Source organism: Rattus norvegicus, chromosome 17, assembly GCF_021556685.1.
Source record: "Rattus norvegicus strain SHRSP/BbbUtx chromosome 17, alternate assembly SHRSP_T2T, whole genome shotgun sequence".
NCBI lineage: Eukaryota > Metazoa > Chordata > Mammalia > Rodentia > Muridae > Rattus > Rattus norvegicus.
In genome coordinates, this window is record NC_141550.1 from 79,996,170 (window position 1) to 80,127,500 (window position 131,331).

A 131,331-nucleotide genomic window follows, 5' to 3' on the forward strand; every position below is an offset into this window, starting at 1 on the left:
ACACACACACACACACACACACATGCATCCATACCAGAGGACATCAAGTGTCTTATATCACTCTCACTCCTATGTTCTTGAGATGGTCTCCCTCTCCCTCTCCCTCTCCCTCTCCCTCTCCCTCTCCCTCTCCCTCTCCCTCTCCCTCTCCCTCTCCCTCTCCCTCTCCCTCTCAACTTGAATCCTGGTCCCACGGGCTGGCTAGCTAATGAATGTCAAAGGTCAGCCTGTCTCCATCCCTCAGCACTGGGGTTATGAACACACATGGCCATATCTGCTTTTATGTAGGTAGTGAAAATCTGAACTTAAGTCCTTGGAGCTTCTGCAACAAGCACCCCTGCCCACTGAGCCATCTCCCCAGCCTGGCACGAAGGCCTTGGCTAGTTAAATACCAATACTAAAAAATTAATACAAGATGAATGGTGTTTTGACATCTGATCAAGTCTTAATTCTAGTACAATAACTACGCAGACACCACTCAGGGCAGATCCTGCACATTCTTATGTGGCTGTTTATTTATACTTTTCCTCTCTTGGCTCCACAGAATAATATCTTGTTCCACATTAAGTATCCATGTACGTTTATTTCCCCTTCACTGTCTGGGAGTCTAGTCCAAGAGTCTGGCAGAGAACCTTGATAGGGGATTGCAGAGAGTGGTCTGGCCATCAGACAAAGAGACGAGGAACCCCCACTGCCATCCCAGAGGCTGGGCTCACTAGGTGTTGAGCGGGCCACCCAGACTAGGAGATACCGGTTGGTTTCCTTTGGCTTTAGACTACAGCGAATTCCTTGGAAGTAAGGAGATGTTGTGGTTAAAATGGAGTTTCAACTCCGACGACCTGGATCTGAACATTAACCCTGCCATTTCTTGCTGTGCAATTATCGGCAAATCACCTGCATCCCCTCAGCTCTGTTTTTGTCTTTGTTTTTTTTAATCTGTCACAGCAGGCTGAGAGGAAGAATGCGCCCATTGATATATAGAAAGAAGGACTTAGAGAACTACAGCTTACAAGGTATCGCTAAGGGTGCTGTGTGCATTAGCACTTGGGAACCCAGGACTAATGTGGAGCTTTCCTCTGAAACTCTCAAGCTTTGCTACAGGAAGTGCGGATCGAGTCCAGCTACCGGGATGTGGTCTGTTCAAATCCACTGCTATCGCAAGATGGCCGAGGCTCGGTAACATTTAATACAAAGAAATGTGTTGGTTTGTCGTCCTAGAGACTGGCAAGTCCCGGGTGAAGGAGCTGACACTCCAGGGGTGACCCACTCACTAAACCATCCTCTGGCACAAAGGCAAAGAATAAATGAGGGTTAACTCTTTCGTGGGTGCATTCATGGCCTGGCACGTCTCATGAAGTCCCACTTCCGAGCACTGTCGCACTGGGCTGAAGTTTCTAACACATGTTTTTAGGGGACTCTTTCAAACCAGAAAATTACCTCAGGGTCCTGTCCAAAAGGTTGATGACATGTAAGAACGGCCCAATTAAGGTGAAACCTAGCAATATCTGACAGACCTTTCCTGGTTTCTGTTTTCATTCTCCTTGTGTGCAGTCAGAGGCAGAGACCTTCAACTTCTCATTTGGTAAAGAAGGAAAATGCTTCTTCTTAACTGCATGGTTACCAAGGAGATAACTTCTGGTGAACTGGAAACACGGAATATTTAAAAATAAAACCCTTTGGGCTGAGACAGTGGTTCAGGGGGTAAAATAATTGCCATATAAGCACAAAGGCTTAAGTTCCTATCTCCCAGGAGCACATGAAACGCCAAGAATGTCAGCGGGTGCCCATAATTCTACTGCTGGGCGAGCAGAGAAAAAGAGAGTCCCCGGAGCGTGCTCACTACCTCATCCTGGGCAGTTGGTAAGCTCTGAGTTCAAGGAAAGAGCATCCTCATAAGATATGATGACAAGCAACAGAGGAAGGCACCTATTATGACCTCCCACCACTGCACGCATGTGCACGGTCATTCCCTACATTTGCGAAATCTTAAAAATAAGTTAAATGGATAAAGTATGTAATGTTTCAAATGTTTCCTGCAAACGTCAGGTGTGATGGTGCATGACTGCAATCCCAGCACCTGGAAGATAGAAGCAAGAGGCTCAGGAACTCAAGGTCACCGGCCATTATGTAGTTCAAGGCATCCTAGGTTACATCGTGATACAGTGTTTCAAACTAAAAAGGTAAACAAATATCCCCTGAAGAAGTTAAATGGCATAAAAATTTGGTGCTAGTCATAAGTCACACACACACATATATATATACACACATACATATATAACCTCATTTTAATAGACCCAAAATTATTCTGTTAACTTGAATTTTTCTTTTCTTTTTTTCTTTCTTTCTTTTTTTCTGTTGTTTTGTTTTGCTTTGCTTTGCTTTGCTTTGTTTTGTTTTGTTGAGATGGAGTTTCTCTATGTAGCCATGACTGTCCTGGAACTCACTCTGTAAACTAGGCTGGCCTCAAACTCACAGAAATCTGCCACCTTTGACTCCTGATTTCTGCCATTAAATGAGAGTGTACCGCTTTGTAATTCTTTAATTGGTCTCCTGTAAGTAGCGAATAAAAATATGAACGTAAATGGAATTAATTTTTTAATTTCCTGTGGCCTTTGGTGTTGACGGTGGCAAAGAAATATTTCCAGGCTGAATTATCATGAATTACTATTAATAAGCAATTTATCAAAACATAAATACATAATTGTTTAAGTAATCATTAAACACAAAATGTACACTTACATTGGAGAAAAACTATCCCTAAGACCCTTTCCCGAAATAGACAAGTCCTCAGAACCTTACCCCTCCTGTACAGTCATTGCTAACCTCATTGACACAAGCCCTGGGAGACCCTCTTCACAGAAAGAGGCAAATCATAAAGGAAAGGGTTTCAGTATGGAAGCACTAATTATTCAAGTGATGGTGATGATGGTGGTGATGAAGAAATCTCTCATCCAAATTATTTAATGATTGGATTCTCTAGCAACTCGATTAGGTCTTTTCTCAATTTTCATGGAGAACCAGAAATCTCTTAGGGTTTGCAGAAAGATGTATTACTCCATCAATAGATCGTTCATTTTCTTTATTTAAAAAAAAAATTGGTTTTGATCTGGCTTCCCAGGGCACTCGTCCCCTCAGGCAATGGCTGACTAGAGAGAGGAGGGATGGCACGGGATGTGTCTTGTGTCTGTGATGCGGTTATTAAAGGAGAAAGATCAGAAGGGAGAGCCCTCAATTCTGTCTAACTGCTTCCTGCCATCCAGTGCTCAAAAAGAACTATTTTAGGGATGAGTAAAATTTAAAAAAATAAATCCCTAACCCTATGTGACCTTAGAAGGTCATCATCTAGTCCCAAGGATCCAGGAACCCAAACTGGAGGTCTTGGAGTCTATGCTTGGAGCTAAGTCTCAATGGAGGGAATGGCCAGATAGCTAGAGCTCCTCTGACATCTTCAAAGGGCATTTTCCAGGCCAAGGTATGGCCCTCACAGCACTCTTCCAAATGTCAGAGTCCCAGTACCTCGAACTCTCAAAGCAGGTGATTCGGAAGTAAGCCCTATTATTACTGTTCTTTAGAGATTCACAATAAATCTGCCGTGACACTCCGCTCTGAATCTCTTCTGCCTTGCACTCACAACAAGCGTAGCTAACGCTTAGTTTCCAGAGGGACTAAGATCCTGGTCTTCTCTCCATGGACAGTTCTCCCTTCTGCTCTTGCTTTCCTGCTAACACTAGCCACACCTTGTTCTAACGCTAATAGATCAGGAGAGGCTCTGATCAATCGTAAACATAAAGAGGTTTCCTAAGTGTTTCTATTCATTCTCGAGGACAAGGTAAGCGTGGCGTTTCCCTGGCTATCCTTGCAAGTTTCCTTAAATGTAAAACGAAATTTAAAATATAGAGGAGTGGAGTATACATGTACAGAAATTTGTGTGTGTGCGTGTGCGTGTGTGTATATGTATATGTGTGTGTGTGGTGTGGCATATGTGTAGTGTGTGTATGTAATGAGTGTGTGGTGTGTGTGTGTGTTGTGTCATGTGTGTATGGTGTGTGTGTGTGTCTGTGTGTGTGTGTGCGCGTGGTGTGCTGTGTGTGGTGTGTGCATGTGGTGTGTGTATGTATGTGTGTGGTGTGTGTATGTGTGTGTGGTGTGGTGTGTGTGTATGGTGTGTGTGTGTAGTGTGTGGTATGTGTGTGTGTATGTGTCTGTGTGTGTGTGTGTGTGGTGTGCTGTGTGTGGTATGTGCATGTGGTGTGTGTGTGATGTGTGTGGTGTGTGTACGTGTATGTGTGGTGGTGGTGTATGTGTGTGCATGTGTGTGTGTGTATGGTGTGTGTGTGGTGTGTGGTGTGTGTATGTGTATGTGTGTGTATGTGTGTATGGTGTGTGTGTGGTGTGTGGTGTGTATATGTGTATGTGTGTGTGTATGTGTGTGTGGTGTATGTGTGTGTGGTGTGTGTGTGGTATGTGTAGTGTGTATGATGTGTGTAGTGTATGATGTGTATGATGTGTGTGTTGTGTGTAATGTGTGCTGTGTGTGTGTGTGTGTGTGGTGTGTGTGTGAAAGAGAGACAGAGAGAGAGATTGCATCTAAGAGTCCAAGCCTGTCTTTTGATATACCCAGAGCTGCATGATTTTTTTTTTAATCATCTGGTTTAAATTTTCCATTTCTCATTGCAAAACTCACAGAGTGGGGCGGCATAATAATAATAGACATGGGTGTACGGATCTCAAGTGCCACAGCTGGGGAACAAGACCTCCTCAGTTGTTTACTGCACAGGAATGAGGGTCAGGTCTCCATACTTAGCATATGCTGTGGGACACCTCAGCAGCCTGTGATTTCTCTAATCCTCAGAAGATACACAAAAATAAGCCCTTGCAGGCTGGAGAAATCACAGTTCAGTGGGCAATGTGCTTGCGGTGCAAGTGGGGCGGGGGGAGAGACCTGGACTGAATCATCAAATCCCACATTCAAAGAACAGCATAGTGCTACACCTGTACTCGAAGAGGTGAGTCCTAGGGACCTGGTGGCCAGGAAGAATAGCCCACTGCACGAGCTCCAGGTCAACAACGGGACTCCATCTCAAACGGAGAAAAAATGAAAACTATGGTGAGTGAAATCTGAAAAACAACAGCCAGGGTGAACCTAGAGCCTTCACACTCACACGCACATACACATACACATGTGTCAATGTGCGCGCGCGCACACACACACACACACACACACACCTTCTTTCCCTTATTCAGCAGTAAGACGATAAGTTAAAAGTTAACCAATTGTCTATGCATTCTTCATGGACATTTTGGTTAGCAAAGAAATGACAGCAGACTCTCACTCCATGGTGTCATTAAATCCACACAAGTCAGTTGGTATCTGTTGGGAGAGCTGGGGGGAGAGAGCCTGCACTGCCCCCCTTTTTTTTCCTTTGCATGCAGGGAGCTATAGAGTTGACAGAGCCTCTGTGGAAACTTCCGTCCTCACCTGTGAAGTTAGAAAATAACTAATGAATATTTATAAGCCTCCCCCAGCCAAGGCAGGCAGATGAGAACAGTTGGAAGAAATAAGATAAAGAAGATAAAGAATCAAATCTAGCTTAAAAAAAAAAAAAAGTCGAGACGTCTTGGAGAATGTAAATCCTTTTGCAGGAGAAACAAGAGGGGGCGGTGGGAAGGGAATTCAGTCCTTAGATTGAAGAGGGAATTTAACCCCTGAAACGTGACAGGGCCAAGCCCTTAGCACCCCATACCATTTGTGAACTTGGCCTCAGAAGCCTGATGGCCTTACCACAGCCGCAGCTGAGCATCCGCTGGGAGAGCAGATGTATTATAGCAGTGATTAAAAGCCAACCCAGATGCGAGGAACGGCTAGCTGGAGCCGATTTCCCAGCATGCCTCTGCTCATTGAGTCCCCGAGAGAAAGAAGCCCTGCTTTTCTCTCCTTGGTCCCTAAGGAGGAAGTAGGGAACTGAGAGAAGAAGCAGTCAAGTATGGCCCGACACATAGTATTGCATAAATCTGTCCGGAGGTTTTCCTGGGAACGCACCTTCGACCTGAGCAGTGGAAATGCCCGATGTTCACCTGGGTTGGAGGTGTTGGGCTTATCCTTTGTCAGGGCCACAGGAGCAGATCTGCAGGTTTCTATTCTCCGGCCTGCGAGTATGTGCACTGACGGAAGTCTTATAGATGCACAGCGGAAGGAAGGCATACCTTTTCCCGTCAATCTGTGAAGCTGTCTTGTTGCAGGAAATCCACCCGTGGGGCAGTGTTCTCAACCTGTGGGTCACGGCCACCAACCTATTGGAAAAATGTTCCTGGTGGTCTTAGGAACCTCCAACCATACACTTATTTCCGTTGCTACTTCGTAACTATAATTTTGCTACTGAGGGGTGTGTCAGTCCCTAAGACCACTGGAAGTGGCTGTTCACCCAGGGTCTCGAGTCACAGATTGAGAACCACTGTTGTAGGTGAAGGGTGCTGGTGCTTAAATGTTTAAACCGGCTACGTAGGTGGGAGGACTGAGTTTAGGGATCGTGACTGGGTCTTGAGAACAGTAGCCAGTGGGTCTCACAACACAGGAGAATCAAAGGTGTCCAACCTGTGTTAGACAAGTGATGACTGTGGTCCAGGACATTTGTAGATGGCGTTATATCGCAACGTGGAAAGTTTGACAGTACTGCAAGATGCCAGGGTTTCTTTGAGTTATCATTCTGATTCTGCCCTAAATGACATGCAAATCTTTCCGACTCCTAGTTTACTCTTCTCCTGTTTGTTTTGGTCACATCCTGTACCTTAGCTGGCTTGCTACAGAGAGGAAGCAGGGGTACTTCTCACCCAGCAAGAGCTTTCGAGGGATGATCTGACATTGATCTACCATTCCGCCCTGTGGTGTTAAAAATGGCTGGAGGGGTGGTCGAGGACGCAGCTCAACTGATAGAATGTTTGCCAAGCACACATGAAGCCCTGAGTGTCATGGCCAGCGCCAAATACCACTGTGATGGCGAATGCCTGTAGTGCCAACACTGAGGACGTAAATGTGGGAGGATCCGTGGTTAACTATCATTCCTTTCTGCTTGGTGAGTTCAAGGACAGCCTGGGTTGCACACGGTCCTGCCTCAAGACACCAAGCAGGTGGGGAAGCAGCAAGACCTCAGCACTTGATGCTGGTGGGCCGTTGTGCGCAGGCAGTTCCAGATCGGAGGCTGAATGTGACCTTGCCTCTAAACTCATGCACTGACCACACAGGGTCACCGAGCAGCTCTGCCCTTACATCGTAAAGTACAGGGCACCTCATGTCGCCATGGCAACCATCACCGTGTAATTCTTCCTTCAAAATCGGGACTAACAGTCATTGGGGGAACAACGAAACTGATCCACAAGGTGAACTGAAGCTCCTTCATGGGGAAAGGCTGTGCTAATAAGGACAGGGAGGTTGCTGGGAGATGTGAGCAGACAGGAGGTGTTTGGTCAGTGTCCCAGACTCAGGGGTAAGGTGAAAAGGACAGCAGAAGATCGGCCATGAGTCTGAGAAGGTCGATTCTCAGTGATCAGGGCTAGACAGTTCTACCTGGACGGTTAAAGCACAACAACCAGTGCCTCACAGCAGGGAGTGGGACAGGGCGCCTCCCACAGAAGACACATGGAGCTCTTCACCTAAGCACGAGGATCCCTCTTATGAGACCTCAGGGAGAACCTGGAGACGCAAGCCACTGAATCAATGTGGTCCCCAATTTTTGTCTACTGCTTCCCTTGTATCCTTCCTTCGTTCTGGTGGTAGTTCCAGCTATGGGTCCCGAGGTCCTGTGCACACACTGTACCGCTGAGCACCAGCCTTAGCACTGGGGCGGTTTATCTATGACTCACTCGTGTGTACTGATCATGAGCTCAGTGCAGCTTCTATTGAATATCAGGCACAAAGAGATCTGGCTTTGCCCCTGCAGTTAACACTGCAGTCTGCACTGAAGAGATGGCTCAGCACTTGGGATGCTGAAGCAGGGGGATTACAAGTTTTAAGGGCAGGGGCTAGAGAGATGGCTCAGTGGTTAACAACACTGACTGCTCTTCCAGAGAGCCTGAGTTCAGTTCCCAGCAACCACATGGTGGCTCACAACCATCTGTAATGGGATCTGATGCCCTCTTCTGGTGTGTCTGAAGACAGCTGCAATGTACTTATATATAATAAATAAATAAATCTTTAAAAGAAAGTTTAGGGGTTGGGGATTTAGCTCAGTGGTAGAGCACTTGCCTAGCAAGTGCAAGGCCCTGGGTTCGGTCCCCAGCTCCGAAAAAAAAGAAAAGAAAAGAAAAAAGAAAAAAAGAAAGTTTAATACCAGTGAATCACTGCCAAAGGGGAGGGGGGGAGAGAGGTGCAGATGAACAGAGAGAAGGAGGAGGGGAAAGGAAGAAATAGTTACAGCTTCTTACTGAAGCAAAGTGAAACACACACAAATCAAAGTTGAATTACTTTCCCTTCATCCCCAAGTCTGGGTATCTCTGGTCTCCTAAACGAGAGATAGGGCTAGAGTAAAGGCTTTTTCCTCAAACCTCAAAAGGATAATAAGCCCAGGGCTGCAGATTCAGGTTGAAGTCAGAGCACTTGTCTAGCAAGCTGGAGGCCCAGGGTTCAAGTCCCATTGTGTGTGTTGGGGAGGGAGAGTAAGAGGCAACTAAACTCGTTCTCTTTCTCGAACATGAGCCATCTGAAAGTGGTACCAGTTGAGTCGCAGTTTTGTTGTTATTTTTAAACAACACTTATCCCAAGTTAATTATTTTATTCAGTAGTTTACCTCCTCACATCTTTTTTTTTTCTTTTTTCTTTTTTTTTTTTTTCCGGAGCTGGGGACCAAACCCAGGGCCTTGCGCTTGCTAGGCAAGCGCTCTATACTGAGCTAAATCCCCAACCCCTCCTCACATCTTTTAAATCAGTAAATTAGGTTACCAATAATCCTAATCTTTGAAATCTCACAAAAATTTCTATTTTACCGCTTGCCCTAAATATCCTATATATCCTATATATTCAAATCATTTACAGCTATATGACCTCCCCACCTCTACTGGAAAGAACAAAAATAAAAAAACAAAATCACATATGCTTGGTTAAGGGCTAAGTTATTCCAGGAGCCGAAAATAAAATAGCCCAAGTGTTAGCATTGATGCAATTTAACTGTAACATCAGCATCACTTAGTCATGAACAAAGACTACTAGAACACAGGGGTGAGCACCCAAGGGCTGGTGGTAGCTGATCGGCAAAGCGATATTTCCCTTCTCCATCTGCACTGCCAGCTCCTGCTGTGCACTGCTCCAGACGCATGGTGTGAATATTCTTAAAATCCCAGCAAACTGAAGTCTGTGTTTAGAATATAAAACTTGCTCTTTGTGGTGGTTTGAATGAGAATGGCCCCCATAGGCTTATATATTTGAATACTTGGTCCCCACTTTATGGAACTATTTGGGAAGGATTAAGGGGTGTGACCTAGTAGAAGGGGGTGTGTTGCTGGGTATGAGCCTTGAGGTTTCAAAAGGCTCTTCCTGTACCTAGTGTTCTCATTCTCTCTCTCTCTCTCTCTCTCTCTCTCTCTCTCTCTCTCTCTCTCTCTCTCTCTCTCTACTCTCTGATCAGATTGAAAGGTCTCAGCTATTCCTGCCACCATGCCTATGCTCCACCATCATGGACTCTAACCCTCTGAAACTGTAAGCCCAAATTAAATACCTTTTTCTTATATAAGTTGCCTTGTAGAGCTTTGTCAGAGCAAGAAAAAGGTAACTAAGATGCTGGTTGTGTGTGTGTGTGTGTGTGTGTGTGTGTGTGTGTGTGTGTGTGTGTGTATGATTGAATACTTCATGAACAAGGGGCATAATCATACTCCCAAGAAGAGACAATCATCTCGCTTAGCTATCTTGGTTGATCTTCCCCCAGTATCTGCCCAATAGGTTGGCTATATAGGTAGGAGGGTTAAAGTCTGGAAATGGAAACTGTTGGTGTCTTAGTTAGGGGTTCATCCCTGTGAACAGACACTATGGCCAAGGCAACTCTTATAAGGACAACATTTCACTGGGGCTGGCTTACAGGTTCAGAGGTTCATTCCATTATCATCAAGGCGGGAGCATGGCAGCGTCCAGACAGGCAAAATGCAGGAGGAGCTGGGAGTTCAATATCTTCATCTGAAGGCTGCTAGCAGAATACTGGCTTCCAGGAAGCTAGGACAAAGCCCATGCCCACAGTGACACACCTGCTCCAATAGTGCCACTCCTTGATCAAAGCATATACAAGTCATCACAGTTTGTAATCATTGATTTATATGATAATATATGAAGAACCCAAATTAAAGCTTTTTGCAGAAGTCAGAGGTAATGAAAACTATGACTGTCACTTCTCCAAGCGTGTTGATTAGCCTGAAGGTCACTTGGCATTTGTCACTTGCAAACCTAAAGCTGACGACTCATCTGTATTCCACTCATCCTAAAACGAGAGCTGCCTCTCTTGGTCCAGGTACAGCGGGCAGGCGTGGAGATCACACGGCATTTTTTCTGCATCCTGTGGCACAGAAGGAGCCGTGCCAGGGAGGGCTGCAGAGTTCTGCTCCTCCGAGCAGCGCTGTGCCAAACTACCTGGGCTGTTCCTCTCACCACTTCCCTTCCTCCTCAAGTAATTCTCATCTGTGTGTGTGTGTGTGTGTGTGTGTGTGTGTGTGTGTGAGTGTGTGTGGTGTGTATGTGTGTGTGTGGTGAGTGTGTGTGGTGTGTAGTGTGTGTGTGTATGAGAGTGTGTGTATGAGAGTGTGTGTGCATGAGTGTGTGTGAGTGTGTGTATGTGTGTGTATGAGAGTGTGTGTGCATGAGTGTGTGGTGTGGTGTGTGTGTGAGTGTGTGTGTGTGAGAGAGAGAGAGTATGTGTATGAGTGTGTGTGTGGTGTGTGTGTAGTGTGGTGTGTGTGTGTATGTGTGAGAGAGAATGAGAGAGTGTGTGTATGCGTGTGTGTGTGGTGAGTGTGTGTGGTGTGTAGTGTGTGTATGTGTGTGTGTGTGGTAAGTGTGTGTTGTGTGTAGTGTGTGTATGGTGTGTGTGTGCATGTGTGGTGTTTGTGTGTGGTATATGTATGGTGTGTTTGTGTGTGTGGTGTGTGTACATATGTGGTGTGTGAGGTGTGTGTGTGTGTGTGCATGTGTGGTGTGTGAGGTGTGTGTGTGCATGCATGGTGTGTGTGTGTGCATGCGTGTGTGGTGTGTGAGGTGTATGTGCATGCGTGGTGTGTGTGGTGTGTGTATGGTGTGTGTGCATGTGTTGTGTGTTTGTGTGTGTGTGTTGTATGTGTGACTGTGTGTGTATGGTGTGTATGTGTGTGTGCATAGTGTATGTGTTGTGTGGTGTGTGTGTGTGTGTGTGTGTGTGTGTGTGTGTGTGTGTGTGCTGTGCATCTGTGGGGGTAATATATGAATGTGTACAAGCACCAGCAGAGACCAGAGGCGTGTCTGGAGACCGCTGGAGCTGGACTGACAGGAGGCTGTGGATTCTGGGAACTGATTTCAGGCCCTCTGGAAAAGGACCCTTTTTTTTGCCTTTGCCTTTCCATCTCCCTCAGCCTTGCCTTAATCTCCATGAGAGCTGGAATTTATCTTGAGGATCTTTGACTCAGTCATGAGGGAATTCAGTCATCTCCTCCTATTGGATGATTCTCTTCTCTGTCCTTCTAACATCTCACCCCCTGCCTCACCCTTGAGATGCTCACATCTTGTTTAAAGTACTTATCAGCTCTCCTGGGTTTCGGTTGTCTATTACCACAGGATAACCACACACACACACACACACACACACACACACACACACACACACACACAATCAATGGCTTTTTTTTTTTGAGTCAGAGTCTTATGTAATCCAGACTGGCCTTGAACTCTATCTGCAGCTGGGGATGAACTTGAACTCCTGACCCTTCTGCCTCTACCTCCCTATGCTAGGGTTACAGGCAGTACCACCTGGTTTACACAGTGCTGGGCCTCATGCACACGAGGCAAGCACTCAACTGAGACATACCTACAGCCCTGTTCCATCACTTCCTGTGAGTCTATGGGTTAATGGCTTAGCTCACTGGTTCTTCTGGATCCTGGTCACACACGCTGCTGAGTTCTCCTGGGCAGAACACCCAGGGAGATGTCACTCAGAAGACCAACAGCTGGTGCTAGTCTTTGCTTGGGCCTCTGGTCCCTCCCATTGTGACCTTCCTCTTCCACAAACTAAAGAGGGTTTCTCGGGATGTGGCAGCTGGGCTCTGAGACAGCAGAAGCTATGTAACATGGGATTCTGGTAATGCTGCCTCTGCTCCATTCTGTTGACCAATATAAGAAGCCACGAGGATACCCCAGATCCAGGAAGGGAAGCAGAATCCACATGTCCGTGGACAGACATTCACAGCAAAGGGAGAAATAGTTGAGCACAGTGGGGTAGCTTATACCCATAATCCCAGCACTTGGGAGACTGAGGCACAAGGACCAACAGAAGCTGAGCAACTCGGGCTCTGCAGTGACTGTCAGGCCAACATGGGCACCGGAGTGGGACCCGATCTCAAACAAACAAACATGACGGTAATTTCCCATTGTGACTGTTGCCTGATCTTTGTTTATGCTGAAGGAGTCGCTCTATTCCAAAACACTTGGCAGCTTATTAGCCTTCCTAATAAACAAGCATGATGTAGTCTCTCTCTCTCTCTCTCTCTCTCTCTCTCTCTCTCTCTCTCTCTCTCTCTCTCTCTCTCTCTCTCGTGTGTGTTTGTGTATCTTTATCCTGAGCTAATTTCCATTTTCTCTGACTCCCCCCTCATGCCCTCCACTGCCTTCTAATGTACAGATGTGTCTGCAGATCCAGCTATCCTGTTGAATGACTGAGAGATACCGCCATTAAAACCTACACTAACAGAGGGCTCGGGGTACAGCTAAGCCAGAGAACACCAACCCAACATGCACAAGACCTGGGTTCCAGCACCACAATTATTGATTAATACATAAAAATGAAATTTCCTTTTAGAAAGAAATGGGATGCAGTTCATTGCTCTATTAGTATACACTTCCCTAGCTTACACGATGCCCCAGCTAACAAGTTCAAGGCCATTCAGAGCTATATAAGACCCATTTAGGGCTGGAGAGATGGCTCAGTGGTTAAGAGCACTGACTGCTCTTCCAGAGGTCCTGAGTTCAAATCCCAGCAACCACATGGTGGCTCACAACCATCTGTAATGAGATCTGATGCCCTCTTCTGGTGTGTCTGAGGACAACTACAGTGTACTAATATAAATAAAATAAATCTTTTTTTTAAAAAAAGGACCCATTTATAAAAAAAAACAACAACAACAACAACAATGTGGTGGTACACACCGTAACCCAACTCTCAGAGGGATGAGGCAGGGGGACTGAAGTTATGGGCAACCTGGACTACACAGAGAACTACTGTCTTAGGAAAATAAAACAAACAAAAAACAAACAAACAAAAACAAACAAACAAACAAAAAAACAAACAAACAAAAAATGGGGGCAGGGAGAGCTTTCCTATTTCCTTGACAGGGATGGTCTCTTCCTATTTAAAAGGAAAATTCCCTATTGCAGGGAAACGTAGTTATTCCCTATGAGTGTCCCCTACAGAATTGCCCTGTTGAGGGGCTGTTGGGGTTTTATCAGCTAGTGTTTATATCCATTAGGCTTGAGTAATTATTACTGTAAGAAACTTTATATTTTCATATCGGACTTTAATTCTTACACCGCTGACCTCCCAGTATATGTCCAGGTCCACAAGGGCACTAGGTTCCAGACAACCTTCTAGGACTCCGGCAATGGCTTCTCCACCTTCTTCAGCCCGTGACCTCCAAAGCTTATGGGGGAGAAATAAAACGAGGATTTGGGTCTGTGGTTTTTGCTGTGGTGGTGGTGGGGGGAGGGGTGGTGGTGGTGGTGGTGGTGGTGGTGGTGGTGGTGGTTGTAAGGTTAAGTCTAGAAGTTGAATGCATCACTTCTTTTTGCATTCCGTAGCCACAGTTCGGTCACGAAGCCTAATGCTGAAAACCCTCAAATATGCTCCAGCTGTGGACACAGAAAAGAGAGAAAGTCATTTCCATGATGGTCCTGTGGCTTTCGCCACCATAAGCTGCGCACTGTGCCTGAGGCACAAGGCTCGGGATGTTCCGGAGCCCTGGGAAGGGCTTGGTGAAAGTGTAGGTGACGCAAGAGACGGTTTAGGCTTGTGCGCAGCGCCATCTGCTGCTCAGAAGAAGAAACTGACAGTGGGTTGCACTGGAATCAGAAAACGGTGCTACTACACTCAAATCTTAACTGGTTTCGTAACCACTGGTGTCCACATAGCTGCCTTTTAAAAAATATTTATTCTAACAGATACCAGCCTAGCTGGTTAGTCTTTGTTAACTTGACACAAGGTAGAGTTATTTGGAAAGAGGAACCGCGATTAAGAAAATGCCCCATCAAATTACCCGTAGGTTAATCCGTAGGATCGAGTTTGTCGTTGGTGATGGTTGGTTGGTTTTTGGTTGTTGCTTTACTAAGTGATTGAGGGGTTGGGGATTTAGCTCAGTGGTAGAGCGCTTGCCTAGGAAGCACAAGGCCCTGGGTTCGGCCCTTAGCTCTGGGGGAAAAAGGGGGGGAGGGGAGGCCAGTAAACAACACCACCTCCTCCTTGGTCTCTGCCTCAGTTCCTGCCTGAAGGCCCTGCCCTGCTGGAGTTCCTGCCCTGGCTTCCACCATAACGGACTGTTATCTGGAAGTAATAAGGTAAAACAAATGCTTTCATCTCCAAATTGCTTTGGGTGGTAGTGTTTTATCACAGCAATAGAAACCCTAAATAAAACACCAGCAAAATACTGTGAGGACGGAGCACAGGAGTTGTTTTGGTTTTGTTTATCTTCCTTTGAATTTAAACTAGGAGGCAGACACAGAATGCAAATCAAGAAGACCCCTCGAAGACTCAGATGTAGGAAGGCAGCTATGTCATTCCGTTGGGTGATAGAACGCTTAATTGGGATGGGAAGATCTAGATCTTGCCCTAGTGAGGGCTGGGGTGAGGGAACAGGCTGACCTTTAAATCTCTCCAGCTGAGAGTTGTAAACGAACCACATATAACACATTTCAAGATAGCGGTTGAAGCCAAACAAACACACTGGCTCCCAATCCAAATCCCTATGTAATGATTTCCATATCTAAAACATCTGCCATTTAAAAGATTCTGAATATGCATGCACTCATAAATTAGAGAGACAGGACTTGCTAACTAATTGCAAGTCAGTGGCGAAGGGAGAGATTCACTAGCTTGGTATGACTGATGAAGTTCTATAATCAATCATGATCCATAAGTAATCAACTACTGAGTATCAACTGTGAGTCAAGAACATGCTACTTGCTGTACACGTATCGTATGAATTTGTATGTTCTACAATTTGTATGCTAGAGCCTTCCTGAGTGGGACTAGTATCTCAATAAAAGATACTCATAGAAGCTCTTTGCCCTTCGCCATGTGGACACCCAGTGAGAAGGCACCATTAGCTCACCGAGCCTGCTAATGACTTGATCCTGGGCTCCTTGGCCTCCAGAACTCTGAGAAATCAACCACTGTTATTTATAAACAACCCAGCCCATGGTACTTTGTTATAGCTTCCCAAACAGACAAAGACATCAGTTTCACACCCTCTCTGGAGAGTACAATTGTTGGGCTGTTACAGGACAGAGAACGGAGACTTGGAAGGAATTGGGAGTGTGGAAGAAGGGAAACTGTGCCAGGCAAGTAACTGACCATCAGAGTAGGGTGCTATGCTCTGGTGCAAACATTCAGACAAGCTGCTGGAACACAGCATTTCCCAGTATGTGGTGCTGACCTTGGGTGAGCCCTCTCTATTCTCTCTCCTGCTCATTTCTCCCTCTGTCTGGGCATTGACAGCAAGAAAGCTTTGGAAGCCAAATATTGAAGGTGGCAGGGCCTTCTTCAGTGTTTTTAAGTCTTTGACTTAAAATGTAAAATACATGTGTGTGTGCATGTGTGCGTGTGCGTGTGTGTATGGTGTTCACATATACATGAGCCAACTTGCAGGAGTCAATTCTTTGCTTCCGCCATGTGGGTCCTGGGATCAAACTCAGGTTGTCTGGCTTGGTGGCAAACTCCTCTATCCGTTGAGCCATCTCACTAGCCCGACTTTTTCCTTTTGAAATAGATCTATACCAAACTTATACCCTATCTCCTGCCTCCCCTGTGCTATTACACAGATGAGAAGTAAATGCCTATTGGCTAAGTCCCTCGAATCTAAAAGAGCCTCCGTCACATCAATAAAACAGAGTCGAGAACTCTCTACCTCTGCTTAAAACTCTGCTTAAAACCGGTGTGGTGTGTGCTTAGAATCCCAGTTGAGGCAGGAGGCTGAGGCAGGAGGTTGAGGCAGGAGGCTGAGGTAGGAGGACCTCAGGTTCTAGGACAGCTTGGGTTACAGGATGAAATCCTGGCTTTTCAATAGAGTGACTGCCTCGTGTGTGGTTGTGAGGATGAAGTGTGAAATGAAATGTGTCAGAAAGTCAAACCATTAGAAATGAAGGGACATTCTGGTGCTTTCCAAGCATTGAAAAACGTTCCTCTCCATGAAGCAGAGAGACAAAGTCCAGAGACACTCAGTCCCATCTCTCCGTAGAACTGCCTTTACCATGCAGCTTTGGTTGAGGGAGAAACATCACAGCCCATACTCCTGTGAAATCCATAAGTTCATTTCCTAAAAGAGGCTGAAGATATTGTTTAGTAATCATGCAGTCTCATCTCGAAGATAGTGTTCAGAAGTAATAATATGCGTCAATGTCTTAATGTAAGAAATACATCCGTGTATGGTCTTAGCATAAGGAATAATACCTCTCCTGAGCAATTGGCCTCTTTTAATCTGATGAGTAACCAGTCGGGTTTCCATTTTTTGCAATTGTTGCTAAGAAGCATAGTCAAATGTGTGGCCTGCCCATTGCACCAACAAAGGAAAACACAGTGTGCTTTGTGTCTCAGTTATGGTTACCATTGCTGGGATGAAACACCAAAATCGGGCTGGAGCGATGGCTCAGAGGTTCAGAGCACTGACTGCTCTTCCAGAGGACCTGAGTTCAATTCCCAGCACCCACATGGTGGCTTACAACCATCTGTAATGAGATCTGGTGCCCTCTTCTGACATGCAGACATGTATGTGCAGAACACTGTGTATATAATAAATAAATAGATATTTAAAAAAAAAGAAAGAAAGAAAAAGAAACACCAAAATTGAAAGCAACTTAGGGAGGAAAGGGCCTGTTTGACCTCCACTTCCACAGCATAATCCATCATTGGAGGAAGTCAGGACAGGAACTCACACAGGACAGGAACCTGGAGGCAGGAGCTGATGCAGAGGCCATGGAGGAATGCTGCATGCTGGCTTGCTATCCATGCCTCACTCAGCCTGATTTCTTATAGAACCCAGGACCACCAGCTCAGGGATGGGTCCTCCCCTACCAGCCACCAATTAAGAAAATGCCTTACAGCCAGATCTATTGTTTTTAAGACTTATTTATTATATATATGTACACTGTAGCTGTCTTCAGACACACCAGAAGAGGGCATCAGATCCCATCACAGATGGTTGTGAGCCACCATGTGGTCGCTGGGAATTGAACTCAGGGCCTCTGGAAGAGCAGTCAGTGCTCTTAACCACTGAGCCGTCTCTCCAGCCCAATCCTCGCCTTTTTAAGTTGCATCTCGCAGCTGTGTGGTCGTTGGAACTAGAAAGCTCACTAATACACATCTAATACAGTCTTGCAAAATATACGCAAGAAAGACAGCATGTTTAAGCAGACAAATATAAATATGTTTATAAACATAAACATCTGTTAAAATGGGAAGGAGACTTTAGTCATACTAATGTACCTCCCTGGATCTCAGGCAGGCCTAGTTATTCAGGCAGGCCTGGTTAGTTATATCTATTTAAATTCTTTGTGTGTCTCACTGTTAAGATATTAACTCTTTGGCAGTCACTGGATGAAGCAGACATAATTCTATGATAAAGACAGCAAGCTCACCGCACCAACGTTCCCTCGCAATTACAAACCTTGTGTTTTGTTTTGTGTATGTGGCTGTTTTGCCTGCGTGTACGTCAGTGCACATACACTGTACACATACATTAGTACCTCGTACTCATGAGGCCAGAAGTGTCAGATCCTCTGGAACTAGAATACAGGTGGTTTCAGGCTACCATGTGGGTGTTGGAAATCAGCAGCAGAACCATTCATTGAGTCCCCCAAATTTGCTTTTTGGTACTGACACCAAATGGACTCTTTTAAATTAAAAGAAAGTGTTGGGGGCTTACGGGATTGTTCAGCAGTTAGGAGCACTTCCTGCTCTCTCAGAGGACTCAGGTTTGGTTTCCAGAACCCAAATGTTCGGGGTCCAGGGGATCCCATGCTCCCTCTTGACCTCCGTGGGCAGCAGGCACACATACGGTGCATACGTGCAGGCAAAATACTCATAACAAGAAATACTTTGTAAAGCAGGTTGGTTGTGCTGAATCAGGGTTCCCTCCTTCATTTCTCCTCTGGAAGTGCTTAATGAGATTAGAGCTGTAATCCTGAGCCTGGCTTCACTGCCTGGCTATCTTTAGTGTAAGCTAAAGAATATTAACCGTGCTTGTGCTTCAGAAGTAAAATGTAAAGCTAGTTCTTCTTCACGGTCTACACTAATTTACCGCTCACTCAAACGTCAGCCCAGACATCATCCCACGGCAGCCTCAGACCAGCTGCCCCTCCCTCAGCCCAGTCTGTGTTCGCATGGCATCCTTCAGACGGCCCACAGTATCTGGGCGTGGTGGTGAATTCTGAAATCAATGGCTTGGGAAGTGAAGGCAGGAAGATGGAGAGTTCAAAGCCACCCTCTCCATTACAGAGCAAGCCTCCAGGCCTACCTACGTGGCATGAGACCTATCTGAAAGAAAAAAATAATGAAAGTAAAAATAATAATAATTATTATTATATATATTACCTGTCATCTAACATTATAATTATTCACATAATATGTGACAATATATAGTTTATATATATGGTCATATATATGTCACTGTGTGTGTGTGTGTGTGTGTGTGTGTGTGTGTGTGTGTGTGTGTCCCAGAGCTTCTTGTAGGGTAAGCACTCACTCTACTGCTGACCTACACCCCAGCCCCCACCCCCAGCCCCCAGAAGTGGCTTCTTAACGAGGCAACCCAGGCTACTCCTGACTCTTATCCTCCTGTCTCTCTTCTGAGTGAACTACAGCTCCTGACTCAGACTCCGTTTTATTGAGAGCTTATAAAAGCTTCACAGAGAATGTGAGCTCATGTTGGCTCTTAGAACTCACCAGGGAGTTCCCTGTCCCAGCCCACCTTCTTCAGCAGGAGCCCTGTCAGGGGGGGCCAGCCTAGACTCTAGGAGCACTGGATTGAGTCTCTTAAATGAATAACTACACCGGATGGTCCCTGAATGGGACCCTTCCACCCCCCACCCCACCCCCAATCTTCCATTTAGACAATATTCATCCAAGATGACTGGAAAAACTAGGTTTGAGTAATTTCTTTTGGACTTCAAATGAATGCCTTTATATCAAAGCCTGGCTCTCATATTCACTGAACACTCTCTCTGTCTCTCTCTCTCTGTCTCTCTCTCTCTGTCTCTCTCTCTCTCTCTCTCTCTCTCTCACACACACACACACACACACACACACACACACACATCTCCAATATCTTAAGTCTCTTCAGAAGTTCGTCTAAGTATTGAGTACGGAGTCTGGTGAGAAGAATTCTGAAATGCTTGTGAGAAAACTCCAAGAAAACAAGAGTCTTGTGACCTGTTTCTCCCCAACACAGGCTTGTTCCTGGACTGTGTTTTGGCGCCATCTGCTGGACATAGACAGTCAGAGCAAGTAAGAGCTGAGAGCCCCGAATCCGCATTGACGTTGAGTGCCTAGAACTAATAATCCTGCCGAAACCGAGCAGCGTGTGGCTTTATTGCAAATCTGCAGCTTCCTGTGCATATCCCCGAGTTACCTCTTCCTATCTTCCCTGAACCACGAAGCATCTTTGCTTTAGTGCCGCAGCCAAATCAGCTCACAATGGAGACCAGAAGCCACATTTTGCCACCATTGCATCCCCAGCAATTTGTGGTGATTTGGCAATTCCAAGAACATATCACTGTTGGAAGCATCAGGGCTAAAGATTCCAGAAAAGACAAAGTACAAAAGGGGCAGCCTTGCTAGCCAATGCATTTGGAGTCAAAGATGCCTCTGGACCTAGGAAAAGCTAGAGTCTGTCTCACGCAGACCAATGCCTCCAACTATCTTCAACGGTCTCCTCATCAGCTATATGGGGAAAAAAAGTTTCATTTTCCATTAGATTCTTACTTGTTTTGTCTTTTTCCTTATTTCTCATTTGTTCAGAAGCCAAGGAGAGAGGAAAGAACCTTTCTTTCCACTTCCTCAAGAACTCTGATTAAGCAACCAAGAGGATCTGATGAGCATCTCTATCCAAGGTGATCTGAATAACAGTGGCCCCCATAGAATCATGTATTTGAATAGGGAGTGGCATTGGGACGTGTGGCCTTGTTGGAATAGGTGTGTGGCCTGTTTGGAAGAAGTGTTACTGGGGAGGTGGGCTTTGAGGTTTCAGAAGCACAAGCCAGGCCGGGTGGCTCACTTATTCTTCCTACTGCCAGCCAGAACTCTCAGGCCTTTCTCCAGCATCATATCTGCCTTTGCTTCCCACCCTGATGATAATGGACCGAACCGCTGAACCTATAAGCCAGCCCCAATTAAATGTTTTCCTTTATAAGAGTTGCTGTGGTCACGGTATCTCTTCACAGCAATAAAACCCTAACTAAGACAGAAGTTGGTTCCAGGAGTGGGGTATTGCTCTAATAAGCCTGACCATGTGGCTTCTTCTTGACAGAATGTAGAGTTTGGGACTTTGGATAAGGAAAGTAGTTGAAGGTTTTGAGAGGGGCTTAATGGGCCATAACAGAAAGAACATGAAAGACAGTGGTGCTGAAAGGGATTTGAACTGTTGGAGCCCAGCTTAAGAGGTTTCAGGGGAGAAGAATATTATTGTGTGGCCTGAAGACCAACCATTCTTGTGAAATTTTGGTTAAGAATGTGACTGCTTTTGGCTCTGGTCCAAAAACTCTGAGACTGGTTGAAGAGTTTTGGATTGTGTCAGCAGCAGAGATTTCAAGCTAGCTTAGCTTATATGGTGATTCGTGGCCAGTCTTATGCAGATCTTTAGTGAAAAGAAACAAGCTAAGCAAGTGAATACAAAACATACAGTTTGAGGAGAAAAAGGGCACCAGGAAGTATAAACAGATTAAAGAAAAGCCTGAGTCCAAGAAAGATACAGGGAGTAGTGACCTCAGAGCAAGTCCCCACCTGGCTAAGCTTCCAACTTGTTCAGAGGAAGTTTTAAAAAGTAAAAGGAGTTTAAGAAAAGCTTAAGGCCAGGTGTGTGGTGCACACTTTTAATCCCAGTACTCAGAAGGCTGAGGCAGGTGGATCTCTGAGTTTGAGACCAGCCTGGTTTACATATCAAGTTCCAGGACAGCCAGGCTTAGTCAGGGAAGGAAACCATTGAAAACAGAAAGCTGGTGAAAATGAATTTGAATGAGGGGGCCATGTTCCAGCCCCAGCAAGGAACAACACTTGGGAGCTTTAGCGTCATGGTTCTGGCTTTAGAGTTAAGGCTACAAAAAAGGGGTTGTGGAATCTCCCTCTGAGACTAAGAAAACCACTGAGGCTAGACACAAATGGCAAGAATATCTGTGCATGGAGGCCCAGAGAGACCTTTTCGTGAAGCTGTGAAAGTGAAGTCTGGATTGCCCTAGAGAACCTGAGATGTTAGAGATGGCATAGCCATAGGGTACCTGCCAAGGGGAGCTGCTAAGAGGGGACAGGACCAGCCCAAGAGAGAGATGTGGGTTACAGGCAGCATGGCTGAAGGGAGTTAGGGATCTGAGGGGCACATTGACATTAGACATGGAGGTGCAGAGTTCAGAGTTTGCCAGGCTGGTTTAGGTCTTGTTTTGGTCCAGTATCTCCTCACTGTGCTCCTTTTCCTCCGTTTTGGAATGTCATGTATATCCTGCATCAATATATGTTAGAAGCATGTAGTCTGCTTTTTTTTTTTTAATTTTATAGGCAGAGTACAGTTAAGATAGTGCCGTGAATCTTAGAAGAAATTTTTGGACCTTGGACTTTTACCCAGAGTCGAAACTCATAGAGTTGGACTGAATGCATCTCTGTTATGAAATGGCTCCAAGCCTATGAGGTGGGTGGTACATCAGGGAGTGAAACGTGATGGTTTGTATAAGAATGGCCCCCACAAACTCACAATGTTTGAATGCACTGACTGCTCTTCCAGAGGTCCTGAGTTCAAATCCCAGCAACCACATGGTGGCTCACAACTACCTGTAATGAGATGAGATGCCCTCTTCTCGTGTGTCTGACAGCTACAGTGTACTCATATATAACAAATAAATAAATCTTTAAGAGAAAGAAAGGAAGGAAGGAAGGAAGGAAGGAAGGAAGGAAGGAAGGAAGAAAGGAAGAAAGGAAGGAAGAAAGAAAGAAAGAAAGAAAGAAAGAAAGAAAGAAAGAAAGAAAGAAAATGGCCTTAGGAGGTGTGGCCATTAGAGGATGTGTATCACTGGGCTTTGAGGTTTCAGAAACTCAAGCCAGGCTCAGTGGCACTCTCTCTTCCTGCTGTCTGCAGTCCATGCAGAACTCCCAGGTCCTTCTCCAGCACCACGTCTACCTGCACGTTGGCATGCTTCCCACTATGATAATGAACTAAGCCTCTGAACCTGTAAGCCAGCCCCAACTGACTATTTTCCTCGAGAGTTGCCGTTGTCATGGTGTCTCTCCACGGCGTTAAAAACCCTAAGTCACCATCCTTCTTCCCAGAAAGATTGGTGGCCTCCAGGCAAAGAGCTACCTCAGCAACCCCGAGGTACATGGGGAGGCAGTGGAGGAGTGAACAGAGGCATCAAAATTACCGTGTAAGAGTCAGTGAGACGGCTCAGCAGGTAAAAGTGCCTGAGGTCTATGCCTGGTATCCAGGAAGAAGAGAACCTACTCCTGAAGATGTCCTCTGATCAATATCTCTCTCTCTCTCTCTCTCTCTCTCTCTCTCTCTCTCTCTCTCTCTCTCTCTGTGTGTGTGTGTGTGTGTGTGTGTGTGTGTGTGTGTGAGAGAGAGAGAGAGAGAGAGAGAGAGAGAGAGAGAACAGAGATGAGCAGAGGAAAGAAACCAATGACCCTCTCTGCCAAGGCTAACTTGTAACAGAGCACACACAATATAGCCCATTTCCTGTTCTAAGAGTGACCCAAAAGCCCTGCTAGTAGGTTATAATCATCCAGCCATTTGTCAAGCACTCTCCATTAAGCCAGCTCTAGCCCCCTCCCACCCTCAAAAGTACCTTTTCCTTTTAATAAACCAACATGGTATCGACCTCTATCCAGGAGTTCCTGGTGCAACTCCTTCGTTTTTCCAGGACACAAGAACCTGGAATTCCTACCAGGTGCCCTGCAGATCCCTGCATCCATCTACAATGGGCTGCTTAGCAAGCCTCGGCCCTGAGCAAAGGGAAATGAGGGGATGCCCTATGGCGTTCTCACCACAGACGGGTCACTGCTAGGACCCAACAGGATTGTTCAAGGGGTCCTTCCTCGGTAAGAAAAGTCTGCTTCAAGACGACTCCATCCCTCACGCTCTGCATATGAAGCGGAGACACCTGGAGACTTCTACTAACAGCCTCCAGCTGTGTTCTGTTACACTGCCACGGAGTTTAGCAACAGGAGGTCCAGTGACCTTGGAGAGAGTGCCTGGTTCTCAGCCCAAAGCATCTGGTAAACACTGGGTTCTGAGCCTCCCTTTTGGAACCTCATGCCATGCACTAGCTTATCAGAGGCTTCTAAAGGAAAGAAGTCCTAATTTTGTCAAATGAGATTTCTTTTTTGAGACTTCATGTGGAAAATCTACGGCGCTAGCCCATAAAACACTTGACGTTCAGAGGGTCAATTGTTTATTTAAGAAGCCTGGGTGAGAAGAAAATAAGTTAGAGGCTGGAGAGGTCACTCAGGCCTAAGTTTGACCCCCTAGCACCCATGTAAAATGTTAGGTGCAGCTGGGCAGTGGTGGCATACACCGTAAGCCCCAGCACTCAGGAGGCAAGGCAGGGAGATCTCTGAGTTAGAGGCCAGTCTGTCTACAGAGCAAGTTTCAGGACAGTCAGTGTTACACAGAGAAACCCTGTCTCAAAAAGAAAAAAGAAAGTTGGGCTCCATGCTACGTGTTTATAATCTCAGTGATGGGCTGGAGAGATGGCTCAGCCGTTAAAGGCTAGGCTCACAACCAAATATATAATCTCAGTGATGGATAGATGGAGATCACTAGGCATCCAATCTAGTGAACCCCAATTCCCAGTGAGAGAGTCCCTGTTTCAAACTACAGCTCCTGAGGAATGACACCTAAGGTTGACTATTGTCCTCCACACATATGGACCTGTATACAAACAAATACAACACACACACACACACACACACACACACACACACACACACACACACCTTCGCACATGCACAAACAAGCTTTTTAAATGAAGAAAGAACACTTTTTTTTTCCATTTTTTTTTTCAGGAGCTGGGGACCGAACCCAGGGCCTTGTGCTTCCTAGGTAAGCGCTCTACCACTGAGCTAAATCCCCAACCCCAACACTTTTTTTTTTTTTTGGTTCTTTTTTTCAGAGCTGGGGACCGAACCCAGGGCCTTGCGCTTCCTAGGTAAGCGCTCTACCACTGAGCTAAATCCCCAGCCCAGAAAGAACACTTTTAACAGATAGAAAAACACATTAAGAAATATGGTTGTGGGCTGGAGAGATGGCTCAGCCGTTAAAGGCTAGGCTCACAACCAAATATATAAGAAATATGGTTGTGTGATGGTTTGTATATGCTCGGCCCAGGGAGTGGCACTATTAGAAGGTGTGGCCCTGTTGGAGTAGGTGTTTAAGACCCTTATCCTAGCTGCCTGGAAGCCAGTATTCTGCTAGCAGCCTTCAGATGAAGATGTAGACCTCAGCTCCTCCTGCACCATGCCTGCCTGGATGCTGCCATGTTCCTGCCTTGATGATGATGGACTGAACCTTTGAACCTGTAAGCCAGACCCAATTAAATGTTGTCCTTAGAAGAGTTGTCTTGGTCACAGTGTCTGTGCACAGCAGTAAACCCTAACTAGGACAGGTTGTGTGGGCTGTAAAATGAATCAATAGATGAAGGGCACTTGTCACCAAGCTGAGCTCTGTTTCCAGAACCCATGTGACAGAAGGAGAAAAGCGATGTCCACAGCTGTCCTGGGAACACTACAGGCCCACGATCTCAGAGGCTTTGGTTTCTCTCCTAACACATTAAGCCAGTAGTGAGGCAGAGTAAAGTATTCCAATGTTAGAAATATACAGTACAGAAAAGCCCGCCTATCCTGTGGTGGCAGCCAAGTAGCAGAAAGTGAACTCAGAATTATGCCCAAACTCCTCCTGCTGCAAAGCCTTCAAGCTTTGGCTCCAACATTAAAGGTCAGAGCCTTTGGGATTCAGTGACCACCCAAGTGCCCACTCTGAGACACAGTTACTCTTGAGTTCTTGGGAAACATTTCAGATGCTCTTCTGGGCAACCAACACAGTAAGAATTGGGCCTTGGACATCAGAAAGGATAAAATCAGGCCACAAAGTACAATGCCAGCCATGTTGGGAGCTGGGGTTGGGAGGTGGGTAAAACAGGAGGCCCAAGGCAAGCGAGACTTCCCTCCTTATCAAAAGGCAATGATATGGTAGAAGAGGAAGTGTGTTCTGTGGCCTGTGGAGAACCAGCAGGAGTGAGTTGCACAGAGCAGAAAAGCCACAATGAGAAAGCCCTTAGGGAAGTCTGTTGTTGTGGTAAAAAATAAAAAATAAAAAATAAAAAATAAAAAATAAAAAGGTCTCTTTTACCCCACACGAGTGCCAGCACTGTAGGGCCACATGGCGTCTGCAGGATGTCTTCATCTCAGTCAGGAAAGCGTCTCATCCACTAAGCTCCATCCCATCTCACACGGCCAATGGCTACTCTCTGAGCCCGGCAGCAATCTCTCTACCCATCTAGTTGCCAAGGTGGGTCTCTGCCATGCCGGTTTCATTCAGAGACCGCTTATCTCTTACTGTGGACTCAATTAAGTTGACACATGAAAGAACACACCACACAATAACCTCTGATCCAATTGATAAGATATAATTTGCCCATCCAGACAACACAAAATCCTGTACACACCCATCCCTTAAAACCAGTCACAACAACCTGTATCTATGTGCAGAAAAGAATCTTAACATCTGCCGCCATGTTCTCCCCTCCTTCTCCTCCCTCCGGCTCCTTCCCTCCTGTTTCTCCCTCCCTTCTCAAACCTCTGTTCCCGCCTCCCTTCCTTCTCGTCCAATGACAGGCCTCATTTTACCTTGTCTGCCTTCACCTGCATAGTGACATCAACCTACAGTCTGTCCTGTACAGCTAGAGCCTGTGTTGGGAGCGATGCCCTTGAAGCCCTCCATTATTGATGTTATTATTATGGTTAGCATTAAGTATGACTGGGTTCATGGAAAAATCCCCAGCCAGCTGCAGAAGACTAATACAAATCTGGTGGTCAGGATGAATAATGATATGATAAAGCTGTGACCTTGGTGAGAAATACATCTGACATCAAGATGCCCAAGGTGATGACCTGTAACCTTTCTGAGAAACCAACATCCTGTTGACATCAGCTGACCACACGAATACTGTGTCCTTGGCCTGCGTAAATGTTTCACATTGCCCCCCTCCCTCTGTTACCCATGTTATGATATAAATTCAGCCTTGGAAAAAATAAAATTGTCGCCTTGATCAGACTCTTGGCGTCCTTCTTCGCGTCTCTTGTCCCCCATTCTCTTCCAGGTACCCTCAGCACCATCGTTGACAAGCCTGAAGACTTAGGTTCTGCTAGACCATCTGGGGAGGCTCACATCAGGAGTCTGGTTAAGGTCTACATGGCTGCCCTCTTCTTGCCTGATAGGAATGTAGGCAGGAGGTTTCTATACAATACTCAAATCCATGCTAATGGGGCAGCCTATTCCTGTAAATCTCAGCACTTCGTCAACCAACTCTCTCCTAGGACCTTGCTGCTTGCTACAAAGCTTCTGTGTGATTTAAAAGTAAAAATTAAAGAGAGGAATTGCTTTCCTGGGAAGATTCAGCTCACACCGAAGGGCATGGCTTAGCTAGGGCAATGCTAGCTATCTATCAACCTGCGTCCACTTGCCTGACCGTGCTCTCTTGTGCAGTGCTGGGCTGCCCAACCCGATGTGACAACCTCAACCAAATCCCAGCAAAAGGCTATCCCGCTTAAATCCATGATAGCAAAACAATGCCCAGAAAGTTTGGGGAGCATATTGATCGTTCATTTAGAAAAGGATGACTCGACATTTTAGAAATAGTGTTGAAATGGACAAGAGTGTTTGCATGCTGCTTCAGGGACAGAATGGTTCCGATTCCTTAGAGGTGATGCACAACTCTTAAAAATCTTAGACAAGGGGTTGGGGATTTAGCTCAGTGGTAGAGCGCTTGCCTAGCAAGCACAAGGTCCTGGGCTCGGTCCCCAGCTCCGGAAAAAAAAAAAATCATAGACAAAATGTGAGCTGAGCCAATTAGCGTTAGAAACATGAGAAAGGGCGCTATAAGACGAAACCGTCTGGAGTCCTGTAGAGGCTGTATCAACAGCAAATAACATATATCTTTGTGTTGAGTGAATTATAGGTCAAGTAGGCCTTTTCATTAAAAAGGAAATATAAGAACTAGAAATGAAAACTAACCCACAAGAGGCTCAAATGCAGGGGTGGAGCTCAATAGCCAAGCATGTAATTAGCATGCATGAGGCCCTGGACTTCATATCCAACACACACATGCATACATATGCACATGCACATACACATATGCATGCACACATGCACACACACACGTGTACACACATACACATATGCATACATGCATACACATACACATGCACACACACATGCACACACATACATACACACACACATATATGCATACATGCACACATGCATTTCACCCCCTCTGGCATATCCCTTGGAAATCTTTTTTTCTTTCATCTTTATTAACTTGGGTGTTTCTTATTTACATTTCGATTGTTATTCCCTTTCCCGGTTTCCAGGCCAACATCCCCCTAACCCCTCCCCCATCCCTTCTTTATGGGTGTTCCCCTCCCCATCCTCCCCCCATTACAGCCCTCCCCCCAACAATCACGTTCACTGGGGGTTCAGTCTTGGCAAGACCCAGGGCTTCCCCTTCCACTGGTGCTCTTACTAGGATATTCATTGCTACCTATGAGGTTGGAGCCCGGGGTCAGTCCATGTATAGTCTTTGGGTAGTGGCTTAGTCCCTGGAAGCTCTGGTTGGTGGCATTGTTGTTCAAATGGGGTCTCGAGCCCCTTCAAGCTCTTTCAGTCCTTTCTCTGATTCCTTCAACGGGGGTCCCGTTCTCAGTTAAGTGGTTTGTTGCTGGCATTCGCCTATGTATTTGCTGTATTCTGGCTGTGTCTCTCAGATCTACATCTGGTTCCTGTCGGCCTGCACTTCTTTACTTCATCCATCTTATCTAGTTTGGTGGCTGTATATGTACGGGCCACATGTGGGGCAGGCTCTGAATGGGTGTTCCTTCTGCCTCTGTTCTAAACTTTGCCCCTTGGAAGTCTTTTAACAGACAAGTGTGCTTTGGTTTTAATTATTAATTGTTTGGTCAGCATACAGAGTGACAGGTTCATCCTGGTATCTTTATACTCAAAGGACCGTCATAGACTCTGTCCTAATTCACTCCTCTCCTTTGCTGCCCTCTCAGAACATTCGGTTTTGACAAAAATCCATCCTAAATGGCATAAATTTTAGAAAGGTGGCCTCCTAGGCTGAGCCCACGCCCAAAAAAATCAATGCTGCACCCTACAGGCTTCTAGTAAGGAAGACGAGAGAGGAGGAGGGAGTAAGTGTGTGTGGGAAAGGTGGGAGCGGGTAGGGAAGAATGGAGAGCAAGGGTTGGGGTGGTCTCATGGACAGAGAGAAGTCGCTTTTGCTCCTGCCTCAAGCCAATAAGATAACTAAACACGGGGAGAGAGTCTGGCCCCTCCGCCCTCATGTTATGCTTCCTTTCAAGATAAAAGGCCGACTGTCATAAAATTCACCCAACATGGAAACGTGCTAATTGCAGTTGATACAGCCTCTGGACTTTTAATAGTGCTGTCTTCTAAAATCTCTTTCTTATTTATAACACTTGTCTTAGTTAGGGTTTTACTGCTGTGAGCAGACACATGACCAAGGCAACTCTTATAAGGGCAACATTTAATTGGGGTTGGTTCAGAGTTCAGAGGTTCAGTCCAGTATCGTGTAGGTGGGAGCACGACAGAGTCCAGCCAGGCATGGTACAGAAGGAGCTGAGAGTTCTACATCTTCATCTGAAGGCTGTGAGGATGAGGGTACTAAAGACCCCACCCACAGTGACACACCTACTCCAACAAGGCCACACCCCCTAATGGTGCCTCACCCTAGGCCAAGCTTATACAAACCATCACAACACTGGTCGGCTCACTTCCACTGGAGCTATTCTGTCCCTGAAGTAGCTTGCAAATGCTTCTTTCTTTCTTTCTTTCTTTCTTTCTTTCTTTCTTTCTTTCTTCCTTTCTTTTTTAAACACGATTTCTAAAATGCCCTATTTCTTTTAATGTATGGCAAATAAGCCGCCCAGACTTCCTGTGCATTAATCTGCTACTGTGAATTTAAGGCTTTCATCCTCTGCTTTGTTTCTGACTCTTGGGTCTGCACAGGCATGGCCACCACTCAAGAAGGCTCTGCCTGGACTGATACAACCATTCTGGAAATCAGTCTGGAGGTTCCTCAGAAAATTGGACATTGAACTACCTGAGGACCCAGCTATACCTCTCTTGGGCATATACCCAAAAGATGCCCCAACATATAACAAAGACACGTGCTCCACTATGTTCATAGCAGCCTTATTTATAATAGCCAGAAGCTGGAAAGAACCCAGATGCCCTTCAACAGAGGAATGGATACAGAAAATGTGGTATATCTACACAATGGAATATTACTCAGCTATCAAAAACAATGACTTTATGAAATTCGTAGGCAAATGGTTGGAACTGGAAAATATCATCCTGAGTGAGGTAACCCAATCACAGAAAAACACACATGGTATGCACTCATTGATAAGTGAATATTAGCCCAAATGCTCGAATTACCCTAGATGCACAGAACACATGAAACTCAAGAGGGATGACCAAAATGTGAACGCTTCACTCCTTCTTTAAAAGGGAAACAAGAATACCCTTGGCAGGGAATAGAGAGGCAAAGATTAAAACAGACACAGAAGGAACACCCATTCAGAGCCTGCCCCACATGTGGCCCATACATATACAGCCACCCAATTAGACAAGATGGATGAAGCAAAGAAGTGCAGACCGACAGGAGCCGGATGTAGATCGCTCCTAAGAGACACAGCCAGAATACAGCAAATACAGAGACGAATGCCAGCAGCAAACCACTGAACTGAGAATAGGACCCCCATTGAAGGAATCAGAGAAAGAACTGGAAGAGCTTGAAGGGGCTCGAGACCCCATATGTACAACAATGCCAAGCAACCAGAGCTTCCAGGGACTAAGCCACTACCTAAAGACTATACATGGACTGACCCTGGACTCTGACCTCATAGGTAGCAATGAATATCCTAGTAAGAGCACCAGTGGAAGGGGAAGCCCTGGGTCTTGCCAAGACTGAACCCCCAGTGAACGTGATTGTTGGGGGGAGGGTGGCAATGGGGGAGGATGGGGAGGGGAACACCCATATAGAAGGGGAGGTGGAAGGGCTAGGGGGATGTTGGCCTGGAAACCGGGAAAGGGAATAACAATCGAAATGTAAATAAGAAATACTCAAGTTAATAAAGATGGGGAAAAAAAAAAAGAAGGCTCTGCCGGGGAGCTGGAGAAATGCTCAGTGGTTCAGAGCACGCGTTGCTCTTGCAAAGGTCCCAGCCTCAACTCCCAGCACCCACATGGTGGTTTACAACCATCTGCAGCTACAGTTCCAGGAAATCCCATACCCTCTTCTGACCTCCTCAGGCACCAAAGGTCCGTGCAGGCAAAACACTCAAGCACAAAATAATTGAATAAATCTAACAAACATATTTAGAGAAGTATCTGCTCGGCCTATCTCGTCTTCCTTTCCAGGCAAAGGCACAAAGATAAATTGCTACCTAAACCTGCAGCCACCTTGGATTTCAGGAACAGCGACGACTCACAGGATGGAGCACCCCAAGATGAGGGCAATCCCCCATTCTTCCACGCCTTAGAGCATGAGCACTCACCCTTGTTCCTTCAAGCAATTAGAACACCTTAGATATGGTGGTGGCGCACACTTTTAGCCCCAGCCCTCGGGGGGGGGGCAGAGGCAGGCAGATCTCTGTGAGTTCTAGGCCAGTCTGCTCTACAAAGCTGGTTCCAAGACAGCAAGGGCTACACAGAGAAACCCTCTCTTGAAAACAAAATCAAACAACAAAGAAGTCTTCAGGCCACCTTGCAGACCCAGAACGGAGACAGTGATCACCAGAGCACACCGGATCAGGGCTGCTTAGTTCCACACACCTCGTCTGCTGCCCCAATCCATCCTCCGTTTAAACCTCACATTCATGTCGGAAGTGCAAAGGTGATGTTGAGATCACTGGATACTGTGTTGCTGCTGCTGTTCGCTGTTTCTCTTGTGGCTGTTTCTCTTGCCATTGTGTTCACTAAATGTCCTCTCTGCCTTTCACAGTTAATCATCGCTGTATAAAGGAGGCGTCCTCAAAAAAATACAAAGACCACTTTCCCCTCAAGTAAGAATCAAACCAAACAGGGTAATCAGCTGCTCAGACAGAACAAAATACTCCAGGAAAGCAGTGATCTAAAGACTTCAGTAAAGCCTGAGTGCAGCCTACAGCAGCACAGTGCCCTCTCTCACAGCTTCAGACGGCACACCACACACACACACACACACACACACACACACACACACACACAGAGCTCCCTCTCAGTTCACACCCATCACAGCAGCCTCTTTTTTTCTATAAAGGAAACAGTAAACCCTACTGTTATGAGCCCAGCAGAAAAATCTCAAACCCCCTAGGTAAACAGACTCCCTGGGTACCTAGATTCCAGGAGAATATGGGGGCCATTCTCACTTCCCCCAGGAAAATGTACAGATCTCAGGTTGTCTAGTACCTGAATTTTTTTAAAATATTTATTTATTATATATAAGTACACTGTAGCTGTCTTCAAACACACCAGCAGAGGGCAACAGATCTCATTACAGATGGTTGTGAGCCACCATGTGGTTGCTAGGATTTGAACTCAGGACGTCTGGAAGAGCAGTCAGTGCTCTTACCACTGAGCCATCTCTCCAGCCCACAGTACCTGGATTTCGAAGGGCCACCAAAAGCAACTTAACTGCCACCCATGTGGGAGCACCTGAAGATGTGCCTGGTCTCAAATTGCATCACAATCTTCAGGCCCAGGGTATTCCACTACTATGTAGAATTCTCTCCTCTCCCCTTGCCTGAACCTATGGAAATTTTCCTCTCTTCTGAGACCTATCATTAGGAACCCCTACTTTGCATCCTGGGCCTGAACTCTCCTCAGAATACTAACCATCCGTTTGTCTGCCTTTAATGTCAGTGATTCTTCTAATAAATCTCTTTCTCAAAAGGACAAACACCAAACTTTGAAATCTTCCAGGGAGTCCTGCCATTCGCATCTATGGAAGAGTCAACTATTCTTTTGGACAAAATAAACGAGATTAGAATCCCACGTGCTGCCGCTTCTTGAATTTGGAACAAGAAGCTAAAGTAGTGTATTAAGTTAGACACCCGGGTCATTTCTCAGTCAGGCCCAGAAAATAACACCAATGATTTTCGGAAGATAACAAAGAACCGTAGGCCATTACGGTGATTATTTTTCCAAATCACTGGCTCTGAGTAATTAATTCTTTTTTTTTTTAAACGAAAGCTTGTTTTCTTTTCTTTTTGTTTTTAAGATTTATTTATTTATTTTATGTATGTGAGTACACCGTAGCTGTCTTCAGACACACCAGAAGACGGCATTGGATTCCATGACAGATGGTTGTGAGCCACCATGTGGTTGCTGGGAATCGAACTCAGAACCTCTGGAAGAGCAGTCAGTGCTCTTAACCGCTGAGCCATCTCTCCAGCCCCGAGTAATTAATTCTTATTTGGGGTTGAAAGCTGTCTTAGTTCCCATTCAACTGCTGTGAATAGACACCAGGACCAAGACAACTTACTAAAGAAAGTGTAAATGGGGGCTTGCTTATGGTTTCAAAGGTTGTGCGCACTTCTGTCATGGTGGGAAACCCAGCGGCAGGCAGGTGGGCGTGGCCTGGCGCTGTACTGAAAGCTTACTCCTGGTCCACAAGAGGAAGGAGGGAGAGGTGGTGGACAGGGGAAGAGTTCGACTGGGGCTCAAAGCCCACCCCGAGTGACACAGCTCCCTGAACAAAGCCACACCTTCTAACCCTTCCTAAGCAGTGCTTCAGGAACCAAAACAGTCAAATACCTGAGCCTATAGGGTTGGTTTCTCATTTAAGCTACCAAATAGGAGAAACGTTCAAACTGGCTCATGTGTTTGAGCACTTGGTCTCCCACTGGTGTCACCCTTTGGAAAGGCTGTGTGGACCCACGCTGTGGATGTGAAGCACTAGAAACAGACCCTCAGGCTGTATAGACCATCTGACATTGTGTTTACTCTCTTCTTCCTGAAGCCTCCCACCTCCTTCCTCTCCATGATGGACTGTATCCCCCAAGAACTATACACCCAAATAAACCCTTCCTCTCTTAAGTTGCTTTTGCCAAGATATTTTATCTCCACAGTTAGAAAGTAACTAAGACAATGCTTTAAAAAGAAAACGTTTGGCCTAGGAACTCACGGTTCAAAAGCGACAACCTAACAAAGTGGGGACTTAACACTTTAGCTGTTCTCTTCTTTGATCTGACGGGGAAATAACAAGATCTACACAGCTTGTACACACAATGGAGAGGGGTGGACGGGGGTTAATTATTATCCTTGCCTGCCACTGTTTCACAGAAGGTTTTATTTAATTGACCTGTGCTTCAGTTTTTCATGGTGGAACAGCTCCATGGTAACAGAGATGCAGGGAGAAGATCCTCATAGCTTGGTAGCTCAGAAAGCAGAGGGCTGCAGAGATGGCTCAGTGGTTAAGAGCACTGACTGCTCTTCCACAGATCCTGAGTTCAAATCCCAGCAAACACATGGTGGCTCACAGCCATCTGTGATGAGATCTGATGCCCTCTTCTGGTGTGTCTGAATTATATAATAATTAATTAATTAATTAATAACAACACCATAACAGCTTGTTGCTAACATTTACAGGGTGCTGATCTGCCATCTGAAAATCAACTCCTGTTGGGATCTGGCTTTTCAGGAAGCACAACGTTGTTCTTGGGACTTGGTATATTTGTCCAAGCTGCAGGTTGGACCCTGACTCGCAGCCTTTCACTAATGTTGTTGAAGCTATACTTCTCAGAGACAATTACCACCATGCAGGATTTCTGGGGGAAAGGGAGCTACCAACCAGAGGCATATACACAGAGACACTTGTTTAAGTCCCTCTTTTCAATCTCTTTAGAAGTATCTGGAAGCAGAGTTTCTGGGCCATAACCCTGTTTATGTTTTTCAGGAGAGCCTATCTGCTGAAGATTGGGCCCAGTGGTAAGACAGGGCAAAGGATAGACCTTGCTCACATGCAAAGTAAATAACTAATACAGGTCACAACATCATGGGAAACCCTTCCCTGACCCCTTCCCTTGCTGTCTGTTTCTTTGAGGGTCTCTAGGTAGTCTGGACTGTCTTTGGTTTATAATACCAGTTCTTAAGAACTATAATTGCAGGCATACACTTCCATACTTGGGCGGGACATCTCTTTTATTGGACTTACTTCTCACTATGTCAGTCTCTAATGTGCTTTTGTTTGTGACTTTGCATCTCAATATGTTGCCAAGTCCATCTCTGATCTCCTTGGCTCAGCAATTCTCTTAGTTCATGAGTGTATGGTAAGAAGGACCAAGAGAAGGGAGGAGAGAGGAGGACAAGAGGACCACATGGCCTAATAGCAGGATTATATAGAACGAGAAGCTAGGAGAAGGGACACCCATGAGCTGGACAAGTTTATGATAGGAGGCAGGTGAGATGTCTGAAAGGAGCCATCATGCCAGCAGACTCCAGCCCGTACTTGTGATGCTGAGAGCCTACAAGCCAGCATGTACTTCAGTATTCTAATAGGTAGCATGGTTAGCCATTTGTTCTGGGTTTCTTTTGTTTTTGTTTTGTTGTTGTTGTTCTGTTTTTAAACATTTATTTATTATATATGAGTATAGTAGCTGTCCTCAGACACACCAGAAGAGGGCATCAGATCCCATTACAGATGGTCGTGAGCCACCATGTGGTTGCTGGGAATTGAACTCAGGATCTCTGGAAGAGTAGTCAGTGCTCTTAACTACTGAGCTATCTCTCCAGCCCCTGGGTTTCTCTTGGGACTGACAGTTAGATATTAGTAGGCTTGGAGTTCACTGGGAATGAACTCCTTCATTATCAGTCGCAAATATAACCAAGAATTTAAACTATTAAACTCTGATTGGTGGCCCAAAGAATGAGATCTAAGTCGTATATCATCAGATCCTGGTTGGCGACGTGACATTTTAGCTACCTGGAAATTCAAAAGATTACTATCTAGCTGGCACCTTTCTGGTAGAAAACAAATTCATTGTTCCCTCTCTCAAGAGTTAATTTAAACTGGGGGTTGGAGAGATGGCTTAGCAACGTAAGAACACTGGCTGTTCTTCCAGAGCTCCTATATTCGGTTCCCAGCACCCTCATGGTGGCGACAACCTTCTGTAACTTCAGTTCAGGGAATCCATCACCCTCTGCCTGCCTTCTCGGGTACTAGGCACATACATGGTGTGCCTACATATGTGCAGTCGAAAACTCATTATGTACATTAAATGGAGGGGTGAGTTAATTCAAATCAACCAGTGAATCATCTGGGAGAAAAATACTCCAAGTCTGTTCTAGAGACTGAAATAGTATAAAACCTCCTGAAAATGTAGGCGGGCACAATGGTTTCTTTGGCCGCCGTCCACTCTCACTTCTTGAGAGTGTATTCTCTGTGCTCTGTAATAAAATGTCTAACTTATATGCCCTGCTCTGTGCTTACTGTCTAAATTCTTTCAAGGAAGATCACCGGACTGGAGAGCCAATGTAAGAACCAAAGTTAACCTTAAGCCCACTTGTCCAGGGACAGATAATTTCCTAGAATGTTGGGTGTTGTGGTTATTGGGAAATAACAAGCCACGTGTTTTCACTCCCTGTGGTGGTTTAAATTTGTTCAGCCCAGGAAGTGGCACTCTTAGGAGGTATGGCCTTGTTGGAGGTTGGAGGTCCTGCTCCTAGCTGCCTGGAAGCTAGTCTTCTCCTGTTTGCCTTCAGAACAAAAAGTGTCAGGAAAAACATGTTTAAGAAAGAGGAAAAAATCCTCAGAAAAGTGGGCATGTTTAACACAGCTACACAGGTGTATCTTAAAAGATGTCAGATTCAGGTTACAGACAAAGATAGCCAGTTGTAGGGTAAGGACTTCATTTAGAAAAGTTATTACTACATGGACAGAGAGGCAGATACAATACAACAAGCATGACAGGGACTCCATGAGGAGAGTCAGGCCCCCATGCCAAAGACGGTCAACATGGCGGGCCCATGTGGCTGAAGCGGAGTTCTTTTTTAATACCTTTCTGAAGATGGAGGTGTTTTCATTAACATTAGGCTGTCTGATTCCAGGTAAGAAACAGGAAACAAGGTACAGGGGTGGGGTGGGGAGATGGGGCGAGAGCAGGATGTATAACACCAACATCACCGTTGCAGTAAACTTACTTCCCTAGGTGAGAGACCCTGACACCTAGGAGTTGGTTGACTAAGAGTAACAGTGTCTCAGTAGGGTAGCAGTTTGTATCTGCAAGAGAAGGCACTGTGGCCTGAGCAACAGGTGGGTGACATTACACCCTATACAGCTCCACACGTAACTGCACAGACAGCAGGGATTCTGGGACAGAAAAGCATATTATCTCATTAGTAGGATAATTATTACCCCCATCTCTTTAGTATGGTTTAAGGGGAAGGCTGGTCCCTTGGTGTCTTACTTATGTTGCAATTGTATTGCTGTAGTGAAACACTGTGACCAAAAAGCAAGTTGGGGAGGAAAAGGTTTATTGGGTTTATACTGCTACATTGTAGCCGTCACTGAAGGAAGTCAGAACAGGAACTCAAGGAGGGCAGGAGCTGATGCAGAGGCCATGGAGGGGTGCTGCTTACTGGCTTGCCCCTCATGACTTGATCAGCCTGCTTTCTTATAGAACCCAGAACCACCAGCCCAGGGATGGCCCACTCACCATGGGCTGGTCCCTCCCCCACCAATCACTAATTAAGAAAATGCCTTACAGCAGGATCTTAGGCATGTCCTCAACTGACTGCCTTCCCACAATGATAGGCTCTCAACCCTTTCTTCTGTAAATTGCCTTAGTCATGTGGCATTTTGAAATGATCTATAGAAGACAGTTATTGAAAACCTTGCCGATTAAGCTAACTTAACTGTTTAATATTTTTACTAATGGCCCATCCAAGAGCAGGCTCCAGCCTCTGTAAAGTCTCTTGGGTCCTAAACTGAGGGGCACAGCAGCTTTTTAAAGGCAAAAAAAAAAAATCCACAAAGACCATAATTTACATCAAAGTTGCACGAGGACCGGAGTAACCTTGAAATGTTCGCTGCTGGTAGAGCATAGTAATTATCTTGGCTAGAACATGACTTAGATCTTCTTTGGTTATTTTCGTTTGCTTTAATTATTTTGGTTAATACATCTGGACCATGGTCAAGGGCATGGAAGTCTCCAGTGTGCTGCCAAGGTAGATGTGACTTTTCAGAGGAGCAAGGCTGGGGGGCTGAAAACTGGCTAAGCAAACACAAAATGGAGTCGTTTCACGTTTTCACAGCGCTAGGAAATACACTGAGCAACTCCACCTTATTTTCAGGCTGACGTGTTGGGTTCTAGCTTGGGAGTTCAGTCCAGAACAATGGTGACATGTAGTTTTTAACATGTACACCTAGCTCATTCCAGGAACTCTTAGCCACCCTCTGGTAATACAGAACCATGAGTTTCAGGGATTTTAAGAGTCCTCTGTGTGTAGTTTACAGAACATTGCACCTCCAAAGGTTCTGAAGCAGCTCTCGTATGAATTAATGGATGTAAAACAGGACATGGTGTCAAATGTTTTTAATCCCAGAACTGAGGAGAGGAGTGTGATGGAGGCAGGCAGAGCTCTGTGAGTTTCAGGCTAGCCTGATCTACATAGCAAGTTTCAAGCCGACCAAGGTTGTACAATGAGACCTTGTGGAAGGAGAAACTATAGGAGGGGGTGGGGAGAAGAAAGGAGGTGAGGATAAAAAAGGGCCAAAGCAGAAGCAGCAGCCACCACCACCACAGCTCCAGAAGCCCCAACAGGTTGGGCTGGGAATATGCTATGTAAGCACCTGGAAGGCTGAGACAGGAGGATTGCTGCAAGTTCCAGGTCAGCAAACTTCATGGTGAGTTCCAAGCCATCCTAAACTATGAAGTGGGACATTGGGGAAAAGAAGTATATGTAATTGTAGTTGTATGTAATTATAGTTACATTTATATGTATATAATTATATACGTAAATATAGATATGGTTCATCACTTTCAGTTTGGGTTCTGCAAGATAAGTCCTTATAATCACTTGCAGATTCAGGAGAAGATGACTTCTGATCCAGGGTGTGGCACTGTGGTCATCTTGGATAACTGCCCAAGAATGATGCACAGAAAGATAAACATTGTGGAGATCACGTAGCTAAGGACTGTGTGTGTGTGTGTGTGTGTGTGTGTGTGTGTGTGTGTGTGTGTGTGATTGTAGAGTATGTTCCAGGAAGAGCAAATTGTCAGAACATTTTCTACCTGAGACTGCCTCTCCTGCCCTCCCTCTCAAGGCTCTGTAAGCCAGTGTGTGGCCTCTTCCCTGCATTCTCACAGCTTCCCCGATTGTCATAGTACTTCACTTTACCATGGCTTAAAATAGTTAAGCGAGAAAGTTATAACAACTCAGTTTAACTGTGAGGGCAGGAGGGGGGAAGAGAAGAGGGGAAGAGAGGAGAGGAGAGGGGAGGGAAAGGGAAGAAAGGGAAGAGGAGAGGGACTTGTAATCAGACTGGCCTTGAACTCACTCTAGTGGTGGTGGTAGTAGTAGTAGTAGTAGTAGTAGTAGTAATAGTAGGAGTAGTCAAAGACAAGTTGAATTTCTGATCCTCCTGAGGCTAACATTCTATCAATACAGGATTCTAGTAAGTGCTATTATGTGGTTCTTAAGATGCTGGGAATCAAATCCAGAGTTTCATAAACACTGGGCAAGCATTGTACCAACTATGTCATCCACCCAAGAGTTTCTAGATATCTAAACACTTGGGGAAAGGAGGCCTCTAGGAAGGAGGGAGGAGGACACACCCCAACTCCACAGCGACAGAATCTTCTGTCTTGGGAGCACTTCCAGACCTTGCCTTACATAACTCCCCATCTAGCTGTTTATACGTATTTGTTAAAATATGCTTTTATAATAAGCTGGTGAACAAAAGCATTTCCTTGAGTTCTGTGAGCTGTGTGGCAAATGAGTAAAACCCATCGTACAGCAGGGGAGTGGGTCAGACACTCTGGGAAAAACAACCTGGGGCTTCCTGTTGGTCCAGGAAGGCTCAAACAGATCTGCAGGGTGGCCTTCTTACCTGTGGGACCTGCCAGCACAGGTAAGAACTCAGTAGAATGAAAGAACATTTGGCCCATATCCCCTGCAAATACAACTGGTTGGTGGCGAAGAGACATGACAAGGGTTCACAGGAGTCTTCTGTGTTGGTTGTGGAGAATATCGTAAAAATGACAGGTCCCTGTCTCATCCCACCCCCATGACACAACTTTCAGACCTTCTCTGCCCAGTTTTAGGGTTAACACTTGAGGCCAGGTCATGGAATGGACAGCAGGTGATCCGGTCTATGTAATTAGATGGGCTGGGCTGGGCTGTCTCCTGCTGTGTTGGTGAGGATTCCGACCTTTCCCTCCAACCTGTGTGCAGGTGCACAGGCAATCGAAACCACGTGTTCTTTATTTCTCCTATAGCTCTTTCCTCAGTCATCAAAATTCTTCCCTGGTTATGCCATCGCTTTGACCTTGAGCACAAAACCTGATCTCATGCTGTCTTCTGAGCCGCCTAGGAGCTGGCCCCAGTTTCTTCCTTCTTACCTTTCACCAGGGTCCGGTTGTCAAGGCAACGCTTTGCCGGGAGCTCATCCTTCCGATCAAATGCCATCTGCGTCCTGCGATGCCACCTTGCTGATGCCCAGGGGTTGGGAATGCAAACCAGAACGGTTCTTTATTATTTTCTAGCTTTGCCTTCTAGGGTCTCGGCAGAGGCATCTTCCGGTCTAGTATAGCACCATGACAGTTAAGACTGCTTCCTGAGAGATCCGAATCCAGCCATCAGTCTCACCTGCCCGGGTGATCTGATGCAGCCATATGTTAATGGATCTGGGGGAACAAGAGCTCAAGCACATTTTGCAGGCTTGTTTTTCTTTTCTTTTCCTCTTTGGTTTTTAATTAAAGCTTCCAAAAGAGGACAGAGGATCAGTGGGAGGGCATGCCTAGCTCTAAGATTTAACACACACTCAGGTGGGAGTGGGAACAGAAGCAGAGAGGCAGAAAGATCATGATGGCCTTGCTCTGAAGATGCCTGAGACCCTTCTGAAGGGCTCAGAGAACCCATGTAATTCTGATCTTTCTCTTTCAGAGAAGCCCGACTCGGCCCATTTAGTCTGATAAATAGTTTATTGTAGTTAACTCCTCCTCTCTGACACTTGGGCTTCATCCCAACTCCCTTGCGCCAGATCTCCATCCCTAACGAAACGCGGAGAAGAACCGCGGGGCTCAGGAAAAGCTGCCGAGGGGCGGGGCGTTGGGCGTGGTTTTCAGGGGCGTGTCCGGGTGGGCGTGGTCTGGGAAATTCCCCGGCTAGGGCGGGAGCGGGCGCTGCGGTCAGCTGAGCGGCGCCTGGCGGGTCGCGAGGCCGCGCGTCACCGTCCAGCTGCCCGGTCGCCGCCCCCTGGCCGGTCCCTGGCGGGCGTCGGCATCCAGAGCTTTGGGACAAGATGCCAACGAAGCAGTGACCTGAGAGGAGCGGATCTCTGTGGCCGGTGAGGAGCCGGGCCGGGGGTGGCGGGGATGGCTGAGCGCAGCTCTCCCCAGCGGACTCTCCCCAGCGACGTTCTCGCTGTCGCCGGCTCTGGGAGCCTGCCGCGGGAAGGGTGACGAAGCTGGGCGGCCCTCCTGTAGGACGGCTGTCCGGGGAAGGCTTCCGAGAGCCAAGTAGACCCTGACCTGGTGTAACAGGGCGGCGGGGGTGGGGGTGGGGAGTGTCTGCCACCCCCATAGGACACCCCTCTTTCACCAGGATAGTATAACACAGGCTTGACTGGCCGCAGGTGACTTCCATTTGAAGTCACTGAGGTGGTTTGAAGGTGATGTCCCAGGTTGAGAGTGATTAAGCAAGCAGTCGGTTCATTTTAAGGAGGAAGTGGTTAAGGTGCTGTCGCAAGGAATGAAGGTACTCTGAATGAGGTCGCCCAGGAACAGTGAACAATTAGACCCCTTGCCAAAGTGACAGGCTTACAGAAGAGTACATAAACTGTCGTGTCTGTCTGGGAAACTGTGCTATATCCATGCATGTGTATACACTCATGAGAGGGGGCGTGGGTCAGAGAGACAGACAGACAGAGAGAGACAGAGAGAGACAGAGACAGAAACGGAGGGGGGAGCAGATGTGAGATAATGAGAATGAATTTAATAAAGCTGAGAAGTTTAAAGGAATAGTTTTTAACCACAGGCAATGTGTAAATTGGTGGCAGTAAACAGGCCTCGGAGGAAAACTGAAACCCAGCCCCTGATCTGGCCTGCACTGTCAGGACTCTTGTGTGGGAATGTATACCTGAAGTATTTAAGGTTGAAATGGAAAATCTTGTGGAGAACCTCAAGAAGATGACATAAGGCGGTATTGGGTCACTTGGGTAAATCCAAAGCTGCCCTTTTACCCAAAGCAGCCACTTTGCTCTTTGACCTAGGGAGAGAAGTTAGGAGCCAGGTGCCCTAGGGCTGATAATGGGGGAGAACTGGACTGAGCAGAGGCCACTGCCAGAGGCGGCTTGGATTTGATTGGGCCAGGGAAGGTTCATTGTGGATTGTGTGCGTAGTTAATCTGTATACGCTGAGCCGGTTTGAGCAGTACTTTATGTAGTGTGCAACATCATGAAAGGAGCTACAGCTTTACAACTGGCCTATAAATTATGTAGTGTGCGTAGTGGGTTGGGGGAGGAGGGAGGGAGGGAGGGAGGGAGACTATATTTTGTGAGCCTGAAATAAGCTTGAAAAGAATTGGTTATTGCCTTCCCCTAGTTGGTTATTATTGAACTCCCTCATTTAAGTAGCACATAGTTGTCTGGGCACGAAATATACCTACTAATCCCCAAATCTGCTTTCCTGAAGTTTTGTTATAGAGACTTAGGATGTTGATGAAGTCTTTGGATTTTTCCGGAACATCAAAATCCAAAAGAAAAGAAATTAAGCCCTTTACATTCATTTTATTATATTTCTTATTTCTGTGTGTTTGTGTGAGAGAGTGTTCCTGCATGCATGTACATGTCATGGTGTTCCGTGTCATGGTTCCTGTGGACTTCGGGGGACAGTCTGTGAGAGATCCATGGATCCAATTCATGGCACCGAGAGATGGCCCACAGAGAGGTGGCCCCACTGAGCCATCTCTCTGACCTGTAAAATCTTTTTGTTTTGATTTGATCTTGAGAATGGGTCTCACTATGTCTACCTGGCTGGTCTGAAACTCATTTCATAGACTGAGCCGGCCTCGAACTCACAGAGATCTAATTTGTTTCGGCCCCTCAAGAGCTGAGGTCAAGGGTGTGTACCAGCATGCCTTCCAAAATCTTTTCTTGTCCTTAATTAAATTATTAAATCTTTTCTTGCTTCCACTTTGGCATGGGTATGATAAAAAAGACAACTGAATATAGATATATCCAGATCCTTTGCAGTGGTAGAGGAAAAACAGTTCTGATTTTAAAAATAAGTTTGAAAAGTTGCCTTCAAGAATCTGGACGTGAGCGCAAGGCCCTGGGTTCGGTCCCCAGCTCCGAAAAAAAGAACCAAAAAAAAAAAAAAAAGAATCTGGACGTGAATGTCATAGAACTGCAGAAAACCCGTAACTATTGTAACCCGTGTGGTTTGTACTTGCCCAGCAGAGAGCATTTTACAGGTGTTAGATGTCATTAGCTGTGTTCTGTGTCATTCCGTCACTTAACCCAGAGACTGCTATGTGCTAGTAGAGAAAATAGATGGTGTAAGACTGGCAGTAATTGCTAGGAGGGCTGAGGCGCCGGAAATACAAATGGTTCTTAGGTGCTTGAAAGCGCTGCTTCTCTACAAAACGTCATCTCTTTGAGCTGGAGGTTGAAATTGCCCCGTGGACGTGTGCCAGAGCAAATGAGAGCCAGCCAGTGCCCAGACAGAGGGCACCAGAGAGGCAAGGACGCAGGGGTGAAGAAGGCATGGGACCATGAGCCCATTGATGTGGTGTTTGTGGCTTCGTGACAGGAGGTGACATTGATGTGTGTGGATAAGTAAGCCCAGAACCTTCAACAGCAGTGGGGTCGAAATGGAAAGAGAGGAAGGATGTTAAAAGGCACTCAAGGACCTGGCGATTTTTTTCTTGTATGTATCCCAGTACTGGGGACAGAGCGGTAGACAAAATAGCGGGGAGTTGAACATTGCCAATCATAAGCCAAATAAAAGCCCAAGCTTTGGTCTCTAAGGATAGAGGGGGGGGTGGGAGCGTTTTTGAAGGTAAAAGTGACTGGACTTGATGATTGCTTTAGATTTGGGAGAAGGAGGAATGGAAAGAAGGAAGCCTTACTCCCATGTTCCTGCCTTCAAGACTGGGTTAAGTCTGTATTTCCCAAGTATTCGTAAGGCACGGAATAGCCTTACTAATAGCCTTCCTAGTAAGCAACACTGAGACTTCTTTGACTCCTGCAGTAAGACGAGTATGTCTCCCACCTTTCTTTTCTAAACGGACGGATAATGCATTTAGTCAATCTGGTCACAGAATCTACCCAACCTCCCTTTAATTACAGTTATATGTTTCTTCTGTCAGTATGGGTGTGAATGTAGCCATATCATGACTCCTGTGAGAAGAAGGGCTCGGGACAGCTTGTAAGAGTCAACTCTGTCCTTCTGACGTGTGGCTCTTGGGGATCAGACTGAGGTGATCAGGTTTGACATCCCGTGCCTTTACCTGCAGTCATCTTCCTAACCCCCTTCAGTCCCTTTTGTGAATGGAAACTACAGTTTACCATAGCCAGCTATTTGGTTCTCTTTAGGAAACAGGTTTTCGTTGCTTAAAACTTATGTATGGGGGCAGAAGGGACAGCTCAATGTAAAAGAACACTTTCTGTTCTTCCAGAGGACCTGAGTTCTGTTCCTAGTACCTACTTCAGGCAGCCCCAGATCCAAGGAATCCAATTCCTCTGGTACCTGAGGGTACCTGCATTTACAGTCACACACCCAGTGGGAACACACATGCCTTCACATAAATACTAAAAATAAATATTAAAAAGGAAAAACAATTAATTTATCTATGGAGGGATTGAACCTGATAATACTTCATCCATAAATCTGAAAATTCATTTACACCATGGAAAAAGGACCTAGCTCATTTTGCATCCAGTGTCCAGTGGCCGGAAGTTGGCATAAGGCAGATGATGCTAGGCACACGGCCTTCTGGCTGTCAGAGCCATGCTATAGTGGAAGAGACAGCACCTGCTTGGGGAGGGGGAGGGCGGGACTTAGCTCGTGTGTCCCATCACTCGAGCATCTAAGCCCACTGTGTGCAACCATGTGTCAGGGAAACTACACAGACGCTCTTATACTGAATAAGAAGTTAGAGTAGATTAAGGCCAACTCAGGAATGAGCTTATGCCCATGTCTAAAGGTCAGGTCATTACTCTAATTACTTGACCTCCAAGTAAAGAATACTGGTGTATGGGGTTGGGGATTTGGCTCAGTGGTAGAGCGCTTGCCTAGGAAGCGCAAGGTCCTGGGTTCGGTCCCCAGCCCCGAAAAAAAGAAAAAAGAAAAGAAAGAATAGAAAAAAGAAAAAAGAAAAGAAAGAATACCGGTGTACTTGGCTAGGGACTTGGGGCACAGATCTAGGGAAGAAAAGGTGGAGATTCCACTTCTGGTTTTCTACCTTGCAAGTTCCCTGTCTGTCTTCTTTCTTGTTAGTGAAATCTTGACAAATCCTGTGTTAGGTGTCTTCTGTTTGTTTACCCTAAACCTGGGTGAGCTATGCTACCCAGGCCAGCCTTGAACTTCTCACAACCCTAGCTTTCCTACCTACCTAGAGCTGGGATTATATATAGGCTTCACCATGTCTGTCTGCCTGTCTGACTCTCTCTGTCTCTGTCTCTCTCTGTCTCTCTCTCTGTCTCTGTCTCTCTCTCTCTCTCTCTCTCTCACTCTCTCACACACACACACACACACACACACACACACACACACACACACATATACATATGGTAGTGCATGTACCCATCAATCGATGGATGGATGGATGGATGGATGGATGGATGGATGGATGGATAGATCAGTCTAGATATTTCATATGTGCACCATAATATAGTGATACCTTTGCTACCTTTGAAGTACTCAAAAATCCTGAACCATCCTTTGAGACTTCTGCTGTTACGAGAAGCTGCTTGTAGTCAAATGGTGGTCGTATTTGAATACTCACGTTTGCTGTATGTGCTGACTTCTAATTCACCATGACATCTGAATTATGGAGTTAATTTTCCTAACACCGTTTGACAACAGTGCAACTAGGTGAGTCTGTATTGGTGAGAATGATCAGTGTAAAGGCCAGCTGGCTTGGGGGTGGGGGTGGGGAATCCGGAGCAAGCCGGTGTTGAAGGGAGGGACTTCGATCTTTCTAAAAAGTTAAGCATATGTTTCAGAGTCATTGAACTGAGAACCATAAGGAACATTATCTACCGGTGAGTCAGTAAATTGCCTTTGGAGGTCAGGAGCCTCCCAAGGCCACACGCTTGGCTGTTGGTGCGACTGATTCTTCCGCTGTCTCAACTAGCACTGGTTTTGTTTTGTTTTGAGTGTCCTTGTAAAATCTGAGCAGCATGCACCGGGTATAGCAGTATTACTGGAACTACTAGGACCACGGCCAGCATTACCGTGTTTGCCTCCCTAGGCTTAGGGAAGGTGCAGACCAAGGTCAAGGGGCAGTGACCGCCAAGCAGGCTTCAGAAAGGTCTTCTCCCTCCCCATTCTTTTGCCCCTTCCTCCTTCTCGGCTCTGTTCCTCCCCCTCCCTTCTTTCCTTTGCTTTCAGTAAAACCATACAGAGACAATCCGTTGTTGAACCTAAGTGTGGTGCATGCCTGTTATCCCAGCACTGAGAAGCTAAGGCAGGAGGTTTACCAGTTTGAAGCTAGCCTGAGCTACATAACTAGCCTCTGTCTCAAAAAACATAAAGATTGAGAGATATTAATTCATACATATAAGTTGGAACTAAAAACATCCTCTAAATGTCTGCTTATTACATTTTTACGTGTTAAATCTGTTGAGATGGGCATAGTGGCTTATCATGTAGTCTCAGCCAGCAGTCAGCATGTGGAGGCAGGAGGATCACCATGAGTCCAAGGACAATTGGCTCTATATAATGAATCCTAGGCCAACCTAGCTAAAGAATGAGACCTTGTCTCAAAAAGCAAATAAAAAAAAAATCAAGGTCTGGAGAGATAGCTCAGTGGTTAAGAGCACTGAATGCTCTTCCAGAGGTCCTGAGTTCAATTCCCAGCAACCACGTGGTGGCTCTCAACCATCTGTAATGGGATCTTGGTGCCCTCTTCTGGCATTCAGGCAGAACACTGTATACATAATAAATAAATCTTAAAAGAGTATGTTGGGTGTATATATGGCTCTCTACCGTGCCTGCTGGTATTCATAAGTCCCTGCGTTCTGTCCTTGGCATCCACTTCCTAACACACACAAACCTGTCAAATGTTTCTATGGCTTTTTCAGATTAAATACTTCAGGAAATGTTACTATTGCTTAAAAAAAAAAGACAAAAAATTTTTTATGAAATGTTGTCATTAGGTACAAAAATAAAATTTTAATGATTTTTTGATATGTATGCATATGCATGTCCACATATATGTAGGCATACATGTCTAGGTGCATATCAGGCATCTTCCTTGATTGCTGTCTACCTTATTTATTGGGACAGGATCTCTTCACTGAACCTGGAACTCACAAATTCCAACTAGTGTAGCTGTCATTTGCCCTCAGGGTCCCATCTCTGCCTCCCAAATGCTGAGGTTACAAGAGGTCACCATGCCTTTGTGGCTTTATATGGGTTCTGGGAATCCAAACTCCAGTCCTCATGCTCGCACAGTGGGCGCTCGATCCCCTGGACCAGCTCCTCAGCTCCTTCATTGATTTTGCAGGGGCCGGTTTTTCACCATGCAGCCCACAATGGTCTGAAACCTGCCATCCTCCTGCCTCACCCTCCTAAGGCAATGAATAAGGGTGTACATCATACTCAGCTGCAAAGAAACGAAAGTCAAAAACAAGGGCTTTACCCAGAAAGGGTATAGGGATTGCATCTTAAATCAGTTCAGTTTGGTAAAACCTATATCCATACAAGAGGCTCACAAGTGAGCATTGGCCTAGTGGGTGTTTCCCTCGGTGAAGTCACCATTTTCCTCATGTACTCCGCGGGATGCTTTCCTTCTAGCCGGCGCTTTAAGTAACACTATGATTCACCTGCAAGTTCTTCAGTCTAGAAGCAGCGCACCAGACCCTTGGTTTCTGAGAACCCGCAGAGAGCCCAGGACCGTGCCTCCTGTAGGCAAAGAAAGCAGCTCTCATTCTATGCGTCTGTTCTCTTATGTAGGCATGAAGTACGCGTGCGCAGTGGGCTGTGATGTGGTTGCGTGGCAGGAAGGGTGGTCCTCCTGTCAGAAGAGAGACTGGTTTCCTAATAGACTACAACTCAGTGGAGTCATGAAGCACCTTAATCATGAGCAGTTGGTAGTCTGAGAGCATCGCCTTCTCCCCCAATCAGAAATAAGATTGTGTGGTGGGAGGGCTGGAGAGATGGCTCAGCGGTTAAGAGCACCGACTGCTCTTCCAGAGGTCCTGAGTTCAAATCCCAGCAACCACATGGTGGCTCACAAACATCTGTAATGGGATCTGATGCCCTCTTCTGGTGTGTCTGAAGACAGCTACAGTGTACATTATATGTAATAAATAAATTTTAAAAAGTTAAAAAAGGTTGTGTAGCTCAGTGGTTGGAGCATAACATGCCTGAGGCTCTAGATTCAATTCCTATTGAGGGCAGACAAGCTCACCAACATGTGCTCACCAACACGTGCCCACCAACACGTGCCCATGGCACCAGTGGGCTCTCCGCTTCATCACAGCTGAGGGGCAAGCACCATCACATGATACCACTTGTTGCATAGATAGATTTAAAATTACCTTACAATTAATAATTAGAGATAAACTTTTAAGTTTAAAAAATAAGATTTGTGTGTTTGCACGAGTATATGCCATGTGTATACGTGTGTCTATGGAGACCAGAAGAAAACACCAAATCCCCTAGAGCTGGAGTAACAGGCAATTTTGAGCCGCCTCACATGGGTTCTGGGAGCTGAAGAGGAGCGAGTGCTTTTAAATACTGAGCCATCTTGCCAGGCCCAAGAAAAAACATTTTTTAAGTCATCTCTCTGGACTTCAGTGATTTGCCTTTGTAGGATAGGACCATTCCTGATGGGAACATCTGTCATTTTCATAAAGTGTGGAGAGTAATTATTTTTGCCTAGAATATGTGTGTAGCCAGTCACTGGAAGGATGCCTATGTTTGCCTCAGTGGTAGGTAATGGAGAAGTGGAATTGGCCTTCATTCTTATTTATGTGTTCTCATTGACATGTATATGAAATAGAGCCACATCCGTGGACGTGTTTGCGGGATGTGCAGTGGGTCTCAAGCTGCTTCAGTGTCTTGTGTGTGTGCACTGATGAATACCATATCAAAGCCTCCATAAAAGTAAAACTTCACTTGCACTTTTCGTGTATTTTAAGATGATGTCTGCACATCAGCCTTGCTGTGTGCTGCTCCTGACCTTGGGCAAGCTGCTACACCTGCTTCCTCACTGAATGGTCCAGAGTTAGCAGGGGCAAGTCTGCAAGAGTGTGTCAGCACATTCTGTGCCTAAGAATAGCCAAAAATAAACATTACCATCCATTCCTTTTCAATCAGAGATAAAATATGGAGATCTTAATAGCTTTTAATAAATATAAAATATGCAGGATTTAATAGCTTTCAGTAAGTCTAAACTATGGTTATTTTAATAGCTTTATTGGGATCTAATTTCCAAACAATGCAATTCACTCGGCATAAGGATATTTGGACTTGGGGGCTGGAGAGATGCCTCAGCGGTTAAGAGCACCGGACTACTCTTCCAGAGGTCCTGAGTTCAATTCCCAGCAACCACATGGTGGCTCACAACCATCTGTAAAAAGATCTGATGCCCTCTTCTGGTCTGTCTGAAGACAGCTACAGTGTACTTATATATAATAAATGAATAAATCTTTTTAAAAAAAAAGGATATTTGGACTTGCAGAGGATTTACTAGTGATCCTTCACCAAGACTATGATATTATCCCTCTCATTGTCTCAGCCTACACTTCCCACCTCCTTTCCAGTTCTGCCCCTTTCTTGCATGGTCTGGCAAAGCCGGGCAATGTTTACTAGATGTTTAAAGGGAACATCTTCCCAGTGCAACTGGAGGGAAAGCCAGCAACCCTGGGATTTACTACCTCTCATTCCTAGTGGAATCGTGGGCCTTTCAGAGGCCTGTGGGAGACTAGACAGCTATATTTTTAGCTTGTGGCTTTTCCGTAGGACCTGTTACCATGTCCCATCAACCTCTGAGCTGCCTGACTGAGAAGGGGGACAGCTCCTGTGAGACCCCAGGAAATGGACCCTCCAATATGGTTCACCCCAACCTGGACACATTCACTCCTGAGGAGCTGCTGCAGCAAATGAAAGAACTCCTGGTCGAGAACCACCAGCTGAAAGGTGAGCCGGACTGTCCGTCTGGACTCTCCACTCAGGAAACACAAACCCTTCTGAAGACGGCTTGTCAGTGAGGTCCATTCCCAGCCTCTTTCCCTAGAAGGAAAAACAGCACAGAAAGACTTTGGGCAGGGCTAAGGGGCTTATTTACATCTGTTTACAGGTCAGACTAAAGAGCATTCTGTTTAGGGGGTAAGAGTATAAACCAGGAAGAGAGAGCACGCCTAACATCTGCAAGGATCTAGACTGGATCCTTATCGCCATAACAAAAATAAATTATTCCGTCTCAGGAAATAGGATAATGACATTTACCCCATTTAAAAGGAAGTATAGAGGGTCCACTGTAGTTACAGAGTGTTAGGTAAAAGCATCTGACCTAGGCATGATGGTGCAGGGCTGTATCCTAGCTCCAGAACAGAGGCAGGGGGATTCCAGGTTCAGTGGTACCATGTGCTACATAGCAAGTTCAAGGCCCTCCTAGGCTACATACAGAGTGAAACTTTGTTTCAAGGGAGGGGTTGTATTCTGATATTTCAAGCAGTGGCTAATCCTTAAACTCTGTAATCAATGAATGATAGGCTCTCCCTCAGTCTCCTAGACTTCTAGTCATTAACAGGACTTTATATCCCAAATCGGTTTTTATTTGGGGGGATTTTGTTGTTTTGAGACAGTGTCTCATGTAGAACTTGATGGCCTCCAGCTCATTATGTAGCTGAGACTGACCATGAATGCCTCATTTTCCTACCTCTTGCCTCCCAAGTGTTGGGAGTTCAGTCATGAGCCACCATGCCTGGCCTTTCTCGTGACCTCTAAGGACTAGCAGCGATGTTCCAGTTTGTCTGTTAGCAAACCGCTCACATCACTGTGGTCCTTTTTTTCTGCTGACATCCTATCCCAGGCCACTCAGGCATGTTTAGATCCAGAGACCCAGAGTATTGAAATGGCCAGAGGGGAGGGCTGATTCATGAGATTCCATCCATTCCCTGGTGGGTGACTCCCTCTCTCTGAACCCTGAACAGAAGCCATGAAGCTAAATAATCAAGCTATGAAAGGGCGATTTGAGGAGCTTTCTGCCTGGACAGAGAAGCAGAAGGAAGAACGCCAGTTGTTTGAGATACAAAGCAAAGAGGCTAAGGAGCGCCTCAAGGCCCTGAGTCATGAAAATGAGAGGCTGAAGGAAGAGCTTGGAAAACTAAAAGAGAAATCAGAAAGGCCATTTGAAGTGAGTACACGATCTGCCATGGTTTTGTTTCCTGAATACGTACAGCTGCTATCTAACAAACCTTTTCCTGGGGTTACACACACACACACACACACACACACACACACACACACACACACACCCAGAAGAATCTTATAACAGACCAAAGTATGGGTCCTACCAAAGTTCAAGTTGGTAAACCAATGAATTGTAGCTTCTAAAAGTATCACTGAAGGGTTACTTACAGGAGCAGAAATAACTCAAAGACAGCTGCATCACTAAGCCCCACCCCAGCATGGGTGACAGACAGCTCACAAAAACTGGGAACCCTGGAGCTCACTGCACAGCCTACAGGCAGCTCAACAGGTTGATGTGTCCTTTCCTGGTCTAAACTCTGGTCTAAATTTCTAAGAGGCTTGCCTAGTTTCTGCTTCTTTCGGGCAATTGGCTTCCTCTCACATAATCTCGTTTGTGTTTTTTTTCCTCATTGTCCTTGTAGCTCAGTTTTCTTCCCTCTAAGGGGACTCTCAGTTTTGTTTTGTTTTTTATTAGTTACTTGGGCTGGGAGGGACATCTAGTTATTCTGGTCAGTTTCAGGGACTTCCTGAAGCTGTTTTGAGTCCTTTGCTTTCCTGCAGGAAGGAATGTTTCTATCTGGGAAGAAACTGTTACACAACAGAAGGAGAATCTTCTTAGTCTTGACTGTCAGATCGAAACTTTCCATGGTTGAGGTTGGACTGGTATTTTAAATGGTCTTGGAAGCAGTGTAGTTTTGCTGGAAACACTGGCTGGGTCACACGTAATCTCTGTTGGGGAAGGATATTTGGAAGGGCAGAGCTGAGATGTTCTCAGCTGAGGAGACTGCTTGCCATGGTGCAGTCATGAGGGCCTCCTCTCTAACATCTGTGTAAAATCTGGAATCAGAGATGCACATCTGTAAATTCAGTATGAGGGGCCAAGATAAGCAGATCCCTGAAATTTGTTGGCCAGCTAGACAAACCAATGAGCTCCAGGTTCAGTGAGAGAGAACTTGTTTCAAAAAAATATGACAGTGATCTAGGAAGACACCCAGTGTTGATCTCTGGCCTCCAGAATACACACCTACATGTGTGCACACCTTCACACACATGTGCACATACCTACAGACGTATAATTATAATGTAATCCCAGCATGTGAAGACTGAGAAAGGTGGCGAGTCCAAAGCCAGTATGTACTACATACTGAGTCCTAGGCCAGGCTGGGTAGTATGAGTCTCACTGTCTCAAAACAAAACTAAAAACACATTCAAGTAATAGACCAGTGTTTCATATTCATTTAAAAATGGTAGGTAGACCTCTGTCTACAAACACCCAATTGCTAGTTTTTAGATTTATATCCTTGATATAAAATTAGGTTTTACAAGTGTGCCTTGGAATGTTCACTTTTTGGCTATATTATCCTTTTTTAATAAGGATTTATTTATTATATATAAGTACACTGTAGCTGTCTTCCAACACACCAGAAGAGGGAATCAGATCTCATTACAGATGGTTTTGAGTTTTGTTAATCCTTCTTTTCTGTGGATGGATAAAAATGGAAACAAAGTAAAAGGAACAGAAGAAAGAAGAAAGTATTGGAAAGAAAGTGATGTAGAGTAACTTGAAGCATGAAAGCTACTTAGAAGAACACTGTATCAATTGTATGTGCCGGTCACATGTGTATGTGGGTGCCTGTGTGCATGGGTGTGTGTGTGTGACTTGTACATGTAGAAGCCACAGGACAACCTCAAGTGTCATCATCAAGAAGGCTAGCCTTCTCCTTTGAGACAGGCTCTTTTTTTTTTTTTTAAGATTTATTTTAGTTATATGAGTACACTGTTGCTCTCTTCAGAGAGCACCAGAAGAGGGCATCAGATCCCATTACAGATGGTTGTGAGCCACCATGTAGTTGCTGGGAATTGAACTCAGGACTTCTGGAATAGCAATCAGTGCTCTTGAGCACTGAGCCAGCTCTCCAGCGCTGAGACAGGCTCTTTTACTGGCCTGAAGCTCACCAACCAAGCCCCAGGGTCCCCTTGCGTTTACTTCTCAGCATCTCTGCATCGGAATCTTTATACAGATACTGGAAATCAGATTCAGGCACATACATAGTGTGTGCTTTATCAATGGAACCTTTCGTTCTTCCAGCCCCACCCACAGGAATCTTCTGTTCGAGATAGGGTCTAGCTGTACTGGCCAGATTTGCAAATCTCCCAGGCATATCTTTATTAATCAGATTGACAGTCAAGATTAGCCACCTCAGGGTTGGGGATTTAGCTCAGTGGTAGAGCGCTTGCCTAGGAAGCGCAAGGCCCTGGGTTCGGTCCCCAGCTCCAGAAAAAAAGAACCAAAAAAAAGATTTAGCCACCTCAGTTGACCCATCCTAAGGCCAATGAAATGACAAAGGAACGGTATCCCATGAGGCCAATGGCTAGAGCTCAAAGGGGGCAAATGCTCTAACAGTAGAGTCAGATAGCTCAAAGGGGCTAGATGGTAACAGTGGGGTCCACATAGTGATCAGAGAGATAAGCCATGGTGGGTTTAGTGCAAAGAATGGAGAATGCCAATAGTAAAGCAAAGAGTTCTCTTATAAGGTGTTTATGACCAAGTAAGTAGATTAATAATTCCCCACAGGTTACTAGGAGATCATTATGATTTAGGAAAACAAAATTAACCTAATACTGTGTGATTCTAATGTCATGGCCTTCTATTTTAGGCCTTCAGATACTTGTTGGAAGCTCTATTTCCTGCCCTTTTACCAAGTGTGGTTGTATAATATTTTTTAATTTATTCACTCTTCTCTCATGCAATGTATCCTGACCCCAGCCTCCACCTCCACAGCCCCTGCTCCTGCAAGTCCCTTCAGAAAAGAGCAGACCTCCCTGGGACATCAAGCAAACACATCATAACAAGATGCAGTGAGACTAAGGACAAACCCCTATATCAAGGCCACACAAGAGCAGCCAAAAAGGTCAGGGACACCCCCACTCCCACTGTCAAGAATCACCCCAAAACCAAACAAACAAAAAGCAAGCTAAACAACCGCAGCACGCAGACAGGGGACGTAGCACAGACCCATGCAGGTTCCCTGAGCCCCTCGCCGCCCTGCCAAGTTGATTCTGTGGGCTGTGTTCTCCTGGTGTCCTTGACCCCTCTGGCTCCTATAATCCTTCCTCCTCCCCCTCTTCTGTGGGGTGCCCTGAGCTCTGCCTAATGTTTGTCTGTGAGTCTCTGAAAAGTCTCTCTGATGGCAGTAGGGTTAAGCAGCAGCCTGTGAGTGTGTCTATGAGATAGCATTAGGAATGACGCCATTGACTTTTTTCTGTCAGTTGTTCTTAGCTCTACCCTGGGATTCTGCTCTTTACTGTGCTTGGGCCTTTATAGTTCCCATTCAGTTGCCTGTCTATACCATGGAGATTAAGAAACCAGATGGAGTAGGCCTGGGTTAAATCACGGCTCTGAGGTTTCCTGGTTTGGTTCTATTCTAACTGGTTACTCTTTGTTCCTCATTTGTCAAGTGAGTATGAGGATTGTGTGAATTAATTCACTTAAATCAGCATTTGCCATTCTTAGCTGCGAATAATGTGCACAACCCTAGTTTTCTGGTGTGTGTGTGTGTGTGTGTGTGTGTGTGTGTGTGTGTGTGTGTGTGTGTGTGTGTGTGTGTGTTTGAACTATAATAGTTGATGTGTTTAGGTGTACTGGTTAGGGCTTAGAATTAGGAGACAGTAGACAAAGAAATTAAGAAATTAAGCCTAGGGCTGGAAAGATGGCTCAGTGGTTAAGACTGACTGTCTCCCAGAGGTTCTGAGTTCAAATCCCAGCAACCACATGGTGGCTCACAACCATCTGTAATGGGATCTGATGTCCTCTTCTGGTGTGTCTAAAGATAGTGACAGTGTACTCATACTCACATACATGAAATAAATAAATAAGTCTTTTTTTTTAAAAGAAATTAAGCAGAACTTATAAGGACATTTTGTTGGTATTTTTCCTTGCCAGTGATTGGCTTAATCTTAAATGCAAATCACTCCCTCTGCTCCCCTTTCCTTCCCTCCCCACCCCCTCTCTTTCCCACGGCCTTACTGTGTAAACCAGGCCGGCCTCAAGTCTGCCTGCGCTTTCTCAAAGGCTGTAGAATCTTACCATTAGATCAACCTTCCATTGCTCAGACTGGCTGGTGTTCCGCGTGATCCGAGAAGTGGTTTTTGGCTGAAAACCGGACTTATTGCAATCGTAAGGACCATGTATAATCGCTGTGGAGGGAAAGACGCTTTAGCTGTCTTGACTGGGCCGAAAGAATACTGAGGTGATGAACCCACGTTTATTAGTGTTCATTCCAGCTGCTGCAGATGGAACCCCGCCTAGAGCTGTCCAATTTGGGGTCTTGGTTTTAGTTTTATTTGTTGGTTTGTTTTTCCAAGACAAGGGTTCTCTGCATGGCCCACAAGGGTTCTCTGCATGGCCCAGGTATCCCAGAGCAAGTTCTGGGTAGACCAGGGTGACCTTGAACTCAGAGATCTCCTGCCTCTGCCTCCTAAGTGTACACCGCCATCCCTGCACGCCAGGGAACTGGTTCATATCTATGATCCCAGCACTCAAGATGCCGAGGCAGGAGGAGTGCCACAAGTTGGTGTCCAGCCTGGGCTACGTAATGAGTTCCAGGCCAACCTGGGGTACATAGCAAGGCTCATTTTGAATACTTTGTGGACCACATGGTCCATGGTCAGAGAAGGCGCAGAGAAATGGAAAGACTAAAACTCAGTTCGTCAATGGTGAGTACGAGTTTGGATTCCCATATTTAAATGACTTACTTAGAGAATCTGTAGTTGGTGTTCAATCGAGGTATTAATTCCTGAGAATTAAGACTTTTCTCTAAAACCTTGTCTGAAATTTAAGTGAGTGTGAACCAGGTGTACTTGTAATTCCAGGACCCAGGACTCAGGCTAAGGCAGGCAGAGCATGAAGTCAAGTATAGTCAAGGCTGCTGCCCGAGTTCTTGGCCAGCCTGGGCTACACAGAAAGAGACTAACTCAAAAAACAAAGTGTGTGTGTGTGTGTGTGTGAGAGAGAGAGAGAGAGAGAGAGAGAGAGAGAGAGAGAATGTGTGCAGTTTCTTGTTTCTCCTCAGTATTTGCACTTGAAGTTTGAAGGGGGAAGTAAAGCACATTGAAGTATTGTACATGAGGTATAGCAGTTGCCTGGGGAGGAAGCAGGGAGGCCTGGACGGTCTTCGGAGAGACCACGGACTATGTGCTGCCTCGTTTTCCTTTTGACCCCAGACTGAGGCCATTACTCTAGAGCATCTGTAGGACCACCCCTAGTGATCAGTGAATACAGACAGGTCTGTTCTCCCTATGCCCCAGAAAAAAGGCAACCTACCTGAACAGGCTGCACCCCCCCCCCCCGTTACTGTCATATGTGGTCACTACAAAGGGGTGAACTCCACACACACGGGTTTATACTTCACAGGTGTGCAACACTGCTTAATGTGCATTACTGATCATGTGTAGGTTGGAATTTAATTTAACCTGAGTTTTTGTCTTCTCCCACCCTACCCCCGCCCCAGATGTACTCTTATCAATCTCACAGCAGCAGCAAGGGCAGAGCCGCCAGCAGCTGGTGTCCTGGGTGGCTGCAGGCCTTTTCTTATCTTGCCACCACTGAGCCACATGGCCTTGCTGGTGCTCCGGCTTCTGACTGCACGGGATGACTGTGGGGACATGGAGAGATGTGGGTGGGTATGGGGTGGAGAAAAGGTGATTTTAACCCATTGTCCCAGCATGCAGTGGAAACCTTTCTTTCTTGTCATTAGGTTATTCTGAATCTCTTTCTGGTTATATATGGCTCTGGACTATGTACAACTCGGGTTGAATACATTTGAGACAAGCTAACACTGGACTGTATCGCTAGCCCCCAAATTCCCATTTTTATGTAATGAATCAAAATAAGTTGCTAAGTAACAAGGAGAACCTTCTACTTAAAGCACAGGGACAAAGATGTTAGAAAATTGGCTTCTAAAACCAGGCCTGGGGCTGGAGATGTAGCACAGCCAAGGGGCTGCCGAGGACCTGAGTTTAATCCCCAGAACATACATGAAAAGGCATGGCCATGTATGTGTTTGATCCCAGCGCTGGGGAAGCAGAGACAAGCAGGTTCCCTGGCTGCTGGGCCAGACAGCTTAGCCCTATTTGGCAAGTTCTCAGCCAATAGGAGACCCTGTCTCCAAACGAAAACAAAAACAGAAAAGGTGGACCGGGTGGATGGCACCTGAGGGACACCGAAGGTTTTCCTCTACCTTTGCATATGATTACCATGAGCGCGCGCACACACACACACACACACACACACACACACACACACGTGTGTACCCCTAACATACAAAAATAAAGTGGGACCTAGTGGTGCATGTCGATAATACCAGCGCTTGGGAGGTTCCAGAGGTCAGTGCTTTCCTTGGCTCTGAGTTCAAGGTCAACCTGGGTGGCTACATACTATCCTGAGAGAAAGAGAGAGAGAGACAGAGAGACAGAGAGAGAGAGAGACAGAGAGAGAGAAACAGAGATAGAGAAAAAGAGAGACAGAGAGAGAAACAGAGACAGAGAGATAGAAAGAGAGAGAGAAAGAGAGAGACAGAGAGACAGAGAGAGACAGAGAGAGAGACAGAGACAGAGAAACAGAGATAGAGAAAAAGAGAGACAGAGAGATAGAGAAAGAGAGAGACAGGCACAGAGAGAGAGAGAGAGAGAGAGAGAGAGAGAGAGAGAGAGAGAAACAGAGAGAGGGGCCGGAGGGAGACAGACAGAGACAGAGAGACAGAGCGAGAGAACACACAACGCTGTCTGTGATGCTCGGCCTTTAACCATCAAAGTTTACCAGCCAAACCTTTGGTTTGATTTGTGTATTCGCCTCATGCCCCATTCCTGGTCTTCCCAGGACATCACAGGTAGATGCGGGTTTCCCAGAACCGACTTGGAGCAGGAAGTGGAGCAACTGAAGAGGCAGGTGGAGCAGGAAGTGGAGCATCTGAAGATCCAGGTGAGGCGCCTTCAGGCTGAGAAAGCGGACCTGCTGGGCATCGTCTCAGAACTGCAGCTCAAGCTCAACTCCGGCGGCTCCTCAGAAGACTCCTTCGTGGAGATCAGGATGACTGTAAGAACTGTGGGGTGTTTTAATATGAAGCAAATGCCCAACCCCCTCTAGACATGTGAAACACAATGCCTGAATGTCTGTCTGTCTTATCTAACATAGACGATCCAAATAGCAAGATTCCAGTAAAACGAAGATAAATTGGCTCCCATTTTTTTAAGTGTAGCACGCTTAACAAGGGTTGTCTTAACTGCAAAATATATCACTCAGCTTTTCGATGAAAGATAAAGTCCCCACCTTAAACGTGCCCTCCCAAGTTGGACATTTCTTTGACCGATCTGAAAACAAACAAAATGTTCCAAACAAAAACCATAAGCATAAACTGTTGGGGGTTTTTTTTGGTTTTTTTGTTTGTTTGTTTGTTTGTTTTGTTTTTTCTTTTCTATTTTTCAGAGCTGGGGACCGAACCCAGGGCCTTGCACTTGCTAGGCAAGTGCTCTACCACTGAGCTAAATCCCCAACCCCATAAACTGTTTTTTTTTTTCTTCAAGACAAAGTTGTGTAGAATGGTGAGCAGAATTGTGAGCAGACGTTTGGCTGGCTTTTGAACATCTTAAATTCTTTTTACACACGTGGCATGACACTGCACGGAGGCCAGAGAGCACCTCACAGGGATTGGTTGTCTCCTATGATGTGCATTTAACTGTATTCGATAGACTCTTTCTGAAGTCTAGTGAGGAAGCACCGTAATAAATGATAAGAGGGAGAGGGGAGGAAGAGGGGCAACATCTAGAACGTAAATAAATAAAATAATTAATTTAAAACCAAGAGGGCCTGAAAGGATGGCTCAGCAGTTTGCCACCTAAGGCTGGTTTCTAGAACCCACAGAAAGGGTACAGGAGCTCACTGACCTTGCACCTGCTCCGTGGCACAAGCACTCCCACACCCATAGTAATAATAAATTACATCTCGGGGTTGGGGATTTGGCTCAGTGGTAGAGCGCTTGCCTAGGAAGCGCAAGGTCCTGGGTTCGATCCCCAGCCTTGAAAAAAAAAATAAATAAAATAAATAAATTACATCTCAGTGATAAAAAGGACTGGCTGTGTACCTTAATTGGTGAGAGTGCTTGCTTGCACATTGGACATAGAATGCAAGCTTCCAAGCCTCCAGGGGCCACATGAAACAATTACCACAATTTGTTAAATTTGTGGTAATTGTTTCATGTGCTAAACCAGATAATGAGGAGCAAGCTAAACCAGATAACGAGGAGCAAGAATGTAACAGAGATAAAGTGCCTATTAAATTTTGCCAAGCCAGCTGCCATTATAAACTGGCCCGCCGTATTCACTTGTGAGGGAGTAAGAGGCCAAGACTAGGGCTGACAGGATTCGAGAGCTGGTTCTATTTCAATAAGCGAATGGAGCAAACCTTCACAGTTGCACAAAGATGGTTCTGGAGGCTTTGGCTACACTGTTCCTAAGCCATGGACAGAGTTTTCCAGCCCACAGAAGCAAAGTGAAGCACATGTACACTCACAATAATTGTCACTCAGCTGGGAGGCCGCAGATGATGCTAACCCCGGGAGGAGACTGGTTTGGAAACTCATTTATCCTTAAGTGGATAGTGACTGTTAGGGTTGTCCTGGTTGTATGTGAGGGCTGCAGTAAAGAAACATTGAATCGGCCACTGCATTATTAGGAGGGAGGGTTTTATTGTGAATAAGGGAGAAAGAATATCCAGAGGCATCTGGAAGAGTCCAGGTCAAAGAGGCAAAGACTGGGCTGGCCACGTCTATCTGCCGGAGAAGGAGGGTGGGTGGGGGCAGCATATGGAAATCATGTGGATTATAAGGAAGAGGAGAAGAGTAGCTGGGGGAAGGGAAGCCAAGCTGGGGCGGGCCTGGGTGGGAGTCAAGGGAAGGGAAGAAGGAAAGCCCAGGAGACGGAACAGTGCTTGCGTATAGAGACTGGAGGGGCCTAGAGGCCAGCATGCGCTTTGATATGCAGCTACAGGTATATATTATTGGGAAACACTTTTCCAGAAGCAAGGAAAAGGATTCCTTTTGGCAGCCAAGAACCTCCAGTTCATAAATCACTGAGGAATGCTGGCCTTTATCTGACCACCAAAAATCCTTGTATAATCCAGCTTCAGCTGGGCCAAGAATGTCATTTCTGGGCACAGGCACTGCCTTTGTAGTTTTGGGAACTGGCATCCCCTTTGAACCTGACATTAGCCATCCAAGGCTGGTAACTTCGTGAGGGAGACCCTGGCTCCCTTCTCCGGCACCATATAAACTGGGTGGGACAGCATAAGTCTGTGAGCCCAGGACTTGATAGGTGGGGGCAGGAGCGTAAGAGTAAGAAGTTCAAGATCATTCTTTCTCAGCTACATAGCCAGTTCAAGGCTAGCCTGGGATACATGAAACCTTGTCTCAAAAAAGAGGGATGGGATAGCTGGAGTTACAACTCAGCAGTTAAAAGAATACCATCCGGGGTTGGGGATTTAGCTCAGTGGTAGAGCGCTTGCCTAGGAAGCGCAAGGCCCTGGGTTCGGTCCCCAGCTCCGGAAAAAAAAAAGAACCAAAAAAAAAAAAAAAAAAAAGAATACCATCCTTCTAGAGGACCCGAGTTCTGTTCCCACATGGGGGCTCACAACTGCCTTTAATTCCAGCTCCAGAACAACAACACCTTCTTCTGGCCTCTGATACCTACCCTTATTTACACACCAGTGTGTACAAGCACGTAATCAGTCCTAAAATAAATATTTAAGCAGTGGGAACAACTCTGGAGGTAGGCTGAGGAGAGCTGGTCTTTACCTCCCTGCCAGAAACCACGACTTAGCTTCTGAGAACAGAATTTGAGGCCAGAGGTATCAACCTTAAGTTCTGTGAATTGGCCAGCTGAGGCAGTATGCACCCACCCCTGAGCTTCTGTGAGAGGCCCTTTTGAGGGGTCCCATAACAAAGGAAAGCAGCAGAGTAGGCACCAGAGAGACCTCGCCTTCTGAGCTGCTAAGAGACATCTGAAGTGAGAGTGAAACCACACCCGGACAAAGTCCTTCATAATAGAAGTGTCATTTCCACCTTGTCCAAGTTCATATCTGAGGGAGGAAGATATTAAAGAGAGAGGTGTGCTTTGTAGATAAAGCCAGGGAGCGGAGAGCAGCTTCTCAGACTTGTAGACCTGGAGTATTGAGCGTGGGACTCCTTACTCACTAACTGCCAAGAGCAATCATTGTCAAACGACCCTTACTCCTTCCCTGCCCTCTGAGACATTTATGTACAGTCAGCTGCCCAGAGGAGGATTTGGAAAGCAAACTTCTTTACAAGTGCCGGGAGACGACTGAAACGGACTTTTAGCCCTGTGAATGGCTGAAGCCCAAATGTTTTATCAAGTTTCCTAGCACCACTTCTCCCGGGTTAGCATCATCTGCTGGCTCCCAGATGAGTGACAGCTATCGTGAGTGTCAAAGAGCTTCGCTTTGCTTCTGTGGGCTGGAGAGCCCTTCCGTGGCTTAGGAAGAGGGTAGCATCCTGGAGAGCTGTCTTGGTGCAGTTGTGAAGGTTTGCTCCATTGGCTTACCGAAGTAGAACCAGCTCACAAATCCGGTCGGCTTAGGGTTTAGCTTTGGTTCCCTGACAGGCCACTGGTGCAGGCAAACGTGCAGTGGCCGCCAGCTTGGCAAAGGCAGGACCTTGTAAGCCAAATCCACATTCATGGGTTGAGTGTATTCCAATGCAGGACACTGACCTTCATGCCTTAGCTTAGATATTTATAATCCTGACAGGGAGTGCAGGCCCTGGGGACAGTGTTTTCTGTTTCATTTGAGTGGCCCAATTTAGATCCTATCTCATACGAAGGCTGGATGGGTATTTTCCTTGGATGGAAACTTTGTCTTTGTCCTTTGAAGGGGGACCTGGTCTGCAGATCCCTTTCATCTCTGTCGTTACAGGAAGGAGAGGCGGAAGGGGCAATGAAGGAGATGAGGAACAGCGCTGGACCCACAAGGACAGACTCCATCAGCATGTAGGTGATGGGACTCCAGTGTCATTTCTCTGAGCCTGTCACTGGGGTTGGACATGATGAAGAAAGTTACTTTGCTTTTGAGGAAGGGTCTTGCTCTGGGATCCAGGTTTGATTTGAACCTACAACCACCCCTGCCTTAGCTTCCCAAGCGCTAACCTTCATTTTCAATGGTATTTGATGTCGCAACTCAAACTGGCAGCAAACCAAAACAAAGTGGCGTGCCTTTTAAAGGCTGACAAAGGCTGACTTCTCTGTTACAGGGGCGTTTGCTCTCTGTCAGAAGTGTAAGCACGCTTATCCTCAGTGACAGGGAGGCGTGTTCCTGGGCTGCACCCCTGTGCTCGCTCAAGTGCTGGAGCAGCTTGGACTAAACAGGCGGCCTGGCTGCCTTAAGTGGGATCCACCTTCTGCTGTTCCCTATTCTCTCTGATTATCAGCCACAGTAACCGATGCTGTGCTCTTCTGAGGCAATGGCCAAGAGGGCTGCCAATATGTATGTATCATGTGTATATGTATATGATGGAGAGGGAATGCGCCACAGCACACATACGGAGGCCACAGGGCAGCAGCAGCAGCTCTCAACCCGTGGGTTGCAACCCCTTTGGCAAACCTCTATCTCCAAGAATATTTACATTAGGATTCATAGCAAGAGTAAAGTACAATCATGAAGTCGCAGTGAAGATAATTCTGTGGTTGGGGTTACGACAACGTGAGGAGCTGTAAAGGGTGTCAGCATTAGGTTGAGAAGCACTAGTTTATGGAGATCTCTTCTCTGTACTATGTGGGTTCTGAGAATCAAACTCAGGCCATCAGGAGTGAGGACAAGCATCTTTACCCACTGAGCCATCTCTTCAACCTCAAAGCGCCCAGGACCTTACCTTCAGGATCTGCCTGTCCCAAGCAGATTCTAGAAAACACATAATAAGGAGTGGAAGGGCCTCAAGCAGAGGCAGTAGAACTAGGCCCCGAACTTATTGGTTCTCAAAGGTACCATTACCCAGAGCTGGTGGTTTGCCCATCCTCTCTGTGCGTGTGTGTGTGCGTGTGTGTGTGCGTGTGTGTGTGCGTGTGTGTGTGCGTGTGTGTGTGCGTGTGTGTGTGCGTGTGTGTGTGCGTGTGTGTGTGCGTGTGTGTGTGCAGGCAGCATTAGTCCATTTGCCTGTCAGTTTGCTCGGAATTTCTCTTATGTCCCAGATCTTTAAAACCGTTTTTTCTATTATTTGATAAGTATGCACACAGAAAAAGTAATACAACATTTTTCGGTCTGTCCCTAAGTTCTCCCGTCAGGGAGAATGCAAATAATACAATGCTAGTCTTTCACCAAACAGTAATTAGTATAAGTGAATGTCATTCCTGTTTCTAGTGGGGTTTTTTTTCCTTTTGGTTAAGAAGTCAACTTTTCCCCAAATTGCTGCTTTTACTATCAAGACTTTCCTGGAAGCAGAGGAAGGAAAAAACTATTTGGAAATTTTAAGCCACTTCCTGTTCATTTATTTCCCTATGCAGAGACCACTTCCCCTTTCGAGCCAATAGCTCCTAACCTTTATGAGGCTGGTAAAGTCTGAGGTTGGTTTTTAGGCTTGGGGCTCCAGCTCTGGAGTCCAAGTCTAATCCTGGCATCGAGATATGCGAGCCCAGCAGATGCCGGAAAGACGAGCTGCCATCCCTGGCGTCCTTGCCATCACTCTGAACATTCTGTTACTGGGTGATGCTCACAATCGAGTGTTTGTCGTGAATGTGCCTCCTGCTAACATTTGCTTCCTGTGAAAACCAAAGCCAGAAAAGTTTTTCTCCCCTTGCCTCACAAAGGTCTAACAAGTTGGAGTGGGCAGTGGTCTGAATGGACCTGCATAGTCAGCCCAGAGTCCTCTCTGAACCTGATCTCTGGCGATGGCAGCATGTCCTGCCACAGCTGCTGAACTGTCCCTGCAGATTCTGTGGCTTTGTGGACATAGTCTGTCTCTGGAGTGCACGCTTGCATTGTGAGGTTAGCTTCCTTCCCTGCGACACCATGCTTGCCTCCACACCATGCGTACGAGGATTGAGTCAGCCATGCTTGGGGGCAGTTGAGAACTGAGTGGAGGACCTAGATCTCAGTTGTATCACGCTTCTCTCTTCTGGGTCTTGACATGTTCATTGAGATCAAAACCTTATTAGTTTCCATACCAAATGTGGCGGTGATGTCTTTTTAGGGGCAAATGTACAGAGGACGCCAGGACTTGTGTGGAGTTTGAGGAACTGACTGTGAGCCAACTCCTGCTTTGCCTCAGGGAAGGAAACCAAAAGGTGGAGAGACTCGAGATCGCGCTCAGAGAAGCCAAAGAAAGGTACGAGCTATTAACGTGCAAAACGAAAGGCACCGTGCAAGGCCGTGCACACGACTGTGCATGCACTGCCACAATACAGTCTTGGGACATGTCCCCCACCCAAGAGTCAGTACCGCTCAGCATTCACTACCAGGCTCTCCCGACGTCTTCGGAGATCTCTGCATCCCAAACATCCGTGTATGGACTCAAACAGTGTGGTCTTCTGGGACTGACTGTTTTCACTCTCTTGTCCACGGTGTCCTGCTTGCCAGCGCTCTGTCCTTAAGGCAGGTGTATGACAGAGGAGAGATGTGTATACTTGGCAGCTTGCCACTTGGATATTTCTAATCTTTCTTCCTGTTTCCAAACAACGCAGCTGTCTCCCTGGATACCGAAGGCATAGTTATTAGTTAGTGCGCCAGGCCTGCCTCTGAAGGAGGAGGGTGCACACCCCACCTTGAGTACACTGGGAAAGGTCCTCTTTTCAGTGACACTGAACTTCTATCTTGCAAGCCAGCTGACTCCGTATGTAACAGGGCAAGCCAGTGAGTGGTTATAGAGACTCCTGTTCTCTGCACGGATACCTGGGTGGTGGTTGTGTCCCAGACAAGGCAGGGCTAAAACTAAGACACATGGTCTGGGGCCTGATTGGCACACACACATTGCAAGACGCTGTATTTTCCTGAAATAAGTGAGCCAGGCTTTGTCCCTAATCACTGGAGATAGGAATACAGATGTTCTAAATTTAATCTTTCTGAAAAAAAAAGGGGGGTGATCTATGGGGGAGTGCAGTTTTGCCTTCTGTCTCTCGGTGTGTGGAACATTCATGTTTCGCCTCATAGGGTTTTCTGGGTTTGTTTTTCGTTTGTTGTTTTTGGGGGTTTGGGTTTTATTTGTTATTCTGTGGTTCTGTTGTTGTCTGGATTTTCTGAGACAGGCTCTCACTGCGAGGCCCTGCCTGGCCTGGAACATGCTGTGGTCAGCCATGCTGATCTCACAGAGACACCCCTGCCTCTGACCCCTGAGGGCTGAGATTAAAAGTGTGCGCACAACCATAACTGGGTGGATTTATAGTTTCTAAATAAGTTAGTAAGGAAAAAGAGTTTGTATAAGAAATGCAGCCCTTGTTTAAAAAAAAAAAATCAAGAGGTAACAAGGGAAAGATGACCCAAAATGAACATTTGCCCTAGAAAATTAAGACAACTTGTAATTCACATGTAGGTCAAAACCCGTGCCAAACATGAGCCGTCCTACAGTGTTGAGGAGCCCACCATTCTGCCAGTCCCATCTGGTGCCTCGCCCGGTGTTCGGCCTAGCCAAAGGGGCAGTACCCGCATACCAATTAGGGTTGACAGTTTGTAACAGAAAAATAATAAACCAAAATGGCTCTAAGCCCTCCCATGGAGAAGCACAGAAGCCTGTGAGGAAACAGTGCTTCAAGCAGCCCCTTCCACACCCGCTTTCCCTGCCTCTCAGTCACTTCCAATCCGTCCGCTTGCTTCTTTCATTTGCTGCCCCCATCGATACGGTTTAAATTGTTACTTAATTTTTTGAAGATTTTAATCATGATCTACTGACCTCTAGGTGTGAAAGATGAAGACTGAATTAATTGTCTTGCACAACCATCAGCTGCCCAGCACTTGCATTCCTGGAACTTTCTCTACCTCCTGTTCCCAGTGGGAATTGATAGTTTTGAGCTTTACTCAGATTACTACTCTGTTCCTGTCCCTGTGTGTTTAGACACATGCGTACAACGTATGTGCGCTCACTCACAGTTGAGCCCTGCACTAGGCAATGGTCCTTTTCCTTTTATACTTTTTAGATCTCAGTACAAAATTAGTCATTTAACCATTTGCCTTGTGTGTTGGTCTGCTTGTTTTCTGCTTTTTTAACAGAGTGCAGACTACATAGGTTGTAAACTACGAAAGTGTTTTCAGCCTATAGTTCTGGGGGCTTTCGACAGGAAACAGTCAAGTTTTTATCCTGGCCTTTTACTAGGGACCCACTCCTTCGAAGGCAGTGCTGTGACAGTGCCATGGCAACGAAGTGTCACCAGGGAAGGCTGGAGAGAAGCCATCAGTAGCATAGACTGCTCTTACTGAAGACCTTAGTTCAGTTCCTGGCACCCACACTGACTCACAACTGCCTGTAACTCCAGTGCCAGGGGACCTGATGCTCTCTCTTGACCCCTGCGTTCACACACACACACACACACACACACACAGAGAGAGAGAGAGAGAGAGAGAGAGAGAGAGAGAGAGAGAGATAAAAATAAAGTTCCCTTACCCCCCAGAAACTTCACTGTGACTTTTAAAAGGGATGTTTAATTGTAGCTCCAGGTTTTCCCAGGGAGCCAATCTCTCAATTACATTCAATACGGCATGACTCAGATTGTTTCCAAGGTCTCTCGTTCTGCTTCGTTGTAGTCATTCCTAAGACTCTAGCTAGCATCCTATGGAATTCCTCAGCTCTCCTATGTTGGCTCCCATTTCCTTAATGCAATGCCTTTCTTCCTCTTTCCCCCTTAGTAAAGTACACTGTATGTCTGCCGACTTCCTGAGAGGAAGAATAGGAGAGGAGAATGTTTTGTGAGGTCTGCTTCTCCAGAAGTTCCCGACCTTCATACTCAGTAAACAGTTTGGCTCAATGGAGACCTCGTGGCTCCTGTTCTGGCTGGCTGTTTTCCTGATGACCTTTGAAAGCTTTTCTTCCTTGTGTTCTGACTCCTGGTTTTACTGTTGAGAAACCCATTGCCCCTCTGATTCTGATTGGTTTTGGATGGAACTTCATGGTGCTGTTTTTCCTCACCCCTGCAAGTCCCTTGTTTGTCCCACATAGCCTGAAATTTCATATGTGTGTTGAAGCTTTTTTCCTTCATTTGTTCTAGACACGACTGAACCCTCTCGTTCTTCAAACTCCTGGTCTTCTGACCTTATAAAACAATTTCAGGTTAATGTAGGGATAGACTGTCTCTTAACTTTGTCCTTTTTCATTTTTCTGGAACCTATCATTGTTTTTAGATAGAACTACTCCTTTTCTTTCTTTCGTTTTTGTTTACTTGCTTGTTTGTTTTGGTTTTGTTGTTTTTTCAAGACAGGGTCTCATTGTGTCCCCTGGCTGTCCTAGAACTCAGTCTGTAGATGAGACTGGCCTCAAACTCAGATCTGCCTGCCACGGCCACCCGAGTTCTGGAATTAAAGTTGTGCACCAGCATGCCCAGTGTTTTCCTTAACCTGTGTTCCCCTGTGCCCCGTGTTCTCTTACTGTCTCTCAGAGCTGACCAACACCCACCTTTTTATGGTGGCTTAATATTTATATTTCAATGATTGCAAATAATGCCCTGGGTCTCCAGGAATGTAAGTGATAACCTCTCCTCTACACTGATCTGTTTTCAGTACCAAATACATTTTATTTCAAGGTGTTCCTCAAATGTCACATGATCTTGGTTGGTCAGGTTTCGGAATCAGGCGAGTCAGGAGCTGCTTGAAGCTTGGGGAGCAGCTGCAGGGAGACTCAGTCAGGGCATTTCTTTGGCAAGGCTATGTCTGAAAAAGTGTTTTCCCTCCTCCAGAAAGACGCCTCCTGTCTCTTGCTTTTAGATAGCAAGGTTCTTAATGGGAAATGGGAAAGCCAAGGGCTTCATCATCTAATATAAATTCCTTTAAGTCCCTCAACTGTGCTGAACATCCCTGTATCCCAAGACCCTTGTTTTACGATTTTCTAGTCCTCATCCCCCATCCTGAGGATACACATGGTATCCCCAGTGCCCAGGCCGAAAAGAGTATCAACAGTATGACTTATGGTTCAGGGTCTAGCTTTCTTAGAGTACGACCCCTGCCTATTCCTTCTTGTACTTTCCGATCGTTGTTGCTGCTGAAGTCATGAGGGCATGTGGCTGTTTGAAAGTCCTATTTGTAGACTTTGCAGTGGGAGGAAAAATACAATATATATGAGACCTGTGTGCCTGTATTTATGTCCTAGAGCTTGGACCCAGGGATGTGAGCACACTAGGCAAGGAGTCTGCCGCTCATCCTCACCTCCAGCTCTTGCTCTTCCTTCTCATACAGGGTCCCACAAAGTTGCCAAGGTTGACCTTGAGCAACAACAGCTGCCAGATCACCCAGGCAGCCTTTGAACTTGTGACTCTCTCGCCTCAGATTCCCGAGTAGCTGAGATTTCAGACCTGTACCATCCTGCCCAGCCAGCCTCCTACCTTTAACCACAGTCTCTCTCTGCTTCATCTGTATGGAGATATTGGTGTTCTGTATGAGTTCCTCTTAAGTCACAGGCGTTCCAGGCAGCTAATAGGGCAATATAAAGAGACTTGGAGACCCCATCTTTCTCCAGGCTCTGATGCGTGCATCCGAGTGCTTCTAAAGCTGCTGGTCCTCGTGTGTCTAAACGGAAAGTAAAACCTCTACATTCTTATGTTGTTGGCTGTTGCTTTTTTTTTTTCTTCCAGAATTTCAGATTTTGAAAAGAAAGCAAACGGCCATTCTGCGATTGAGACCCAGACAGAGGGGAGCACACAAAAAGAAGAGGAGGACAAAGACCCAGAGAGTGTGGGTACAGCACCTCCTGTCATATCCCCGCTGGCGATGTGGCTGCTGGGTTCAAGCCTTATGATGCTATTTACCTTAGAAATGGAAACTTGTCTGTAGTCCATGAGATAGAGAGACATAAAAAATGACTCTTTTGTTCCTGTGTTCATCAGCGTGCGTGTGCGCACACACTCCTTTCTTTTTCTTTTCTCTCTCTTTAATTTTTTTAATTTTGAGACCGTGTCTTATCATACAGCCTAGGCTGAGCTCAGACTCTTGATGTTGTTGCCTTTGGTATGCTAGAATCGTATGCCCCAGCTTCTCTGGCTCTGAGTCCCTACTTTAAGACAATGGAGAACACTGTGAAGCCCCCTAATACCCGTGCCTGGTAGGCTGAGGCAGGTAGGATTTCAAATTTAAGGACAGCTTAAGTGACATAGCCAGTTCCAGATCAGCCGGACTACAAAAGCACAATGGGTGGGGAGGTGCAGAGAGAACAGGATGAACTGAGCTGAAGAGAGCACTCCTGCCAGAGCAGCGCACCATTAACTGAAATGCACCAACAGTTAATGGGACAGTATTGACATTTCTAAGCTCTTATAAAACTCATATGCAGATTGACAACTGGCGGGCTTCCAGGAAAAGCTGGATAACAGAAATAATTGCACAAGCTAGAAGCAGACTTTGGCAAGGCAACATAGGCTCTGAGTAACATTGCCCTTTGACCTGGTGACCTATGATCCTGGAAGCATGAGTAGGTCCAGGCTTAGCAGTAAATTCATTACCTTCCATGCTCTGACTGACAGTGGTTGCGCTACATGGAGACAGAAGCTTGCTCAGAAGATGGCTTTTCACATGAGGCCCTTGGGGAAGTCTTGCACAAATCAAGTCTACTGAGGGTATCCATGTTAGCTGGATGCCAGAGGTCCACACTGTCACACAAAGTTCATCTCCTCTCTAACAGTTTCATGTGAATGTCTGGCATTGTCTCTGACAGGTGGGAATCGAAGTGGAAACTCTGAACGTTCAAGTGGCCTCTCTGTTTAAGGAGCTTCAAGAGGCGCACACAAAGCTCAGTGAGGCCGAGCTGATGAAGAAGAGACTTCAAGAAAAGTAATGACTCAGTTCATCTTACCACATGATTTATAAAGTGTTGCTGTACCAAAACAGCTTTGTCACTGTATTGCTAAAACAAAAGCAGGAAAGAGTTTGGTGTTGGTGTACACTCTCGAAGCCCTTGTCACGCGGTCAGGAGGGCACAAGAGGATTGTGCTGTGCAGAGCACCGTGTACAGAGCTTCGAAATGGATAAACACAGCGAAGATGGCTGTAGTGGGCAGCAAGAGTGGGTGGGAGTTATTTAGAAAGACCAATCCAAATTGATTGTCTCGGTCATTCAGACTGACCTAGAGCTGAACCATTTGGCTCTTGACTATTTTTCTTGATTGAGGGAACCATCCTAATGCTGACCCCTGCCACTGAACCTGACAGCCTGAGTTCCTTAGTGTCATCCCCAGGATCCACATAATGGGAGGACAGAACTGATTCCCCCAAATTGTCCTCTGGCTTCTCCGTATACACCTACACACAAACACGAGTGGTAAAAATGTTTGAAGTTAGCAACACTGAGATACCAAGTTAAACTAAGTTGACTGGTCAGCTTAGTCATGGTAGGCAAGCAAGTTAGCCCGAGCCCAGTCTTGTCACACTTTGTACCCTATACATATAGTATTGTGATGTGAGACACCTACTGTGCTTGGCATTAGTACCCTGTGCCTAGCTATAATTTGGTTTTTATTCCACTCAAGTTGTCTTTCTGCTCTCTTAAGAGACGCTCAGGGGCTTTCCTTTTCCCTTACCGAATCCCTGTCAAAAATCAGAGTCTTTGTGACAGACAGACTTTAAATTCTGAAGGGTACCCAGGGAGTTTGCTGTAAGATCCTCTTTAGATCACTACCAGGTTGGGTTAAAATATCACCATATCTAAAATATCCTACCTGCCACAAAACAAAACAAAAAAGCAAACAGGAAGTCAAGAGAACAAACTTTTTATTTTGCCTTCAAAATTCCTATAGCCTACCACACTGTGTATTTGATGTCGCTTCGAGGGTTTGTGCCAAAGCCAGGGGGAGTGACGAAGCGTCCTCTCTCCTCATGGAGCATGCGTCTTTTTCAGGTGTCAGGCTCTGGAAAGGAAGAACTCTGCAACCCCATCGGAGCTGAATGAAAAGCAAGAGCTCGTTTACAGTAACAGGAAGTTAGAGCTGCAGGTGGAGAGCATGCGCTCGGAAATCAAGATGGAGCAGGCCAAGACAGAGGAGGAGAAGTGAGCGGGCGCACGGGCGGGCGCGCGGGCGCACGGGCGGGCGGGCGCGCGGGCGCAAGGGCGGGCGGGCGCGCGGGCGCGCGGGCGGGCGCGCGGGCGGGCGGGCGCGCGGGCGGGCGGGCGCGCGGGCCGGCGGGCGCGCGGGCCGGCGGGCGCGCGGGCCGGCGGGCGCGCGGGCCGGCGGGCGCGCGGGCCGGCGGGCGGGCGGGCCGGCGGGCGGGCGGGCCGGCGGGCGGGCGAGCCGGCGGGCGGGCGAGCCGGCGGGCGGGCGAGCCGGCGGGCGGGCGAGCCGGCGGGCGGGCGAGCCGGCGAGTGGGCGCACGGGCGGGCGGCGGCGGCTTGCCCAGAAGCGTTAGGACAGCCGGCCAAATACAGATAAGAAGGAGGACCCCAGAGCCACGGCATGAAATGTGTTTTGCCGTCTGGAAACTAGATGTCTAGGAAACTCTTGGGGAGAATTAGATTTTTTAGTTGTATTCTATCTTTTGGGGGAAAGACACTCTTTTGGAAGATACCATTTTCTTTGAGAGGAAGAAAAATGCTGATATGCGGTGGCTGTAGTTTCATTTCTGTTAACGTGATAAAACACCCAGGTGCCCTGGACTGTAGCAGCTATTCATATCACGTCCACAGTCAAGAGCAGAGAGGAATGGGTGCTTAGTTCCCAGCTTGCTTTGCCCACTTCTGCTGGGTTTTTTGTCTTGTCTTGTCAGACAGGATTTCTCTGTGTAGCTCTGGCTATCCCGGAACTCACTCTGTAAACCAGGCTGGCCTCGAACTCACAGAGATCCACCCGACTCTTACACCCGATAATCTAGACCCGATATCTAGGGATAATCTAGAGCCCTAAGCTAGGGACTGGCAGGTGTCACCCACCTTCATGTAGAGGTCATCCTGCATGGGGAAAGGCAATCCGGACAACCCTCACAGGCAGGCCCATGGGCCAGTGGTGAAAGCAATCTCTCACCCAGACTTCTTTCTCAGGTGACTACAGATCCTGTCAAGCTGACAAAAGTTGGTGGGATGAAAAAAACATTTTTCTACTCGAGTTTTCTAAATCTGTTAGGGAGGCAAGAGGATGAGTTTCTGCGACATTTCCCTCATTATCCCATTTTTAATATCTTATTTTAATAGATCCAGGTTAGCCACTCTTCAGGCAACACACGACAAGCTTCTTCAGGAACACAATAAAGCTCTGAGAACAATTGAAGAACTAACCAAACAACAGGTATTCATAGATAGAGAAAAAGGTACTGCCACAGCCTGGGTGGGTAGAAACATCGGATATTATATGTACAAAAAACATCGCATGGCCCCTCAACTAAGTCTGCTTTCAAAGATCACTTTGCAGTGTATCAATTGTAACAAAATTATTACAGCTTTCCACGCTCAGCCTATATATAAAATGTGACTCATGTGTCATGCGGTGCTGAGGTCTCCCAGGCCAGGCATGGGCTTTTTCTACTTCCCGAGGGTGTGTCTGGAGGGAGCTGAGAGCCTGGGCTCCCTGTCAACAGTGTACAGGGAGACAACTGGCCATGGCCTTCTGCTGAATGAGATTGTGCAAAGGTATCTTGCCTGCTGGCAGTGAACTTGGAACCCTGGACTTACAGCGTTTCATTTAAATTAGTAAGGATGTCTAATGTGGTATAAATTCTTCATACGAGTCTTTGAATTAAGTCTCCATTTAAAAGGCTATAAATATTCACTTCCCCCCTTTACTCCTTCCCACCTTCAGGGGATATTCCTTATTCCTTCATTCCTGTATCTGGAATGAACTTCGGGCCTCCTGCAGGCCAATGTCTCCCTTTGCCTCTTACAGGCTCTCAGAGGTACTTGGGCAAGCCTTGAACTTTCAATCCCACTGCCTCAGTCTCCTGCGTAGTTAGGAGTATAGGCCTCTGGCATAAGCCCATGTTTTCTTTTCCTTTTCCAGAGGGGCGGGTAGGTGTGGGTGGTGGTATCCAGATACGTACTGGCGTGTACATGTGGAGGCTGATGTTTGGTATGTTTTAAGACAGGCTACCTCAGTTTCTGAGTGTGTCTCCTATTGAAGCTTGGGTAGCCGGCCAGCAAACCAGAGCCCTTGCTGTCTCTGGATCCCAACTAGGGTTGCAGCAAGAGTCATCGTACCTGGCTTAGATGGCGCTGAGGGTCTGGACTCAGCTCCTCCCACCCAGCAGCACTTCAGTGACTAGATAATCTCCCAGGCCTTTGTTTACTTCATTAAAAAAGAATTTTAGAGCTCTCTTAAACCTATAGCTTTAAAAAAACACACACACATTTATTTCTTTATTTAGAGAGTCTTTATGTGGCCTTGGCTAGCCTAGAACTCACTACATAGAGAAAGCTGGCCTTGAACTCAGAGTTCTACCTGCCCCTGCTGCCTCAGGATTGCTGGGATTAAAGGTATGAGCAATCCTCAGCAAGGACCTGGTCCCTTTAAATGTAAACACGTTTCCAATGCTAAAGTAACAAGATAAATAAGAATATCGGTGCCTCACAAACTCCTCAAAGGAGGCTTCTCATCACTGCACATTTCATGCTATCTGCCATTGATGTGAGCTGAAGAGCTGAACTCATCTGCTGGGAACAGCCTATGCCCCGTGTCACCTTTTAAGAAAGTGTTTTAGTGGGGCTGGAGAGATGGCTCAGCGGTTAAGAGCACTGCTCTTCCAGAGGTCCTGAGTTCAATTCCCAGCAACCACATTGTGACCCAACCATCTGTAATGGGATCTGATAACCCTCTTCTGGTGTGACTGAAGAGAGCTACAGTGTACTTGAATACATAAATAAATAAATCTTTTATAAAAAAAGTATTTTAGTTGGAGGAAGTGGTTGTTGGCAGTCACAAGTGACTCCAACTTCCTGAATGAATTGCCATAGCTAAGTAACAGACTGGAGATGACAGTTCTTAAACATAAACCTTTACATTTTCCTAAAATAGGATTGTGTCACTTCCAAGCCGTTTCTAGAATTTTTTCTGTATTTTTCAGGCAGAAAAAGTGGACAAGGTGCAGCTGCAGGAGCTCAGCGAGAAGCTGGAGCTGGCGGAGCAGGCTCTGGCGTCCAAGCAGCTCCAGATGGATGAGATGAAGCAGACCATCGCCAAGCAGGAGGAGGACCTGGAGACCATGGCCGTCCTCAGGGCTCAGGTGAGGTGCGGTCTAGAACCTGAGCTGAATGACACACGCCGTGCAGATTCCAAATGAGGAGGGCAGTGCTTAATACAATAGTGATTTTCATGTTCTTTCTGACCGTTTTTCCCTCCCCCTCCTCCTCCTCCTCCTCCTCTTCTTCCTCTTCCCCCTTCCTTCTTTTCTCCCTCCTCTTCTTCCTCCTCCTTTTCCTCTTCTTCCTCCTCTTCCTCCTCTCCCCTTCCTTGCCTTCTCCCTCCTCTTCTTCCTCTTCCTCCTCCTCCTTTTCCTCTTCTTCCTCCTCTTCCTCTTCTCTTTTTCCTCTTTCTCCTCCTCCTTTTTGTCTGTTTTGCCAATACATGGTCTCTGTTTAGCTCCGGCTGACTTGGAATTTACTATGTAGAACAGGTTAGCCTTGAACTCACAGAGATCTGCCTGCTTCTACTTTCTAAGTGCTGGTATTAAAGGCCTGCACCACCATGCCTACCCAGTGGATTTTTTTTTAACTTTTAAATGAAAGCCAGGCATGATTGTGCATATGTGAAAATTTCAGCACTTGAGAAATAAAGGCAGAGAAATTAATAGTTCAAGGCCAGCTTTAGATTCCTAGGTACTAGTATTAGACTTATTTCTAAATATTTTTGGAGTTTATACTGTTTATTATAAATGATGTTTTGGGGAGAGTGTTTTGTTTTGTTTTGTTTGAGACTGGGCCTCAAAAGACAAGGTAGCCATAAATTTGCTATCTAGTCAAGAATGACCTTGAACCCCTGATCTTTCTGCCTGTACTTTGCAAATACTCGGATTATAGGCATGCTACATACCTAGCTTCATATGGGTCTTTTTCTTAAAATTTGCTACTAAATAGAAATACTAGACACAGGTATTTTAAAAAAGAAAATGGGCACAGTAGAATTTACTTGCAATCCCAGTGCTGAAATCCCGGAGTTCCCTGGCCAGCCATTCTAGCACACTCAGGGCATTCCACACCAGTGACGCATGCTGTCTCAACAACCAAAGTAGACCACACCTGAGGAATGACATCCAAGGTTGTCCTCTGGCCTGCACATGTTCACGTATGCACACACACAGATGCACGCACGTACGCACACATGCACACGCAGAGAGAGATGTGGAATGATTACATGATTAAAATTAAATAAGTACTACCAGTTGGTCTTACAAAAATACAGGACTGGAATTCTCTCAGGAAGGCCCCATTGTCTTTACATCTTTGTGTATTTTACTTAAGAATGATTCCAGCAGTCTCTATGCTACCTGACGGCTGGCTATCACCAGCTGCCCACCAGGACAAACCCCACCAGGAGCATCATGGGAGCCTGCCTCCCAGAGCCTTGTCTTCCCTTGGGTAGCCCACACGGCAGAGTTTCCTGCTTCCCCTGTGGTCTGGTGTCTGTGTCATGACTACACATGGGTGTTGGTTTTGGTAGACGCTCTCATTCATTCAGCAACTCTGGCTTCTGCACATCAGAAGGTAGATAACTGCTCCCAACGCTGATACAGAAAGGGTTAGCACAGATTCTGTACCATAGAGGTGAATCTCCACCATTCACCATGTACCAGGAGATGCTGCGTCTCCTGGAAGTGATGGAACCCTCTTAAAATGATTTTATTTAATATTATATTGTAACATAATATTACACACATATACATATATGTGTGTGTATATATACATACATACATACATACATATATATAATACATACATACATACCTATACCTTTTGGTAATTATAGTTTTGACATAATAGTTTTGTTTGTTTTATTAAGACAAGATGTCACTATGTAACTCAGGCTGGCTCCAAACTCATGACCCAAGTGTTAGCTACCAAATGCTAGAAAACAGGTGTGTGCCACCATGAGAGGCTTAGATTTTTATTTCCTTTAAAGAATAATAGATAATATAGCCCAAATCCATGAAATCCAAAGGCCGGTTGAGAGGTGGCTTAGCATGTACGGCTCTTGTAGAAAACCTACCTTCAGTTACCAGTGCCCGAGTCAGGCAGCTCTCAACCCCCTAACTCCACTTGCAGGGAACACAACACCCTCTTCTGCCCTCGGCAGGTACTGCACACGTGAGCACATGCATGTACATGAACACACACAGCCTTGGCACCTGGTACAATGATGCAGATACACAATCTTTAGTATTCAGAAGGCAGGTCATGTGACAAACACACAACTACAAGTTTGCAGTCAGTCTGTGTCCTGCGTGACCTCGCCAGCAAGAATACGCAGGAACACACAAATCCTTCTGTAGCCAAAATGCTTATTATTTATTAATAATAGAGGGCCGCGGGGCGCCAGCATGGCACGGCTTATATACACCCTAGCGTGGCGCATCCACACCTGATTGGTTGCTTACCTATGATCTCATTAGGCATGCCCCGGAGTGGGCAAAGACCTGGCACGAAGGCACTCTTGCACATGCGCACACAGTTAACTTCCTGAAAGGAAGTCGGCTGGCGCGGCGGAGGCCAGCACCATCTTGTAATGGCGAAACTATCTCGGCCTTCCACGTGGGGTGCAGTGGAAGCCAGCGCCATCTTGTGGTGGCGAATGTTATTGCGGCCCTCTACATCTCCCCCTTATTATTTTATTAATAACAATAAACTATTGTCTAGACTGGTCTGTCCCTGCAGTTACATCCATCTGCTGTGGCTCCTGTCTTAGGTCGTTCCTCTATGTCACAGCCTTATCGAAGGGTAACCCTATCGCCACCGGGCCCTGTGTACTGTGCATGAGGAAAGTTGCCCGTCTCTGGATACCGCAGTGCTGTGTGACAGTAACTGTTAAATGACCTAGGGCGAACTCTAAAAAGAGGCCAACCAGAAAATGAGTTAGTGGGGAAATCATGATCACCCTATCGCATGCAATGAGGAAACCTCAGCGATGTGGAAGGGCTGATCAAAGAATCATTGAGTCTCTCTCATCCCAGTGCAATGGATCCACAGATCCATGGGGTACAAGAGCAGAGAACTCAGATACCGACTAATTTTTGGAGATAGATAACCAAATTTTAGGGGAGGCCCCTTGTTCAATGGCCACAAGTGCTTGAGGGATAACGGCCTTGTCACGTTTCTGTTGAGATCTGAGTTTGCAAACCAACCATAGCATGAACACTAATCCACAGCATAGGGCTGCACCAAACAGAGCCACTCCCGATAAGTAGTGGGCACCTCATTTGGTTCTCTTCAGCTGTGACCACCAAGGGCCATAGTCAAGTCGCTCCTATAATAAAATTTAGAATTCCCAATTGTTAGCAACTACTCCAGAAAGTTCACCCACTGTGTTTGTCTAACAATAGAATGGGGGAGGGTAACTCCAGACACTGTAGACACAATGGCTATAGCAGTAAATGGCTACTACAATAGCAGCGAAAGTAACAAGGTCTTTCCCAGGACAGTTCAGGATCAGTCATTCTTCTCTGGAACAACCAGCAGGCAATGGAACCATGTCTGAGATCTGCATAACCAGGACAGAGTTCCCCAGTCCACAGCAGCTTTACGCAGGTGGCATTCCTGTGAAGCTATAGACTGCAAGATGACAACACCAGTTAAGGCAGCAAGAGTCACCAGGGGAATGAGGGGGGCAGCAACGGCTGGAGTCCAGTCTTCTCCAGCAAGCAGCAGTGCACAGAGGGTCAGAGAGCGGGCCATAGTGGGACGGGACACACGCAGCGGTAACACTGACTGCAGCAACGCCAAAATCTCTGTGATGACAAAAGATGAGGGGGAATCTTCCATCTTCCTCTCAGGGCAGAGGAATGACTCCAGGGACCCGAACCAGGAGAGCTGAATCTTTATGCAACCAGGATCAGCAAGTCTCACCAGACACTCAGACAGCTGGCACACTCTTGTAGCATCCTGTAGAAAAAAACACAAAGATTCCCTCTTCCCCATATAAAATATCTGAACAGGATCATGCCAATATGTGAATCTTTCTATTTCACCTAGGCAGAAGTATGCCTAGTTGTAGGGTGGCATAAACACTCAAGGGTTCCTTGGCATCCAAATTTTAAAATTGGAATAAAAGGAGCATTATTTAGCATACAGGGATAACTCCCCCTTTTTATTTATTAAGATAGAGTAAAGATATTATTTATTAAGGTAAGTCCTCGAGGATTAAATTAGGACACTGAGCACTTGTATTTATAAATTGACTTGTATACCAAATTATTGTTTCTAGCATTATTGTTTTGGATATATAAAGAATGAGATTTTTTGACTAATTGTTCCGATGTAAGGCCTATAATCTGTCTGGTATCATTGTCCTCCCTTGTTAAGGGGTCTAGGCAATCCAGTTTGAGTTCTTAAATGGCCTATAAAGGAACAGTACTTAGTGCTCTTAACCACTAAGCCATCACTCCAGCCCCTCACCAGCTTTATTTACCTAAACATAAGCATCCAGATTTAGTCATACTAGAAATCCCTGAGCTGGTAGGGCGAGGCTGAGAATTTAAAGTAAGCAAATGGAGTCTTCCTCTTTTCATGAGGGTGTGTTATCAACTCCATTACCATTTTTAAAGAGCTGGGTCTATGGTTTTGTTTAGTTGTCTGAGCCAGAGCACTAAAAGGACAGTGCGTTGTCAGACAATTCACACTGAAATCACTCACTGATTTCATGTAGAAAACTTGCCTCTAATAAAGCATTAAGTAATTGAAATCAATTGTAAACCACAAGCCACACATTGGCTATCAGTATGTGAATTGAAAGCTTGATTTAAAACAGTGGCTAAAGCACGTAATTTAATAATGTGTGTTGAAGCAATAGAAACTCAAGAGAATAAACAAGTGATCCAATCATATATGTAGCCTTTTCATTAGATGAACCACCTATAAATACACTAAGCGCATTTCCTATGGGTTGCATGCACAAATATATAGGAAGTACAAAAGCATGTAAAGAGTAAAATTATCAATTTTGCCTGAAAAATTTGCATATGTAATAGGCCAAATATCAGTATTTTGTAATAACCAATTAACTGTTGTTTGGAATAAGATATGTTTTACCAGGTTTCTTTTTAAAATACTTCCATGACTCTAGTCTACAATTCTGTATTAACACAGCTGAAGCTTTATCTCCAATGTGCATAACAAAGACCTAAGTCCTCTGGTAGGGTGAGGTACTTAGCCAATTAACATATCCTTAGAAGCTTAAAATTAGTTTCAAATATTCTTATCCCGAGTAGTGTAACAGCTACTCCCCAAATATTAAAGCTCATTTTGAGAGCAAAGGTTTGTAGTAAAAATTTCCATACACACTGAAAGATTCAAAGTTCTAACTTTTTACATTGAAGAAGCAACAAAATTACATAATATAAGGCTGTTAGCCATTCCTAATGATATCACTTTATGGGCTCTCTAAAATTATAAGCAAGCTCACAAAATGAAAACTCAAAATCAATCCTCTAAATCTATCTTAAAATGCCAGTTGGAGTAAACAAACTGGCTGTAGTGCTCTCACAAGTTCTAAAACCTCATCAATCCTTTGTAAATCCTGTAACAATCTCTACCTGTTTGATTTTTTCTTAATTACAAATAAGTTTGAGTTAGTCAATGTAACACTGACAATCCTTAATCACAATCTTTAAGTTCTCCTTGTAACACCAGAGCACAGCCACAATTTTGGAAAGTCACCTGAGTTCTGAGTACTGACTAGGGAGCTGTTCTTGGGGCAGTGGAATTAGCATCAAAATACAGATAGCTTCAGGGCAAACCACAACTTTGGAAAGCAAAACTCAACCTCCAACAAACGATCTAGTCTCCAAAATCCAGTCTCTAGTCTATCCTTCATGCTACAAAGTTTGACTGCCAATTCCTACATATGAACACACGATGGTGTAGTCTCCAATACCTCAACAAAGAGACATTGTCCTAAATTCTTTTAGAAGCCTGGTTTCTAGAATAAGAGTTCCATAAAAATATTATCTCAATTTAGACCTGTTTCCCTGGGTTGGCTGATGCCACATGTTGTCTAGAATGACTCTATATAAATTACCAGCTTTATGTCAACTTTCTGTTACCAATATTATACCTTTTAACCATATCCAATAACTTGAAAGCCAACAATCCATGACCAAGGCAAGTAGAGCATATTTATACATTTAAAACCAATGAGAAACAAAATTGAAGTGGCTACGCATATCTTTAATATTTAGACCAAGCACCATTTTTACCTTTTTAAGCTATGATTTTAAGAGAAGCACCTTGTCACCTTTTGAGTCAAATAATAAGTCAGGGATTTTTCTAAGAGAAACAGCTATCAGCTCTTGTACCAAAGAAGCTGAGGAGCTGCTGGCGCATGCAGACGCTTAGCCCCTGGGCAGTTTCTCCAGCTGACCTAGACTCCTGGCTACAGGTACAGGGCTCTAACGGCCTGATTGAAACTGCTTTTTATTCATTTGTTCCTTTTTTGAAACGAGTTAAAACCAAATCAAGATGTGAACGATTCACAGATAAAGTTTTTACCATTTTTTCTTTTGAACATGAAACATAAAACATTTAAGCAACAAGAAACAAAAACCACAGACATAAACTGACATACAGGGACAGCTTGGTGCACCAAGGACAGACAATAGACAAAGAGGGAAAAAACCAGATGGTGTCAGCAGAGAGGTAGGATTTCCCCTTTCCCACCACTTTCACGGTGACTATCCACTCGAGTGGAGTTGATATGGACGATGGATTGTCTCAATTCCTGGACTAGTCCATCAACGTGTTGAAACCAAATTCCTGTAAGATACTGAGATATATTATGGGATATCTGAGCAGCACGACTGACATTCACAAATGGTATGGAAGTGAAACACAGTCCTGAATATTTTTTTTTTTGGTTCTCTTTTTCGGAGCTGGGGACCGAACCCAGGGCCTTGCGCTTCCTAGGCAAGCGCTCTACCACTGAGCTAAATCCCCAACCCCAGTCCTGAATATTTTTACTCACAACCCAATTACATTAACTCCATCAAGCTGTGCATGGGCATTGAGATGTCCTTTTGTTTGATTCTTCTGAATAAATTTCCAGGTGGTTTACCTCTATCAAGTCTGATCAGTATGACTCTGTGAAGCTTCCAGAGCCTAATCACACCTTTTACAAGCACAAAGACAAAATTTTTCTCCCAAAATACTGTGTTCCTTTTATCTCCTCCCTTTTTCTCTCCCGGGGCGTTTTTTCCACAATCTCCCACCTCCGCAGGTCTGAAGTCTTTGGAGGGGACTGTCTGCTTATTTTTATCTTTTTTCCTTGAGCTCTTTAATTTTTTACCCCACCCTGTTTCTGACATGCCGTCCTGCACCTCCCCCAGTGCTCTCTGCTTTGCTATTACAGCTGGGCGGCTCCCATGCGACCTCTGACGCTGTCTGTCAGCGGCTAAAAACTCAAAGGCCAATAGAGAAAGCATGAGGGCTGCTAAAACAATAACAAAAACTTCTGCCGCATCTAGCAGGGGAGTGAAGTGGAACAGGTCAAGGCTAAGCATGTCTCTCAGGGCCTACCTTTTAAACACTACAGTTCTGGATTCCTTCCGCAGACGGAAGACCCCCTCTTGGCGCCTGGCGATGGCGTGGTGTCCCGGGTTCTCGGCACCAAATGTCCCGCGCGACCTCGCCAGCAAGAATACGCAGGAACACACAAATCCTTCTGTAGCCAAAATGCTTATTATTTATTAATAATAGAGGGCCGCGGGGCGCCAGCATGGCGCGGCTTATATACACCCTAGCGCGGCGCATCCACACCTGATTGGTTGCTTACCCATGATCTCATTAGGCATGCCCCGGAGTGGGCAAAGACCTGGCACGAAGGCACTCTTGCACATGCGCACACAGTTAACTTCCTGAAAGGAAGTCGGCTGGCGCGGCGGAGGCCAGCACCATCTTGTAATGGCGAAACTATCTTGGCCTTCCACGTGGGGTGCAGTGGAAGCCAGCGCCATCTTGTGGTGGCGAATGTTATTGCGGCCCTCTACAAGTCTGGTCTGCATATTAAGCTCCAAGCCACTTAGGGCTACATAGTGAGACATTGCCTCAAAAAACAGAATGGGGCTAGAGAGATGGCTGAGTGGTTGATAGCTTAGTGGCTGCTCTTCCAGAGGACCTGGGTTCAATTCCCAGCACCCACAGAACAGCTCACAACTGTCTGTACTGGAGCTTCAAGAGATCTGACATCCTCACACAAACATACCTGCAGGCAAAACGCCAATGCACATAAAAAATAAATAAATCTTAAAAAAATAAAGCAAAAGAAGATTAAGAACTGCTTATAAAACAATGTTCGGATCGCTGTGCAATTGATTTTTATGTTACAGCTTGAGAACCATGAGATTATTCTGATAAGACATTAGTTATCTGCTTTCCTGTGTGGCAGATTATGCCCGAAGCATGGCAGCTCAAACAGAAACAAATGGTAGTCCTCTCATGTACGAGTCTGTGAATGAGGAATCCGGGAGCAGCTCAGAAAAGGAGGTCTGGCTCAGTCTCTCATGAGGCTGCACTAAAAACAGACTTGGCAGGCCATTTCCAAGATGACTCAGGCTGTCAGGAGGCCTCCCTCCGTATGTGAGCCTCTTCAGTGGTTTGCTCAGCTGGTCTCCAAAGCAAGCGATCCGGAAGCGAGCAAGGCAAGGGCCACAGCACCTGATGATGTAGTTTCAGAGTCCCCCAGCCACGGCTCCTGTAGCATCTTAGAGCTTACACAGGCTGGCCCTGTTGTGGGAATAGACCACACAAGAATTTCTGTACCAGGGCACGAAGATCACGGGAGCCACAGTGGAAGCTGGAGACCCCACATGAAGAGGAAGTGGCTTGATACATAGAAGAGTCCAGGAAAACAAGACCTCTCTCTATGCTCAGACACTGAGGTCCTAAACGTTTCTGCTTTGATACAGTCTTGCCATGTAGCCTAGAATAGAACTTGGCATCCTCTTGCTTCAGCCTGTGGGGCCCTAAGATCACAGGCCAGTGCTGCCATGCTCAGCCAGACTTTCCTAAGACTAAGGACCATCAAGCTCATTAGAAAAATGACAAGTTTATATCCCTGGGATTTTTAAAAGGCAGGGTCTTGCTGCATAGCCCAGGACTTGCAACACAGACCTGGACAGACATGTGAGTCCTGTGCCTCCATCACCCTCGTACTGGTCTGAGGACTTTTGATGAGGTAAAAGAGACAGCCAACGTAAGACCACACCCATGGCTGGAACTCAACAGATAATGTGCGTTTGTTTATTTTAAATTTAGCTTAAGACCAACATTCTGGTAAGCCATTTATGTTATTCCTGAATACCATTTTTTTAAGAAATATTTTATTTAATGAATGATTCGTGCATTCCTTAATCCGTTTATATCAGTTCAGTTTAAAGCACCCACATGCACATGACTTGTATCTGTTTAACGGCATTGGGAAGCCATAACTTATCATACCTGTTGACAACAGAGATCTGTCTTCCCGAAGCCCATCTACAGGTACAGCACGGGCCAGACATCAGGTCAGGTCAGGTCACCGTGGAGACCACGCTCATCTCCATGGTAACTCAACTTTCCCTCTAACAGATGGAGGTGTACTGTTCAGATTTCCATGCTGAGAGGGCAGCAAGGGAGAAGATCCATGAGGAAAAGGAGCAGCTGGCCTTGCAGCTCGCCATTTTGCTGAAAGAGAACAATGACTTTGAAGATGGAGGCAGGTAAGGGAAAGCAAGCAGAGGGACGAGGGCAGGCAGGCTGTGTCCTTAGCACGTCTGAGACCTGCCCTCCCACACCTCATCTGTTCATGTGCCACACTTAGTTCAGATGACACCACGTAGACAGAAGCACAGGAACCCGGCCAACTTCCTTATATGCTGGGAAAATGACATTCTGTGTCCCGGGATCTTAGCTGGCTTTAAACCATCTGTCTTAAAGCAAACTCTAACTTTGAAATTTATTTTTACGTTGTTGGTGTTTTTGTTTGTTTGAACCCGTCATTCCCTTTAGCCCAAACTGCTCTAGAAATTGCCACTGCGTGCTGGTCTAACCTTGTCCTCCTTCCTCAGTGTCTGGGGTGCTGCTTGGAAGTGCAAGCATACACTTTGTGTAAGGCTCAAAAATTAATGGGAGAGGTCTTAAAATATTTTAAATAGAAAATAAAACATAAGTAATATGTATGCCATTCTAAATCAACTGTTTATTTCATTTGCTTCAAATTTCTTTTACATTTTCTGTAAACTACTTTCATTCATTTGTTTATGTGTGGGTGTGGACGCTTGCCACAATCTGTGTACGGAGATCACAGGACAGGAGTCAGTTCCCTGCCACAGTCTGTGTATGGAGATCACAGGACAGGAGTCAGTTCCCTGCCACACTCTGTGTATGGAGATCACAGGACAGGAGTCAGTTCCCTGCCACACTCTGTGTATGGAGATCACAGGACAGGGTCAGTTCCCCTCTTCTGCTATGTGGGTCCTAAGCCATGTGACCTCAGGCTTGTCAGTGAATGTCGTTCCCAGCTCAGCCATCGGGCTGGCCCCAAGTCCTTATCCAAGTCGTAGCCAAAGCTGGCCTCCTTCGTTTTCCACCCTTCAGTGCACCCCTCTCCCCGTACTTGGTGGGAACACGAATTTGGTCACCATCCATCCGCATTATATATAATTTTACATACAGATATGCACACAAATCTCTGTATTATATTTTCAAGCAACTCTTTTAGATTTATTTGTGTGTGAGTGTTTTGCCTGCATATCTGTGTGTGTAGTACATGTATGCCCAGTGCCAGCAGAAGCCAGAAGAGGATGGCCAACCCCTTGATCTGGAGTTGCAGACTCTTGTGAACCACTGTGTGGGTGCTAGGAACCAACCTCAGGTCCTCCACTAGAGTATAAGTAGTCTTAACCACTGAGCCATCGCTCCAGCTCCCAACGTGGTGTTTTTTTAAGGAAGATAATACTGATATTTTTTTCTGTGTCTAAGTTACAAAATGATCATTCTAGATATTGTTCTGCAATTTAATTTATATCATGTGATTTTGAACTCTGATGCAGATTTAATTCGTTATTTTTTAGAAAATGAAGGGATTTTTTCCTCTTAGCTAATGAAATAATTTATTCTATTTAATTGCTCTGTGATATCTTGGTCCAGAAATATGCCACTTTCTCTGACCCACTTTGCTATCAATGAAGAGTTTGGTAGCCTGGCAGTGGTGACACATGTCCTTAATCCCAGCACTTAGAAGGCAGAGATAGGCAGACATCTGAATCCACCTGATCTACAAAGCAAGTTCCAGACAGCCAGGGCTACACAGAAAGGCCTGTCATTTAAAAATGGGGAGGTGACGAGGGGAGGGGGTCGTGCAGGGGTGGGGGAGGGCTGGAGAGATGGCTCAGAGGTTAAGAGCGCTGGCTGCTCTTTGAGAGGTTCTGAGTTCAGTTTTCCAGCAAGATCTGGTGCCCTCTTCTGACCAGCAGATGTATATGCAGGCAAAACACTGTATACATAATAAATAAATCTTTTTTTTTTTTTAAGAACGAAAAAAGAAAAAGAAAAGGAAAAAGCAAAGTTCCTGATTTTATACAGCCCAACTTAGTGCCTTTAACCCATTCTATCCCAGTTAGTCTTTTGTTCTGGGTGCTTTACTGTGTCTTATGGCACTGAGGGTTTAGTGCCGTGTGCCTATTAGGCAAGCACTCAGGCCCTGAGCTGTATCCCCAGTCAGGGTCAGTTTTCTCATGAAGTCCGGCCTGGTGTTTTTGACTTGTTTCCCACACTCACACTTCTGTTGGCTGCTTACTGGTGTCGTGTTGCAGGGCTATAGAACATCACTGGTGGTCTTGCTTTTCACCCCAGTAGGCAGTCCTTGATGGAAATGCAGTGCCGGCACGGGGCGAGAACCAGCGACTCTGACCAGCAGGCTTACCTGTTTCAAAGAGGTGAGTCACCATGAGCTAGGATTTCAGGTCACATTGTGAAGAATGGCTCCCAAATCAAAGCAGTCGATTGTTTCCCAGACCTCCATCCAGCCCTGATAGCCTCTCATTTCACTCAGCCCAGACCACTCACCCGCCAGCTAGCAGATACCAAGCGTCACTCCAGTGTTCTGTTAGCTGACCCGAATCACCTTACAACCCATCCTAGCCCCTGCTTGCCTTCGCTGAGAGGGTTTGCTTTGCTTTATAGAAATTAAACCCAGATCCTCATGAAATGCGAAGCAAGTCCAGGTCTGAAGAAATGCACGGTGATAGATTTGTTATCAGTACACGAGTAACAGTGTTCTGTAATTTATAGTAAGTTATCAAAAGGGAAGTATTATCCTTGATTTTTCATACAAAAAAAAAAAAAAAATTCGGGGCTGGGGATTTAGCTCAGTGGTAGAGCGCTTACCTAGGAAGCGCAAGGCCCTGGGTTCAGTCCCCAGCTCCGAAAAAAAAGAACCAAAAAAAAAAAAAAAAAAAATTCAAAGGTCTAATATAGCTAGGAGAAATGTTGATGGCAGTGCTCTATCAACAAGATATGATCTTAAATTTCACAGGCATAAAAAGGGCTTAAATCCTAGAGCAGCCCGAGTGCCCTCGCATTCTGCCCTGCTTTCGTTTCTGTTGCTCTGATAACCAGACAAGGGCGGGCTTATTTTAACTCCCATTCCCAGGTGGGTAGGGTGTCATCCATCACCACAGGAGAGTTGGGGCAGCAGGAGCTTAAAACAGTCACACCAGATCCACGGTGAAAAGTAGGTCTCTGCACGTCATTTTGTATTTCCTGTCTGTCCTCCCTCACCACCCCACCCCACCCCCCAGAAACGTCTTTTTATAGGAAAGCAAGTGAAAAAAATAAAGTTTACTGGCCGAGTGTTGTGACTCATGCCTGTAATCCTCGTGTGTCAGAGGCTAAGACGGGAGATTGAGAAACCCAGGCCAGCCTGGGCTGGTCTAGCCCAATAAATAAAGAAATTAAAATAAATAAATAAATAAATAAATGATCAGTATACACACATGAACGCATCACAATGAAACCCACTATTCTGAATAATTAATGTGCACTGAGAAGAGGTCTACAGAGACGGATGCTCTCATCTCCCAGAGGACCAAGTTCAAGGCCAGTGTCAGGGCCCTGAGCCCCAACACTTGGGTCCGGCAGCTCACAACTGCCTGTAACTACAGCTCTCTACTGACTGTAGTTACAGTCAGACTGAGTTCTCGGGGACCTGACCCTCCTTCTGGCTTCTGCAAGCACCTGAACACACATAGCACACATGAGTAGAAAAAATAATAAATCTTTTACATATATGAATATATACTGATTAAAAGCAAAACAAAAATCCAAAATCACAAAGGAAGTCCAAACAGTAAACACCTGCATTTGCAGAGCTCTCAGAAGACAGAGCCCATGGCCTGACAGAATATTGACCTAGGGCATTTTCAGGTAAAGGCTACTCAAAAAATGACACAAAAAGATACTACAAGTCAACCTGTGGCCTCCACACGTGTATATGCAGGTGAGAATGCCCCCCACACACACACACGTGCATACAAACATCTATACCACTCCCCCACCCCACACAAACTTCTTGGTTCAGTGGTAACATGCTTGCTTAACATACCTAAGGCCCTAGTTTAACCCTCAGTATTGCAAAGGAATCAATAAAAATGTCTTTAATCTGTTCGCCATAGCCATCTATTAGCCTTGTATATCATAAATTTAAGTAATGTGCTTTGAAGCAAACAAATGTTAAAATGTCATTTTTTTTTTTTTTTTTTTGGGAGCTGGGGACTGAACCCAGGGCCTAGCGCCTGCTAGGCAAGCGCTCTACCACTGAGCTAAATCCCCAACCCCCAAAATGTCATTTTCTTTGTCATACTCTAAAAAAAATAAAAAGATATTTTGGGAGCCAAGCTTACTACTAGGCTAAGACTAAAAAGCCAAAAGTTTGTTCTATAAAGGTCTGGTCAGAGAGGTGCCCCGGAAGCAGAAACACTTTCCAGCATTAATGGAAAGATTTATTGATCAAAGACCTATGTAGAGTTGGAATGCACTTCAAATATGTTTTGTAAAGAGCATCATGAAAGTATGAACATGTGGAAGGAGGAGACTGTTCACATCATGACGGGCAGGAAACAGAGACAAAGCCAGTGTCAGGGCCCTGAGCCCCAACACACTTGCCACGACCTAATTCCACCTTCCAAAGATACCACAGCCTTCCTGCCCCGTAATAGTGCTGTCACCTGAGGATCAGTACATGAGCCCCTAAAAAGATGCTTCCTACCTCACAGAACAGGGCCTGGCTGCAGAGCCCCTCTCCCCAATCCTGCAGGACCCCGGGGGCCTGAGGCTACACCCAATGCATTTCTACTGGCTTCCCCACCTCATGGACATCCCAGCACAGAGCGGTACTTCAGAGTCCTGGAGGGTTCTCCATCAACTGAATGAAGGAGATTGCTGTCTGCTCTGAGAGACGGACCTCATGCCCTTCCAAGAACCCTCCCCAGCTTCTCTCATAGCTCCCCCTTTGGTTTTATATCGTCATCTATGTCTTACTCTCTTCTGGACTTAGTAGATCATGTCTCGTCCCTAGAAGTAGAATCATGCTTTCACAGACCTTGAGCTTGAGATGCAGTTTAAAGAACAAACACTAGCTCTAGACTTCTCTGTTCATAGTGAAGATTTTCACTAGTGACCCAAAGTGTGCATTTGTATCCCTCTCGGGTCTGATGTCTAAGTCGGACAGACACTCACATTAACCATATAACTAACCAACTAACTCCAGGCCAAAGTGCTCGTGAAACGGAGCCGACTGACAGCACATGTCCCTTCTTGTCACCTCCCAGGAGCCGAGGACATGAGCTGGCAGCATGGGCAGCAGCCCCGGAGTATTCCCATTCACTCGTGCCCCAAGTGTGGGGAGGTCCTGCCGGACATTGACACGCTTCAGATACATGTGATGGACTGTATCATCTGAGGGCCCTCCACTCCCCAAAGCTGTTGGTAAACGCCAGATTTCTGCTCCAACACTTGTACTTCTGTCTTCTTTGTTGTCACGCAAATATTTTTGCCACATTATCCTAATCTCTGGAGAAAGGAAGTGTACCCCTCCTAAGGAGAGCATCTTCTGGACTGACAGGAAGTCACAACGAAGAATCTAATTAGTGCCCTTCCAGTAAGATAGCCAGTGTTTTTATGTTCTGCTCATGAGAGTCTCTGAGAGCAGTCAGCCAGAATGGGACACCAAGTGACCAAGCTCACGAATGACATGGGAGAAATTCACTGACATGTGGTTGAGAACCTGTGAGAGACAGGAAATTGAAATGGTCGGGAATCATGACTGCAGTGTTTTTCTAGGTAAATCTTCACCTAGCAGGATCTTGTTGTTCTGTGTGTAATTATGTGGAAATTACGTGTGGTTCTTTCTGACTGAACACGGTGGTATCTGTTGATCCCGGGACAGGTGAGAATGGGGAATGCAGCTCAGGCCCAGGGTACTTCCCTAAGCTGTTCAGTGTGGCGTTACCGTCAGCCTCTCTGTGTACTGGAGGTGTACAGGGTTTATTTTTTAAAGAACAGCTATTTTCTTTGCAGGTGAGGTAGCAGCTTACAGATCTCAGTTATTACAAAGTAAACTTTTGTGACATATCTGTCCCACTGCTCATATGTGACCAGCAACACTGTAATGTGTCTATTCTGCATTGAGCTCACTAGACTTGATTTGGTCATGAGAAGTAGGAGCAGATCCTTTTAAAGGAGGGCCAGTGCATGTCTGAATAGATTCCCGATAAAAAAGTACAGAGAGCCAAGCATGCTGGTGCAGGGCACACCCGCATGGGAGACCGAGGCAGCAGATCCCCCAGCTCATGACCAGACACGTCTACACATAATAAATGGGGATTTGCCATATTTTGTGTTAAAAATGTTAGCAAGAACTAAACAAATCCAAAAGTAAACAGCATTGAGTCCTAAAACATTTGAGAAGTCTTGTGTTTAGCACAGGACCTCTGGTTAAATACACACAGACGTGTATGTAAACAAAATCAGAATAGTTCATTCATCTCAAAGGAACATAGTGTTCAGATAAGTTATCTTCACCTGAACAGTTACCCCTCCAAGACAGTAGAACACTGCACTGTGCATCAGTCATTAGATCCCCTCAGACCCTAGAAGCCATTAGATTAGATTCCTCCTCAGACCCTAGGAGCCATTAGATTAGACCCCCCTCAGACCCTAGGAGCCATTAGATTAGATCCCCTCAGACCCTAGGAGCCATTAGATTAGATCCCCTCAGACCCTAGGAGCCATTAGATTAGATCCCCTCAGACCCTAGGCGCCATTAGATTAGATCCCCCTCAGACCCTAGGGACAATATTCGATAGTGACATTTCTAAAATTACATTTTTCCTTTTCTTATTCTTTCTAGTATAAATTTCTTTATATTTTATACTGGATAAAGTAGGTTTCTATAGTACCCCAGACACAGGAGGAAACCAGTTTCACAATGAAGTTACTGGGGAAATCCTTTTTACTTTGTTCAAGTATAATTATCTGATAAATCTAAACTGTGAATTGAAAACCCAAATGGTCTTAGTAATGCTATGACCAAAGCATTTGTTTGATCATGAAGAAGATTACAGATGAAGGCATGTTCAGACTAAGATTGTTGGAGAGAGATCAGTGTACAGCATCTTCCACAGCAGCTAGGATACAGGGCAGCCTAGGCATCCATTGCTGGAGTTTGGATAGGGAAAACACAGTACACAGATAAAGTGAAACAGTATCCAGCCTTGGGAAAGAAGGGGATTCTATCACTTGATAACATAGATGGACCTGGAGAGGACATCATGTCAAGTGAAGTAAGCCAGGCACGAATATCACATGATGTCACTTACATGTGGACCCTGAAGAAACATAGTTCATAGATATTGAGAGCTGAATAGTGGTTTGCAGGACAGGAGGGAAGGTGTGGGAAGGGTGAGATGTTGCTCAAAGGTACGAAGTCTCAGGAGGGATAAACTGTAGTGATCTACTGTACAGAAGAGTGACTGTAATAATTTGTATATTAAGGCTATATCCCCAGTTTAGTAAACAACTTGTAAACCCTCCGTGTGTTATCTGATTTATTTAATCTATGTCTGTTCTAAGGCCTCGTTGCATGCTACCAATTAGCTACAAGTCATAGGAGTTCTATGCATGTTATTTTCTTTCTTTTCTTGCTTATGCTGGTTTTTCAAGACAGGGTTGCACTGTGTAGCCCTGGTTTTCCTGAAATTCATTTTGTGGACCAGGCTGGCTTCAAACTCACAGAGATCCACCTCCCTCCCTCCTGCGTGCTGGAACTAAAGGTATGTGCCACCACACATGACTTATGCATGTTACTTTCCTGAGCCACCATCACCCACGTCTCAATAGCATGGTTATCTGCATGTGTTAATCAGACTTTTGCTGTTGTGACAAAATATCTGACTGAAAATGGAAAAGGAAGAAAAGTATGGCCCCGTGTGTCAAAGGTTTTGGCCTTTCCTGGTGGGAAGGCTGTTGTGGAACTGGGCACCCGTGGGAGGCCAGGAACAGAGACATGATCCCACTGGGCTTCCCACCTGCCAAGTAGTACTGCCCATGTATAATGTCAACCCTCCCTCCCCAGAAACTAAGGAGAGAGGTGCTAATCTCCAGGGCGCTTTGCAGCCACAGCCACACTGACGGTCAAAGTTAGTGACTGTCTTATTACTCTCTAGCAAATCCCTCAGGTTTCCAGGCTTACAGGGCAAGCACATTACCAACTTGGTCATCCCACCAGCCCCTCCTCATCATTAATATTTGCTGTCTGTCCATTCAGCCATCTGTCTGTCCTTCCTTCCTTTTTCTGGTAATAAGGGCCATCTCAACAGGTGAGATCATCTATTATGGCATTTGGCTTTGTGCTTTCCCAGTGATCAGTTATCTTGAGCCATCTATATAACTCTCTATACAACCGTCTCTATATAACCATCTATACAAGTCTCTGGAGATATGGCCAGCTCTTTGACCATTTTAAAATTGCATTTCTTGGTTTATTGGGTTTTATTCCATTTATGGTGGCTAATATTTTATACATTAACCACTTCGTGTACATACACACCTACGCACACACACAAAGTTTGCTTTGCAAATACTTCCTATCATTCTGTAGTTGGTCCTAATAACTGTTGATTATTCCTTTGGCCAGGCAGATCTGATAGAGTTGAGTTAAACTTTCCTATTTTCATTTTTCTCCTTATACTTTTAATAAACGACTAATAGTGAGTGAGTGTTGGGCACCCAGATTAAATATTCCCCAATCCAAGGTGCAGGGAATATCACAAGAGGAAATCAGTAGATAGGGAGGGGGTGTGACAATATTCTGGCCTCTGCACCCATGAACTCAGAGCAAGTGTGGATACCTGCACAATCATACACAAGACGGGACTCCCATGAACACTCCTCATGGATGAGGGAAGTGTTCTCAGTGACCTGCCCATCCTTGACCCATTGACAGTTAAGGGGTTGCCAGAGGAACGGGGAGTCAGTCTCCTTGGTGTAACACTGGTAAGTTGCCCACACGTTACTACGAAACTCCCCTCTGCTCGTGCAGGCAACCCCAGTGAGACTCTGGGTTTATTCAGACATGATCATAAGAGGAGCACTAGTTGGGAAAGAGTTCAGCAGGAAAGGCGGGAATAGGACAGACTAATTAAAGACACTGTATTCCTGCATGGAATTTTCAAAAAAAACAGTCTACACTTCTCAAGATGTTGGTTCTAACTTCAATGTAATTCCAGTCAGTATCCTGGCAAGCTATTTTGTGGATATCAACAAAGTAACATCTAAATTTTAAGTGGGAAGGTACGGTTAAAAAGGACCTGAAATAGCATACTCTCGATACACTGGAAAAGAACAAGCAAGACTAGAGTACTGGCAATGAGACAGACAGTACAGAATGGCATACCCACGCAGATGCAACCTAAAACCTGAGGGTGAGAGCAGGGCCACATGAAGGGCGGGGACATCAGCATGAAGGCATCTCATGGTCCTTCCCGCTCTGGCTGTTTCGGCCATTGGCTCTCTTCCAGTCTCTGGCCTTCTGCACCAGAGGCTCCTGAAACTCACTCTGTAGGCTAGGCTGGCATTGAACCCACAGAGATCTACCTGTCTCTGCCTCCCGAGTGCCGGGATTAAAGTGTGTGCCGCCACCTTCCGGCATCAGAAGCTTTTAATTTGAGAGGCATCTGGGCTAGTTCCAGAAAATGTACAAACCACTGAACAGCGTGCAAACTCTTGACAGTACGCGTTTTTCTAGAAGGGGAATAAGACCTACTAGATTATTATTATTTTCCCAAAGAGGTCTGTGAACATCTTCCCCACACAGCACCTCCCGCTCCCCCAAAATTAAGAACCACTAGATGGTGTCTCCCTGTTACTAACACTTGCGAGGCTGAGGCAGAAGGGCTACCAGGAGTTCAAAGCCAGCCAGAGCAACACAGCAAACCAAAGCAAAAACAAAGTAAAAACAACCCTGCTATAGTTTAAGCTGAGGCATGGGTCTCAGTTCTTCTAAAGAGAGTGTGGCCTTTCCTCAGAGTCTCAGATTGAAGAGGAAGAAGCTGCTCCTGGGCCCTTCTTTAGCATTCTCTTAGTGCTTTAGATATGAAGTGTCCTCCTCAAAAGCTTCCTGTATGGAAAGCCTGGCCCCCCAGGAGAAACAGTGTTCAGAAGAGGAGCATTCAGATCATGTGGATTAATCCACTGTGAATCCCCAGTTTGAACAGACTACTAGGAGCTGGATTTGGGGTTTTGGTTCCTTTAAAAAAAAACAAAAATATCTTAAGACTATTTCTTGGCATGTGGAATGTGGGACTGCTTCAGCCATGACAGCAGCTGACTACAGTTTGCCTCCTGCTGTGGTCGGGGTGTGATTTTTGCCAGCTGCTGATGGTTTCTTTGATTTTGTGATGTTTGGAATTCTGGGGATTTTCTGGAGCGTATATAGATGCTGGAAACGTGGTGGGTTGTTGGTTGGTGTTGGTCACAGTTGGTTAATTAGCCATGTGCCAAGAAGAAACGAGAAGAAATTAGACATCCTGATGGCAAAGATCAGACTTGCCCCAAGGAACTCGGATGCCCATAGTCAGCAAGAAAGTCTAACTCATGTCACCCCATTTCTGACCCCTGACTTTATTCAGGGGTCTCTTTCCTTTCCTCTCTATCCTTTTTTTTTTCTTTTATCTCATGTTGGGGGGTTGAAAGGGTGGAAGAAAGAACCCACAAAGTGGGCTGGAGAGATGGCTCAGTGGTTAAAAGCACTGACTGCTCTTCCAGATTCCAGAGGTCCTGAGTTCAAATCCCAGCAACCACGTGGCTCACAACCATCTGATGCCCTCTTCTGGTGTGTCTGAAAACAGCGATGGTGTACTTATATATAGTAAATAAGTAGATCTTTTTTAAAGAACCCACAAAGTAGCCGAAGACCAGACACACACACACACACACACACACACACACACACACACACACACACCCCTCTTTACTCTTAGCATTTGGGAGGCAGAAGCAGGCAGATCTTTGAGTTCAAGGCCAGCCTAGTCTACTGAGAAAGTTCAGAACAGCCTGGCCTGTCTCAAAAATCAAATCAAAAGACTACTGGGAGGTGGTAGAACTGTGTAAAGTGGGACCTGGTTGGAGGAAGTGGGTCACTGAGAACAGGAGTGACAAACTTTGTTCTTGGCCTTCCTGTCATCCTGCTTCCTGGCTGCCAGGAAATGAGCAGCTCTGCTCAACCACACTACACCTTTCCACCATGTTGTGCCTCATCCACCATACCCTTCCACACACTCTGCCTTATCAACCATAGCCTCTGCCTCACCATGGTCTAGGAGCAACAGAACCAAAATCCTTCCAGCCTTATGTCCTCCCAGGTATTCCTAGTTTGATGTTCATAGTCAGGATATCTGATTTCTTGTTGTAATCCTTCCTGTCTGAAGTTGTCACAGGAGCGAGAAGTCTGACTAACATGTACAGATGTCATTCTTAAATCAAATGGACCATCGTGGCCCTTAGACTTGGACCTCCCATGTTCCCTACTAACATGTGTTACCTCAAGAAACAACTAGTTGCACAAGTTGGAAATGGATCAGCTAGCCTCAATCTGACTTTCCTCTGCCCTCTTTCCCCTTGATATCCCACTTGCATTTGATTCTGAATTTACTTTATTTTTCCCCAAAATCACTACCTCCCCTTTCCTCAAAATTGCCACTAAACCAATTAATACAAATTGCTTGGCTCTCCGTATCCATATGTGCTTGACCGTTTAGAGTGATACCATTTCATATTCCTCAAATCCCATGGGAAGCAAAGGTTACCTGTAAAATCACGGGGAAGAAAGAAGCCAGAGGATACCAACGAGAACTGGTCCATCTCATTGAAGTCTCTCAATCACTGTGACATGTTCACACTAGAATTACTCCTAATCCTGGGCCAGTGACATAGGCTTTAATAACGATGAGTTGGAGTTCATAAATGGAGTATTAATACCCATGGTCCAAGAAAAAAATTCATCAGGATCTTGAAGCTAGTCTTACTCTAAAATGAATGTAAGTACAGTGGAGAAAGAGAGAGAGAGAGACAGAGACAGAGACAGAGAGAGAGACCAATGCTGTCTTATCTCAAATCAACTAGTGGTATTCAGCCTCTAAACAGCGTCATCTGGAGCTGGGTGTGGTGCCTAAAGCCTGTAATGCCAGCACCCTGGAAGCTGAGGCAGAAGGTTTCAAGCATTCTAGGCCAGGGGCTCCATGGCACAGGGCTTGGTCAGCATCCACGAGCCCCTTGATCCAATCATCAGCACAAAGGAAAAAGAAGAGAGGGAGGGGCGGGAGGAGGAATCCCAGGACACTCAACATCCTGCTACATACTGTTTTAAAATAATTCAGGCAGGCACTCTAATCCCAGCAGGTGGGAAGCAAAAATCTGTGAGTTCAAGGCTCACCTGATCCATGTAGAAAGTTCAAGGGCAGATCTACATGGAGAGACCCTGTCTCAAACATCAATAAACTGTCTTTGGAATTATGGAGACTAAATATTCTCTGCATTTGGAAAATGGTTTTAGTTCTATGTATAAACACTTGTAAATAAAGTTTGACTTTTACTAAAGAATGTTCTCATAAATTATTCTGAACTCTGACATAATCTAGTTCCCCGAATCTGCACTATTCCGGGAATATTATTTTCTGAATCCAAAACTATCATCTAGCCTTTCCCTCGTTTACAGATGGAGAAACAAAATCTGAAGAAATGTTAGTTCCTGTAGGTCAGCCAGAGTGAAAAGTAGAAACTTTCATCTCTATTTAATTTAAATCCTAAAATCAAAACTGGACATGGGATCAGCAAAACTGGTTTGGACTTCGATAGGTTTACTTACTTACACCAGGGAAACCTGTGAGGACCGCGGTGAGTGCCTGCCGATTGGTAAAAGTTGAGGATTCTTTAGTTCTTACCCTCCACTTATGGAGATGGGCTGGAGATGAGGAGTGGGTAACAACGCTTGAACTCCTCCGCCCTAGAGGGCGCCAGAACCTCTATTTTAGTTGCGCGAAGCTGAGGCTTCACCAACCGGAAGTTCTTTGCCCTTAGCAAAGATGGCGTCCGATAGCCTACACCAATCAGGTTGCTCTACTGAGAAGCGGCGCTTCCTCCCTCCCGGCCAAGGATCTATGCGGTCCGAGAGTTCCGGTGTGCCAATCAGAGCGTCCTCCACACACGAACGCGTCGACGTCAGAGGTGGGAGGAGCCCAGTTGTAATTTTTGGCGGGATCCGGTGTGGACCGGCAAGAGAACCAACCGTGTCTTAGGTGAGCTTTGCGGCCTTTGTGTGTGTCGGGGACTCTGGGCGTCCGCGCAGGGACTGGGGTCTGAGGGAGAGGCGCGAAGCTCTGAGGGGAAGAGGCGCCGGAATCTTGATCGAGCGAAGCAGGCGACCTTCGGCCGAGGCTGGAACGGGCAAGGCGCCGGCCGGGGCTGGAAGATTGGGAGCTCGTGTGCATAAGGAGCCTGTTTTGGTTTATTTTCTTTTTTTAAGAGCGCCCTTTTACTTCTGTTTTTTAAAAGTTTGTCTCTCACAGTTTCATGTACGCACATGTAAATATGGCAATTCAACCCTGTTAGCTTCCCTTTTCTCTAAACCCCTTCCTCACCGGTGATACGTACCCTGTTACTTTCATGTTTCTTTTATCTTGTTTAAATAACCCACTGAAAGCAGTTAGAGTTGCCTGCATAAAGAGCACCCTTTTAAAATGCTCGCCCTCACTGACTCCTCTCTCCCTGGCCCCTATTGAATGCTTACCTTTTACGGGGCTCCTACAGAGACACACAATATCTGCCCTACCCTTCCGACGCTTGGACTCTGAGGTGGATCCAGGTAACAAGCACACAGTAGTGGACAATGGTGCAGTTACTTGGGCAGAGGGGGGTTCTAGAGGGGACCTTCAGGGTATGGCCCACTAGAAAGGCTCAGAAGTTAGCCAGTTGCAGATGAGAAAGAACTCCAGAAGAGCTTTCTAGACAAAGGGCATGAAGCCGGGAAGCAGTTGAAGAAGCAGAAAGCAAGCTAATCTAGCTCGGAGATGTAAACACAAAAAAGATGAGGAAATAGAAACAAGGAAGAAGGCACCCATTGCTTCACTGGCTTTGTGGATGTTGTTCTAAGGGTTATCGGAAAGAGTCAGAATGTTTCGACGGAAGGAACTCCATGGCCTGATTTATGTGCCTGGATATCACTGACAGAAGGGACGGCTTGGGGGTGGTAGCAGCATTTGGGAGGCAGAGTCAAGGTAAGCGCTGAATTTGAGGCCAGCCAGAGCCACACAGGGAGATCCTGTCTCAGGGAGAGAACAGTGAGAATGAGTAAACTGTTGTGGGGAACAAAGTAAAAACCACGGGAAGACCTAAAGTTCATGGTGACTTAATTAGGGTGTTAGCGATTGGGGATGTCCCAGGAGATAACACATGGCTCCTGCGAGGGTCCACACAAACGTTTGCTGGGTGAGTGAGGCAAAAGTACCATTAGCAGGGGGATGGCGACATACGCCTTAACAACCTCAGTTTCAGTGTGCTTGTGTACGCCGATGTAGCAGAGCAGTGAGTTTAGAAGAACATGTAAAGAAGTGTGCAGTAAGCACGCATTAAATACTAACAGAACAGCCCTTTTCCAGATCATTCTCAGAACAGAACAGTTTAAACACAGTTGCCTGACACACACAGTTTATATCTGAGGAAACAGTAAAGCAAGGCAGAAGGTCATATCCAGACTCGGGGTACACCAAAGACAGCGTTCAGCCTGTCCTTCCGCCAGATTGGGTCTGACATCCAACAAGAACAAATGTGTCTTATAAATTAAATGCTAATGTTGGTCGAAGGAGGCTGGAAATCAGGTCCAAAAAACAATCCAGGGAGCAAACTATACTTGAGGTAAAAGGCCTTCTGCCTCCCCTACCCCCACACACACCCTGGAGCCTCTCTCACAGTTCACTGTTTGGCACGATGGCCAGGGTTCTGATAACCTGCTTCTGCCTCCCCGGTACTACGATTCAAGGCGTTTGATACCCTACCCAGCTCCAATGTTATCTTTCTATCTTAATTTTTCTGGTCCTCTATGCTTTGCCAAGTAGTGTGGAAGTACAAATCCTAACTTATGGTAGAGCTATGCATCTCACACTAAGCTTCAACAGATAAAGTAGTCTTCAAATGCATTAGAACAGTAAAACAGGACAATAACCCTCAATTTTACCACAGCCCGAATAGCTCCTGTTCACACTGAGTCTGTAGTCTGCCCCACACCCTGTACTGCACGGCAGTTTGGTCTCTAACCCCAGTTTGAAGCCAGGTAGAAGAGCTTATGTGAGAGGAGGGGATGCTCCTGGGCTGTTGGTAATGGGAGAGGGCAGGAGACATGCTGGGTGCCGGGTCCTGGGCGAATCCTAAGGGTGGTGTCCCGGAATCGCTGGGACATGGTTTGTTGGATGTGCCCTGTGAGAAGAGTCAGTGACTTCTCGAATGTTGATTTTTCTGCAGCCCAGAACCTTTGTTGCGTATCTCCTGGACCAGCTACCTGATCCTTCCTTACCCTTCCACGGCTCAGCCATTATCTTGAAAACATGAATGGTAAGGCCGTCTAGTTTTATGGCTTCCTCTTTGCTGTGTGGAAAACTAGCACACCGTCCTTCACTCTAGCACAAAGCAGCCGGGAGCCAGGGCTGCTTAGTAACTGATGTCTAACTGTCAGACCGGGAAATTGAACTGGGCTGTCTGACTCCAGAGTTACGTTGCATGTGGAAATCTTTTGAAATGGTTTTAGTCTAGATCCGATTTAAATTCTGGTGGTCCTTTCTTTGGAGTTTTGCTTGTTTGTTTGTTTTTTTTCTTCAGGAATTTGTGCAAAGAAAAATCCCAGTGGAAAAATACTGCTCTGTCGAGTACAGCTCAGTTGGAGCAACAGAGTGTTTGTTCCACGGGCCCTGAACAGCGGACTGCATGGCGGGTGGGGGAGTTGTTGTTCTCTTTGGTGACATAAATGAGCTCGTCGCCAGAAACTATTACTTTCCCCCGGGTTTTTTAGATTTTGTCTTCTTCAAGAAAAGTGAAGGCAAACATTGAAATTAATAACACTGTGTGGAGTGCGGTGGCTTAGCTCTTTAATCTCAACACTCAGGAGTCAAAGGCAGGTAAATCTCTGAGTTCAGCCTCATAGTACTGGGATACATGAGATTGAGTCTCAAAAAAGAAAAAGAAACTATGTTCTGATTTGGGTTAATTTTATCTATAACATGAAATTACCAGTGAAATAAAGTGTTGTTTAATGATTAAAGGTCAAATAAAGGCAAATATGACAGAAAAGTTAATGATAACTAATTCTGGGTGACGAATGTTTACGTATCTTTCTCCATTTAAAAGTAACAGTGGGCCAGGCTGTGTGGCACCCGCCTTAAATGTCAGAACTAGGGAGGCAGAGGCAGGAGGATCTCTTGAGTTTGAGGCCAGCCTGGTCTAGAGAGTGAGTTCCAAGTCAGCTACAGCAAAACCCTGACGAAAATAAATAAATAAAGTAAAAATAACAAAAAGTAAAACGGTAGGCAAGGTCTTTATCTATGTTAAAGCGTTTTTTACTTATTCCTTACTGGCCAGATCTCAGGAAACTTGGTAGTGTCAGAAGCTAGCTCGTTAAAGCAGTGCAGGGGAAAAGGTCCGGCCTGGTCCTGGCCCACTCTTTCTTTACTCTCCTCGGTGTCTTCTAAGAAGCGCTCTGGCAGGACAGTAGGTCCGAGAGAAGCAGGCAGAGTGGCAAATCTGGAGGCTCCTTTCAGTTGCCCTGTGAGTGCTGACCGGCACGTTGAGTAGGGTGTGCTTGTGTCTCCGCCCGGGGTGGACTTTCGTTCCCATTTCTTCTAGTGGAGGAAGACGACTTGTGTGTACTGACATCTCTGCTGGAGGAGAACGAGGCAGCAGCCGTGCCCTGTGGCTCGGAGGAGAATGAGAAGTCCTCGTCTCTGGAGGAAGGTGACCCTGATGAATTCGATGAGCTTTTTGATGCTGACGGCGATGGTGAATCTTACACAGAAGAGGCCGACAGTGGGGAAGAGGGAAAGACCAGGGACCAGGAGGAACGGTTGGCCACTCTCTTTGGTGATGTGGAGGACCTAACAGATGATGAAGTTCCTACATCGCAAGTTGAAGACAGCAGTGTCCCCCCTGCTCCTGTTCGCAGCCGAGAGAAAACCAATCAGGAGTTGCAAGGTAGCCATGATTGTGGTGGCTGGCTTTTTCCAGTTTGCTCATGAGACAGTAGGCGACCCAAGTTTCACGGTTCTCGTTAAAATAACTGCAGATGCAAGGGTGGTTGGTGACCAATCGGTTTTTCTTTTCAAAAAGGATGGAAAGACGGCTTAGTAAGACACATGTGTGAGAACCCAAGTGCAGAGCCCCAGTGTGAGGAGTTGGGGACAGATGGGTCTCTAGGGCTCAGAGCCAACCTAGCAGACCCTGAGCTCAGTGAGAGACCCCACCTCAAAAAACTAGGCAGGAGCAATGAAGGAACACCGACCCCAAAGTCCTTTGTATACAAGCACACGTGGCTGAACTCAAATGGGTTGGGGGACTAATAAAGTCAGCACTGCAGTGTTCAGGGTCCTCCTTACATCCCTGTCAGCTAGTGAGGCTTGATCCTCCACAGAACGGCTCTAACACTTTATATTTCTCATAGAGTGTATTAATACTTTAGGATGTATGTAAATGGGGAGCCAGGGCAAGGCTGCAAAGCTCCCACGCAGTTTGGTAGAGCAAGAGACCATTTCTGAACTGCCCTTTTGAGACACGCATGCCCTTTGTCGGTCCTGGCCCTGTCTCACATCTAACACAGAAGCCAGCACTGATTGCACTGTGGCACTTCAGTCTATGATTGCTTGACCTCTGTAACATGTTTGTATGAATTCCTCTTTGGGGATTCTGCTCTTCCGAGACAGGGTCTTACTATGCAGCTCAAGCTGACCTCATCTCCCTCTCTGTGCTCAGCCTCCTGAGTGCTGGAATTGCAGGCTTACCCCACCACGTCTCACTAGCAGTATGAGCTCCTGGCTAGCTCAGGTGTCAAAAGGCTTGCTTACTAAGGATAAAAGGGTTCTTTAAGGAACCTCTCAAATTCCTCTATGAAGTTCCAGCAGTAACTATGGGAGTGTCTTGTGGGTCTCAGGGTCTTGGGTGGGGATAGCATTGTTTGTGTTGGATACAGCATGCTCTCCTATCTGAATCTTAATATACTTTTCTCTTGTAGATGAATTGAAGAAGTTGCAAGAGCAGATGAAATCCTTACAGGAGCAGCTCAAAGCTGCATCACTTCAACAGCCTCCAAGTTCAGCCCCTTTGCACGAACCACCTGGTAAGGTGACCGTAATTGTGGCAGTAATATGCATTTTTGTTACCAAGAAACTGTAGCATTAGTATTTCCACCCAGCACCTGCCAAAACCAGCCTTCCTGATTTCTTTCAATTCTGAAGGTGCATCTCTGCGGCCCCCACCTCAGGAGAAGAAAGTTAGGAGAATTCAGGAGTCGGTGTGCTTTTCTGCAGAGCTTGATGTCCCTGCCTTACCCAGAGCCAAGCGGGTGGCTCGAGTGCCAAAGACTCCTGCAGGTGTGGTACTCCAGGCCCGGCTGGGTCTCCCTGCTCGGCTCTGTTGAAAACCCATCATTCTACTGGTGTGTGCATGTGGTTTGTAAGAGAGGGTTGCAGGCAAATGAGTTTGTGTGTATACAGATCCCCGGGGGCTGGAGTCACAAGCATTTGTGAACTGCCCAGCCATTGCCACACAGAGGTCTACTGGACCTCACTGAAGAGAGCTAGACAATACTCACAAAGTGGTCTTGTTCTCCAGCGAGATTTGATTATGTGAGGCCTGTACACACTTGGCGCCTCTAGCACTTGGAGGAACCTGCATTCTAGGCCACTCTGAGCTTCAGAGTGAGACCCAGTCTCAAAATAGCAACAAAAAGTATCTAGTGCCTTGATAACAAGAAGAATACCATAAGCAGGTTTTACGACTCTCGGTCATTCTCTCTCCACTTCTTATGCTAATTTTCTAGAGTCATCTTCAAGGACAAGTGCACCCTCACAACCACTGCGGGTTATTTCCAGTTTCTTAGAGCCTAAAAGCTCTCCGGCTAGGTCAACAAGCATACCCTCACCTCAAGCTGTTCCTGGAAACAAATGCAGTGGGATGACTAAAAATCAAAGCAAGGCAACCCCCGGGAATCCTGGGGAGCCGTCCCCGCAGGTTCCCCAGGTCTCTGTGGAAGCTTTCTCAGGCCTACGCCTCAGGTCAGTAGTTGTAACATCCCTTTGCATCCTTTTATGTGTCCCACTAGGTGGCTCTCACTCCTGTCAGAAGATGGGTCTTCTACAGGGCATGTGTGTGTCTGTGTGTGTGTCTGTGTGTGTGTGTTCACGCAGCAGCAGCTCTTGACTGAGGGATCCCAGTGTGGAGGGCAGCACTGTCTTAACTCAGTACACTGTGGTGTGGACTGTTTAAGAAAGGCTTGTCTACACAATGATAATGGTGGCCGAACACCTTTAATCCCAGTGAACTGGACCCAGAAGCAGGAGGAGCTTTGTGAGTTCAAGGCCAGCCTGCCCTACATAGTAACACAGATTTCATTATAAAACTTCCCATCTTTGTATAGGTGTGGTCTAGTCTATATTTATTGTGTACAGAGTTAGGATCCTAGACAATTCTTAAATGTATACAATTGAAGTCTATACAGTTTTTGAGTATACACAGTGTTTGATTCCCACAGGCAGAAAGCTGAGGAAAAAGGATTGGGAAATAGGGCTAGCCTGCATAACTGTATGACCAGCCTGTGCTTCAAAGTTAACCACAGTCTCAAAAGCAAAAAAAGACACAGAATAGCAGTGCCTTCTTATAATCATAGTAAGATTACAAAAGAATATAAAGTAAACTTTACAGGTAAATCTATTTCCAGGGAAAAGTAACCCTCGCTTTAAAATTATTTTTTAGTCTTCTTTAAGGGGGGGAGGGTGCTTACCAAGACAAGAAGGTTTCCAGGCCAGTCATAGTGAGATGCTGTCCCAATTAAATAGAAGCGCCCCGAGCCACAGGAGAGGTTGCTGTCTGTAATGTCCCTAAGCACGTCGTAAGTGCCAGAGAGTGTCACCAGAATAACGACCTAGCAATTTCCGGCTTCTTGGCCCAGGCGGCCTCGAGTCTCCTCCACAGAGATGAACAGGAAGATGACAGGTCGGAAACTGATCAGACTGTCTCAGATCAAGGAGAAGATGGCGACGGAGAACCTGGAAGAGACAGATTGGGTGACATTTGGGGTTATCCTGAGGAAGGTCACGCCACAGAGCGCTAACAGTGTAAGCTGCTTTATTGATTCCTGAGCTGCGCCAGCCCCGGCTAAAGGGGTCCCGGGTCTTCACTTGGCACCTGTTAAATAACTCCTGATGGGCACTCACCTTTGGCTGGTGTTCAAGGGTACTATCTGCAAAGAACGCTCGGCTGAGAGACAGTGGGGCTGCTATTGTCCAGTCATTCTGACTATTTCAGTTCTCACTGTTTAGGAGACACCTGTGTTGGTCCCTGAGATGCTGTCATCTCTCCTGTGGAGAAGGCCAAGTACTGAGAGGCTGAGTCCACAAATCCCAGAGATAGGTGTCTGTGAACGTAAGGTGCTGGGATCCCTGGCCCATCAGTGAGCTGTGTACTGAGACAGCTCTTAATAGCAGCAGCGGTGACATTAGTCGCCTGCTCTCCAGCCCTGTGGTCGGTATAAACGATAATGCTGTAGGTGCTTCTTGTCTCATACCAGGATGGTAGTGGGAGGTTGTCGCACACAATCCGGTACCTGTGCCGCTGGATGTGCTAGGTTACACTGTCTCCTTAGGTTACTTGTGGCCTGCCTTGCTTCTGTTTCGTCTCAAATGAGGCAGGTAATAAACGCTAAAGCCCAAAGAAAGAAAGAATTTATGATTTGAAAGCACTCTGACGACCATCTATTTAAGGTGAATTAGAGTCAAATGTTTTCCCACAATAAGACACCCGAACCATTCCATGGTCACTCTGTACGCCAGGGTTTCAAACGTGACTGAAAGGAACTCTGTTCACTCCAGGGGAAAACGTTTAGCATCTGGAAACTGAACGACCTTCGTGACCTGACCCAATGTGTGTCCTTGTTTCTGTTTGGAGATGTTCACAAAGATCTCTGGAAGACAGAACAAGGGACTGTCATAGGGTTGCTCAACGCAAATCCCATGAAGCCCAAAGAAGGCTTGACGGAGGTGAGACTGGAGGGCTTGGACTATTTGGCTGTGGTTTCTGCAGTTACTTCTTTATCAGAAACATCTGTGTTAATCTTCCAGGGCTCTGCCTGATTCTGTCGCCATTCTAGCTCTTCACTGGCTGGCTCACTGCCTGCCAAGATTCTATGAACCTTGTTCTAAATGGTTTTGAGTCAGTATCACAGTTCCAGGGTTTACTGTGCACTCTTATTGTCACTGCTGTATTACTGATCATCATAGAGAACACACACTTGACGCAGCTCGAGTGGAGGTGAAAGAACAACTTTATGGAGTCATTCTTCCTTTATGTGAGTCTGGGGAGCGAACTTGGGGCTGCAGCCTTGCGCAGCAAGCATTTGTACCTGGGCCATCTGGCCAGCTCAGCTTTACCAAACACTCCCACTCGGGTGTCCTTGGATCCCTTCATATGTGTCCATGGTTGTATCAAGATCAGTCTGATGCAACTGCATGAACTTTGCTTCATTAATGTTACTGTCCTAGCTGGCACTTCAGTCAGAGCAAGCCTCCATCCTCCCAGTCTGCATTAGAGCTTTGTTACCATTGCTTCCTAGTAAGTTGCTAGCCAGTGTAAATTGCAACGGAGAGTTTTCCCCCTCTGGCCCAGCAAGAGCTTTATTTTCAGTAGAGAATGGCAAAAGTCTTCATTTGTTGCCTGGGGGTGTATTTATTTGATCATTCCTGACAACACAACAAAAAAACTTCAATAGGGTTTCTTTTAAACAAACAGTGGGGGTTGATTCCTCTGTCTCCTGTGTGAGATACGTGTCGACCCGGGATCCCGCTAAGACCCGGGATCTCGTTAATAAAGCTTTTACATAAAAAAAAAAAAAAAAAAAAACAAACAGTGGGGTGTAGATGGGTGTGGTATTCACACCTATAATCCCAGCAGTCCTAAGGCAAAGGCCAGAGGATTACTGCCATTGCTTCAAGGCCAGTCTGAGCTCCAAGGTAAGATTCTGTCCCATAAAACCACTCTGTGTGTGTGTGTGTGTGTGTGTTTCTCTGTGACCTGTGCTGGCCTTGAGCTAACGGTAGACCTCTTACCTCTGCCTCCCAAATTCTTTAACTTACTGCCTTTATTAGTTTACCGTGGGCTCGAGGTGGGGTGCATGTGTGTCGGCATATCTGTGGAGATCAGGAGACAGCTTGTAGAATGGGCTCTCACCTTCCACCATGTGGGTTCCTAGAGTTGAACTTAGGTCGTCAGGGTTGTTAGTAAGTACCTTTACCCACTGAGCCATCTTGCCAGCCCAATTTTCTTCTATGTATAGTCTAGTATTGTGCTAGGTATGGGGAAAGTGGCAAGTCTTGGGTCATTCTGGGCTAGGTGGTGAATTTGAGCTATCCTCTAGTGTACAGCAAGACCCTGGCCTCTCCTCCCTCACAAAAACAAAACACTAGAAACAGGCAACTTAGTGATGCCATAGCTCTGTGTCTTAGCTACTTTCTTATCCCTGTGAAGAGTCACCATGACCATGGCAACTTATAAAAGAGAGCCTTACAGTGTCAGAGATGAGTCCATGATCATCGTGGTGGGGAGCACAGCAGTGGACAGGCAGGCGTGGCACTGTGTAAGAGCCTGCATCCTGATCCATGAATTTCAGGCAGAGAGACTGGCCCAGTCGTGGACTTATGAAGCACCAAAGCCCACCCCTAGTGATATACCTCTTCCAACAAGGTCACACCTCCTAATTCTTCTCGAAATATTTCCAGCCAACTGAGTACCAAATATTCAAATACATGAACCTCTGGGGCAATTTTTAGTCAAGCACCACAGTGAGTTTCTTGCCTTTCCCTCTTGGTTACAAGCTGACGCCAAATCACCTATGAACCAGAATACTGTAGCTTCCTACCCTGGGAGGGGAATCTAGTCATTGGCTATTTTATTCATCTGGGTTGGGAAGCTCTGAACAGCTTGATATTTTCTGCTAAAGTTCCTAGATCTGGTGGAAGGTCTTGGACAAACTCAAGCTACCAGGGTGTGAATGCAGTTAGATAGAACAGCTCTGTTACTGATAGGTGTGAACGCAGTTAGATAGAACAGCTCTGTTACTGATAGGTGTGAACGCAGTTAGATAGAACAGCTCTGTTACTGATAGGTGTGAACGCAGTTAGGCAGAACAGCTCTGTTACCAGTAGGCTGCTCAGTGGGCTCACCCCTCGAGGCTCGGGAGAACTGTCTGGTATAGATGGGGGCTTACCTGTGGCCAAGTTTGCACAGATTCTGTTACCTAGCAACCACTGGGCCCTGTGACTTCAAGTGACAGGATGCTCTGTTCTGGAAACAAGGACAGGGCCCAGGCCCTTGAGGACAGCCCTTATCTCAGCCTGTGTTCTTGGTAGGTAGGCTTGCCTGAGAGTTGGCAGCAGGGAGCAGGAGAACTGAGTCAGCCATGGTCATTAAGACTGTCCCCCCTCTTATCACCACTGGTGGCTGGATGAAGGTGAGCCAGCCTGTCTCCTTTTAGTAGGAAATCAAGAACTTCCCTATCAATTGCTATTTCAGTCTAATTTGCCAAGCCTCAGTCATGTGACCATTGTGAGCTATAAGGAATGCTGGGAAAACAGTGCCGAGATATGTCTGAGATTGAGCACTTGGCCAGCCTGGACAGCCACGAGGAAGGAAAAGTTGGTTCCGGAAAAGGGAGCCGAGATTGAGTCTTCTGCACTGCCTAGTCTACAGTTGTATAGAACACTGGCTTCAAAGATGCCTTCCCAGACCAGATGCAGACATATCTGGATTAAGACCTTGGCACTTATGTAAGCTCTCTCTCACAGGTGTGCTTATCTATCGATCATCCTCAAAAAGTCTTAATTATGGGAGAAGCTATGGATCTGGGGACCTGTAAAGCCAAGAAGAAGAATGGAGAGCCGTGCACACAGACAGTCAACTTGGTGGGTCACAAACCCTTTAGTGTTTGCCTATACACAGTCAATCATGAGGAACAGACTTCAGGTGCTGTGGTGGTGATGAGCAAAGGGTGCACTGGAGGGCACGGGCTCAGCAAGCACATAGTGTTGTGAGGCTAGGAGAGATGGCGTCACTGCTGACCGGGCCCTTGTCGGGTGCTTTTCCCTGCAGCATGACTGTGAGTACTGCCAGTATCATATCCAGGCCCAGTACAAGAAGCTTAGTGCAAAGCGGTCCGATCTGCAGTCCACTTTCTCCGGGGGACGGATTCCCAAGAAGTTCCGCAGAGGCACCAGCCTGAAGGAGCGGCTGTGTCAAGATGGTTTCTACTACGGCGGGGTTTCTTCAGAATCCTTCGCAGCCTCCATGTAAGGCATTTCTCAGGGCTGCTCTTGGGAAAGGATTTTGCTTCTCTCTTAAGAGGTGGACTGTCCTGTTCTGTAACTGTCCTAGCGTACTTACAGGAGCTACTCTGTGGCTGAAGCCAGAGTGGTCAGGGACATCTTTTATTCCTAGGGAGAGGAGCACACTGAATGATTGGACCCTGAGTCATGGGATCTGAACTCAGACATCATCAGGTGTGATGTCTCACCTGCGATCCCAGCTCTAGGGAGACCCTGTCCCAAAGTGAGAAACCAGTCAGGAGAGATGGCTCATGGCTAGGAGCACACACTGCCAGCCAGAGGACCGCTGGATCAGTGTGCACAGACCTACTCTCATTCACAAGACACTCTTCAAGTGAGAAAAAGACCAAGAGGTGATGGCAGCAGAATCAGGAGTCTGCCAGCCATGGTGACTTCCAGGCCAGTGCGGGGTGTTTGAGCTCCTGTATGAAAACAGAAAGTGATGACTTTCTTGAGCCGCTATTATTACTCTTTGTTGTCGTGGTTATTATTCTAGAGGGAGGATGCAGGCCTCTTAGAATGCACCTCCAATGTCATGAACACGTGTTATGTGGCTCACGTCAGGGCACAGTGATGGAGAACAGGTGATCGTGGCCTCCACTGTGGTTCTAGACTGTCTAAGGAACCCCAGGTGACGTGTGGCCTTGTCATCTCACCATAGGGATGGCGTCTGAGCATTAACAGGTGTGAACATGTATAAAGGAACCTCGATTGAACTAAAGCAAGCAAACAAAACAAATTATTTTCTGGTCTTATAGAATTAGGCAAAAAGACTTGTGCTTTATATTAAGTAATCACTCTTTAGTCATTATTTTTAGTAGCTATATTGTATCCTTTAATGGTTACTTACCATATTCCAATGGGTAAATAAATACTAATGGTATTTCTAATAACATTGTAGTTTTTTAATTTTTTGAGACAAGATTTCATGTAGCCCAGGCTAGCTACAAAGACTTATAATCGTAACTTACTTAACTTCAACAGCCATAAAGTATTTCAAAACAAATTCTTGGGCTTCTGTACCACAGTATTGGTGTAATTTTTGATGTTTCTGGCCCTTCGGCAAAGCTTTTCGTTCAGTCACCACAGTTCCTTCCCACATGTTCTGACCTGTCACACTCAGAGGCCACCCTTATGGTGAGAGGGCAAGGCCACACACATCACCCGGGGTTCCTCAAGCAAATCTGCAGGCTCTCCATCTGTGATTCAGTGTGTAAACCAGAACTCCTGGGCTACCAAGCTGTGGCTGGCGAAGCCTGCGAGTGTGGGTGGACAGGCCTTGAGGACCTTGGACCATTGGTAACAGATGCATCGGGAGTCCTCATATTTTGTTTCAGAAGGCATTATATATAGCTCAGTAACTTTCTGCTTTGGTTCTTGTCACTACAGGGCGGCAGCCATTGCTCCTAAGAAGAAGGTTCAAACCACGCTGACCAATCTGGTTGTGAGGGGCACACGCTCAGTCATCCAGGAAACAAAACAGAAGCTGGGTAATTCTCTCTGCATCCATCCTCTGTTTCTCTCTGTCTCCCAGGGGTGCAGTATTGGGCTGAGAATGGTTATGGCTCATGCTCTTCAGTGATGAGAGGCCACTCATCACCTGAGCTTCGTGGGCCATGTGGCGTAGGCTGAAGAAGAAAATTTGGTGACTGAGCAGTAAGGGAAATCTTCAGCTTGATCTGAGCGGGTCAGCCTCTCGGTGTCCAGCATTAGTCCCGGTTCCCGGCTGATCGCTTAGTTACCTTTTGTTAAAATAGGCATAGGTTAGACAGTGCCAGTCCACCCATAGCTTTGGTCCTGAGAGTGATCAGAAACCTGCATGGCCTCTTACTCATGCATACTCCAGAAATGGCATGTCAGTGGGTCCCACAATCCTTAGGGGCTGAGTGTCTGATGCCCTTGGCTGTCCTACTAGTCTGACCTTTAAGTTAAAAGTTCTGCATTGGCTGGAGAGATGGCTCAGCGGTTAAGAGCACCGACTGCTCTTCCAGAGGACCCGAGTTCAAATCCCAGCAACCACATGGTGGCTCACAACCATCTGTAATGGGATCTGATGCCCTCTTCTGGTGTGTCTGAAGACAGCGACAGTGTGCTCATAAAATAAATAAGTAAATCTTTAAAAAAAGGGGGGGGTGGGGATTTAGCTCAGTGGTAGAGCGCTTGTCTAGCAAGTGCAAGGCCCTGAGTTCGATCCCCAGCTCCGAAAAAAAGAAAAAAGAAGAAGGAAAAAGAAAAGTTGTGCATTTTTCTTTAGTATTCCATCTTACTCACTAACAGATTACTAAGTTATGACTATAGAGTTTAAAAAGTGAGCTCACATGATATCAAACCATTTACATTTTGAATCCTCTAAAATTAATGTCTGCATGTTTCAGGAATTCCCCAGAAGAGCTTGTCTTGCTCAGAGGAGTTCAGGGAATTGATGGCCCTGCCCACATTTGGAGCCAGAAACTTACAAAAGCATTTAGCCAGAGCCAAGTCCTCAGGTACAGCCAGCGTATGTGATTATGGGGTGTGTGCCCATGTTCCCCAGACCTTTTCTATGACCCCTCAATCTGTGGCCTGTGTTTTAGGGAGCCCCAAACCTGCCATCCAGTCCATCTCAGCATCGGCCCTCTTGAAGCAGCAGAAACACCAGATGCTGGAAATGCGGAAGAGGAAATCAGAAGAAATACAGAAACGGTAAGAGGAGCAGATTTGTCTCTCTGCCTCTAATTAATGCTACTGCTCCCAGAGCCAGAGCCTGTTGGTGTTGGGGAGACCAGTTACTATGGCCCTGGAAAGGAGAAAGGGAGAGAGTATGGAGACGCTTTCTGAGCACCGGTCTTGAGCTCCACAGCTTATCTACAAAATGAGAAACTTGGGTGCCACCATTCTGAAGTGAAGCCACAGACTTTGTTATTTCAAGGTGTCAGCTTGGAGCCAGCAAAATGGCTCAGTGGGTAAACATGGCTACCACCAAGCCATAGGAGCTAGGTTCCATCCACAAGCCAACACAGTAAAGGTCAGGACCCACTCCCACAAGCTGTCTGTCCTCTGACCTCCTATATGTACACTGGTGGGCAAGCAGGGTGGTACATGCCTATAATCCCAGTTCTTGAAGGTACAGGCAGGAGAGTTACAAGTTTAAGCAGCAGGGTGATCCTATAGGAAGAGTTTTATGCATCCTTCTGGAGAAAGTAAAGGATTGTCTTGTGGATGATGTAAACAACTATAAAATATGACATTCTTTTACTTCACTAACAGTATTTTGTGTGTTCTTGCATCTTCCAAAACTTCCCATCTAATTTTATATCCATGCTGTAATTGATCAGGATTCTGTGGGTGTTTCCTGTATGTGTAGAAGGGCCTCATGTTGAAGTGACCTTAAATAAAGAGTAGCTAGGTCATTACTGAAATGAAGAAGGCTGGCTCTGAGGTAGGCAGGGTAGAGCGTGCCTCTAATCCTAATGCTGATGAGTGAGGCTGAGTCAGGGGTCTGTCTCCTCAGCACCCTGTGCTCAGCACAGTGATACCCAGTCTCATGTAGCCCAGGCTGGCTCTGAACTCACCTCCCAAGTGTTGGAATTTTAGGCGTGTACTTATAACACGTGGCTTGAGTTCTTCTGATGTGTTAAATCTATATAAAAGTAAATTGCAGTGCCAGTTTTCTTAAGGACTTTTGATTGGTTGACTAGTTTTGGGTGGGGTTGTTTTATTGTTTTGTTTTTGTTAGATTTTGTGTTTTTTGTTGGTTTGCTTTGGCTTTTTGTTTGTTTTTCAAGATAAAGTTTCTCTGTGTATCCTTGGCTGTCCTGAAACTTGTTCTGTAGACCAGGCTGGCCTCAAACTCAGAGAACTGCCTGCTTCTGTCTCCTGGGTGTTGGGCTTAGAGGCTTGTGCCACAGCCACCCAGCTTAGGTGGTGGTGGTTGTTGTGGTTGTTTTATCTCTAATTCTCTTGACAGTTCCATACATGCTTTTAAGGAACTATAGTCATTTCAACATCCCATCCCTCCTCCCTTGTGAAGGGTTTCTAAACATTCCGTGTGTATGCCCTTCCTGTAGGATAAACTGAGAAGGAAGGAGTGCAGAGAGGCCCCGGGGGTCTTACAGCTAACCACACACAGAGATGATTTTAGATATGCACTGGGCAGCACGTCCTGCCGAGCCAGTTGGTAAAGCAGTCATGCGTTAGGAAGCGAACATCCACAGCACAGTCCGTGAGCAGATGGCAGAGCTCGTGTTCTTAGTTGCTAATTTGAATTATTAGCCAAAGACAGGAAATTGTTTACCAACAACTAGTTGGCTTCCAGCTTAACTCAGGTCTCCTGGTCTATTTTGAATTCTAAGCCTTGGGTATATATTTATTGTTGTTTTATTTACTTTGGGCTTTGGGTGTGGAATGGACCTAGAGTATGCAAGACAAATGAATGATGCTGGTACTGAGCCTAGTACCCAACCCCATGTTTAGTTACTTCACATTCCCTTTAAGGTTCCTCCAGTCCTCAAGTGAGGTCCAGAGCGCAGCAGTGCCGTCCTCCTCTCGACAGCCTGCTGCCCAGTCCCCTCGAACTGGGGCTGAGTTCCCCAGGTTGGAAGGAACGGAGGCCCCGTGGACGCCCAAGCTGGGCAGAGGCATCTCAGATGGGGACGACGTTCTCTTCTTTGATGAATCACCACCACCAAAACCAAAGCTGAGCGCAGCAGCAGAAGCTAAAAAGGTGACGGGGGTGTCGGGCAGCCAGCCAAGTGCTTACTGTGCTCACAGACCTGAGTTTGGGTCCCTAACACTCAAGTAAAACGCCAGGCATGGTGGCTGCATGTGACCCTGGGGCGGCTGGGGGTGGGGGGGAACAAATGGATCCATGACAGACAGCCATTCTGGCCAAGTGGTGAGTTCAGGGCTGGGGAAGGATCTTATCTCAAGAGGAAAGATGGGGACTAGAGATGGGAGGTTGTTAGACTTGGACGGTCTGGTAGAGGACCCAGGTTAGGGTCCTAGCACCTGCACCAGGAAACTCATGTAGCGTGTAGCTTCAGCTGCAGGAGATAGAACACCTTCCTCTGGCCTTCAGGGCACCTGCACGCACATACATGGCACAGGTACACACAAGCAGGCCCTAGACAGACAAAATTTAAATAAGGTGACAGTGGTGAAGGAAGAAAGACACTGTTGTTAGGTTAAACAAATGCATACAAGTACTCACGTATACTATACACACCCATGTCCTTTGTGTTAAAAAATTGAAGGATTTATTTATTTTTGCTGGCTTCTGTTTTCCTCACTTGGCTTTCCATTCTGTGAGGACGCGGTATTTAAACTCTACCACTGGCCAGGGAAGAGCAGCCGAGCAGCTTAGCCAGTCATCCTAAAGTTTCAAAGTGAGTGCGGTGTTAACGGTCAGCACTGTGGCATTAAGCTTATCCAAGAGCTCGGGCCACTGTTGCTGAATAATTTCTGTCAGTCCAGAGGAGGCAGCCCTCGGGAAGGTGTCGTTCCACAGCTGGAGACAGTAAGTAGCAGTAGCAGAAGATGCCTCTAACCGTTGTGGTGAACGTTCAGCCTCTTAGCCAGGGCTGCACTGCACTGGGGCTGTCGTGACTGAAGTTATGAGCCAAGAAATTTTTATTACTGATAAAAGGCTGTGAGCACACAACGTGTGAAATTAACTCAGAGTCAAACACATGACAAACCCAGGCTATTGATGGGAATCCTTGCCCGTGCCGATGAAGAGCCTTCAGTACGGGCTTGCTTCTGAGCCTGCCACATGCACTTTGTCTGACGTACATGTGATCGTAGTGCACAGCACCATCGAGTGCCGTCTGACGCCTTGGCTCAAGTTCCGTGCTGTTCTATGTTACGGTCTGCAATGATTTGGGAATATGCTCAATTTTCTACTGAAAGGTGGTTTTAAATGTGGAAGTTAAACTGAATGGCTTAATTACAGCAAACAGAGGCATTTGATAGTTCCCTCCTATCTTTTCCTCAGCATTGAAGAACCAAAACTAGTATATCTCTGAGATGTACTGCTGCAACAGTTGATTTTAAAAGTCGCTAAATTAATTTTTTGGCCTGAGATTTGGATAGACTTTCCGACAATTTCCCAAAGGGCCCTAAACATACTTCTGCCATTTCATAGTGCGCATTTCTCTGAAACATCTATAGACTTCTGTCCTGTCAGCTTGTCTGTGTGTGCACATGCACACGTGTGGTGGTGGGCAGACAACTTACAGGACTAGGTTCTCTTCAGCCACCATGTGGGTTCTCAGGTTAGAACTCAGGTCACCAGGCTTTTCCCACTGGGCCATCTCAGCAGCCCAGTTTCCGTTAAGAGAACCAAGGATTGTAGGACTGTAGGCGCCTGTCTTATCTCGTTTGTTTGTTTGTTTGTTTGTTTGTTTCTAGTTAGCTGCTATTTCAAAATTGAGGGCAAAAGGCCAGATTCTTACAAAAGTAGATCCAAACAATATTGTAAGGAGGCAAATGGACCCCCGAGATGTGCTGGGCGTGAAGGAGCGTGCAGAGAACAGCAACACGGTTTCTCCTGAAGGTATGGTGGCTTCGCCGTCAGTAGTGGGGACAGATCTGTTTAGAAGGACGTCTTCTAAGCATAAGTCCCCCAACATCCAGTGTTGGCTTGGGTCTCTAAATAGCCCAAGCTGCCTCGCTCCAGCTCTGTCTTTTTGCTCGGGTCCTGAGGGCTGGGTTTACAGTCACGAATCACCTGCCTGCCTCATCTGCTCGCTCCATAGAGTAACACGAACTTGGAATCGGAGCAGGTGGGGAAAGGGTTCCGTACCTGGTCTAGGCTCCTTAGTCTCTGCTTAATTTTTGGTTTCTGTTTCTTTGTTTGTTTTAAACAGTCTCATTCTGTAGCCAAGGTTGTCTGTCTTCAAACTCGGCAATTTTCCTGCCTTGCCTCTGCCAGCAATAGTATTATAGGCCATCAAACCCAGCTTTCTGTACACTGAGGTCACCCTTGCCAGTTACAACTGGGGTCCTGATGTAGAGGTCGAAGAACCTGGTGACAGAGAGAGAGCTAAGGGGTGAGACACTGGTTCCCTCAGTAATAACCGCTCTTGTTCTGCAGATGAACTGGAGCCCGCCAGGAAGAAAAGGAGAGAGCAGCTTGCGTACTTAGAGTCGGAGGAATTTCAGAAAATCCTAAAAGCAAAGTCCAAGCACACAGACGTCCTGAAAGAGGTCAGCACCCAAGGGATCGGGCCAGTGTCCTTCAAAACAAAGCTCTTGGAGGACTGGGCATCCATGTATCTGTATAGTATATGATTTGCTTTAAGAAGCAAGAGCATTTTAGATAAGGTGTGTGTGTGTGTGTGTGTGTGTGTGTGTGTGTGTGTGTGTGTGTGTGTGTGTGTATTAGGGTGCATGTGAACTCGCTTGTGTGACTACCCCAACTCCAGAGCTGATCCATTAAGTAGGGGTGTGTGTGTGTGTGTGTGTGTGTGTGTGTGTGTGTGTATTAGGGTGCATGTGAACTCGCTTGTATGACTACCCCAACTCCAGAGCTGATCCATTAAGTAGGGGTGTGTGTATGTGTGTGTGTGTGTGTGTGTGTGTGTGTGTGTGTGTGTGTGTGTGTGTGTGTTAGGGTGTGTGTGTGTGTGTGTCTGTGTTAGGGTGTGTGTGTTAGGGTGTGTGTGTGTGTGTGTATTAGAGTGTGTGTGAACTCACTTGTGTGACTGTCCCAACTCCAGAGCTGTGTCATCGCTCTTCAGAGACAGCGCCCTGCCCACAGCCCTACATCTCTGGTTGCTTGGGACGTTCTTGTGCCCTGAGCATTTGCAGTGGCCAGCACCTAGCTGATGGGGCTGTCGTCCTTGGGACCTCCTGTACCTTCCTTCTGTGGACTCTGTGGGAGCACTGAACTGGCTGTCACTCATGCACTCTCAACTTAATGCCACTGCCCATCTCACTGTTGGCTGAGAACTTCTTTTAAATGCCTTAAGGTCTTCTTTTCGTCTTTTATTCCCTAGTTTAAGGTATTTTGTTTTGTTTTGGGTTTTTGGTTTTCTGTTTTGTTTTTCGCATGTGTGGGGTTTTTTGTTTGTTTGGTTTGGTTTTTTATACCTTTACAATCGTTAAGTTTGTAGGGTCCTTACACTTGTTTCCTCAGCTCTGCTTTGCTGATTGAGCTAAATCACGGTGTCATTATTCTGAGCGTATATTGCATTTGGTACACTTACTCCCGTGGGTTCTGCCATTCAGGCCGAGGCTGAGCTACAGAAATCCTATTTTGATCCACTGGTGAAAAAAGAACAGATGGAAGAAAAGATGAGAGCCGTCCGCGAAGTGAAGTGCCGCGTGGTGACGTGCAGGAAGGTGCGCCGGGGCGGGGCTCTGCTGGGGGCGGGGGAGCTGCGCAGGATCTGAGGAGTTGTGGGATGTGAAATCATAGCTTGTAATATGTATTTAGAGTTGAAAATAAATAGTGCAAGATAGACAAGGTTCAGGTGCCCTGCCTGACCTGGAACTGTGCAGTGGCATGTTTGTAGGAAGATTCTGCTGTGTGGCCACTAGGACCAAGTTGTTCCTATTACTGTTTGTCAAGTTCTGACAAATCCTGGTGTATTGATAATTCAAAGTTTGCTACCTCTGGAACCTTGACCAAAATTTTTTAAAAAAAGAGAATAAAAAGGAAAAAAAATATTTTGAATCTTAATATTAACTTTGGCTTACATGAAACTCAAACTATGCAGTCAAGACTGTTCTTGAGCTTGCAGCCCTTCTATGTCAGCCTCCCAGATACTGGGGTGGAGGCTGCATCGCCAAATGTGCCCTTCCTAACATCTCAGTGTCACTGAGTGTTATTATATGCTTCTACTTAAATGGGGCAGACGTTAGAAAATAGGAATTAGTATAAGAGAGAGTCAAAGTCTTAGTTAGGGGTTCACCCTGTGAATAGACACCATGACCAAGGCAACTCTTATAAAGGACAACATTTAACTGGGACCGGCTTACAGGTTCAGAGGTTCAGTCCATTATCAAGGTGGGAGCAGGGCAGCATCCAGGCAGGCATAGTACAGGAGGAGCTGAGACTTCCAGGCAGCTCCATACCCACAGTGACACATCTACTCCAACAAGGCCACACCTCCTAATAGTGCCACTCCTGGGCCAAGTTTATACAAACGGTCACAATCAAGAACACTTGAGCCTGGTGTGGTGACTTGTGCCTCCAATCCCAGCATTTGGGAGGTAGTGATGGGAGGAGGCTATACATGATCACAAGTTTAAGACCAATCTGGGCTACACAACCCTGTCTCAGAAAAAAAAAAGCATCATTAAAGATTAGGTGGTCATGTCCCAGCAGTGACAGAAGTGTAGAAGGCCCTGAGAGCAGCTCCTCCTCCCACCTTCAAAGCCCCTCACCTGTCATGTGGTCTCTGTCTGTCTGTACAGTGTGCCTACACCCACTTCAAGCCTCTGGAGACCTGTGTCAGTGAACAGCATAACCTCCACTGGCATGATGGTGTGAAAAGGTTTTTCAAATGTCCTTGTGGAAACAGGACTATCTCCCTGGACAAGCTCCCAAACAAGCACTGCCGGTATGAGCGCCACATGGGCTTCTCTGTGTCCGTGGTTCTTCCTGTATGGTCCCTGGAATATGAGGTCATCACCCCAAGCCTTCCCGTAGCTCCTGATAGCCCTCAAGTTGGAACTGTTAGCTGAGACCTAGAGGTAGAGCCTCCCCCAGCTGACAGTGTGCATGGTGGTAGGCTGAAGGGTATGTGTTAGGGTAAGCAGTGTGGGCAGCCCGTGGATAGGGTAGTGGGTCCTTTTCACCAGGCAGATGGCACTTATAAGGATGGGGCTCCCCCTGCCTTGTCTGGTCTCAATTCTTGACCTAGAACATTGTCCTCAATAGAGAGGAGCTAGGGGTTGGGGATTTAGCTCAGTGGTAGAGCGCTTGCCTAGGAAGCGCAAGGCCCTGGGTTTGGTCCCCAGCTCCGAAAAAAAGAACCAAAAAAAAAAAAAAAAAATAGATAGGAGCTAGTGCCTAGATGGCGCCCCTCACTGGGACAGGCACTGCCCTGTATTGCTGTCACCTGAAGTTTCATCTCTGAAGCCTCCTGATTATTGAGGAGTGGACAGCTGTTTCTCAGGTCACTGAAGTGCTTGACTCTGTAGCTTCGAGCATATCCGTTGATGAGGTAGATTATATGGGTGCCTCCTTGAGCAGCTCTTCCTTGAATGAAGGGGCAACTTGTTCCCTATGATCCCACCCCCACCCCCATTGTCTTCATGTGTATGGGTTGGGGAGCCGTTAATATCTTACTACTTAGTGAAGCCATTTTTTCTGTTTCAGTAACTGTGGCCTCTACAAGTGGGAACGGGATGGAATGCTAAAGGTATGTGTGGTGATCTGTTTTTCATTACAGTAACAAAAATTACCTGAGATAATCAACTTTAAAGAGGGAAGATTTCCCTTGGTTCACAGTTCTGCAGTTTCTGTCTGCTCGGTCTGTTTTCAGACCTTTGGTAGGAGAAGATGGCAAAGACTTGTTTATATCATATAGAACAAAAAAGATCCCTGGGTCCTGTTCCTTCAGGGTCCCATCCAGAGTGATTGAAGAACTCCCACTAGGTCACACTACCTCCCAAGAGCACCAATCAGGTGCCAAAGCTGTAGCAGATGGCCTTGGGAACATTCTAGACGTTACCCAGCTGTGTACTGCTGCGTGCTAATTCGTAAGTTGGTGACCCAGGGAAATAAAGATCTTAACTCATGCGCTCTCCTTTTTCTAGGAGAAGACTGGTCCAAAGATCGGAGGAGAAACCCTGCTGCCACGAGGGGAAGAGCACGCTAAGTTTCTCAACAGCCTTAAATGATGCTTCCGACACCTCCCAACCGGCCTTACCTCTGTGGCTCTGAGAAGCAAGAGATTGGCTCCATGCCGCCCATTTCCCTGATTGACACCACGAGAAAGAAGTGCTTGGTAGTCAGTGCCTACTCTTTCCTCTGTGTGCTGGCTGACACCATATTTAACATCAGTGTACACATGGAAACCAGAACTCTGTGGCCTCTCCCCGAGGTACAGATGCTGCCTCACAGCAGCCACACAGATTTTTGCCTCAGAACGGAAAGGTGTTTCAAGCTCTGCTTCTGGGTCTCCTTCGAGTGTTAATATGGACACCGAGAGACAAAGGGCTAGCATGGTACAGTTATCTCCCCATCTCATCCTCGGGCCTTAAGCGGAAAGCAAAGCTTGACCCACGTGTCTGTGACATCCCAACACTCGGCTTCTGGTTGATGAGTTTCAGTGCTGATGTTGGAGGCCACGGTCTTTCCTTCTGTCGCATATGATTTCAGCTTTTTCTTTGAGGTGGAGTCACTAGGCCAGTTTGGGACTCAGTTTCTTCGTATAGAGAAGGAAGTTGCTCTACCTACAGTGCTGTGGGGCTGAGAAATGCCTAAGCTCTCTTCAACCTGTAGCGTGGGTTTATTTAAAATAAAGTTCGATGCAACTAATAAAAGCCGATATACAACTAGAGAAGCTGTAGAACACGACTGAGAAACCAGCCGTACAGACAGAATCCCTGAGCACTTAGGGCAGGGTTACAGGTGTACTTATGTGTGTCAGGAATCTTAAAGATCAAAACATACATAGCAAATCCCACTAAACATTTAGTTCTCGAGATTAGGCTAACAGTGCCTGACCTACGTGAGTGCTGGTTCTGTCTAGGGGTGAGGTAAGTTGGCGGGATCATTACTGGAATCTGAACTCCAGCTAGACAACGTGTCAAGAGGGTAATCATGAGAAAAGTAGTTACCGGACATAGATGGTTGAGGCTCTGAGGAGCCAAAGATTCAGGCTCATGGCTGGGTGCCCTACAGTTTTGTCTGTGCTCTGTGAGGGCCAAAGGGGCTGACCTTGGTAGTCCTGTTCCCCTTAAGGTCTGACCACCATTTTTAGGGGCGTTTGTGCTTTGGCTTCTAACTCAACAAAGGAAAAGAAATAAAGTATTAGTAAGGACCAAAGGTTCTTGGGAGTGATCTGAAAGGATGGGGTGTCTGACGTCGGCTGCAGAGTGGTCTGTGCCCTGTAAATGTGTTCTCCTCTGCGCAGGGCATGGCTGGTCTTCGCTTGCTGTCTGTAAGATGGTGACATGCTTACAAAGCTCTGGGGACTGAGTATGGATGTCTTTAATTTTTAAATTTTAATTCCCAAATAATTAGAAACACTGTGGAACCCCTTCCTATTCTCACAGATATTGGAAGGTTGAATTTTTATGCATTATATGTGTGGTTTCCTATAATATTCAGGGGTGAGGAGGGGGTAGAGAGAACTACCCATGTGCCTTGAAAATATTCATTAATAGAATTAATCTTTTAATCCTGCCTTTTAGTGCTTTTTACCAACTATTAAATACTTTCATAGAAATTCACTACGTTTATCTTTTTTTTTTCTTGACTTAATATCAGAGCCATATCACGTCCTCGGACACTTGGAACTGGTTAGGCACTCAGCAGAAACGGGCTCATCTGAATCTATCTTTAAGATACTTGTTGTTTAAGGGTTTTCTTTTTTCTTGTATATTTTTTCCTGTTTAGAAATAAATAACTTTTTTAAAAACAAAATCCTGTTTCTAAACAAAAAAAGAACGATGAAGTCTTTTAGATAACAGTCTTTTGGAATAGAAAATAGGGAACTTCTGGATGCCTGGTAAATTGTCCCCAACAGAAGTTAAAACACCTCAGGGTGGCTGAGGTTTAGCAAAGTAAACGGACTGGTTAACTAATGTCCAAGGGCATGGATTCATTAGTCAGGCGCATGGGAGGCAGGGCAGTGGCTCAGCAGTTAGGAACAGTCTGTTCTTCCAGGAGAGCTTCAACATGGTAACTGAAACCGACTGTAATTCCAGGTCCAAGGAATACCCCACTTCCTGGACTATGCACGGCACTTACATGCAGGCAAAATATTCCTGCACACAAAATCAAATAAAATCTTTTTAAAAGGCAGCGCAAATCTGTTTGCTTAAATGTGTCACTGTCAGCCATCAATATGTGTACAGCGTCATCAACATGAAAGTCAGCGTCACTACCCTGTGGCAGGGCTCCAAAAATGAGAAGAGTTCAAACAGTGAAATTCTACATTTGCTAATATTTGAAAAAGGAATGAAAGGTCAGTTGGCTAAAGTAAAAGCAATTTGTAGAAAAACACTAGATATTTTTAAAAATTAAAATCAATCATTAGGACATTAAAGCCAGTTTCCAGTAAAAGCCCAACCTAGACCTACCTGTCCCCACTAGGACAAATGTAGAAAGTATTCTCTATACTCTCTGTAGCTGTCTCAGACACACCAGAAGAGGGCATCAGATCCCATTACAAATGGTTGTGAGCCACCACGTGGTTGCTGGGATTTGAACTCTGGACCTTTGGAAGAGCACCTAGTACTCTTAACCACTGAGCCATCTCTCCAGCCCTTTCCAAGAGTTTAAGATAAATAGCATCACATAGAACACACTTAAGTGTCTGGCGTCTTTAACTTGCATGGTACTCTGTGAGATTCATCCATGTGGACACGTGTGCCCGCCCGTATTACTACTAAGCATGCTACTGAGTGGATGTGCTTGTCATTGGTTTAGTCAGTCACCTATTGGACATTTTGGTTGAATCTTTTTCACCTTTGGGGCTTTGACTGAAGCTGCTATGAAGATCCATAAAGAATCATTTCCATGTATATATCTTTAGGTCTTTTAGGTTAAAAAAAGAATCTAGAAATGGAATATCTCGGCTGTACCATAAATTGGTGTATGTTTTAGCCTTTTAAGAAGCCAGCCTACGGGGTTGGAGATTTAGCTCAGTGGTAGAGCGCTTGCCTAGCAAGCACAAAGGTCCTGGGTTCGGTCCCCAGCTCCAAAAAAAAGAAGGAAAAAAAAAAAAGAAGCCAGCCTACTCTAAAGAGGCTGTGCCCTCTTCCACACTATTAAGTGTGTGGGAATTCCTTTCCCATTTGTTCCATAGCATCACCAACACCTGATGTTGTCAGTCTTTTTTAATTTTAATTTACATCTGTGTGTGTTATGTCCACAATGTGTATGCAAGTAGCCACAGAGGCTAGAAGGGGGCATCAGATCCCCACAAGCTGGAGTTACAGGCCATGGTGAGCTGCCCTACAATGGGTGCTGGGAACCACACTCACCTCCTAGAGGAGCAGCAAATGTCTTAACTGTTAAGCCATCTCCCCAGCTGGAACGTCAACTATTCACAGCAGTATATGGTGACACCTCACTGGGTTTTTGTTTTCACCCTGGAGCTGAGGATTGAACCCAGGGCCTTGCACTTGCTAAGCAAGCGCTCTACCACTGAGCTAAATCCCCAGCCCCTCTCACTGTGGTTTCAATCCTTATTGCCAATACTGTGAGCATCTTGTCATGAGCTGTTGATCAGCCGAATGTTTGTAGCATTAGGATGAATTATAAAAATCCTTTCTAGGGCTGGAGAGATGGCTCAGCCATTAAGAGCACTGTCTGCTCTTCCAGAGGTCCTGAGTTCAATTCCCAGCAACCACATGGTGGCTTATAACCATCTGTAATGGGATCTGATACCCTCTCCTGGTGTGTCGAAGACAGCTATGGTGTACTCATATAGATAAATAAAATAAATAAATAAATCTTTTTCTTTTAAATCCTTTCTATATTCTGAATACAAATGCTTGCTTTAACCATGAAGGACTCTGAAGACTGCTGTGTATAGTTTATAGCCGTGGTTCTCAACCTTCCTAAATGTGGCGACTTTCTCATGCCGCGGTGACCCTCCCCAACCATAAAATTATTTTTGTTGCTACTTGCTAATTGCAGTTTTGCCACTGTTACAGATGGTAATGTAAATACTGATATGCAGGGTATCTTACAAAGCCCCTGTGAAAGAGTCATTCAACTCTCTCCCCGCAGTGGGGTCCTGACCTGGAGGTTGAGAACCACTGGCCTAGAGATGATCTCACTAGCCATGTATTTTATTTTGAATGAGTGAGTGAGTGAGTTATACCTTGTGTACTGGCTGGTTTCGTGTGTCAATGTGACAGAAGCTGGAGTTATCGCAGAGAAAGGAGCCTCCCTTGAGGAGACGCCTCCATGAGACCCAGCTGTAAGGCATTTTCTCAATTAGTGATCAAGTGGGGAGAGCCCACTGTGGGTGGTGCACCCCTGGGCTGGTGGTCTTGGGTCCTATAAGAAAGCAAGCTGAGCAAACAGGGGGGAGCAAGCCAGTAAGAAACATCCCTCCATGGCCTCTGCATCAGCTCCTGTTTCCTGCCCTGCTTGAGTTCCAGTCCTGACTTCCTTTGGTGATGAACAGCAATGTGGAAGTGTGAGCTGAATAAACCCTTTCCTCCCCAACTTGCTTCTTGGCCATGATGTTATGTGCAGGAGTAGAAACCCCGACTAAGACAAAGGGGTTACAAAATGAATTGACTAATGTGCCTGAGGTCAGAGGACAACTTGGAAGTCGCTGGTTCTCTGTTTCTACCATGAGAGTCTTGGGGATCGAACTCACTTACATCATCAGACTTGGCACCAGGCAGTTTGACTCTTTGACCGTCTCACCAAGCCAAATTATGATGACCTTACTAAAGTGTTAGAACACTGTTGTTTGAAAATTAATTAGAAATTAAATAGCCCAACCGGACAGGTAGAAGCACAGGAGAAGTATACAGAAAACACAAGACGACTCGTTGTGGGGGCTTTGGAAAATCACCAGCCTCTTCTCAGAAAGTCAGAGTAAATAAAAACAGCCCGGAGCGCACAGTTTCCTTAGTCCCTGCCTTAGTTTGCTTTGGGTGGTGCTGGGAATTGAGCCCAGGACCTTGAACTTGGTGAGCAAGTGACCAGACTATCTCCCAATTGAACCCTACTTCCCTGTGTTTGCACATCAGACAAGTGAGACGAATGAATAGAAATCACTAATTTTTGACATATCCGTTCTCAGCCTCTTCAGAATGAGGGCATAGTGACAGAAGAAGGGAAAAGGAAAAAGGAGCCTTGAGGCTGCACTTGACAAGGCCAGTCTCAAGTACAGATGGCTCTGTTGCTGCTCGCCTATGAAATTTGGTCACTCAGATTCCTGGCTTTGTTACCTTTGGCGTCGTTCTCATCAGGAACGACAGTGCTTGGCTTTTAGTGAAGGAATCTTAGGCTGAACTTGAAAAACCTAAGTATAATGCCCCCTTGTTAAGGACAGGGGTGAGTGAGGTAAAAGGATTCCTACCCAGCCAGAATTCTTTATCTAGAGCCAGAATGCTAAGTGCAGCTGTTGAAGAGTCAAGGGCGATCTGTTCAGTTTGTTTCCTCCCCTTTTAAACTGGCTGCTCTCCCAAACCTTCCTCGCTTTTGGACATCTACTCGGTGTGAGCATTCCTGCCCTGGGACACACAGTAGGCTGAGGAGGGGATGTGTGCGGGTGTGGCTCAGAATGCAGCCGGCTGTGAACATCTACCTGTGTACCAGCCTGTGGGAGGAGATGCCAACCAGAAGGTGTGAATGGAAGTGGGCCACACTGACAGGCACCCAGATTAGGAACCTCGCCTCCCTGGAGAGTAGAGAGAGCAGTGTTGTGCCTTTCTTCTGTTACCCAGCTGGGCGTGCAATGCAGATATCTGTAGGGTTTGCATTCCCCAGCTAAACAACCACAGGCTAAAAACATTTGAGACAGATTGCACCTGCACTGACTACAGACTTTTCATAATTGTTCTCTGTCACTTGAAAATAATCTATACCATGTATTACATTTACGTAATCTGGAGCACACAAGGGGATGGGAGGGTTATATGGAAATGGCTGCCACATACATGGCTTATGTAAGAGACCAGCATCTTTAGATATTGGTAAGGCTGGGACCTAGTCTTCCTCAGATACCAAAAGTCAACCGTAGTCAGTTAGGAAAGCACCTTGTCTTCCTAATTACCCATCAAAGGGTAAAGTTCTCAAGGCCTGTGTTGTCTTCAAGTTCCTGGCCAACCAGAAGGACAGTGTAAGTGACCACGGTCCAACCTCCCTTAGATCACTAACCCAATTACATGTAGCCCCTGAGCTCACAAGAAGCTAAGCCTGCATCTCTGCCTACAAGTTCAGTCCAAAGCTCCACCGCCCCTCGTGTTTGATGGCCCGGAAGGTAAGAATGAAGTTGGGTCACTCTCGAATCTCTAGGTATAGATCAGGAATGTAAAGGATCCACCCCCAAGAGAACAACTTTAGGAATTAAAAGTAAAAGCAGGTTTGCTATGCTCTTACTCTGTCCCTGCGGGGTGGGACAGGAAGCAGGTGGGACCTGTGCGAGTGAGTCTCTTACCTAGTGAACCAGAGAAGGACATCTCTGGCATTTGCTCTGCTCAAACCCGAATGCCTTCTCCACTTTGGCTCAGGGACTGAGCTGAGATTTTTATCTTCCAAACATTGAGATGTCATGTCTCCCCAAACCCTGAGGTAATAAACTAATAAAAACAGCTACAGAACAGTGAGGAACCTGCCAAGCTTTTAGCGTACAGTTCTACCAGCGTTAGCATATGCCAACATCCAGCCACAGAGCATGACCAGAGGGCCGGCTGTTAGCTCTCCATTCCTGTAACAAATACTTATGGACAAGCAGTTCCTAGAGAGAACAGAGTTCTGCTCCTTCTTGGTTTGGAGGTTTCAATCCGTGGTTGACAGGCCCTGTGGCCTTTGCATGAGGTCTATCACTGTGGCAAGAACATAGGACACTCATTGCATGGTCATCGACAAGAGAGAAAGACGTTAAGGTGCACCGCCCCCTTGAGGTGTTTGTCCCAGAACACTTCCTTCCAGGCCCGCCTCCCAGTAGCACAAAATCAAAATGGAATGCCAAGCTCTAGCAGAGGGCTCTTGCTGATAGACCAGATTCACTTCATGGCAGATGGGCTCCAGAGCAGCCTTTCTGTTGGGCCCCGCCCAGAAGCAATGGGGGAGGAATATACAAGTTGCACAGGCTGGGATGCACTGGTGACCTGGTGAGGTCACGGGTGACAGTGAAGTGGCACCAGTAATAGTGTACTGAGGCCATCTTTCCTCAAGAATTTCCCTGTAAATACTTTCAAATGGCTGAGGTCTCTGGCTTGTAAGTGTAGCAGTTAGGGCCCACATGGCTTGCATGTGAGGGCAGCACCCCCCCAAAGCACCAGCAGTTTCAATATCAAACAGTTAAGGAAGAAAAACTCGAAAGCACAGAAAATTCTCTAAATACCTGTTAACCCCACAGAGAAACTGCCTGGTGGGGAAATTGGACCAACCTGTACCATGACCACTGTGAGGTTGCTTCCAGTAAAGAGGCGCACGCAAGTATTCCATAGGAAAGCAGAAATGGGGGAAGAGATGGCCATGTACCCTTGGAGCTACAAAAGCGTGCCTTGGGACCTGGAGATGGGTTTGGCTTTTGCTGTGATAGCCCTTGTGTTCCAAGCGTTTTGAAGGCAGGTACTTGGGAGAGGGTGGTCCCTCCGGTGTGCCTGTACACAGTGTTTCTATATTGAAAGTCAAGGCTTGGGGTGTAGCTCAGTGGTAGAACATGTGCTTAGCATGTCACGTGGACACACAGCAGCCCCCTTGGAGTTCTGTGGCAGTGATACACAAGGTCGAGTCAGCACTTTTATTAATAGGCCACAAGCAAGCTTAAAATCTTTATGCTTTGATCCTCCAAGTGTCCCATCAGACGGGCATTCTAACTCTGTTTCTGGTGGCTAAGCAAGCGGGCAAGGTGTAGATCTGACGCTGGGAAGAACCACAGGCGGTCGCTCACTCAAAAACAAGACAAAGCAAACATCCGGAAAGAAGGGAAAACCAGGCCTCAAAAGGCATCAAAACAAAGGTGTGTTTCCTGCAACTGGTGGCCAGGGCCTCGAGGGAGCTTCACCTTATGGGTCTGTCTGCAGAGAGGCGGGAGGCGTGTCTATGCTTCTCTTCCCCAGTTGCTTGAGGGTGAGGTCATATGTTTTGGCGGTTGTAGAGGTAGGAAGGATACAGGCCATCATAGTGCCACTGCCGCCATTGCTCCACCGCCTCCCTGGTCCTTTCTTCCTGCTCTGAGGCGGAAAGATAAAAGGCCATGATGCAGGTTAGAAGACACCCAACGCAGCAGGAGCTGTTGATCAGCCCCCAGCCCCTGCTGCAGGGACATTAAACTAAGTGTGCCCTAGAGACTTCCAAGATTGGAGTTGGGAGGGGCCCTTGAGCATTTGTCCCAAGGCTTCTGTTCTGGAGCAGGCCAGAGGACAAAGGTCATAGGTGGTCGCCAGCAGAACTGAAACTAAGGCCAACATCTGGCACTGAGCTGCCTCCTTACCCCGACTGCCAGCAATGGGGGAAAGGGTCGTAAGCACTCAACGTGGCTCAAGCAGATTGACTGCACACCAAAGTAACGAGGAACAACACAAGGGCCACACGGAAATACAAGCCACCCCTTGAAATAGTCATGGACCAGTGAGATGGGGGTTGTACTTGCCATTAAACCTAGTGTCCTGAGTTCTATCCCTAAAACCCACACAAAAGGAGAGAACCAACTTGTGTGCACACACACGCACACACACACACACACACACACACACACACACACACACACACACACACCATAAAATAATTTAAAGCAAAGCATGGAGATTATTGTCAGCATGGAGCAGTGTATCATGGGTACTTTCTCTCAATAAATTCTCTTCTTGTTTTGCTTCTTTGAGATAAAGTCTTCCTATGCAGCTCATGCTGACCTGGAACTCGCGATCCTCATGCTCAACTTCCTGAGTGCTGGCACCACGGATGTTTGCCGCCATACCTGGCATGGTCTATATTTTCTAAGTTTCAAACATAGATTTGCGCTGTCAACACTAGCTGGAAGAAGGACAGATGGAGCCAGTGCCAGATGCCACGGCTACTGCGGATGTTTTGTTCCTGTGTGAGCCTACAGTGGAGGCTCCCCCTGGTGCCCTTCTATACCTTGTACTGGAAACAACCAGGTACACACAGAGCCCAGCCCTGGTGGGGGTCTTAGCCTTTCAGATACTTCTTAAGCTCAGTGGAGCAACTCCTTCCTCTTCCAGGTCTGCTTTTGACCTAGAAGTGGACTAGGCATCTTTTTGTTGTTGAATAGACATCCCCGTTATGAAGCAGCTCCCTGGGAGAGCTCAAACTCTCAGTGGCTTAACGTAAAATGGTGTAACCAGAAGCAGATTGGCACAGGAGTCAGAAGAAGTTGCAGGTGTGCTCGAGGTAGCAGTCCAGGCAGCTGGACCCCTGACAGTCATTCTAGGGCAGAGAGGCAGGAGGTGGGGTAATGGGCTCAACTTTTTTTCAGAAATTAATTCTGTGGTGAGCTAGGCTTAGTCTCTTTTCCCTTCCATTATTAAGCTCTGGAGAGACCCTTGGGGGTCACTGTTTTACCCACCATCCCTGTGGACCAGTGGGAAGGCCCCAAGGGCCTCCATGAATGTGATCGTCTGTGACAGAGACTGGCATTGCTGGTAAACACTGAGCCGTCTGTGGCCATCTCCTATCACATTAATGTAAGGACTGTGTTTCCTTTTTAAGCCTCAGTCTTTCAGTCTGTAAAGTGGGAAGGGTAAGTCCTGTTTTCGTACAAATGTTCAGTACCAACAGCTGTTATAATGACAGTCCACAACAGCTTCTGCCCTGATGTGCTTCTCTGTGTGGGTGGAAGTCTTAGTGCCCTCTGGGTGGCAACCCCACATCCCGACTCATCATAAAACGGAAAACAGTGAGTTTTTTCCACCTATGTGCTAGACATTTGAAAATGCTACATTTTGCTTGTTATTGGGTTTGCTGTCGCTGTTGTTGTCTGACAGTTTCACTAGGTGGTCCAGGCTGGCTTCAAAACTGAGCCACTCTCTGCTTCAGTCCACCAAGTAAGGGCTGCAATTACACCAGCACCACTAGGCCTGGCGAAGGCCTGAAACATTTGAGATGGCACCTCGTCGAGTGCTGTTAGGAACTGTGTGAGTGAAAGTCACACGGACAGAAATCTGGATTCCAAATCCTCAGGCTTTAAAAACAAGACAGCTCTCCTCAGCGGCCTGCCAAGGTCAACAAATCTCTGACAAGGTCAACAAATATCCGGCAAAGAAACATTTGCCCCTGACGTGGCAGTCCAAGCTCTTTACACTGTGTTCCCAACAAAGTCTGACTTCTGACTTCCCTGGATGGGAGCCCAGCTCCTGCTTGCAGGATATCGCTAGGTGACCCCTGCACAGCATTCGGCCCTCGGTCCCCAGAGCAGTAGCCTTTGCCACTGTGCCCTCAGAGGATTGACCTCTGTACCCATCAGAGCCCACGAGCCAGAACCAAGAGCCGCTTTCTGTATCAGAGCCCGAATGAAAGCATTGTACCCAAGCCGTCGTGCACCAGGAGCTTCCAAAAGACTGTGTGGGAATATGTCAGGTTTGAAATCAGAAAGGGTCAAAAGAGAAATGTTCATACCCTCATCCTTCTCCACCAATCTTCCTTCCAGCTCTCCTCCCTTTTTCTCTCCCTCTCTTCCCACTGAAATTCCCTATGGATGTTTGCTGTGCGTGACACTTGAGACCTGTCCCTGAACTGTCTCCACCCACACCTCTACTGAAGCCTGGTTTGGGTCCCAAGGGCAGCTAGGAGGGGTGAAATGTACCTCTTGCTTCATCAGAGACCCTAAGCGCTCTGTAACTTTTCTACTCTATTGACAGGAGCGAGGGGTTAGTTTAAAAGGGCACCCCGGACAGACGAGAAGAGACACAGAAAACCACGGGGGAAAAAAAGCCTTTCAGGAACCCATGTTGCTATTGGTTGACTGAGAGGCCACGGCGAGCGGAATAGAGATATTAGAAGTCAGGTACCAGGCAGGTAAAAGGAACAGGTGCTTTTGTAGTATTAGTTCTCTTGATAAAATCGTTCTTATGGGCTGACAAGATGGTGTGGCGGATAACGAGCTTGACAAGCACGAGTGTAAGCTCCAGAATCCACATACAACGCTGGGCAGGCTTGGTGCCCTCTGCCTCAGAAGGTGGAGACAGGATTGGCAAAGCAAGCTGGCCAGTGAGGCTGGCCACATCGGCC

The 131,331-nt window shown here is 46.2% G+C and overlaps 3 protein-coding genes and 1 long non-coding RNA gene across 11 annotated transcripts in view; 2 read left to right on the forward strand and 2 right to left on the reverse strand.

The window, feature by feature from the left end:
- The first annotated feature begins 41,296 nt into the window (after window positions 1-41,296).
- On the forward strand, window positions 41,297-92,198 carry Optn (optineurin). Of its 8 annotated transcripts, none has more exon segments than NM_145081.4 (14): window positions 41,297-41,470; window positions 50,319-50,495; window positions 51,512-51,714; window positions 58,648-58,863; window positions 62,752-62,825; window positions 65,018-65,152; window positions 69,594-69,693; window positions 70,670-70,785; window positions 71,848-71,997; window positions 73,132-73,225; window positions 74,994-75,152; window positions 84,697-84,827; window positions 86,962-87,044; window positions 89,937-92,198. In NM_145081.4, coding segments are annotated over 13 exon segments (1,758 nt in total). In that variant the 5' UTR covers window positions 41,297-41,470; window positions 50,319-50,329; the 3' UTR covers window positions 90,068-92,198.
- On the reverse strand, window positions 82,791-84,792 carry LOC134482742 (uncharacterized). Its single transcript, XR_015641868.1, has 2 exons — window positions 84,568-84,792; window positions 82,791-83,853 (listed from the first exon to the last, which is right to left on the reverse strand). It is a non-coding gene; the product is annotated as an uncharacterized LOC134482742 (long non-coding RNA).
- A 5,717-nt stretch (window positions 92,199-97,915) lies between the features above and the next one.
- On the forward strand, window positions 97,916-121,265 carry Mcm10 (minichromosome maintenance 10 replication initiation factor). The gene is given in 20 exon segments (NM_001107366.1): window positions 97,916-97,958; window positions 100,177-100,266; window positions 101,551-101,895; window positions 102,929-103,033; window positions 103,152-103,286; window positions 103,736-103,970; window positions 104,864-105,029; window positions 105,783-105,950; window positions 108,750-108,866; window positions 109,054-109,250; window positions 110,676-110,776; window positions 111,662-111,772; window positions 111,860-111,968; window positions 113,760-113,988; window positions 115,674-115,818; window positions 116,359-116,471; window positions 117,495-117,608; window positions 118,686-118,831; window positions 119,593-119,635; window positions 120,033-121,265. Coding segments are annotated over 19 exon segments (2,670 nt in total). The 5' UTR covers window positions 97,916-97,958; window positions 100,177-100,259; the 3' UTR covers window positions 120,117-121,265.
- A 6,606-nt stretch (window positions 121,266-127,871) lies between these two features.
- The window catches only part of Ucma (upper zone of growth plate and cartilage matrix associated), a 9,562-nt gene continuing 6,102 nt past the window's right edge, over window positions 127,872-131,331 (reverse strand). The window contains 1 exon segment of the mRNA NM_001399350.1: window positions 127,872-128,318. Within this exon segment, the coding sequence (NP_001386279.1) occupies window positions 128,221-128,318 (98 nt within the window). The 3' untranslated portion in view covers window positions 127,872-128,220.

Coding starts and splice junctions, on each gene's coding strand:
- Optn (XM_087589774.1), top strand. CDS start 50,330: ATGTCCCATCAACCTCTGAGCTGCCTGACTGAGAAGGGGGACAGCTCC. Junction 51,715..58,647: donor AATCAGAAAGGCCATTTGAA/GTGAGTACACGA, acceptor TGGTCTTCCCAG/GACATCACAGGTAGATGCGG. Junction 71,998..73,131: donor GCCAAGACAGAGGAGGAGAA/GTGAGCGGGCGC, acceptor TTATTTTAATAG/ATCCAGGTTAGCCACTCTTC.